The sequence below is a fragment of the Leuresthes tenuis genome, unplaced genomic scaffold (assembly GCF_036924035.1).
Source record: "Leuresthes tenuis unplaced genomic scaffold, fLeuTen1.0.hap1 SCAF_6, whole genome shotgun sequence".
NCBI lineage: Eukaryota > Metazoa > Chordata > Actinopteri > Atheriniformes > Atherinopsidae > Leuresthes > Leuresthes tenuis.
In genome coordinates, this window is record NW_027325360.1 from 19,878,617 (window position 1) to 20,008,870 (window position 130,254).

At 39.6% G+C, this 130,254-nt stretch overlaps 2 protein-coding genes across 3 annotated transcripts; both read right to left on the minus strand.

Moving 5' to 3' along the window:
• Positions 1-33,477: 33,477 nt before the first annotated feature.
• LOC140310003 (uncharacterized) lies at positions 33,478-69,603 on the minus strand. The gene is made up of 16 exons (XM_072388102.1): positions 69,271-69,603; positions 46,063-46,118; positions 45,757-45,869; positions 44,775-44,849; positions 39,145-39,288; positions 38,838-38,915; positions 38,270-38,421; positions 38,049-38,103; positions 37,674-37,748; positions 37,411-37,519; positions 36,763-37,287; positions 35,912-36,364; positions 35,709-35,807; positions 35,473-35,606; positions 34,577-34,628; positions 33,478-34,462 (listed from the first exon to the last, which is right to left on the minus strand). Exons 1-16 carry the CDS (start codon positions 69,360-69,362, stop codon positions 34,326-34,328), a joined length of 2,349 nt encoding a protein of 782 aa, XP_072244203.1. The 5' UTR covers positions 69,363-69,603; the 3' UTR covers positions 33,478-34,325.
• A 6,882-nt stretch (positions 69,604-76,485) lies between these two features.
• Positions 76,486-117,286, minus strand: rhobtb4 (Rho related BTB domain containing 4). Of its 2 annotated transcripts, XM_072388100.1 has the most exons (12): positions 117,091-117,286; positions 116,253-116,387; positions 94,010-94,211; positions 93,602-93,705; positions 89,340-89,525; positions 88,126-88,945; positions 87,771-87,990; positions 86,670-86,788; positions 82,931-83,081; positions 82,586-82,674; positions 82,242-82,347; positions 76,486-81,844 (listed from the first exon to the last, which is right to left on the minus strand). In XM_072388100.1, exons 2-12 carry the CDS (start codon positions 116,261-116,263, stop codon positions 81,666-81,668), a joined length of 2,187 nt encoding a protein of 728 aa, XP_072244201.1. In that variant the 5' UTR covers positions 116,264-116,387; positions 117,091-117,286; the 3' UTR covers positions 76,486-81,665. The 2 variants fall into 2 exon arrangements, with proteins under 2 accessions (XP_072244201.1, XP_072244200.1); XM_072388099.1 differs by lacking the exons at positions 116,253-116,387; positions 117,091-117,286 and adding an exon at positions 99,725-100,045.
• Positions 117,287-130,254: the final 12,968 nt, after the last annotated feature.

Sequence of the window (130,254 nt, forward strand, 5' to 3'; positions counted from 1 at the left end):
GCATCCTCAGAGAAAAATCCGTCTTACAAAGTAACTCATACACAACAACTAGATTATGCTGCTGAGGCATTACTTATTCCCTCTCAACTTCCTCTGCTATTCATTTTCCAGTCTATTCAACTTAAAGTGTGTGGGTGCTGCTAACTCACCCGGGCCGCATGTGTAACCTGCTCAGCAGTAGCTAAATGTTACTCTGGGGATATAGCTTCAGAAGAGCAATACCATGCATCACAGAGACCACATTTAAATACCAGATATTGCCCATTCATTTTTCCCTCTCCAGTCGTGGAGGAGTGTACAGCACTGTGTTTAGCGCAAGCCAGGGGGATTTGAGCAGGCAAACAGATGGGACCTGTGAAAAGGTATGGATAAGGTACAACTGGAGGAATGGGAATTCCCCCGAGAGAGTCCTTATTCTGGCACCCACTTTCATGGTGTGTTTAGTGCCCTACACCACATGAAATATGAACAGACCAAGAAACTGATTGTGTAAAGCTCTGAATACAAAGTGTGTTATGTTGTGTTAACACTGAGATAGTGTAGTTAACATCTCTCTGGGCATCAGTGTATTTTGGTATAACAAAAGAAAGTTTGTCTGTATTTCTGTACTTTAACACTGGATATTATTCATCATGTGTATCTTATCGTTACATATAGTTTTCAGGTATTCTTTATAAAAAAAATGCAACTTAATTAAAAAAACAATAAAGAAGTTATTCTGCCTCCACATCTCTTGAGAAATGTGTATCGCTGTATGGCAATCACAGCAATCAGCACTCCTATTTCAGGATTTCTCCAGACTGTGCAGCACTGACAAAACACATGTAGGAGCAGAGCCGACAAATCTGGATACAAGATGGGCACTCTGACCTTCCCCTGGCACACCGCCCACAGCCTGCAAACCCACTCAACATGACGGGTATCTGTGCGTCTGCTGAAATCGTGGCAGACATAATTGCGCCTCCTGTCCAAGTGCGAGCAAGATATTCTTAAGGACCTTTTCTCTGTGCATCTCTGTAAGACACGACAGAACAAGAGTACTCATCCTCATCTATGGATCATACCCCAAAGGTCCCTTGCTTTAGTCGGGAATGTAATGAGACATTGTTAACTCAATTTTCACAAATTTCAGAGGAAATGGAAAAGGCCTTTCTGTGGGATTGCAGAACATCAAAACAATTTAATTCTCCTTTGTGGAGTCAGATGTGAGTGAGCAAATGTGGCTTTGATGGTTAAAAGTCAAATTTATAACAAGATGCATGAATGCTTCTGTTGCACGGTAGGATTCTTCTATTATTGATGTAATAAACACCGTTATAGATAGATAGATTTCAGCCCTTGCTTCTCTCAGCCTTTCAGCTTCTTCTGTGTCTTCTTGGCGTTGCTGTCACTTGAAATTGGAGTTACTGCTGCCTTCTTCTATAGTTTGTTAACTACCATAATGTCTGGTTACTTAGCCATCATCAGTTTATTAGTCTCGATTTGGAAGTCTCACTAGATATTTGCTCTTTTCATTCTCTACCAACTTCAGAGGTTCCTCTCATTTATGACTGTTGGACTTCTGACCTATTCTTGGGAAAACAGGTTCCTCTACACTATCCCAGTCACTTGCTCATGATGATTTATGTGTGTTAGAACTGTCCTACATCTTACATCCTGCTACCATGTGCTGGACTGTCTTAAAGGTCTTTTTGTGCATCCTATTCCTGGGACACTGGCCTCTAATGCTCTTGTGCTCGGTGCCTTTTGTTGTTCAATAACACCAGTGAATGACTGGTGACTCTGTCCATATGAATAGATATCTGTGTGTTGTGTGTGTGTGTTTAGAAACAAACACGTGTGTGCATGTATGTCCTAAAGTCAGGTAAATACTACTACTACTTCTCTATTATTTCTGCCTTTTAGGTGTTTAGGTGTAGGAGTGCCTTCACATTTAGAGAGCATTGCATTCAAACTTGCAGATATCCACTCAAATTGAAACTAAATCACTGTGTTAATCTGTGTCACAATGCCCTTCAAAAAATAAATAAAAATGAAAAAATAATAAAAGAAATACCCAGCCACAAAGGACAGTTTGTGGCACAAGCACATGCTGTCAAGGCTAAGGTCATGGTGAACCGTGTCACGGTAAGCTCAGGTCACAGATGACGTGGGTCCATTATGCCAAATCCTGGTTATAGTACACAGACACTTTTAGATCACAGCACGTTTCTGCTCTCAATGAACTAATGCACCCTGGATGGCTGGCAGAAAAATTGAGAGAGAAAAAGTCTTGGTTTTACTTCTTTGTCCTTCTTTTTTTCCACTCCCGAGCATATGTCCATCGACCACCACAACATTTCCATTTAGCACTAATGAATGTCTCGCTCACAATTGCATGTGTGACCCTTTGGTCAACAGACATCAACACCCACCAGCTACAAGGTTTGGCCTCTCCACAAGTACAAAATGTGAACCTGTCAACCTGAGCGATGTAGACATTTCTTCAGTGGAGAGAAACAACCGGACTTTTTTTTTTCTTTTCCGAGGGATAACACATGGTGCGTGCATGTGAATTGCTTGAGGAGGCAGCTCTGCTGATTTGAAGCTGGTTTTCTATCAGTCTCTTTCACACATGATGCCTGGACTGTGACGTTAAGCTGCAGGACTGGGGGGCATATGAGAAACACACCATGGTTTAATCTATTTTCACTTTGTCTTCTGCTTCTGTGTTGACTTTTACATCTGCATGTGCTCCTTTATATACAGAATGAATTGGCCCACGCAGACATAGCATGTATGCCCAGTGGGACTACTGTAAGAGAAGGCATGGGTTGCGAGGGAATGTTGTTTTCCTGCACAGACACAGATTCACTTATTGACACTTATGAGAGAAGAGATTTAGGAATCACAGTCTCCTTGGTAACAACATGCTTTCTCCAAAGGCCAGTCTCGACTATTTAATCACCTAAATCAGTTAAATTATCAGCCCAATTACATCATCACTGCAAACACATGAATAAGCAGTTGAGCATTTATTCTAACAAGAAATAGAAGCTGTGTGATGGTGGATGATTAGCATTGATGTACAACACAAAGCCACATGTAGTTGTGGGACATTACCCAATCATTTAGTAGCATTAGGTTATTAAGGTTTCAGGTATCAACAGTTCTACTTTCAACTTATTAGAAATTGAAATAAAAGGGTGAGCAAACAGATCTGTAACATTACAAACAATATCAAAGCCTTTTACATTATATGCAGGTATCAAACTTCTACATAAATTGTGTACTGAAACATTGTTTCATCCTACTTACTTGTGAATTTGAAAAGTAGAGAAATACTTTGCAGGTTGACAGTCAACCCAGTCTCTAAAGTTTCCAAGCGGAGCTTTAACACATCATTACAATCACCTACCCACCTAATCCCCTGTCCTTCCTCAAAACTAAATAACCAAATTGATATCACCAGAAAGCATGCGCTTCACCGCTGACACTGTGAGGGGGATTTGTTCCTGTGGAGATATAAATACCTACTGAATCATAAAATGCCTACCACTGAGAGATGGAGGAGAGGCCAATCAGGTGAATAATGGCTATATTTTTTACACTGTAGTTGCAAGTACTGGTTGCCATCAGTAGTAATGTCCACCTTGAAAAACCCCTAAGTACGTTGTTTGATCAATGCTGCCTGATGGGAAGGGGAAATCAAGCCCATAAATGGGCCTTTGGATGCTAAAAAAGGAGTGAGACCTGTGGGACCAAGCCTTGAAATGTATGGTGAGAGGTATATTGATGGCTGAGTTCCGAGAAATAGAGGTGTTTGACCTTATAACACTTTCCCCTATTATAAATGCATGTGCTTTATATCTGAACTTGGACGTTTTTGTGCCGGGAAATATATGACTGAAGTGAAGTAAAAGGATTTACACACGCGATACAAGTGATTGTTATCATTTCTCCATTTACTTGTTCCTCCATTTTAAAACAAAGTTAAGAAAAAAAAAATGAGGATACATTTTACAAAACTTAAAATATTGCGTCTGGCAGTATCATAGAGCTGGGAGACAGTTTTGACCTTCCTGTATGTCTTGTTGATGCCCCTTCCATGGTTGAAAAGTTTGTTTCCTCAAATGTAGAAAAGACGGTTATATTCTATTAAAGCACACAACAAGAACTGAAGAAAGACAAAGAGAAGGAAAACACAAAAAGAAGTAAGTAGCAATAGACTTCCCCCTCTCAGCAAAGTAGAAGGCATGTTTTTGTGTCACTGCTTTTCCCTTTTCATGGCAAAGGGAGGAGAGCCAAGGTCGAGCGTGTCAGTGTGAGTCAAGCCTGAAAGTGTGAAGACTCCAATTAGACATAGCCTCGGGTCTGACTCCAAAAGACAAGGATAACACACACCCCTCTGTGAAAATGTGCCAAACAACGCATAGTGCAAACAGATACACAAACACACACACACACACACACGCACCACATGTCTTCATGTCCCTGTTTTACATGAAATGCATGTTGATACCACAGCTGTTTGCACCCCATCCATCATTTCTAGCAGGCAACAGGCAGAATTATTAACAAGCAAAATCTGTCATGCCCTATTAGCGCAATAAGGAACCTGCTAAGGCAAGTAAACAATTTATTAATGTATGTCTGATGCATCTAATTATCATGTGTGTGAAAAAGACCAAATATTTATGATTTCACAGTTTATTTGCACTTAATGGAACATGCTGCTTGTAAGAATGCTATAGCATTGATTAGTTAATGAGTACTCAGAAAGAATAACAAAGTTTACATCTGTTGCTTTATGAACTTCTTTGTCATGAGATGACATTATTGCAGAATTATTTCCCCTTATATAGACAACACCCAAAACAAAACAAAAAAATCACTGAGGGGAATGAAAGCAACAGCAACACTTACTATGGTTTGTGTTGAGTAGAATTAGAGTAGTGAGGCTACAGTACCAGATGGTGCATTGTGTTCATGTCCTGGTTTTGCAAGCCTGCTGCAGTTGGTTTAATTCTTGGGCCTGTTGTGTACTTTGTATATATATGGTTAAACAAGCAAGAATCTCTGTGTAAGCAACAATGCCCAATAAGCCTCTTTCAGATATGCACCCCTTGCGCTTCTAAAGGGAATTGAAAATATTGGCGTCATGTTTTAATAAGCACCCTGGTGCTCTTTTGGTGCAACAGTAGTCTTAATAGACCTAATCTAGTAGAATTTCATTACCACTTTCAAGATGCCACAAGTCTGAAATGCATGCAGCCAAGTTAGCTGATAGATTCACAGGTTGGTGTGAGTTATTTTAGTATATGATCTGCTTTTCTACAGCTCTGGTCATTAAATGAATGAAGCAATGTGTTGTCCAGTTTCTCACTTTTCCTGTGACCTATAGTATGTTTTGTATTATTTATAGATTATTTGTATTTATTCATTTTTTTGATTTGTAGATTTATGAATTTTTCTCACAGTGCCAGAGGCAAATTAACCGGAAAAAACTCAGCTATGTGTTTCCAATCTTATCATGGGTCACGTGTCAACTTATCCTCTTATTCTGAAAGCTAAGGTCAGACACACACAGCTGGCAGCAAGTGCAGTGAAACTTTCATGAACAATTATCCACTAAAAGTTATTTAATCAGCTCACCTGTTCAAAAAAGCGTAGATATATGGAAAAGGAATAATTTCAAATACTCCCATCCCCCATTGTATGTTCTACACCAGTGGATCCCAACATTTTATTCCTGGAAGCCCCCCCAAAGCCCTTTTTGTTTTTTTGTATCTACAAAAAAAAACAGCCACGTACCACCAATCCCATGTGCACATGTATGAGGAGATTGTTATCCCAAACTTTATTTGAGCCCCTTTCCAGAGCAATTACTCACACTTTTTCTCCCATAAAATGGCCTTCTTGAGCTGCACACGTTTAGCCAGAGATGAGAAGCCATGTGTGATCTTTAAAGCAGCAAGTAACAGGCTTTTATTTCTAAGGTGCTGAAGAATTTCTCCCACACGTATGTTGCGCTAAACAATGTTTAATAAAGACTGATGTTTTGCTAGTCTGGTTTCAATCTTGTAGTGTATCTTTTAATGATACAAAACTTTAAGTTGTCTCCTGGAGATGTTTCTTTGAAACTGAATCAGCTTAGAGTGACAAAGCTCATCTTCACAGCTGAAGTATTCCACATCCTTGAGGCTAAAGACACTCACGATTCCCTTGACTAGTATGTGTCAAAACCAGTAAAAGGAAACATGATATCTGCTCAAAGTATATTCATATGCTGAGTAATTGCACGAATAACGATACACACTCAGCGCTACTAGATTATTTTATGTGTCGTTGAAATTGTTCTGGCTCCCTTCCACTTTACTTTGATATTTTGTCTGCCAGCAAGGAGTACTGTTTTAATCCAAAATTTATAAATTAGCAATTTTGTAGATGTGATATATTTTATTTTCCTGAAATTAAATAAAATTTTACAATCAAAGTATGAGTGCAACAGCAGTGCTTTATTCACTTCCTTCTCGCTTTAACTTTTGATAGTAAGGGAACTGTGTTGACGTTTTGTTTCTGTGCAAATCTAATATTGATGACATCTATTTAATGAAGGTTTTTGTCAGCTGAGTTGTGGACTCCAACTATCCACCTCTCCTCACATCCAAGTTGTTTATCATGCAAATTTAGAAGTACGCCCACTAACCTCTAACCCTGACTCCCAACCCAAACCAGTCAAATTGGATCTGAGTGGAGCTGGATTATAAAACCGCAGTGTTGCAGCCCCACACTGGCTTGAGTTACACAGATTGTTCATGGATCAGTTGATATTTCCCTAATCCAGGTATTATACTCTGCTGAAATTTCTGTCATTCCCAACTCCAAATTGACTTAGCATCTTGTTAAGCTTACTTTCCATTCACACAATTTTGACTCTTTTGCTCTGGGACAGAGTATCTTGACTGTTTCTCTCACTGTCCACATTCTAGTAACGCACCACAAGGACAGCACTGCACATATATATGCAGCTCATGGGCACTGCTACCTTTAACGGAGTACAGTAGATGCAAAATGACGTGTTCCTGAAGCAAGGCCTTTAATCCCGCAAGGAAAAACTTTGAAAATTTGTCCTAAAATTTCCTAGATGTGTTGCTAGATTTTGAAAAAAAAGCTGCTGATCAGATTTAAAAAGGGGGTAAATCTATGTGTGCTAAATCTTGTGAAAATGGATTTGTGTAATGATAGTGTGCAAACAGTGTGAATTACATGAGTCCCACATTCAATGCATGAAACCTGAAAGACCCTTCTAGCTAAAAATGTGTTCGCTAAAAAAATGTAAGGAATCACTATCCACACTGATCTGGGTAATAATTTTTTGGTTCTTTTATTTAGTGGTTGGAAGCTCTAAAAGGATTTGTGGTGTAACGAGCTGGACAGTCGTGTGGTGGTTAACATTGTTGTTTAACAGCAAGGAGGTTCCTGCCTCAAATCTTGGCTGGTGCCTTTCTTTGGGTTTCTTTAGGAGAGAACATGGTTCTCTCTGGGTAGGGGCTTCCTGCCACCATCCAAAAACATGCATGTTATATTAACCTTGAAGTAAGTGTACACATGTCTGGTTGTTTGTCTCATTTATTTCTGTGTTGGCCCTGTGATAGTCTGACGACGTGCTCAGAGTGTACCCTTCCTATCAACTGATGGGAACTGGGATAGGCTCCATCCTCCAGGTGAGTGTTAATATGATAAAGCAAGTAGAGCAAATAGATAGATTTGTAGTCAGGGAGGCTGTTTTTTTACTTAAGGAAAATGTATTGTTTTCCAAGCTTTGCTGTCTTCTGCAGTGAACTTGCAAGGGTAAAAAGGATATGGTGTGAAGATCCACTGATTTGGTAGTGTTTGTTATACAAGTCTATTTTACAAATGATGAATGCTGTGTTTAGATGAGATGCTGGTAGACTTGACACATGTACATCCCTCTTCTCAAAAAAAGCCAAGTTATTAAGCCACTGTTGCATCTGAGCAGTGGACCAATATTATTTTATCTTTCTTGGGGTATAGGCACAAGCCCTTATCACACAGCTAACACCCCTTCAAATTTGACGTTAATATAACAATCTGTGACTTTGCTTTAAGCATGAAACATTATCTTTTTTATAAAAGGCTAAAGTTACTATAAGCAATAAGTAAACAGATATAGACACAGTTTAATTGTAGAACGATAACAAAGAAATCACATGACATACAAAAACGTACAGTAGTGTTGCCAGATAATTGTAATATTAGTTGTTCGAGTGTTAATTTGGCCAATGCAGCTCATATGCCTATGGGACTGAGAAATGCTGATAATTAGCACTGCAAAAAGGTGACTCACCTTGGTTGTACTACTTGCTTTTTTGTTTTTGTTTTGTTTGTAATTTACATTATCCTTGATTTATGCTGTGTAGTTTATGAACACAAATGTCTTCCCTTGCAACCTCAGAAAGACGTATGCCTAGAAGAGAATAAAGTGGCTTTTTTCAACAAAGAAGATTTAATGGCTTTAATGGACAGTGATTAAAATGGGTGCAAAAGGGGGGGTTAATAGGGCAAAAATGAGAAAAGGAAGTAGCAGCACTGTGGATTAATCAAGGGTGATGGCAATTCATATAGGAGAAAAGCTCCATGAAAAACACAAGTCAGTAAAATCTCTGGAAGGGAGCATGGAAGAGGAGGATGGTCAGTTATTTCAACTTGTCTACAGCTAAGCTCTGTCTAGGGCACAGATGACCCAAAACCAGAGAGTCTCCCTTTCGTCTACCTCTCGAGACCCACATTGCTCTGACCTAATTTACACTGATTGATCATCTTCCAAGCCCTCAAATGTGACCTGTCAACCACTTTTCACAACCACATATCTAGAATTCTGGATTTGAAACTTTCTTTTTAACGATGTCACGTTTTCATTGATCCGTATGACTTTTTTTTTTTTCTTATTTACATAAATGCATTGATGTACCAAAGTAGGCTACATGTCTATCTTGGAAATAAGTCTCTCTTACCATCATTTACAATTGCTTTAAGGTGGATTTTTTTGGTGGATTGTTTTGTATGAGAGTGAAAAGAAAAAAGGAAGGAAAAAAGGAGAGGAGAAAGCAGTTTAAGTATTGTTCAGGAAAAGCTGTAGAGTTTAGAAAAAACTTTGCATGATCGGGCAGCATTACTGTTTAGGTCAAATAATTTCAGAAGACAAAATAACTTGTTTCAAAGAGGAATGTATATTTACTTTGTGGAGTTTGCACAGCAGCCCCGCTGTACAAGATTTTATTCTTGATAAATCCCTGTTTGTTCTTCCAACTCCAATATGTTACATGTGAGACATTCTGCTTTCTCTCACTTTGCACAAACTTTAGTTATGTACATTATAAGAATGTCTTCTTTTTTTCTTCAACAAGTCTTTATAGTTCTTTCTTTGGCTCATTTTTACAAATATGCACATATCACACATATGTGCATATTAGTCCAACCTGCAACCATAATAAAGCTAACCAAAGCATACTTTGCTTTATTCCTGCCCAAAAAGGGGATATAAAATATTCATGAAATATAGATAAAACAAAACATTGGCGAGTATACATTGTAAATTATTTAAGTAGTTGACATTGCTGTCGTTAGCATTATCATCAATACAATTGCCAGTTTAAGAAGAATCTGCCACACCTGCATCATTATTATCAGAGTTACCAATGGCATCATTGCTGTCATCATCACAGAAACAAAATAAAAAGTGACTGCAGAGCAGGACATGTATTTATTGTTGAGACTAGTTCAGGAAGACAGAAAAGATATAGAATGCAACTCCATCCATCTGTCCATCCACCCATTTACCTATCTTGAGAGGAAAAGGCAAAGGGGTGTTTCGGGAGTAGAGGGATAAATCACAGGAGGCCTCAGAACAGCCTCTGTAGCCCCACACACTCTTCTCATGTCCAGGCAGCATGTCAGTGAGTTAGACTGAGTGGCCCTGCTCCAGCTTGTTAAATAATGAATTAGAGGCTGATATCCTGTGACGGAGACTGGGAGAGAGCACTTCCTCTCTGGGCCAGAGTGGGGCTTGAATACCCGTGAATAATACATGGCCAAAAGTGGGTCTGTTGAAATGACTCGATACTGGGAGTCAAGTGAGAGATTATCTTTCCACAGTTATGAAAATATTGCAGCCTTCGTAAAACAATAGGAGAGGTGAGAAGATGATTGCAAGAAGCCAGCTCAATGTTACCACTTTATGAGGAAATTTTGATACATTGTTCAGAATACCTGCATTGTTTCTGAAATGCTTGCTCAAAAGTATGCTGGTTGGAGCATTTAGCATTCAATTCATTCATCCTAAAAGCTATGTCAAGAGTAACCGCATATCAAAAATAAGTTTTTTTCTCAGTTGTTCGGCCTGATATAACATTTATTCTATGTCATTTTTTAAGTCTTTGCTTTTGTTCACGTACCATCATGAGATTCTGGTCACTGTGCATAAATGCAGTAATCATCATAGCACTTTTTTTAGTAGAAAAAAATATAATAAAAAATCCTTCCAGACAGAACTATGACATATTTACTTATCTTCATACAGTTGTTAATTTACACATTTAGAAGTGGAGTTTGGCCTCCCACAAGACTAACCAGGGCCCCATGTTTCTCACTAGGCCAAGTCAAACCTCCAAGAAAGCTGGAAACCGCAGGATCTGACTGAGCCCCAGCTCTCCCAGCTAGCCACTAATCCATGTGTTTGATATATTAGACGCTCTGCTTGGCTTTGTTCAGCAGGGATGTGCTGTCCCTGCTTGCCAAGTATCCTCCTTTTCCCTCAACTATCTCTTCTGTGTGTGCTCCCTCTTGCTCCTGCTGCAGTCCAGAGGATTAGTCTGCAGTCCATGGGATTTATGTAATTGTGTTTAATTAGGGCTGGGTCAGGCTAGAGTCACAAAGCTCAGTCTGTTGGATTCAGGGAAGCAGATAGTGTGGGGTAACCTCTCCAGATTTGAGGCTGGCACATGGGTCTTAGCCAGGTGAGGAAGAAACAGAAAGAGAAAGGAAATGGTGTATACCTAAATAGATTGACAGTGAGAAGAAACAGAGAGAGTTAGAGGGCGCAGAGAAATGGAAGAGAGAAATCAGTAAGGTGACGACTGTGTCTGTCTTGGATTCCCCCATGGAGAAATCGATTGCCACGTGCCTTGCTGTTCCCCGGACCTCTGCTTCCCCATGCTTTTCTCTCTGACACCACGCTGCGGGGAGCTGTAACTTACTGTGCCCTTGGTTGGAGCTTAAGCGGATTGTGGGTCAGGAAGTCGTTTGGCATGATGCACTGAATCCCATCTAAAATAAATTCTCAACTGAAGAGCATTAAGAGCAAGTGGCCCTTTGCTCCTGTCTGTGGGATGACTACCAAGGTCTCAGAAGAAGATAAAGGCACAGAGGGGATACATGAGGAAACTGCAAATGTCTTTGATGTCCATCGACCAAAGACTCTTTTGAGAGCATTTAACACTCACTATATATGGATTACTTGGATTCTGTTTTGCCACATTAGTATCATAATTCACCCACCCAGAAGTCATGTTGCATACATCTCTTCAAGAAAATACTTGGTCCATCGCACCCAGTTAAAGCAATAATGTATCAATAGTAGCTGAATCAAATTCTTTATGACTTTTGTATATGTGTATACATTATTATTATTAATTCACTAATGAAGTAAAATATTAAGTAAAAAAACTCACTTGTGAAGGAGCTTTCTGATGCATGTTCTGTTCCAGACAAAATGAATCTGGTCATGTTACAATGAGCCCTTATTATGGTATTGTGTTTATGTTTGGCGAGACAAATTGTTATCCCTGTGGGAAGTTCTGGAAAAATACACATTTGTCATTTGTGCACAAAGGCATTGTCGTCAGGGGTTACTCAGAGAGCAGTCAGCCTCTGAAATGCTAGCCGTTGACACATACACATACAAAAAAGTATGCAATAGTGAAGCCGCAATAAAGGGAGTTCTGGGGACCATAAAAGCATGCTGATGGAGCAGTAGTTGTCAATACAATGTAATGAAACACTGCTGCTTGCTGTTTTTATTTACTTCATCACTGTAAATTTGAGGTATACTTTCCCAGTGAAAAATCTTTCTAGTGTGACATTCTTCCCACAGGGTTTGTGTTTGAAAGACATTCACTGAGTTTGCACCTGATCTAGACAACTGGTTTTGGATGAGTTGAAAAAGTGTATACATGTGATTTAGGATGCTGAAACCACAATAATTCATTCATTTCATAAGAGAAGGAGTCAGTGCCCATATTAGGCAGACAATCAGTCAACTGATTTGCACAATCTAAATAAACGCCACTGATTAAACATACTGCTATATATGACCACATTCTATTGATTTAGCAAGACAGAGAGATGAACAATAACAGCCAATGCTTTTAACCTCAACTGGCTCAAAAGCTTCCACAGTGACTTAATACCTCTCATGTTTATGCATTTGGCAGGCACTTTCATCCAAAGCAACTTACAGGTAGGATAAGGGGGTTTTGCCTAAGGAACCCTACTGGAGGTAGTACCTTTCATGCTGGGGATTTGAACCCAGGTCTCCCACACAGAACGTGGCAATCATATCACTACACTATCCTATACACTATATCATCACTTTGTCCTGTAACAGAATCCACTTGTCTTAGAAATGGTTCACTGTACAATAACTCAAATCACAGCTGAACAAGAGCAAGGGTTGGAGGTGTTGGAATTGAGTAATTATAGGGGTAGCTAACAGTGTCTCCAAATGCCACAAGCTGAGCGATTAAGTAATAGCCTTGTATCCACAGCAACCTTTCTAAAGGAAAATAATGTCCGTATATTGTCAGTGGTTTTTTTTTATTATTTAATTGAACCGAATTAACCTTTATTAACACCAAGGGAGGAGCAGATTTGCTGCATTTTTTTGCAGCATAAATTTTCAATAGTAGTAAGTCTTTAGTGTTACAAATGATTGCTGTTTTTTGCTGCAGCATAACTGAAGGTGCCTTGGACTGAACACATATTGCTGATCACTGTGTTGTAAAGATGGTGTACAGTGTTGTCCTTTGGGTTGGGAAGGCAGATTTTGCAACATTTCTCTTAGCATTATCAGCTCCAAGGACTCCAGAGCAGCACCCAGCATAGAGACAGCCTTTTTTATCAGCTTCATCATTACCTTTATTGTTTTGTTTTTGTATTTTTTGCCAAATCCTCTATTACGTGTCTTTGTTAGTACTAAGTTGACCACAGGGATAAAGGATAAAGTGTACTGAAGATAGATGGATAGATTTTGATACAGGGCATTGTTTCCAGGGCACCTGATATCTAATTCAGTATGTTTCGATATAGTTTCATATAAATTATGGGAGCCAATAATCTTGCTTTATGTAAGTTTATCACAAACTCTAAAATTCCTCCGTAACTTCTCCTCCAGTCTCTATTGCTGATAGTGAACAGCAAACATGACTGCTATGAACAGAGTTGCACTTCCTTGACACCTGCATGAGCACTATCATAAAGAAGAAATGAAGGAAAGTCAGTCCTAGAATTTATCCCATGGAGCCAGAGATGGAGAGGATGAAAAAACTTTATTATTCATCACATGGTTGACAGGGAAAACTAGTGAACACAATATATCCATTTGTATTGCCCTAACAGCTGAGTTCATTGTCATCTCCATCATAAAGAATTGAGCTCCACGGATCAGTCCTGGTCACTTTTCAAATATCTGCACTCACAAGACAAAGCTTTTCACTTGATTTGTAGCGACCAAAGATGGCTATTTTTTTCTCCCTATGGACATCAGCTATATAATTGGCTTCATTTTCTTTTGATTGTAGAAACAGGGTTTTGCAACAACTTACACTACTAATCACTTGAAAAAAATGCATTGCATTAAAATACATATCACTTGTTATCACAGGGCTTAAGTGCACTTTTGACATGAACATGTAATTAGCAATGAGTGCTTTTCTTGTTTGTTTTTGTTAGTTTTTTTTGCTTTAAAGGCTTTGCATTAACCTGACTTTGTAAGTTACCAAATTTCAGGAGTCAAAGTAAATTTTTTAGAGATAGTGAGAGTATATTTCAGTCACTATGGAACTATATTGTTTAGAAACTAAATTATTGTCCAAAATGTGGATGCAGAGTCTCAGTCATCAAGGTCATGGTAATTCTTAGAGCTTGAACGAGGGCAACTGGATTTCTTCTTTCAAAAAGCAGTCCAGTTGCCCATATTGAAGCTCTTAGGAATATTGTCAAACACATCACCAGATATTCTGTCTATTGAGACTAAAGTAAAGATAGAAAAGTTGATAAAACTAAATTAAACTGGAAAAAAACATATTGTAAACAATGATTGTAACGTAAAAAAAAAAGTGAACACAAAAGTGTGAGCAGAATGTTGTTTCTGAAGACTAAGACAGATGAATATAACATTTATAATAACATCTATGTTATTATGAAAAAATGTTTATTTTCTATTTTTTATCTTCTTTGCTGTGGTATCTTCTTTACTGTGAAACATCCATGGCTCCTTTTTGGAGCCTTTTGACCTCAGACCTTCAAATGTTCTGCCCACATTCACTGATCTATGAATGAAATCTAAATTGTATGATTATACACGCACAACTTTCTCATATATCCAACAGCCTAAATATGAGGATTAATGGTGAAAAAGAAAAAGACAGTGTGCTCATATTGCAATGAAGCAACTGAAAAGAGTGAAGCTGGACATACTCTTGTTTTTTAACAAAAGTTACCCTATACAACATAATGATATATGGCAGTGTTGTGCAGACAGCACGAGGAAAAAGTGGGACACAGCCAGACTTAAATTAGAGAGAGGTATAGCAGTCGCATGTGTGCACATAACATTAAGGCTGGTTGCCTAGTCACAGCGGAACACAGTGCTGCATCCTTGTCCCAGAGAGTGAGCTGGAGGTGCTGACTCAGCCAAATCCCTCAGCTGCAGCATTGAATTGGCCCCTAGGAGCACAATGTCTGACCCATATAAATGTACACTGGGTAGTACACTGTAACGGCATACATTGAGTTTCATAGAACTTTACTTGTAATCTAACTAGCACTTCTGGTGACATAATGTCCACACAAACAGTTTGGATACACTTATACTAGTTTGACATTCTACAAACTGAATGATTTTGGATTACAGTGACAGTAACTGAATGACTTGTGAGAAGAAAGGTGTTCTCATATGACCCATTAACCCTAGAGGACATTAAAAAGGAGCAGTAATGACCTTGTTTATGCAGCATCTGTGGTAATTTGCAAACTAGCTTGCAGCTTGATTAATGTTAGTGTCTTTGTTCTCACAGCAGATTTGAAGCACACCTTGTTCATATACTGGTCAATTACACATGCCCATACAAGCACACATACAAACACGCATGTGCACACACACACAGGGCTGTATGGTGGCTTGAGACTATTTTGCTCATGGCACCATATAACAATCACTTTCCATTAACTTTCCTCAAAGAGGAGTTGGTGAGAAACAGAGGAGACCTCAAGACTTTGTATTTAGAGGTTTGCTATTGAGGCTCAGCTACCTATCTGCTCTGTCTTTGTTCCACGTTGAGTGGCAGTGCTTGCAGGCGAGCAGTAACCTGGCAACAGGTTAGGTACTCTTCACTTACGGTGTGCTTTTATAAAGAAAAGAGAAGAATACTGATGTATGTGTGCGTGCGTGTGTCTGTGTGTATATACATATATGCATATGAATATATCTCAACATGCATGATGCAGTATGCAAATTATGTATGCACATATATGTGTATGCATACATATATTTATATATATATAATTTTTGCACATTCAATCCTCTGGCAAAATAATGTAAAAAAAATTGCTTTTTAAGTAGAAAATTTATGGGAGCCTTGAGGTTAAAGTTTCAAATTTTTTCTTTTTCATTTATTTCCTTCTGGCAGTATTATTGAGAATGTTCTCTTTTCTTCTTTTTTTTTGTTTTTGTTGTTACACATAGTTGATATGTTATCTACTGGTAGGTTTGAAATTTAGAAAAATGTTTTGCATACCATATGCTTTAGACAACACTTCTAGCATTACATTTCTAAGTGGTAGAGAAGGGTCAAGCAGGTTTATCTCAACAAACTTTTGAATGAGCCACAGTATGTTCACTTTGTTTATTCACCATATTAATTTCCATGTGGTAGAGCGGGACATTAAAGAAGGGTTACAGACCTGAAGACACTCAGAAGAAAGGTGGAGTCTTGTCTCACTTTTACAGAAGCGGCCTTCGAGTTTGAAAATGTGGCCTTGATTTTGACTTTTCACAGACTGTGTTGCAGGTTCATGTACATTCTGTTTTTCTTTACTGGTGGAATCGTGTCTCTATCATTCTTCAAAATCAACAATTTTATGAGAGCAAGCTTTTGTCTGGGATTGATTAACAGCATGGCCATTTATCATTCTTGCAACTAAGACTTGAAAGCTCACGCATGACCTCCTTTATGCACTCTCAAACATAAGATGGGAAAGAGGTAAAAATAAAAGATACAGCTTTTTTTTCCATTTCTCGCTAACTTTTATATTTTTGTATGATATTATTTTTGTGGATATATCTCATTTGATCAAATAGAGGTGACTAATTGGATCTAAAGACGTTCAGCTTTTTTAATTGGTGGTATATTTTTCACAGAGAGACCATTTAATTAATGTGGTTCTCTTTTTCGCTTTGCTAGTGATGTTATGTTAAGCACCATGTGGGTAATATTGTTCTGAAGGTCTTCTTCTATGCTTTTTAATCAATAATTCAAGGTGTTGTATGAGCAGTACATAAACACTAGACAGGATCCTGATCTGTTCAGATTACATGACCCCCATTATACTGTATTATCGTGAAGACATTAAGTCCATTGATTGGTGGTGAATCATTAGCTACTGTCAAGACGATTCATCTACATCTCCAATTTGGAGAGGTAGTAAATGGAGAGGTATCAACTAGACCCTATGGGTTTCTAATCAATACATGTCACTGTAACCAAAGCCCACAAAGCAAATAAAAAGGGTATGATGCTTATTCTCTTAAAAAAAAACAACGACCTGTAAATGACTGAAAAAGATTTTTGAAAATAGAAGCTGAATATACCAAACAACACTTTGTCAACATCATAGAACACATTTAAGGTTATTTGACTTACTCTGTTTTATTTCTGAGAAGTAGAAAAGCTTCTGTGTACTTTCCATGCCATCTTTGATCAGTGCCCTTAAGAAAATGGTCATCTGGACTCTGTAACGCAAACTTTGTCTTAATTGTTAAAACTAACACTGTGCAACCTGCACTATGTTTTCCTGGGCTTGGAGTCGGCACAGCGGCAGCTGGCTCTATTTTGTTGTCAAATACAGGAAGGCAGGGAGGAGAGAAACACCATGAACTTGTATCAGCAGAGAGAGAGGACACTTGGTATTATTAATAGTAACAGACCCATGACAGTGAACAGAGAGGAGCCTGTGTGAGCTGCCTTTTATTTCAGCCCCCCTCCCATATACTCCACAACTTCCAACTTTTCTCCACCCAGCATCTTATGAAATATGTACAAGGCAAACAGAGGTGGGGTTGATGCGCAGACCTTCCTCCTCTATGACTAACCGCTACACGTCCAGTACCATTACTTATTTATAAGGCATGCCGTGTAAGTGCCAGAGTGGCCTCGCTTGCTTCCCCCAAAGCCATAAGGGCACTTTCATAACACCCTGTTTATATTTCAACCACCAAGAGAGGAGTGATAACAAAAATGATCTCCAATTAGTTACAGAGTCCAGTGCATGGTGAGAGACTAGCAACTGTGGCAATTCTGATAGACAAAATGTTTTATTTGTCATATAATTCACCGATTCGTGCTGTGCATTATCTGAGGTTATTGGAGGAGATGAGTTGGAAACCATATAATCAAACAGGCAGGGGAGGAGGTAAAAACCCTAACTGTTAAATTGTTTTACATTTCCGGCACTTTTAAGATCATCATTTCCGGCCACTGCTGTTTTTAACACACAAATCACAGGCGTCAGTTTGAATTTTGATGCTGAAGGCCAGAATCGGGATCCAGTATTATTACAACCTGTGGTAAAAAATGATTTTGTAATCTGTTACAGTTCACACCATTTAACAATTCCAAACAATTAAGGAATGGTAGATATTTGACAGCTGGATTGGATTATCTTTATACACACACACACACAGATTAATAAATAGAAATCTATTCAGGCAGAAGTCTTATAATCAATAAATTTAGCCATTCTCTTCTGAATATCGTCTGCCAAATACATAATGCATAAACATATCTACAATGTGGGAGCTTTGAAATTTGTCTTCTCAAGAAAAGGCACTTATTGTCACATGCACAGCAATAAGTGGGAGGAATCTTTGATAGTATGCAAACAAAGCAGTGTGACAAGCCAATACCCCTCCCCACTGTTTTTGCAACACAATGAAGAATCAGATCAAATCTGGATTATGAATAAGATGCCCACGGCACTTTTTCCGCAACCTAAAACTGTATAGAACTCTATAGAATGCAAGCTACTTACCAGTAGAAATCATCCCATATTATTTTCTTCTGATAGATGATCATATATATTATGTGTAAACCCTACAGATTAGTGGATTTTTTTCCTCAAACACTTGATAATTAAGTCATACCCTCCTACACATATCAGTCACTGGTATCCGAAAGCTGCCGTCACTTCTGAAACGTATAGCTCTAAAAGCTGTGTAGAAATAGTTGTGCACGAACAGGATTTGCTGAAAAATGTAGCTATACAGGAATGTTTATAAAGAATGCCTTGGAGATAAAAAACTATACTTGTTGTGCAGTTGTAAACTGAATATATAAATACTCATTGCTCATGTGTATGTTGTGGAAGTTAAGCATCTTCCTTCCCTTATGGCAATGTAGGTCATATTTTCCTCCAGCACTGCCTCTTGAGTTTTTCAGCATGAGGCTAGCCCTGCCACATCTCTGGATGCCACCGTTCAGAGATCCTCATGAGACATACACACATGCAAGCTCGCACACACAAAGACACACACATTCTGACTGATGGCATGCCAGGCAGAGCTCAGAAATGTGACCGTACTGTACAACTGTCTGGGACTTCCATTGCCACAGTATCCCCAAACCACTATCCAGCACCATGCCTCATAGATCCAGACTCAGACCAGGCCAGCCTTCTCAATCATGTGTGATCCAGCCTAGACCTGGCTGACATAAGTCCATCCTCCATCTATACCATCCACTTCATCTTTCACCACATCTCCCACACCCTCATCTCATCACTTGTCTCTGGATGGATGGAGGCTTGGGATCGACGACAGGACAGCCGCCTCCGTCCTTGCCATGGCCATCTGCTTGGTGAGCCCATGGTCTGCTAGAGGAATGCTTTGCAAGCACTTGCCAGTCAGCCAGCTCGCTTTGCCGAGGGCCGTTGTGTCCAAAAACTCTGTGCCGTGCCACAGAACCTTAACTCACTGTCACAGTGCCGTCCAGTGTGATTGATCTAGTCCATTTAGCCGGAGCAGCCAAGTCTGGAGGAGGCCTGGTGCTCTTGTAGCCTCTTCAGCCCCCTTTATCCCACTATAGCCCTGACATCCCAACTACCACAACACAAACACCAGAGCCCTGCCAGCTGGCCCAAAGGCTTGACATGCTCTGCCTGCTTATCAGTTAACACACCACAGGCCAAAAAAAACAGACTTACAGGACCGTTCACAGCTGAGCTCTTTTGTCACTGTATTAAGTTAATTGTCGTAAATGCTCTTACTGTGAGAGCATACTTTGTGTCCATGATAATGCCATTCAGGAGGAAAAGGTGAAATGGAGTTTTAATATTAGTCACAATTTGCTGGACTACCAAATTAACATGCACTGAGAAGTTGTTGGGTTTTTTTTTCAGCTATATAAAATCACCCAGACTGATGTGTCAGAGGTTCTTTATTTCAACTAACATGTCTCAAGGAGGGCATCCTTCATATTTTTTTGGCAACAGATGAAATGGGAATTAGAGGATATTAAAGAGGTCATCAGTACAGTTGGGTGTGTTTCCTTTTCACATCCCTGATATTACTTCCTGTTCAGCATACTTGCATATCCTTGTTCCTTCTATTACATGACTGGTGCTCTGGCTTCATTTACTCCTGGGAAGAGTTTTTATTGGTGTTTAGTTACTATGAAATTGAGTTCCTCAGACACATAGGTCATGGACACAATTCTTCCTCCAGCTGCTGTTTGTGAGCTGTGTGTATTACATCACATTGAAATTAGGCTAATCCAAAGGACAGAGTTCTTAAAGCTTTATTTTCTATAAGCGATTGTTTGGTATCAACCTACAATTACATTTTTCCAAACAAATCCAGCTTCATCACGTAAAGATATATTTTCCTTCTTCAACATTTGGCTGCTGTGGAGGAGATCAAATTTGCTTGGTTCCACTAAATAAACAGATATAGTAAATTAAGTGTTACTGTCATGTGAGGTTTGTTGATATAGACATTTATCTTTCACAGACAATGTTTTAAAGCTTTAAATGAGAGCCCCGAAAGGCAAAGATACAGGGCTTTTAGTTTCAAAGGATTAGGAAGAGAAATGGATGATGTGTACCGCACAGTGAGTTTGAGAAATTCAGGAAAGTTGTTGCATGTCTTTTCACTTTAATATTTAACAACAGGAGAGCTTTTTCTGTGAAACTTCAGTATTCCGTGGTCACTGTATTCTCTCTCTAGCTCTCTGCTATTTCTGTATTACGTTTGCTGCTGAGGGTATTATTTGGTAAAACAAGGGGTAAAAAGTGCAAAAGAGGAACATTCGTCTGTGGGTCATACTTACAGACCAACCTTATTTAGTGAGAAACAAATAGAACATTTGCAATCACCCGGGACACAAGCCATATCTTTGCTTAACATTCAAGAGAAACATTTTGGTATTTTTCATCAATGCAGTAGTACACAGAGTGGGTCATTAATTCTAATCTCCATGATCCTTTAACCAAATTTGCAGTCACATTGTGGTGTTACAACCTAAGCAAACTCCCTATCTGACTGAGGCATTTGGCGCAGACGTCTGTGAGCTGTCCAAGGACCACCATGGGAACTTTTCTTGAGGGGTTGGCTGGAAAGACTGTGGGAGTGTAGTGACAGTTGGGGGACTTTTCTCATGTGAAAAGAGCCCAGTCGCTCCATAGAAAAACACACCACTTCTAACAAAGAGCATCCATGACCTGATAATGGGGAAATCTGAGTTTTATGACTTTCATCATATTCAAGGAAGTGTCATATTAATCTCTTCCCTCTTTTTTTCCTTTTTGCCTGTCTCCACTCTCATGACTGTAGCCAGGTTAATTAAAGAAATTTTCATAATTCCCCAGAATAGAATCATGACAGTTTTACAAGCAGCAAGGTAATGTGATCTCATATTTTTATTTAGTGCTGCAAACCATGTTGCAAAGTAGTTTTAACCGTGTCTCCAATGGTGACATCTCGTCATGGCGCAGTATGAAATGGTCCTGAAGTTGAATGAGACTCAGACAAAAGCGTGAGGGAATTAGTATTTGCGAGGCACATTTCCAGAAAGTGTTTATGTTCTTCTTAAAGCCTTTCTCTGGCAGAAGCGATTACACGAACGTCTCCTACTTATTTGTTTTCATCTGAACATTTGGCTGAGGGGTTTATCCATCTTGACAAGCACATAATATGGCTTTTGGTGATGTGAGGGAGAAAATGGAATAGATCGGAGGAGAGAGAGGGGAGAAAATGTGAAAGTTAAAACAGAAGCTCTGTGGTTGGGTTTTATCACTTTTCTTGCTCTTCCCTTCCTCTCTTTAACAACATGCTTAACTCCCCAAAGATGTGTTGAAAGATCACAATAATCCCCTCGAAATGACATTAGTCCTCACTCTTCTCTTTGAGTAGGTGGGATGTATCTGAGCCAAATTACTGATGACACTCTAGGGTGTTGGGAACGATGTGATAAACATATAAAGTTCCCAATGTAATTTGATTAAGTCTAAAAAGTATAAATATGGTACTCGCTCAGCATTCCACAGTAAGCCTATTAGAAGCTCTACAGTAAATGAAATTTGGTACATGTGGTAGTTTGACTTGACTTTGTAAGCAGTAAAGAGGTATGCTTAAAAAAATGAACATTTGATCAACTTTCCATAATTCTCTTAGTCACTATAGTTTCTAAAGAAAAGCCTTTAAAACAGAAGCGTGACAGTAGGTTGTCAACAGAATCTAAATATTATAGCTGCTGCATTTAATGTATTTGATCATACTTGATCAAGAGATTATCAGTCTTATTTGTATAATGTACTTCACCAGTCAAAACCGAGAGAACCAATCAGAAAAAAATACAAAAAAAAGAAAAGAAAATGCATTATTTTGCCTGGCTGGATTGTTCTCTGACACAGTGTCTAAACCACTTGGCTGCTATTTGAAGGAAAACTTTCGAAATGGAGCACTACAGAACGCGGCTCTCTCGCTCCACTGATGCTGCATTTTGAACACTGCAGAAAGAGCACCAAAGTACTTATTTCTGCTCTATCAAATTGGGAGCCTGAGAGGCTAGATTGGAGTGCTTGGCTACAAAAATTGCTCCCAAGATATGCCATAGATTTTTAGCTTTTAGTTACAACAGCATTATATAGGAGCGGCATAAGATAGTGTCTGTTTTCATTCTCTTTTTTTGTATTGAGTATTTAGATGTATTAAATCATCTGTTACTAAATTATCTATCTATCTATCTATCTATCTATCAATCTATCTATCTATCTATCTATCTATCTATCTATCTATCTATCTATCTATCTATCTATCTATCTATCTATCTATCTATCTATCTATCTATCTATCTATCTATCTATAAATTGGGTTGTGTTATCCTAGTGGTGTATGCACGTCTGACTGTTTTTGCAGCCCATATACTTCTGCATGTGTGGCTGTCTTTCTGCCGATCTGCCGCCTTGTGTGAAGTGTTGGATAATTAGCTGCCTTATCAGCCTGGGACACGGGCAATCTCCTCTCCACTGACAGGTCATGGAGTCCAGGACCAGCAGGAGGTTGGTGAAAAGAAGGAGGTGGGATGATAAGGCCACAGGAGAAGAGACAAGGATGAGAAAGAAAGAGGGTGCAAAAGGGAGAAGGAGCTGAAGGGAAAGAGGATGGGAAAGGTGGGGGGCAAAAACCTGAAAGAGAGAAATGGGATGAGGAGCCAGACAGAGGAGTAGACCGAGAGATGGAGCAGTTTAAAAAGGGGGAGACAGTTAGGCCCCGCAAGGACAGAGCAGCTGCTCCGGCCTATCAGCTCTTCCACAAGACCTCGGTACTCATTAGCATGAATTCAAATGACAAATGTGGCCCGCTTTGGCAGAGACTAATTAATTCACAAAGGGGAGAAACTCACCAGAGTAAGATTTAAAATCAGTCAATGCCACAGGCCTGTACAAGTGTTAAGAAGGAGCGTGTTGAGCTCCATTGTGTTTTGGAATTACAAAGGCTCCTTACATGTTCTGAATAGGTTAAAGTTATTATTTTAGTATTTGATTTACATTTGATTTCTTATAGAATAAACATTTTTATTCATTTATATTTTTTTCCGCACTGAGGTCAAGCACTTAAATTTCGCAAAAGTTTAAGTTTTTTGTGGTATTTTTGTAACGGTTTCATTTTTGCATCGAATGTGTGGGTTGGGGTGATTAGGTTGATTAGTTTGGTATATTTTCACACACAGAGGCACAAACAAGCACTAAGGACCTCCTGATTTATAGCAGAAAACAATGGACAGGAAAAGATTGCTTGGTCCAGAAGTAACAGCAGATTATTTGGCCTGGAAAACACAGAGAAAGCCTAATTGCTCCCCCTTGTGTTCAGCACATTTTTTTGCTTCCAATACTGACTCACCCTTGAACAATGTAACTATGTCAAGGAAGCAAAATCATATCATAGCTATACTGGACTCTGTCACTATACTTATACAAAGTTTGGCAAAGCAGCCTTCTCTTTGCTTCAGTGAAAACTACCTTATTTTATTATCTACATTTGTTGTCTAAAAAACAAAGTATGACACTAAAATGTTTGCCATCTTAGTTTTGCTGAGAAGACGCTCCTTGTCAAGAGATACTTGTAAATTAAATCAGTTCAACGTGTTGGCAAGTGGCACAGAGCAGTATGGGTAGTGTTGGTGGTGAGAGGGTCAATGACCCATTTGAACAAGATAATAGATAAAGTGTCTGCTTCATGCCCCAGCTTGTGTTAACCTGCAGTCCGTATTCTACAGAAAGAGTAACTGGCCAGAACATCTGGCTTTCATCAAGTCCAGGTGTTCCTGCATCAGTGAGAGTATGCGTGTGTATTAGTTAAAGTGCCACTCAATGGCAATCCCTACAGTTGTACATTTCTTCTTCTGACTTTTGTCACCTTCTTAAATCTCTATAATTTTGATCCTCATAGTCCATCCTCGTTAAGACCCCACTGTGGCTGCCCAAAAGAGCTCCTCACTCAACCAGGATCTTCCTGCACCGTAATTACATCAAAACAGAACATGTTGTGCACTGTGAGGACTATTTATACATCTACATTGAGAGCCAGTTTTCGCTCCTTCTGCTTCCAAGGAACATCCTTCTCTGACTACCGTGTATGCATGTCTCTATGTATTTGTGTGACTGTGTGGGTGTTGGGGAGAAAATGGATGGTGGTTGGCAGGGTTAGTGTGATTATCCAGGTGGCACACAGGGGCCCCAGTTCCCGCTGCCCATTACCAATTACTCAAAGACTCTTACACCTGTAAAATACATTATATCTTGACCAAAACACTGAAGGTATGTGGCACTCTTTTTGTCTGACAGTGGCGGGCAGCTAAAACGATTTGAAGGCAATGCTATAACCAACTGTTCATTCAAAAGGGATAATTGAGGCAAAGCCACAACTATTATGGGCCTACTATTCATATCTTTGTATGAGACCATCACAATTTCCATACTAGCTTTGTAAGTAATATGATTGCTCTCTGGTTTAAACTACAGAATGGTCTTTGTTGAAGAGATCTCATAAGCGTGCAATGTTCCAGACTCTAATGGGCTATTACACCATAGGTCATTTTATTTATTTAATTCCATTGCAACCATGGCAATGATGTCTCATTTAAACTTGCACTTAGTATTTCAGTTTATTTCCCAAAATCTCTGCAATGCCACTAAAGAATAAATACTCAGTTCTAAGAGTACAACATCATCATGGTAACACAGGAAGATTAGTCACATTAAGATGAAAAACATTCAAATTGTATTTTCTTCTGTCCAAAAAGAGCTGGTACAATGTGCATCAATAGCTGGGAGGTAAGGCAAAAATACTTCTGCGCAACAAACAAAAGCAACCACCAGAAGAAATTAATGTCTAACATTAGCCCAGTTTCAAGAGAAAAAATTCTTGCCGTTTCCTTTTTCTAGAATCTAATAATTCATATTCTAAGGAAAACAGTGTCACTTCCACCATGTCACACAGGATAATTAAATGCATTTATATTTCAAACTACAGTAGATGCCTGATGACAGATGAAAAAATGGAAAGAACGTGAGGCTTCATTAAGAACAGAGCTGGTAAATCTGATCTGATATTGTTTAGTATACAGAGAAGTTTGAGCCTTTTCCACAAAGTAAAAACCATAAATACTTGAAAGCTGTGCAACCCTCTGCACTTGCCACTCCAAAACAAGAGATGGAAACAATATATTTTGAATATATATATATACAATATATTTGCACTACAGGGAGTTATGTAAAAGAAAATCATTTGAAGAGATCCTATTAGAAAAAAGTATTTTGTGGGGTATAACACAATACCAATTTCAGTGTTTCCATATTTACAGTATCAACTTTATGACACTCATGTAGGCTCCTACATGTGTAATAATTGTGGGGCATTCAGGCCCTACTGAAACTCCAAGCTAGCAAAACTCAATTGCTATCAAAAGTTCAAAACTCATCAAAGATGACTAGTTTTTCAAATATGAATGTGTGACAGTCATTGTTGATTGGCAATATATTGTCATTTGTTCAATCAACTGATTGTTTGCTTGATTTTTACTCTCCATCTCATCCTGGTTCTGATTCTACTGTATATGTTTGATCTGAAGTCTAAAACATTGCTTCACCTTGCAACACCTTGCTGACACAAAGAGCAGAGGGGAAGGGAGTGGAGGAATCATGGGAGGAAATGGTTTCATGGCTGAGCTGACTGTTTGTATTAGTGTATCTGAAATAGGCATCGTCTGCTAGCACTCTGACATGGTGTTACTCTCGCCTTTGGCATGCATCCATCCCTTCAGATTGACACACATGCGCATACACCTCAAGTCACACAGACACATATACACACACTGGCACACAGAAACGCACAACGTGCATTTAGCTTGCCTTCCACCGACCTCCCCGCTGTGTCTGACACAGCTCCCATGATCCTTTGCCTCGCAGGCTGTGAGCTGTCAGAGTGACAGGGCATGACGAGGTTGACGTGTGACGCAGTGAGACAGGATCAAATGTCATCATCTCCTCCAACTAAGAAACAAAAAGATGAGAAACTCTTTTCTGCAGCATGTGTTTTTTTTGAGTAATGTAAAGCAAAGTTTATGTTTTTCAACTAATTTTCTCCAGACTTTTACATTGACTTTACATGAACACTTAAGGAAGATTCACTTTTAAAAAAAGTCATCACTAATTCTACCTCATTTGTTCAGGACGCTTCTGTGAAAACTGCAGCAATGTGCATCATGACAACTTGCAGCTTGTAATGAACTCAGATTCCCAGTACCAGTCAAAATTTGGGAACCCCAGCCCATTAATTTTGAACAAGAAGGTGTGTTCAAAGTTTGTACTGTCTATGCACTGTGGGTGAAATAAAAGAAAATCAAACATTGGTTGGGTCAATGTTAAGGAAATAAGCTCAGGAAATGTCCAGCCCGAGCAGAGTGAGGTGTTAAAATTGGCATGAGGCGAAAGCATTACTGTAGTAACTGTCTGCTCCTGTGAGACTGTTAAGCTGTCATCATGTTTGTTTAATGTACACACAAGCCTCCATAGATACCTGAAAGATTTCCACTCACCATGGACAGCCTTAATCTAACCTTAATCTTAAATTTAGCCATAACCAGTTCATATCTAACCAGTTCACAATTTACTGTCAACCAAGACTCCAGAATTTTTAGTCTCATTCAGAACAAGATTTGGTCCCATTTAGACAAATGGACCTGAAGATTTTAGTGTCTATTACATATAGTGTAATAGATTGTTTCATTCTGTGTTGACTTGGGTTAGCTTGTCCTTTTCTTTATTTCTTTTTAACTTTTACTTTAAGTTCTTCTTTTTGTTAAACTGTGTGAACTCAAAAAAATATATGGTTTGGGCAGCCCACTATTACCGTAAAATGGAACTTGATATGTGCTCTTTTCTGAAGAATGAACTCACGACCTTTTTAATGAAACTCTGGCGTTATCATCACTGCCACTGCTGTCACTCATCACCTAGGTAACCAGATCAATGGAGGAGAAGCTCAGGATTTCACAACACTGGGACAAGCTTCACACCTCATAAGCCTCCATAACATAATGAGGTGTTAAAAAGTTGTGTTTATTGCATGTGTTTCTCTGAGTCCAACCTCTTCACACACAAAAAAAAATTGTCCCAAAGAGTTTGTACATTTAAAAGTGTACAAAAAGGAACACAAATGCAAAAAGCTTTTCAGGTCTCACTTGCTCCAATCTGTCCTGGGCTGTCCAGGTCTCTGCTGTGTTAGTAGACCACACATCCACAACAGCCTTTTATTGTTCCTTCCACTGTGGTAATGGAAACGGAGTCAATGTGGCACAGTAAGTTAGGAACGGTTGGCCAATGGCTGCAGGCCCCAGGGCCTCCATGGCCCCTTCATGGTTGGCATCTCTTTATACCCACACATCCACACACACATACATTTTCAAGCACACATTGCTGCACACATTTTTCTCACCACATTTCTCTCCCTCCCAGATTCCGACACACATATATGAGGGAGATAGGGAAGCCGCACTGTAGTGAAAACACATACCACCCCTGCATCCCTTCAAATGGTAGGAAATCCTGGACATGTCGAGCACATTTAGAAAAATACCTGCGGTTTGGAGAAATTGGAATCACTTCATTCTGGAGTAACGTGATGCTGGATATATTAAAAAATGAAGGGGTGCCCATATGGAAGCCATCGCAAACCTCATGCGTGCTCATACAAATCAGAAGAACTCCATCCCAGCTGCTAATGAGGGTGACCGTGACGTTTTTATGTTGTTATCCTTCTGTGTGGCTTAGGTAACGACTGAAGGATGGCAGGTTTCATTCACACTCTCAAAGGGGGATCCAGGCAGTATTGTTACAGCCTAAACACATTTTTATGGTCTTTTTAGCCTTAGAATTAGGGTATCAGTTGTACACATGGCAGGTAGGGTTTAATGGTTGGTTAGCAAGCTGGATTTATTTACTTTAAATGTCTCACAGGAGTCAAACTGATCCAGAGGAACTGACGTTCCGTTTTCTGTGCAGTTAAAAGAACAAACACTAGTGGTTGAACTAGAATTGAACTGAAATGAATATATGACTGGGTGAGCCTTTTTATTTAGCTACTGCTCTATATTAACCCAATGCTACAGCATATATTTCATATTGTCTAATTAATCCTTGTGTGATCTCAGAGATGTTAGATATTGTAATAGTAATCATTCAAGTGTTGCTCCTGGTTGTTGTATGTATGTGCGTGAGATACTGCATGCATGCCTGTGTCCGTATATTTGAGCATCTGTATATGTACTTGCATGCTCTGGTGCTATCAGTCTTGGTCAGGTCCCTGCCTGAGTGTGTGAGGGTTTGTCTCCCCGTGTTGTTCCAGCCTGTGTAATCATGGTATTAATTATTAGCTGTTTGCTCTCCATCATCTACCTCCCCTGGGGCGGGCACAGTGCCTGGGCTGCCAAGGGCTGGCACTGGGTGTCTCATCCACTATAAATCTGCACAGTTAACATCACAGTCACTGAAGTCATTGAAACAACAGTGCAAATGACCAAGTTTTTAATGTCTTATGAAGGGTAAAAATGAATTGGCAGATTGATATACCTTTTAACATCAATTTAATGTTTCCTCTTTTCCCTTGTCACAGGTGTATATATTTTTTTTACTATTATTGTGAGCCTAGATCATGTAGTTCAGCCAAGGAATAAACACTCTGTCCCCAAGGGCTTAACCTAAATGGTGTGAGAAAAGATGTCTCACATTATCCTGCTTGGTGTCCTTAGGCCAGGCTGGGAATTAGTCTCAACTCTATCTGATCTCATATGTGTCCTTTTCTCACAGTGCCACCGGCATGTCTCCATCACTCAAGTACACATACACACACTCATGCGCATTTGTCTCCCTCAAATACTACCATGGGCATCACTCCTTCAGATATACTTGTGAAATGAATTGTCTGAGAGAAAGTCACAGCATCTGGCAGTGATTGTGGTGCCGGAGGCAATGTGTCTCAAACACAGATTGGGTATCTGTGTGTGTGTGTGTGTGTGTTTGTGTGTGTATACGTGTGCATGTGTGTTTGTCACCAAGGGGACAGGGACTTTCAACCCTGTTAGTCTTTAGGGTAAGAGAAAGCTCACCCTGTTACTGACCTCCAGGACCGTAATCACCTTTACATGCTGGCTGGTAACTTCTTTAAAAATGTCATGAAGTTAAAAGTTTTTCACCAACAATATTTCTCTTTATATCTTGTATACTTTACCATTTGTGTGTGTTAAGAAATATGAAAATGTATTTAATCACAATCTATAAAAATAAAAAAACTTCACTGGATTGAGAGCAATTTAAAAAAAATCTTTTTAACAATCATTTATCCAGGCCATAATTTTTCTTTAGAGGCCTTTCAGATTTTACCACAGCCTTTGACGTGTCCCCCCTTTCTGTCAAATTCAATCATGGTCGTAAAGGCTGGGAAAGATCATTTTAGCAAAACACATTTTATGTCAGTTTACTGAATGGAAACATTAATGATCCAAATGAACAAAAATCCAATAAACCTAAACCAGAGGGAGAGATTTCTTCTGGAACCACAGCAGAGTTTATAATAATAATTATAACAAAAAAAAAAGACAGGAGAAACAGCATAATTTTTTGTCAAGGATAATGTCCTGAAGATGAGGTAAGATATTAAGACGTGCCTGTTGCTAGATTCAAAGCATGTTTTCCTTTCCTTTCTTTATCTTTGGAATCAGGAAAATAAAGCATTTGTAAATTTTGTTGCATTAATTAACAACAACCAATGTTCCCCTGTGGTTTCCAGCCACTTTGATGATTCCTTCACAATAGACTAGGAGACTTAACCATTTACAAACTAAAGGAGAAGAGGGTCTCTGATTGGATCACAATTCCACATGTTGGCTGACTGCATGTGCAGGAATTGTATCGTAAAAGCAAAAACCATCTCTTGGGAAACATGTCAGGAAATATCCCGAGGTGGAAATGCTGCCAGCTGGGCTTCGCCAGTGACTGATAAAAAGACTTTAAAAAAAATCCTTTTTTTTTTTATCTTGTTTCAAGACAGTGAGATGTTCTAATCCTCCGTCCATTGTTAGGGTTGTGTGGGACTGGTCGAGGAAAATAGCTTTTTGATAGCAACTGAGAGGATAGGGAGCTTTGCCAAAGAGGGCTTCAAAAGTTAATGGGCCGGTTTCTATACTGACAGTAAAATCTTGGCTAGAGCCATCCGTAGCTTCTGAGGCGTTATCTGCTTCAGCTGTTTTGAAGATTAACTTTAAAGGGAAAATGACAATGTCAAGAACAAGAAAGATGTTTAAAAGCAAAGGTTTTATCAAGACTTACACAAGATGGAATTATCTCCAAGCTAAAGCTGATTTGAATTGGATAACAGTTTAGAGAAATTCTTCCTAGTTAACTGTAGCCTTGAAATTGTGTCAAAAGAAAACAGCAAGAGCAGTGGATTTATTTTCCATTCCATGTGAGGTTTAATCATACCGAAAAAAGTGTTGCTCGCTCTGACTGTTTGCCCCACAGAACAGAGAACAAAAAAACTAAATGATACTCATTTTCTCAGTCTTGTGCTTACGAACACTGATCCTTAACTAAACAAGGGAGGAGGATAAGAGGAGCATCTTACTTGTTTTATGAATCACATTGCATGCTCTGCTAAACCAACACATTGCTCTGAGGGCATTGAAATCAAACTGGCCGCTTGCGCAAAGGTGAGCTGAAGCATTAAGGGGATAGAAAGTGAACCTGTCTTTCGAGGTTTTTTTTTCTTTGAAGTTAAAAACTTGAAAATTGAAAAATAAGAAAACAAGTACAGTGCAGTAAAGAAGTAAGGCTCAAGTCAGAGTTTGTCAGAGTGCTCTAGATTTTTGTCTCTCGTAAAATAACACCTCTCCCAAATAATTACTCACAAAAAGTTGCGCCAAGCTATTAGTTTGACGATGACAGGAAGGAGTTGAGGAGTGGCAAATAGAGGGAAGTCAGAAATGGGGACTAGAATAGTGCGCATCAGCAATTGTGTGCACATGTGTATTTTACATGGGTACATGTGTGTGCCTTCACTTATCCTTCTCTGGAAGTGTCTCAGGGCTGCCAGAATCTGCTTTAGTGCAGAAACCCAGCCAATAAGCCACAAGCCATCAGCAGCCAGGTCAGATTAGGTTTCTGTCATTGGCATTGTGCTGATAACACTGCAGTGAATGGCACTTCCCTACCGCCATTTCACCTCGGCCATCCCACACTTGTCAGCCCTCAACCGGTCAGATAGGGTCTGTCAGTTAAATATGAGATAAAGGGAATGTCGGAGGGGGTGGTCCTCTCTGTTGGTTTAACACCACAGTCAAAGGTTTTTTTGTTACTGATCAGGGTCACAGAAGGAAGGGACAGCCTAAAGACAGGGAGAGGGGAAGGGAAAGTTGACTGGCACATTAGCTGGCGTCTTCTTATCACTCTGCTTAATCTGAAGAGACAAGGGATCTCTTGAGTTGTGGGGATGACCATGGGAACGAGGACCTGGCAAAGCGAGAGAAAAGGGGACACAACTGTCGGGACCAGTTTGCCTTCAAGTTCTTTGTATAAAGATGCTGTTTTGTTCTCATATTATCTCCCATTGTGTTTATCTTGCACATGCAAATGAATATAAAATCATATTTGTTGCTCTTACACAATGTAGAACTTTTCAATTTCACTGCTGCTTTAAAACTTTAATTCTCCTTTTTTTTTGATCACTCAATCTTGCTCATTTGAAGTTTTCACACTTGTCTCCTTGCAAACCAATTAAGATTTCATAAGAGACTCATCACCTTTCACACATATCACTGACGATTAACCTTCTAGAGTAACTTTGACAAAACAGTCTCCTGGTAAGATTTACTTAGTCTGTCACTACACATCAGTTAAAAGCGGATGAGACCCATGTCAGACATTACCTCTCCTTTCCAGAACAGAGGCGCATCTGCCAAACACTGTTATTGAACTGGCACTACAAGTGCGTAACCTAGCCACCCTGTAAGTATTAAAAGTGCACGGTTACGAAATATTAATGTCATATTCGATCAATCATTATTACCTTAAGGGAAAATCCTGTTTGAGGTGTAAAAGCATTAGCAATTTTTAGCTTTAAAAATGTCAGGATATCCTGCTTCTAAAATATGTTCAACAATGAGCCTTCTCTCTGCTTGTCAAAATATTTTGCCTTTTGTCCTGAGGAATCTGTTCTGTTCAGTTAGCTCTCTTTCAAGAATGTTGTCAGCAGCAAATTGGAAAAGGCAATGTCTCCACCTATGGGTAGAAACACAATACTACAATTATTTTACTTTATGTGAGGGTCAATACAAAAGTGAAGCACAGTGAGAGCAATTAAGAGTAACTATTCAAATCTGCCAGCAATACTTCATCAACAATATCAGAACTAATAATGCTCTGTTATCACCTAAGATTAAATAAACTGTGTGCTAACTATAGTCTGAATTGTCACCACATTTTATTTAATATTTTTCATTTTCTAAATTGCCATTCAAAAGCCATTGGGGACATTTGTTGTCACCTTAAAAACAAAGTTGTTCGTTTAAAAAGACTTAATTCTCTCTCGACATTCAAACAAACCATAGCAATGCAAACATTAGCATGATGAGGCATTAGAAATGTCATGAATCAATATCAAATGTGGGTTTTAACAGCTAAAGATGAAGATAGAAAATACTGTTTGGTTGTTGAAAACTGCAAAAGTAAAGAATAAAGCTGGAGAGGAACATTTTAGGCAGCTTAACTTTGTAGATGTATGTATTTGCAAGTCGGGAGTAAATACAAAAAAACAGATGCCGTGAAACAAGCAGAGAACATAGATACATACAAACCAAGAATAGAAAAAGAGACAATTGTTGATGCCATTTATACAATCTTATATACATTGTAGAGTATTATGACATAACAGATCATTAAAACTGGAGGATTTGAAGGACACCAAGCAGGATGTTCATATCATCTGTGTGGTGACAAGATGTATTAATTTGTTAAAAAAGTAGTAAAATTAAGACAAAATGTATGGAATGACATTACCATAGGAACAAAATACACCCCATCCAAAATAAAGAATTTTACAGGTGTCAAGTACATCATCATGTTCTTCTGCTTTTTTCATCAGTTGTTATGCTCCTGTTCTGGTTCAGGTAATTAAACCATGCTGTGAGACCGTCAGTAATGAATACAGTGCTACAAAATAATGCAGGATATACACAAAGATGATTATAAGATGATATCTGGTACATGGATACAAATGGTGAGCAAAGGAATGTGAGTTCTATGTGTGGATCAAAAAGAAGACTATAAACTTAAAAAATGTTTGTGTTACTTAGAAGAGGAGCAAGTTTATGATCATTGCTGTTGTGAAGTCATCTCTCCCACCAACATTTCCACAGTATTTCAAAAGAAATAAGTTATTTTGGTCCAGGAAAAAAGGTCTTTGCTTTTTCATGTATTAAAATGAGGCTCTGTAATTTCTGCATACTTGTGTTTTCCACAAAAACATCAAAATAGAGAGCCAAACTTTTTTTCTTTTACGCTTTCTACAAAACAGAGTCACATCTTCCTTTATTCTTCCTACAGAACAGAGTATAAAGTTTCAGTGGGAGGATTAAGGTAAAAACACGCAGAAACGGGAAGAGAGAAGGTGTCCCTGAGTGTGCCTATGTGTGTGTGTCTAAGTATAGTGTATCTCTGCCTGCCTATATGGTCTCCACATAATTGGCAGGGAATAAGCCTTGACGGCCGTCTTTGCTCCACCCCCTCCACCAGGCTTTGTCCACTGTCTCAACGTCCCTGATGATGTCACCTGGTTCAAAGGAGATCTCAGATTCGTCCTCTGTGGGAACCGCAAGATAACATGGTGAAGACCAGATAATCACAGTGTAATTATTGCAAATGAAGGTACTTCATGTGCACATGTGAGGTAATTATCCTCTAAACGGCAGCTTACCTGCTTGGTAGTCATACAGAGCACGGACACACATATGCCGCTCAGCTGAATCCTAAAGTGGGGAGGAAAATAGAGTCAAAGAAAAGTCATAATCATCAAATGTAACACTTCTTGTTCAACTGAAGTAAACAGGACAAAATTCAAGGAAAATCACATAATTTCAAGAGCACTTTCTCGTGTGTACTATTTCAATTTGTTTCCCCTGTGTGTCTTTCCCATTGTCACCATGCCACATGAAATGGCTGAAACCATCTGTATTAGTTGTGTGAAGTACCAGTAACAGTCCAGTGTACCAGTACCAGTGTAGTCAACACAAATAAATCATTTAACAGTCCTCTTTGCCACAAAACTTACTTGTCAAGAAACTGCATTATTGACCAAAATGTTTTATGCTTCTTCCCCATTCATCTTAAATTATTTCATTTCACATCCTAAATACTGTACACTGTCCTGGTACAGTTACTGCAAAGAACTGCCATAAAAAATAAATAAATAAATAAATAAATAATTGTTTAAAACTCTCAAAAGAAATTCCCCATATACGCCTGTCTGAGACAAGCTAACATAGAATGATAAGAAGCCTGTTATTTGGGGGTGAGTTCCCCTTTAAGCATAAGGTCATCATGTAAAACCTTGTTGGTTGTAGAATTTTGTAGGATTTGTTGATAATATAAAAAAATATTAAATAACACATGCGCTTTAAAGTATTCCCTACCAGTCAGACGTGAATAAATGAAAACAACTAAAACTTCTTTTGACTGGATTTTTTCTTTTCAAAATAAGGACTCATTTTTATTCACTCTACTAATGAAAGGGATGTTTAAGGACCCTTCCAAAGTCTTTACTCATAAACAGCTTTTATCTAAGGTTACAGTATATGTTTGTAGAAGGAGCACCTCCTGTCCATTTTCTGAGATGTTCTGCTCCCTGTCCTCAATGATGTCATCCTCTTCTGCAGTGGCGTGAACACTGTGGCACACAGCGAACTCAGATGTGCTGCACTCTGTGTCAGATGGACTCAGAGATCTCACTGAGGAAAACCAGCAAAAAGTTAAAAAAAAAAGTATTTATATCGGTTCTACCTGTAAATGAAACAGATATCATCATTACATAAACTGATTTGTTACCAAACCTGTGCCATTTATTTCCTCTGTGACGTCTCCATTTGTGATGCCATTAGATGACAGGACCACTGTTTCATCTTTGATGTTTTGATAAACTGGTTCGGCATCTGAAATAATGACTTTATTATGCTTCATCAAATGTAATCTTTTAGAAATCTGCAGCATTTAGAAAAACTGTCCAGGTAACAGGATGCAAGAACACAGTGGCTACCTGTGATTAATGATTTCTCCACTGAGAACTCAGCTGGCTCAGGAAGGAGCTGAATGTCACTCGACTGGTTTTTCTCCTCTGCATCATCCTCTGCCTCCTCTTCATCCTGTGCTGTATCTGCTGGTTCCTCTAAAGACGCAGGCTCCTTTTCCTTTTGTGATACCTCCACCTCCTCCTCCTTGTCCTCCTTCTCATGCTCCTCCTTTTCGTCCCTCTTCACTTCCTCCTCCCTTTCCTCCTCCTCTACCTCCTCTGTCTCAGTCTGCGCTGGTTCGGTGGCAGCAACACGCATCTCCGATTGCCTTTCAGTCTTATCTTCCTTGTGTTCCTTCCCATCCTCTTCTTCATGTTCCTCCACATCCTCTTCTTCATCCTCCTCCACCAGTACTGCCTGTACTTTGTAGCCAATGTCTGAGACCAGCTCAGTCTGCACATATTCTGCTGTGTTGAGATCTGTCGATTGGAAAATTACATAACTGTAAAAAAACAGTCACAACTATGTATTTAATAAGCTTACTTGTCAAAGTACCCGTAGAGGTTTTTTATGTCTCTGAAAGGGTAACATGACTATGAACATGTTGTTACTTTAGAATTAAAGAAACTCCCCTTAGGAGGCTTCACATGGTCTTACATGGGACAATCTAACATGGAGAGGCTTTTGACAAATATATTTAGACCAGACTGTAGTACTGTTTTAATAAACCTGTATATGATACGAATCAAAAAGCTTACACTCCTTCATCGCTTCGCGTGACAAACACTAGTGTCTTTTCTTGTTTTTTTGCATGCACATTACTTTGTGCACACTGTATACTTGGAGGTAAACGTCAATCTTTGTTTGTGAACCATACCTGTATTAAGCTGTGGACCCTCAGAAAGAGGAGATTTTGGAACTTGTGAAGGTTCAAAGATGAAGGTTGAGTCCTCTGTCTGCGTTGGGACATTTGGAGGTGAGGTTGCCTCTGAATGCAGCTGCTCAGGGGTGCTTTTTATTAAACTGGGTGACAAAGAAGCCAAGAGAGTGGGGGATGCCGGAGGTGCAGAAGGTTCTGTGGGTGATGTAGATTTGGGCTGAGCAATAGCCTGAATTTGGTTGTTAGATTGTGGAATGCTGGGCAAGGCTGAAACTGGAGGAGCAGGGCGAAGAGGTGATGTGGGTGGTGACATGGGGGCTCTGGGCCTTTGTGGAGAGTTAATAGGGCGGAAATCAGGGCTCGTAGGTGGGGACATGGCACGGTAAATGGGGGAGGGAGGAGCCCGTGAAAAGGGAGAGACTAAGGGAGAATTGCGTGGAGAGGAAGACGCACTTTCTTCTGCTTTAGAGAAGATGAAGGCTGTATCTGTCAAGCTCCGTTGGTATCGTCTGAACGGTTTGCCTGGAGAGAAACAAAACTGTTTGCTATCACTTCAAACTCAAACTGAACATCTGCAAATCTGAATGAGCATATCTAGACCTTCAGAGGCTAAAGAGTGGTATCACTCTCAGTTAAAGCTCATACCGGTGCGGGAGGATCCGGGACTGGTGGGACTTTGTGATGATGATGATGACAGCTGCCTGAAGAACTCTCTGGGGTTCATGGAGCGTTGGGACACTAATGCTGCTGCCTCCTAGGTATCAAGAAATGCACAATAAAAAAAATATTGAAATGACCGACGGATTTCAGTTGAATAAAATCAGTGTGTTCTAATGACAAATGTATCTCCACAATGTCCTTTAAAAACTACTCATTCAATACAGCATTAAGAGATAAGAGTGACTTACTGCTGCTTTCTCTATAGACTCACTCCTTCTAAGACAAGCCCTCATGTCGTCCTCATGCTCCCGTTGCTGCTTCTCCTGTCAGCGCAAAAAAATAGCAGCAATAATATTTAGATTATTTAATCTCTTCGTTTAATTTTGGATGATCTGATTTTCCTCATGTCAAGTCAAGTAAGTCTTTCATTTCACAGTCATTTACAATAACATCTGGTATACAAGATAACATCTGGATACTCCTCATATTCAGAGAAGCCAGGAGGAGAAGTAAAAGTCTCTAATGGCTTGCTGTTTCGAGTGATGTAAACTGTAAGGGTTACATTGCTTTGAGTGTGTGACAACATACAAAGCATTTGAAAATTTAAAGATATTTAGACACACCCAACTTAATTTCTCCTTTCTGCGCAGCTCTTCCTCTTGCTCCGCCTGTTTTCTTCTGCAAAACAGAAAAATAGGTGAAACAGCAGCATATTATTGCCATCTAAAAATCAAAGCCCTAAAGACATCGCATTTACTGCCCCTGAATGTGCTCTATTCTTACAATATAAACAAAATACAACCACTAAAAGGCATTATTGTTAGGAACTAGATATTGATAGTACCTCTGCTCCTCAATCATCTGTAGTTTCTCATTCATTTTTCTGTCTCTCTCTTCTGCGTCCCTTCTCTCTTTCAGAATTCTTTCTCTTTCAAGGCGTCGTCTTTCCTCTGTTGCTCTTCTCCTCTCCTCCTCTTTCCTCGCTTCTTCTTCACGCTTACACACAAACACACACAACAGGGAAAGAATTTTTTTAAATTAAAGTTTAAAGTCAAATAGTAGTCGTCTGTATTGTCCCTTCTTCTTAAATCTACTCAGACCTCATGCAAAATATACGTGCTTTTAACTTTCAAGTCTGAAACGATGCTCATATGGTGCAACATTTAAAAAAAAAACAATTATTCAAAGGAACATGATAAATATAAAAGTACAAAGTCAACTATTTATATTGAAAGCTAAAGATGTAAATACTATAATTTTATAATTTATGTTTGAAGTTTCTTTCGAGGCTTTGTAGAATAGAAGGTTTTGTAGAATAGCTTTAAGTAAGTTTTAAAATAAAGCCTTACTTTGTAATAGGCTTAACTAAAGTACATATCCAGTCATAAAGAATTTTGAGTACTCTGACATACCTCTGCACGTGCCCAGAAGGAGTCTCTGTTTATTAGTCTCATCTCCATTGCAGCGTTAGTTTTTCTGTAGTTTGTACCCTATAGTGAAAATTGAAAAAAAAAACAGGATGGAAAGTAATAAAAGACAAATGTTGAATATATATAATAGTGAAATATTGTTATTAATTCTGCTCCTCAATCATCAGAAACACAAGTCACTTGAAAGGTATCCAGCCTAACTCTCGGCTTGAAAAAAACGTGTCACACTGTATAAATGACAGTCTCTGTCACCATCTGATGGGCAAATTAGATACTGCAGGAGACTCACCACAACCTCCTCCTTGTTTGAAGACCTAGAGCTCCTTCTCACCCACTGGGAAGGAGCATGAGCCAGGACCTTGCTGAGCTCAGCTTTTATCTTCTCCTCTGTCACATCCTCCACCTTCTCTGCACTAATAAAAGCATTGACTTCCTGAAACATGGAGGACAGGGGAAAAAACAAGAGATGGGCAACAGGTAACGTGGATGTGAATTACCCCTTGTACACTCTACTGCAGCCTCTCTTTCTTTATCTCTGTCTCTCTCACACACAAAGACATCCATCCACATGGTCCCTTGAGTGGCTTTATTTTGCTCTGACTGCAAAGTGTGAAACCTAGTTGCCAAAAAGTTGTGCAACTGCTTCAGTTGTAAGTATCGTGAGAGAAAATAAAAGAGAGTGAGAAAGAAAGAAAAGAAAAGAAAAGAAAAGAAAAAAAGAAGAGAAGAGAAGAGAAAAAGAAAAAGAAAAACCAAGGGCTTTGTGTGGGAACAGGAATGTATGTTTTTGGATGGTTATGGGTAACAAAGAGGGAGACATGGAAAATCTAAAGTAGGGACCATGGAAAGTGTGAAAAAAAGGGGTTCCTCCATGTGCCTCTTTTAACCCCTGCAAGCTGAGACTAATTTGTCAAGAGATACATTATTGAAAAAAATAAAACCCTAAGATTCAAACAGTAAAATTACACTGTGACTGTCATTATGAAATCCCAAACTTGACAAAGTACGCACAGCTAAATCTACCTTCAAAAGTGTGTCATGGTACCATACACCTACTGACTGAGTTTTTTTTTCCATACATCCAGAACAACAAGTTGCTTCCAGGCTTTTGGCTGTTTCATACGTCTTAAAGGGTTAACATGACCAGCTCAATACTGAAAGGCCATCCATCTTGTTCCACAGCTGGAACATTTAGATGTTTAACAAGTACTGAACTCATGTCTGTGAATGTATGCAGGCACTTCTATGACGGTCAAATTATTTCCCTTGGAGAGTCATTCCAGGCTTGTTGATGAAGGGCCAGGTCTGCCTGCTTCCAACTGGAAACCAGAGTTTTATCTGAGTGAGAACATTGACACTGACGCTGAGCGAAGCGTTCAGTGTGCCTTACAATACATGTTAGTATAGTATGCAATCCATATCAATCTGGCTGTCACTGCCAACTGTAGAGTTGGCCCAGGAACCACACAAGCAGTCCACAGTGTGAAGAACCCTTTGCTCACGTAAAAAGTTCACACTTTCTTCCCTGAAAATATCACACAAATAAGAATTTTCATAACACAACATGGCTTCGAAGGCAATTAAATGCAAAGCCTTTTTCCATTCTTATGCAGCAAATATTATATCAATAATTAGTTAACTCAGTTTAACTTTATTTAACAGACAAAGTGTCTCAGGTGTTTTCACTGACCGATTCCCTTTTTGTTTAGAAATGTATGCAAATCTAGAATTTGATTCAAACAGCATTTAAAAAGAAAAGAATAATTGGGAGAGAGGGAAAGAAAAGAAGGCAGGTTTCTAGAAAATGAAAGTAACAATGTTCTGGAAGATTCTACAGTTGCATAGTGACAGGTGTGAGGTGTCAAGATTTGGTATGAAAGGAGCATCTGCTAAAGACTAAGAATGGGTCACGGCTCAACACTTTGCGCCGTACTCCAGAGAATGATGAATTAGCTCAAAATATATTTTGAAAAGAACTTCGGTAATTCAACATTTACAGAGTTTTGTGAAAATATTCAGGGAGTCTAGAACAATCTTAAGTGTGCAAAGGCGATGGACAGAAACTGGTCTTGGATGCACTTGGTGGCACTCCATGAGAAATGTTCATGCTACCATAACCAACGTAACCACATGGGCACAGTACTGCCTTGTAAAACCATCTTCGCTCAACATAGTTCATTGCTGACTCCAGAGGTATGACTTGAAAGCTTATCACACAAGTAGGAAGCCATGTTTCAGCTCAGACAGAGAAAAACACAGTGGACAGATGTTCTGTGGTCAGATGAGTCCACAATTCGGGTTCTGTGTGCCAAAGATGAAAAGAGCAATCCAGACTGTTATCGTAGAAAGGTTCAAAAGCCAGCATCTGTGAACTGCATATGTGTGAAGTTACCATTTGATGCAGAGGCATATATTTGAATACTAGCATCAAGGCAACGTCGTTTCCTGGGAGTTCCAGATGACATTTTGCACACCTTACAACAGTATGGCTTCATAGAGAGAGAGTGTGTGTTTGCTCAGCTCCCAAATCATTAAAACATGTAATTAAAATTAAAAGGTGATGAAGCACAATGCTAAACGTCCCTCGCTCCTAACTATTTCTGAGATTGTTGCTGGTATCAGGTTGTAGATTGCTTATATTTTCTAAATACATTGAAGCTGGTCAGTGAAGTTGGGAAATATTTTCCTTTTTACTTGTGTCTGTTGTTCAAAGGTCCAAACACAATAACAAACTACTGGTTGAAACCTGACGCATTGAAGAAAAATATATAAATAAATACATAGACAAAATATAGCCCCATACCTCCTCCAAATCTCTCATTTCCTTCCACCAGTCATCCTGTTTCAGCCAAATTGTATTTGACAAGCTATAACAGAAGCGCTTACAAGACAATAAAAAAGCTTTTACTCAGATTTTCAGATTAAAATCAGTGAATAGAATAGATCAATGTCTACCAGCTCCCTCAAATCTTTCTACATTAGGGTCCTGGTATTGATTTGTAAACTGTTCTACTTAGAGGAATGTGCCATGCATGCTGTGGATATTTTCATGGGAGAATATCAAAATCGGATGAAGTGGGATGGCATGCAAAATAATCTTTTAAGGGTTTGTGGCATTGATGACCTGTGGCAGTGAAAACTAACTCATGGTATGAGAATATAACCTGTCTGCGAGGAGAAGAAGCCCAAGGTGATGTGACAAGATCCAAGCTCTAATTGGGCTCAACTCCACACAAACTGTCTCTCTGCTCTGGAGCCAAACTACTTCACAGTCTATCTTCTACTCAGGAGATGTTCAGGGCAGGAAGCAGTATAAGTGGATGTCGGGAAACTCAAGTTTACCCAGTTAAAAGTTGTCCCAGATAGCATGTGTCTTACTTATGATGAATGTCACGGCTAGAATTAAAGAGCATGATAGTGATTCACCTCTACATTATAGCTTTGTTTTCTTCTCATTTAAAAAAAAGAAAATGAAAACTGATATTGGACTACAAGTTGACAAAATAATAGATCGACACGAACAATAATAGATAATAGATTGATAGAAACGTTACCATGTTATACTGAACCCTAAACAGTTATGACATTTGGAGCTGTACTGAGAGCTCATTACAACAAAAACAACAGGAGTAAGATGAAAGTAATGACACAAAATGTGACTAAAGCATGAGTTTTCAAGTGTGTCTCAAATCATGAAGACAGATGAATGAGCTACGGAGCCTTAGGGGTTTGGTGCCTTGACCTGAACATGTTGCTTCACATCTTATTTATAACCCAAATCTCCTGCTCTACCTCAGGTTGTTTGAGGATATAATCAGCTAAATTCAAAGTTAAAAAAGATTCTAGGTCTTTGCATTAAACAAGATCAAGTTTACGTCCCATTTTCTCTGATCCAGATTTGCATATCGTTCACACACATACACAAGCACACAGCCTCCCTGAGCCAACCTAACTTATCTCAGTGGATATGGATAAAAAAAAACACATCCACTATATGTATGTATATATATATATATATATATATATATATATAGAGAGAGAGAGATAACTATATATATTCTTCTAAATATATCAATATCAAACTTCACACAAAAATAAATCATTTACCAAAGACACAGATCTTAAAGCATCTGAATTGATTGATTTTTTTTTACATTTATTGTCTTTTTTACTTATAAATTACAGCGGAATCCATTGGCTTAATGTCTGCTTGGAATGAGGAGCTACCATTTATATATATATATATATATATATATACTGTATATATGTAGTGTATGTATTCTATTCATATAGTATATAATATACATAAAGAATATACATTTTATACATGATCTATTTAGCCCAAAAATTAGGTAATGTATTTTCTGCTGACAGGCTAATCTACTATTTGAGTGTTAATTACATGAACATAGCTATGTCTCTACTAAAGGCACATAATCAATGAATGGAGTGTTGGATTCATTTTGATTGATTTGATATTTATCTCTGAAATACTATATCAGATATCAGTTGGAATTCATATAAATTCTTTACTCCGCATCATATCTATGAAATCACGCTATTGAGGAAGAATTGTAACAAAAAAAAAGTGGTGCAAAGACTCAAATTCCCAGTGTTCACACATCATCCCAGATAGCCGCAAAACACAAGTCTGATGCAAGCATCTTTGCTGTTTGCTTAGAACAAGGAAAAAAAAAAGAAAGAAACAGGACGGGATTCTTCTGCTATGCATCAGCTCCACAGGAGAAATTTCTGCAAATGAAATCCATGTGCATGGCTGTGATGTGTGTTGTAAAAGCTTTGAATCAGCTTTGACTGAGCTGAGTAATGGAGAATTAAGAATTTTTACAGTTTAAGCACAGATAATAACTGAAGTAACAACAATATGTTGTTCCCTATGCCCTGTTCCATAGTTTTTATGGCGAGGCAAGTTATAATTTACAGCAGTGACCACAGTTTATTGACGTTGTTGTGACACAGGTCCAGCTGTTACATACTTGTGTATTTGCTAAGGTTAGAGGTCACATTTCTCCCAAAGTTCAAAGAAGAGGGGGAGTTTTTCCTCCAATCTCTTCCAGGTCCACCATCTAATCATTTCTCTAAAGTCTTGATATCCCACCTGAAAATTTAAAGAGGCCCATAAGTTCTCCCATGCACTGCCTCACAGGGAGGTTAGTGGGTTTTCAGACAGTGGCTTGCAAAATCCCAGACTTTTGCAGTAAAAAAAAACAAAAAAAAACAAGAAACATTCCACAGATGCCTCTACTGTTGATGGGGTGATGCTTTTACATGGAAACTAGTAAACCTAGGGGACAGTCTAAGGCTCCTACTTGGACTGAAACACTAAATAAACACCGTTTTAGGAGAACAGATGGTGAACTGAAAACTACCAGCTAACAAGATGAAGAACAGATTTTCATATTAGCTTTTATAAAGAAGACGCCACATGAGTTAGTCAGGTGACTTTGGTTTGCGCCACAAAAAACTGAGCTTTCAGTTCCAAACTTATCAGTCTCTCCCTGGTGGAGGCAGACAGACCAAGCACAGACAGGACCAGCCCACCAATAGAAGGAGGAAGGGGCCTGAAAACAGGAAACTCAGAAAACAATACTAAATAAACTACTGGGTGTAAATATAGAGTTTGGAGAACAAAGTTTGGAGTCACAGAGAAAACCAAATACGACAGGACATTTATAAGTAGAAGGAATTTGTGAAGAGAAGAAGCAGCAAGAAAACAATGTTTAAAATATTTCACTTTTGCAGGTGACCCACCACAATGCAAAAGACTCACATTATCATTAAGGTTCAGCATTACAGCCAAGCAAAGAGAAAGAGTGAATAGTAAATAAAATGTGCATCACCACTTTTCCAATATGGATGTCAGTCATGAGTTATCAATCACATCTGGATACACTATACCTTGAAGAAATTTTTGATAGCTGGAAGGTGGCTAGCACATTCTGTCCTTCGGTAGTCATCCACGTTTTGGCCGACCTGCAGACAAACAGGATGGATACACTTACATTCATATCATAACCCTGAGCGGACTAAAAAAAGACCAGGGGAAACAGGCTGAGGGACAATGGGATTCAAAAAGTTGTCAGGTAATGATGTGAGGCTAACATGTAGGGTCTTTTGTTCTCTTGAGTGTGTGGTTATGGTTGTCTATTGACATGGCAAATGATTTAAAAAGAATATCCAATTCTTTATCTTCCAAAATTGTTGTATTGTAGACAACACTAACATCAAAGACTGCAGATTTCAAACAAGTCTTCTTTTTTCAAGGACTAATCAGCCCAGTAAATATAGCTTGACTTTCACCACAAGATTCTTGCAGTTGGTGATCTTAAAAAGCATATTTGTACAATCAGAAAACGACTCCACAACTTCATTGTCCTTTAGACCAGGACAAATACTTTGATGTATAATGAGGCCATTAGAGCAAAACTACACTTTGTCAGGGATCACACACGATATGCATGGAACAATGTACATAATATTCGACAAACCAAATATGTCTACACTTTTTTTTGGATAAGTTCTACACATTTTCATACTAACTATGAAGCATGATAATGGACGTTTTATGGTTTTGGGTTGCTTCTCTGAGGATCTGGGAGCAACTATGAATTCTGCTTTAACTGGAACATAGACTTTTTTCTAGTGTTTTCTCCAGAGACCTTATCTCAGTGTACAGATAACATATAAGATTTAAGACACATTTTCATGGAACTGAATCGAAAGAAATGATAGTCTGTGAGTGGTTTAGTGTGTTCCTGCAGTTCTCCTACACAACACTACACTATGCAAAGTATGCACGTGTGTTTCTTTCATTTGAGCTGAAGTACATTTTATGATACACTAGGTAATATTGAACCACATGAGTCTGTCTGCCACTCACCCAGGTGATCATAGCAATCTGAGGGGCTCCTGCCTCTGCACTTGCCACTTTACACAGTCCATATTGAGGCTTTGACGTGTGAAACTTCTCTGCCAGCTCTGCCACACCACCCGCTGTTGTAAAAGTTGGAATTTGGAGAAGACTGATAAGCAATAATGCTGCATTTTTTTTATAGCAAACTGTTAGAACATTGAAATGTAGTTTGTTGTCTTAACACACAAGGACAAGCCGATGAGGAAGCAAACAAAATGTATATTTCTGTGAACTTGGGTATTCTTTTCTGACAAGCATGACAGTCAACTTTACCTCCAGAATCAGCCAGTTTCAGCTTATTGGAGACCCCCTCATATGTAAATAATGCCCTGTGAACAAACAGGTACACATTGATTAGTGACAGAGAATGTCGACCAGAGACATAACAGACACATTTCTAATAATGATTTGACTTGATTGAGTGGATTACTCTGGAATATGCAACTTGGATGTCCAAGTGAAAGCACTTCCAAACTTTTTATATTGAAACTTGAGCATACAGTCAGCTGGATATTCCATGTGTTCAGCCTTCCATTGTGTGCCCGGAACACGTAGTGATAAACATAAGCACAAGCAGATGTTCTACTGCATGTACCAGTACTCTGGCTAAAACATAGCAAGCTTCCTGTGCTGCAGTGTGAAGTATCATTACAATGATTTTTATTTTTTCCTGTCTATCTCTCTTCCTGCTCTTATTTTCTAGTGCCTCTATAGTACATCTGAAACTAAAACAGGAAGGTGCACTGCAACACAATAACCAGCTTTCACACTGTCTTCACATTGCCTCACACACAGATAGCTACTGAATGTGAAACAAATGCAATCGGTGCTGCTTACAGCTATTAGATGTCTTTGCATTTTGCAGGTGAAAACCTGTCCTACCACACCCTTAAGTCTGTCGACTGTCGCTGAGGCAACTCAACAAATCATGATGTGTTTCCATGAGACCACAAAGCTACAACTCTGTTGCTCAGTAAAGAGCACAGTGACTGATTTGTTGCGTTGCACATTTCTCATGACAGTAAAGTGGGATGAAGAAAGACTAGCAAAATAAAGTGCAAACAGGACTCTTCACTTGGTATAAATCAATGGTTCAAGACTAAAAATTATATATCTGCACCACTACTGTGCTTCTGATATCATCCCAATTGATATGTGTGTCTGAGCCGCAACACTTAAAATGTAAAAAGTAACTTTACAAGGTGGCCTGCAGAGAGGCGAATTGTGAAAATCATTATTCAGCTTTGCTCGTATGTCTGTGTGTTAGTGCAAGTATGTGCATGTGTCTTTGGCTGAAGGTGGGTAGGTGTAAATCTTTCTCTGTAGGACTGTGTCAATAACATCTGGAGCTGGGTAGCAAGAGGCCATGAGCAGTTATTACAATAGGCTAAAGGTGAATGGTCCATGTTTGTGAGTGGATGTGTACAAAGAGTGAGAAGAGAAGAAGTCTCTGTCTGAAATATTTTGGTTGATACATAAAGTACAGAAAACAACAGCATATAGGCTGAAGACAGGCAAGCTAGCTCAGTAAGCATCTCTGAATTACTCTGTTATTTTTTCTGATACAACAAGCCTGTCTTTGTTCTTTCTCCCCAAAGAACAAAGCACAAAAAAAGTCAGGCAGTATGTGAGTGTGCTGGGGACACAATAACCATATTGTGTACACTATTCAGCAAGCTGAACGCCGGTCCAGTGTGTGAGGCGGCTGGCAAGCATAACTCTTTCACTTTTTATTGTGTTGATAAGGCTGACAAGTGTTTACTGTGTCTCTATCACGTAACCAGAAAAAACATCTTAAAAACCCCTTTTTTGAAAAATAAATTGTGGAAACATTCTCCCTTAGCTTTCCAGCATTAAAGTGTTAAAGTTTTGCATTACTTAGATTATTCACACGTGTAGTCCTGGAGTAGTAACCACAGTAACTGTGCTAATAGGACATTCTCTCTAGGGTCATCACATACCTAATTACAGTAAAAGTACCATTATCTGTAAAAGTATTTGATTAGAAGTGTAAGATATGTGACTTTTGTAAAAATATGGGAGTTTTATCCTAAAAGAAATACATAAAGTAATAAAGATATATGTGCAAAAAAATGTCCCTCGTACCAGTAAAAATTCTAAATAACGTCAGAAACACTTTTATGAGGATGTGAACCAATATTCAAAATAATTAACAATTTTCTATCAACTGACTCATTAATTGACTAATTTCTTAAGCTTCACCTTATAGAGCTGAAATACTTTGTTTGTAAAAATTTAAAGGCTGACAGATAAATTCAGTGAAGTAAAAAGTATATTTCTCTCTAAAATATAATGGGAAAAAGTAGAAGGAGGGAGGAAAAGAAAAGTTTAAATAAAAGTACTTCATATTTCAAGTTAAATCTTGAGAAAATGTTTTATGTTACGTTTCATCAACTGCTACCAACATCCAAGGTTGAGACACCATACTGCTAACAATTTCTCCTCAAACATTCCTAAAGGCAACAATTCACAAGCAAAGGTCACCGTACCAACTGCATGTGCAAATTCTCCACCCACAGGGAACAGGCTTGCACATGAGGACACACCGTACTGTGGGACCCTCTGTTCTGCAGAGATCCCTTTTTCGGACACTTTTCTACTCAGGACTTTACTTAATCTCTGCCTTGGACTCTGTCAAGGTTGAGGGGTTTTGCAAAATCAAGTGCAGTAAGAATATCTATCAATCCATATTTCTATCATTTTAGTAATTCAGATTGCTTACTAAATCATTTGTGTGCTGTCTAAATTTAGACATCAGTAAAATCAGTAGTTTTACTTGTAGCGTGTTAATATTTCAACAGTCCTCAGCACATTAAGTTTTTTACACCTGTTAGCAAACACCTGCTCATTATCAGCTAAATGTATAAAGATTCAAAACGTTATCACTTCAAAGCTGTACAGTTTTCTCTTTCTTTATCATCCAGAGACAATACGATCTCAGCTGCCCTTTGTTTAGGGGGGTTCTGTTTGATTCAGTCAGATGGCATCCTTGGCCAGAGAGTAGTTTTCACATTTCTTCCTCAAAAGCTTTTGTTTGATTTTGGAAGTGTGCTTTTGACTGTTAGCCAGCTGGATTACTCTTCCTCTACCAAGTCTCTGCAGAGCAGAAGTGACCTTGTCAGTCTGTATTTTGGTATTTTCACAGGAATTAATGGTGCCATCTATAACTTTATAACACCATTTTTCAGCTCTCACTTAGCCCCATATCCTCACATTCTCACCCTGTGCTTCACTATCAGGACTACGCATTCACTGTGGTAGTCCAGGAGCCTTACTTACAAAAAATGGTGAGTAAAATGCCAGCTAAAAAGCCATGTGCACACAACAGCTGAAAATGGTCAGTTCTAAAAAAAATTATTAGATTTATGAAACTGCTCGCAAGCACATTAACTTTCAAAATCGCCAGACCTTACACTAGGGATGGAGTGATTTTCGATCGGATCATCTATCGGCGAAGGGAGGATCGTGATCTTTCTTTCAAATAGCGATCTTTAAGGTGATCTTGAATTAATTTAATGCCATAAGATGTTAATTGTGGGCGATATTGTGGGCTGCCGAGATGCACTTGTGCTTAATCCGGCCGCAGCACCTGATCTCGCAGCGGTGGTTGGGGGTATTTTTGCGGCCTCGGAGGGGTGATGAACCCAAAAAAATCTGTGGTCTGCTTATCCTTCACAAACACACATTTTTTGCATATTGTGCAAATAGGGTGCGTTAGGTCTTTTGGCTCACCATTGACATCCAGGGAAAACCTGATATATGCCCAAATAGCTGATTTAGCATTCCCTTTTGGCAATAAATTGCTGTTGGCCATGTCAGCACCAGGCAAGGTTTTTTTTTTTGTGTGTGTGTTTTTAGCTGACATAACTGCACCCGTCCTCTCAAGCAATTGGATCCAATCCGCCAATCGATGATCTGAAGACAGGGACGATTTCACATCCCTACACTGCACACACCCACATTTATTTATAAATGGTCAGTGCAAAGCAAAGGCTGCTGATTGGATGCACTTTACAGTGAGAGGAAGACAAAGAAATGAATGTACCTGACACGGAAACTGAAAAGCTCATGAGCCTGGAAATCTTTCTGGTCCCTGAACACTTGTTGAACAACTCAATGAGCACCACTGAATCTATCATGCAGTATTAGGTGCAAGTGTTACCACATTATTTTCATGTTTACAGCAATTACTATGATTGCTTTACTCAGTGTAAAGCAATCAGTGGAATCCCGCTCTCCTTTATCAGGGGAGCTTGAAGGATGAAGCAATTTACTTAAATAGGTTTTGTTAAATGAATCATGATTTGAACTAATAATGAGGATAAGGTGCATAATGACTGTGAATCATTGTGTCCAGGTGCTGATGATGCAAAAGAAATATATGCAAATTCCCAGTGTTAGAATATATCATTGAAAGGCTATCAGGACTTTGTTCAGTTGTTGAATGTATGCAAGTGATGAAAATTTCATTAGTCCACGTGGCTGAATTTAAAAGGATTCAGTTTATTGTCACTTAATATCAGGGTAAAGATAGCCTAGCCAAACAGTCCTGAATCATCCCACCTGCCACAGTTTTTATTTCAACAGATTCAGCCTTTAAATCTGACCATGTACCATTCAGCACTCTCTGCCACTCCTCAGCATTCAGGGCGAAGAAAGTACGATGATAAAACAGCACTACTGAAATGTTAAGACAAATTTGTCATTTCAGTGCGCTTCAACCTTATATCCTAAATGCAAGCACAAATGTTTATTACACGTTTATCATGACGAGGATTTGTAACGTGCAATATGAAACAATAAATCAAAAGTGTCAAGCTCTCATTTAAGTTCTACAGTCAGACTTCTGTTTATTACCTATAACTTTATTCCAGTTTTAGAATGAGAAATAGTTTCAGCTTCTTAAGGCCACAATTTGTCTACACACAATAATTACAAATAAAGCCCTTTAAGGTTTCCACTGGACCTCATCTCAGACGTTTTAACAGCTGGCCAAAAATTCTTTTAACACCAAAGTTCAATGCATAGTCTGCGTCTGACTTTTTAGAACTGGATGTGCAGGTGACACGCTGTCAATAATGTCATTCAGGCTGACACTGCAACTCTGCTTGTTTTAACCATGGTTTGTTCTATACCTGCTTATTTCTGCTGCTATGGTGTTTCCACATTTTTAAGTGCTCTTTAGTCCTTTCTTCTTCCATATTTTTTTAATCATTGGATAATTCTTCTCCATGTGAAGCCATAATGCAGAAACCCAATTCAACACAGGCCACAGGCAGAAAAAGAGAAAGTTCTTGGGTTTCTTGGGTAATCTTAAAATCATGTTTATTCTATCTTGTGTCAGTGACATGGGGCTGTATTTGGTAAATGGATCCTAAATTTTCTTGTTACTGACACGAAATTAGGGGATTATCTGCAAAAAAGGTCCAACAAATACTCACAATTGTGCGTATTGCATTCTTCTGAAGCTGCCATTTTAAAGCTTATGTCTTCACCTGTGATAAACTACTGAATGATTATTCTGGATATGTCACGTGTGCAGCAGTGTGATGATAATGTGATAATAGAAATACAGTTTGCAAAACAAAAAGGAAAGTTTCAGGCACACACTGTCAGCATTAGTCATTGTTATCTTTAGAGGCTGTTGGTACAATGTAGAGCTGCATCACTTTTGATCCATCCAGATCCTTTATCTTTTTATTTGTCTTTTCTTTCCTTTTAATTTATTCTACCATGACAGATATTTGCAGTTTCACAATGCTCCTATCCTGTAAAACTGTCTGAGACCACAGCAGTTTTGGCCCTATTAGTTGACCTATAGTGTGTAATAAACCAAAGTCAACTTTGTTGAATGCACAACTTATTGTTACTATAAATGCTATAGTTGCATAAGCAGCTTCAGAAGTTGTAAAAGTTTCCCCTAACTAAAAGAGTAGATCGACCTCCCTACACAGACTGCAACAGATGGGAAAAACAGACTCTTGTGTCTCTACTCCAGCCCACCTCTAAACCCTGCCAGCTATGACTTCAGAGCAAAGAGAAGAGAAAAAAGAGAAAAGAAGAAAAGAAAGAGGCCAACATTAAGGTACTGAGGGGTGTGAAAAAGAAAACGCAACTATATCATAATCTGAAATATCAACTTTTTAAAGTAATACATGTGACAGATAGGATCTCTGCGTCATTCCCACAATCAGCCAAAGTGACGCAGTCATGAAAAAAAAAAAAGCATTCAAAGGCATCCATGCAGTTTATAAAAACAGAAATGCACCCACACAAAGACACATGCGCACACAGAGTACTGGATTCCTGAGTCAGTAACAAAAGGAATGTTTTGTTTTGAACTACCCAAACCCTTTTAATACCACCAAACACGTTACACTCTACCATATAGAGATTAACATAACAGAAGCAGATGGTTGGCTGTGCTGGAGAAGGCTTTGTCGTCACTTATCCAGGCATTCTGCTGCACCGGGCAACATTCTGTACTGTTTCAGTGTGGTAATGCTCAGGAAATACTTCTCTTGTATTGTAATTTCTAAAGAGACCTTGGGAGATTCTCTTTCACTCTACTTTCATGCAGTTTTCTTGTGATGTTCAAGGACATGCATTTGTGTTTCACCATCTAACATAAAAAGAGCAAAACAATTTTACAGGAATACATATTGGGGCCAGAGCTAGTAACCATACATTGTTAACTCCACCATCTCTTCTTTCTCCATGCATTCCTTTGGTAGGTCTCCATTATTACAACTCTAAAGTCATTAGTCTGGCCCCACAGTACATGTAATTCCATTTTCCCACTTTAAATTCTTCACCTATGGCAAAACTATAGCAATATCGCACTGTCAACTTTTCTCCCTTGACTCTACTCTCTGACAAAAAGCTTGTGTGAACTCATAGGTCATTTATTCATTCCATTGTTCCTAGCAGCAGAGATAAGACATTTCTGCTATGCACTCTGTTGCAGTATGATAATGAAGGTATGAAGAAAAAGCTAGTAAGGTTTGGGGCTATTACCAGGATTCACCACCCAAGTTAAGCCATTGAAAATTTGTCAAACATGCTATTTCAACATTGCTGTCTTCTGAATGTTTCAGATGTGCTTTAGATTCTTTCAGATTTTCACTCATTATCTATGAATTATCATACTTATATATATATATATACCTTTCCATAAAATTATTTTTCCTCTCTTAATTTTACATCATATGTTTTTTTTCCCTTCCCCTCTCAGCTCCTCAATTCTTTACTCTCCTCTCAAAGCTGACCTGGCCTCTAACATCTATTTTTAGCTAGTTTCTTAGTCTACCTCTCTGTCTGTGTTGGTGTGGGGAGCTCAGAGACATCCCCATAGCACAACACGCTCATTTCCTCTCTCCAAACATGGGCAAAATAAGTCTAGCAAGACTTGACTGCTGAAAAAGTAATCCCCCCCCCCCCGCGTGTTACTCATACAGTGTCCATGCAGCAACCCCAATGGTCTATGCATTCTTGCCAAAAGTCAGGACTACAGAGACATGTGGAGTTTTATGAGTAGGGGATCAGACATCTGAGTAAGAAAACAGTGTAAGAATGAGAAACTGATAGGGTGTTAAGGGTGTTAAAAAAAAGAAGAAGAAAACATTTGTCAGTGTTGTAGAAACTTCATGTGTTCTGCAGCATCACAGTTAACATCTTGAATGAAAACGATGCTTGATGAAAAGCACATTCTGTGTTGAAGATGACATCGCTGTTAGAAGGCATTTGTGTTTTCAATAGAGAAGGTTTTATTAGGATCTATACTGCACACGCGATTAAGCAATGAAACTATAAAATGTCAAACTAGTCTTCCACAATCTACAGTACTTAAAACAGTAGAGATTCAGTGTTTTCCTCTCTGGCCCCTCTTTAAGTGATGATGCATGGATGTCAAAATGGTGTTTATGTTACAACTTCTCATTAGTTACTGAATAGCTCACGAAGAGCTGGCCCAGATCTCAGAGAGTGTTTAAAGAATTAGAAAGCGGGGAAGATAAATGCATTAATGTCACTTGAAAAGCTGGTAATGAAATAAGAAAACAAAGAAATAGAGGGGGAACCATTAAAGATAATTTTTGAGGTTTTAGGTCCTCCTCATCACAACTAGCTGTGGAGGAATCAGTCAGGGGACCTGCATGGTGGACACTCTAATATTCACGAACCATTTAATGGGAGTTGCTGAGTGGTATATAGGACTGAACCACGGCGCCAAAACCTCATAGTATTAAAGTAAATTACTGTAAGTTTCATCATCAATATTCAGTACAGAAATGTAGTTTACAATGAAATGAATTCCACACTGTAATGTAACATTTATGCGCTTACAATGTGTAAGGAAAACAGGAGCCAAGTATAGATAACTTTAAAATTTGTTCTGACTCTTCCTTTGATGTGGGAATACTTCTTTAAACAAGTCAAATACATTCTGTAGTTCTGTGGTTTATGAAGCAGAGTGTAACACGCACCTGCTGCCATTTCTACTGAAGATAACACTTAGTAAGTACCTGTCGTGCTGAGATCACACAAAAGTACTGCTAAATTAGAAGAGTGGTACAACTAAGTATATTTACTCAAATACTGCACTTAAATACAGATGTATACTTTACTTTTTTGGTTCAAATCATAATGTACGTTACTAGAATTTCCTGGCAGGATTAGTCATAAAATATTTCAAGATTACAATTTTTCACATAATTCCTGTCAAGGGAAAATCTTGACCTAGTACCTCTACCATTAGATTTAGATTTTTTTTTAAGATATTAAGAAAGAATGTTCTTCTCAAATGGTACTTGGCCACGTGATAGCATTGTTATGGCAGAGATTAGCTCACTTCTGGAAAAAAATAGACAGGCTCTGGAAAACAATTTTAAATATGTTTTTGTTTTCAATGTAACCACACTTGACAGTTAACGCTACACGGAGATCAATTATGGGCAACGTATTGGTTCTCTGGAAGACAATGCCAATGATATCGACCAGCGTTTCCAGGAACCGGAGAAAACATGCTCCACCAAACTAAGGTAGCTGACTTGGAGGGATGCAGCAGGTGCCAAAATATTCCCTTTCTGCCTTCTTCTTCCAACCCCTGGTTGATGTCTTTGGCACGGAGATCCTCAATTTGCTCTCTGAACTAGGCCCATCAGAGCCTTACAGCCAAGCCTACTCCAGGACAGAGGCCACGATCTGTCATCATTTGGTTCCATCACTTCCAAACTATTGACCTGATCCTACACAAGGCTCACAGAAGGGGTGACCTGCAAGGAGCACAAAATCCGCTTCTACAATGACTACAGCCCTGACCTGGTGAAGCACTGTGCCAAATATAAAAGTAGAGCTCTATAAGCATGGATACAAGCCAGCTCTCCTCTAACCAGCCAAGCTCTTCATCACCGTGCCTAATAGAGACAATATGTGGCTTCCGTCTGCATTGGAGGCTGCAAAGTGTGTTAAGGACTTGCACGCAGGTGTAAGCAAGTAAACTATTTAAACAATAGCTCACGACACAAACCCGTTTACCAACCTACTACAGCCATTACATATTATGTTTCTGTTTAACAGTGTTGTCCTCAAGGTATCATTTGTTTCTCTGAATCCTTGACTTAGCTACTGCTAGTTTGCTTACTGGTATGATTACACAGACTGAATAGAAAATGTTAGCATGTTAGCATGCAGGTCCAGTGATCAATGCTGGTCTAATTGAAACTGTGTGTGCATATTGCAGTCGGCTTCATGGGTTCTATTTGTAATATTTTAACGTGTGAGTTTTCTCTTAACAGTCAATCACAATATTGTTGTGGGAACAGTGTGATTGAAACTCTTGGATCAGTTAGATATGCTGATCCGAGTGCCCTGTGTTTCTACCCTCTGCAGCAACTGGAATAAGGTTTGGGGTGAGAGGAGCTGGAGGAGCTATTTCTTGCTGGAAGGATAAATTGCATTCAAATTAATGTACTTCCCAAATTCTTAGTTATTTTTCAATCTATACTTATTTATACAATCTATATCCTCTTTTTTCCACTCACTTGATAACATAACCTCTCAATTCACTTGGAACAGCAAAGTCCCTAGAATAAAGAAACACAGTCTACAAAAAACCCAGGGCCTGGGTGGGCTAGTTCTCCCCAAAGTTTTACTTTACTACTAGGCAGCGAACATCAGACCTATTGTACTACTGTTGCACTAATAATCAACCCCCACCATGGCTACAGACTGAAGAGGCCTCATGTGGTCCTTCATCTCCGATGTCCCTCTTGTGACTCTGTCACCATCTACACACTTCAATAGTTAAATACTACCTCAAGATCTGATCTCAAATGGAACTTTACACTACAGACTATACCTATTTCAGGCCTCTGTGTTTGACAAGCCCTTCTTAACCTGGAGGAATGGGAATATTGTGCCCATTAGGCATCTTTACATCAATGGTACATTTGTTTCCTTTGACCAGTTGACCAGTTATGAACAAATCAGAGATTTTGTTCATAACCACGTCTCTGGTTTCCCTGCTATCCTTCTCTGCGTTCTTAATGACACCATCCTAAAACTAATCCCTACCTTGAAGGTACCATTTCATTACTGTATAACACTTACATACCAGTCCTCAGCCTCTGAGACTCAACACACAGTCTGCGATCTTAACATAGAGATAATAGAATCTGCAGTCTGGGATCTTGCACTGAAGTGGGTTCGCTCATCTTCAATTTGCAGCTAACGTGGAGTTTTACAGTGAAGTGGTCCACAGGGTCCACTGGTCCAAATTAGCCTAACCACATCCTGAAGTACGCGGACGACACCACAGTAGTGGGCCTCATCCGGGACAACAACGAGGCGGCATACAGGGAGGAGGTGCGGCATCTGGTGGACTGGTGCAGAGGGAACAACCTGATCCTGAATGTCAACAAGACCAAGGAAATTATCGTTGACTTCAGGAAATCTAGACCCACCCACACACCCCTCCTTATCAACGACTCAGCTGTGGAGGTCGTCAGCAGCACCAAGTTCCTGGGGGTGCACATCACTGACAACCTCAGCTGGTCACCCCACATCTCCTCACTGGTGAAGAAGGGCCAGCAGCGCCTGCACTTCCTGCGTCGGATGAAGAGAGCATCCCTCCCGCCCCCCATCCTTCAGACCTTCTACAGAGGGACCATCGAGAGCCTGCTGACCAGCTACATCTCCATCTGGTCTGGGAGCTGCAGGGCCTCTGACTGGAAGTCTCTACAGAGGGTGGTGAGGACAGGGGAGAAGATCACGGGGGCTCCGCTCCCCTGCATCAAGAACATCGCGGACAGACGCTGCCTATCCCGGGCTCACCAGATCCTCTCCGACCCCACCCACCCCAACCATGGACTGTTTTCCCCCCTGGCGTCCGGCAGAAGGTTCCGCAGCATCTCCTGCAGAACGACCAGACTACTGAACAGTTTCTTCCCCCTGGCCATCAGACTGCTTAACGCCACATAACACTCCTCCACCCCTAAACACACACACAGACACTACAAAAACCACCCCCCATGGACATGGACAATACACGCACCTTAGTTAGTCTAGTTTTGTCTTCAACATGAACCTGGGGACTCCTTGGCACTTACTTTACTCTGACTGTGAAATTCTTTTCTAGTTCTCTTAAGTGCAATTGTTATAGTGCAATATTTAATGTTTCTCTTTGCAATAACTCAGTGCAATTTTTAATGTTTCTTTTGACAATTAGTGCAATATATCAATAACTTAGTGCAATATACATGAATATATATATACTTATTTACCCTGCATATAGTTAGCTCTTAGCTCTTAGTTATAGAAAACATATTTATTGTATAGGAATAAGGTCTAGCTCTGTTACACTGGTAGCCAAGTAACGACATTTCGTTGTCAAGATTCACCTTGTGTTTTTTGTGCAATGACAATAAAGGAAGTCTAAGTCTAAGTCTAAGTCTAAGTCTATATCCATCCTGGCACTGACCCAAGTACCATCTCAATCCAGTCAGTCTTGGTCATGTGTTCTGGTCTTGTCCTCCCCTTACATTGTTCTGAAAGGTTGTGTTTGACTCTCTCTCTGCCATTACATCTGCCAACATCCGCCCCTCACCACTACTTGGGCCATTTGGAGTCCCTCCCATTGGCCACTCACTACTATCACACTTTACTGAGCTTATGGCCTTCTTCACACTGTTGGTAAGATGTGCCATTATACTTCATAATACTACAAGAATTCCCGTGCCCCTTCTCTCACTCCCAATGGATAAGGAATATTCTCTATTTTATGACATTGGAAAGATATAAATACTCTGTCCGTGGGTCTATCACAAAATTCTCTAAAATCCGGTAGCCCCTTTTAGATCATGTCAAGTCCCTTCAGCTAGAACTGTCCCTAATGGTTAAGCAACCTAAGCCTTGCACCACCTGGCCACATTCTACTTTCCCCATACTAGCAGCACACAGCACAACATTTTCACATTAATTTTCAATTTCTTTTTAATTCTTTCAATTTCTCTTTGTGCATGTAGACATGCACAATTATATGTACCATCTGCGTAATGTCAGCACTGCCTCTGTCAACATTTACCTTTGTTTGTCCTGCTTCTATTATTATTAATAAATTTTGGTTTTGTCATTTTTTTTTCTTTTTTGAAGGGGTGGGAAGGGAGGTTGTTTTTATATGACTGCCTTTGTCACAACTTCATGCTACTAAACAAATATGTGTTCCATATACATGAGGACGTATATATTGTTGTACTAGAAAATGTCTCAAATAAATTATACATAAAATACATAATACATACATATAAATACATATATATATTTTTTTCTTCCAATACTGATAGAAAAGAAGAAAAAACATACTTTCATAATACAGTAAAAGACAGACTGCCAAATTCCTACTCAGCATGTGGTGTTTAGTCAACTCCATGTGTATGACTGTGCTAGAAGTAAGACTGGTCCTGACAAGCCTTGTGTAAACCTCTGGCAAAGGTTTAGGTTATTATGTGATGGAACTGTCTCACTCACAAAGCTTGAACCAATAACTTAATCATGCCCAAGTACAAATCAGCACCTTTTAAGCTAAACAAACAGATATCCAGTAGAGTTTTGAAAAAAACATGAGTTGGATTTCATTCAACAGCACAACATAAGCAACAAAGAACCTTTAGAGACCCCTCTCTATGCCCATATCATATGTCTCTCAAAATGTTGAATAAAGGCCACTAAAAATCATCAAAAAAGGAGAAGATGAAATACACTTATCCTATCTAAAACCAAGTTATTGATATTATGTATGTCAATTGTTATTTCAATATCACGGCACATACAAGCTTTGATATATGAATTTTGTCATAAACTGCAATTATAAACAGTAGAAAATTAGACTTCAAAATACAGAAATGGAAAACGGATTCAGCCAAAGGCCTCAGGGTTTTTCTGGCTTAAGATTTCATCTTTGCAGATGATGTGCTCCTGTTGGCTTCACTGAGTTCAGACCACCAGCAGTCACTGGGGAAATTAGCAGTTGCATGTGAAGCAGCCGGGATGAAATTGAGCACCTCCAAGTCTGAGGTCGTCATTCAGAAACAGTTGGATTGCTCACTCCAGGTTTAGAGTGAGTCACTGCGTCATATGGAGAAGAATTAGTATATCTGAGTCTTGTTCACCAGTGAGGGTAAAGGGGAGATTGACAGGCAGACTAGGGCTGCACCTGCTGCTTACATTGTACCGATGTGTCGTGGTGAAGAGAGGGCTGAGTTGAAAGCTGTCAATTTACAAGTCGATTTATGTTCCAACCCTTTACCCATGATCATGAGATGTGGGTAGTGACGGAAATAATGACATTGCTATTAGTAGTTTAAGGTGGTTTGGGCATCTGGACAGGACTTCCTCCAGTTGGGGAGGTGTTTCAGATATGTCCTACTGGGATAGGGCCTTGGGGCAGAGACTATACTACTTGCTGGAGAGACTTGGGGATGACTCAATGTCTCCGGTAGAGGAGGTGTTTGGGGAGAAGAAGGTTTGGGGATCTCTGCTTAGACTGTTGCCCCTATGACCCAGTCCTTGAGAAGTGCCAGAAAATGTAATGGAAAAACCTCTGCTTGCTTTGCATGCTTCAAATACTTTAGGAAGTACCATCAGTCTGATTTCAGGATACTCAAACATGTTGGCACATTTACAGATACAAGTCATAAAATGATTTGTTTTTCTTAAGTGTTGTGTCCTCTAAAATTTTGTCATCGATACATGGAAAAAACTGAAGAAAATCACATCGGCATGATAATTCAGTAAGCAACATGAAGTAACCTGTATTTTGCTACCATTAAATGTTTTTGTTGTTGTTGCTTTGCAGTGATGGTGGAGCAGTACTTAATACTGATGACAAGTCATGTTCAAGTCTACTTGTGCAACAACAGTTTGTGTGTTAACAATTTGACCCAAACGAGCATTTGCTCAGATACACCCATTGAGTAACACTAAGTGTTCAGTATAATGTTTGACAGGGTGGATTACAAATCAGACTTCCCTGGTGACTATTACAGAGCACTGACGCTATTTGGCCTGGACAGAACAGTAAACAGTAAAAGAAATAACAGAAGTTATGGAGAGCCGAATTATAAGACAGAGCAGAGAGTCTAGCCCAACTAAATGTAGGAAAAGCTTGGATATAAAAGGTAAACAACGACTGCACAAAATATCAGGCCATGAGGGAGTGAGGGGCATAGTGGATTGGATGGAATGCTGAAAGGAGGAAGGGAAGGAATAAAATCTCTGTTCTCAGCAGAACACAGAGCCAGAGAAGTTTAGAATATGACAAACTAAACAAATAAGTAATTAAATCACTGCCAAGGACCAGAGAGAGAAAACAGCCCTCCCTGTGCTGAGGCAGATGGAAAAGAGTGGGGGGTGGACAAAGTGGGCAACAAAGACAAAAAATAAGCTTCTGTGTACTAGATGTCAGTTCAAAGTGTCCTAAGACAAAAAACTTGTAAGAAGTACAGTGAAAACATTTCATTAAGACAAAGACTTGAGGACATGGATGAACAACAGTAAGGCCACATTATCGTGTGGTGAGGCATTGTGTCTCCAACAGCTAGTCTAGTGTTTCAGCCTCGAGATAATCCACATATAAAACATAATATCAGCCAGTCATTGTGTAAGCACAGCCACATACGTTCTGATTACTTACTGTATCTACCATTCATCTCTGTAAAATATAATCCTAACCATCATGAAAGGTAATTGTGTGTGAATATAGTATAGCCTCAAGTGTCTGTAAGTTTGAGTGCATTTTGTTTCAGGACACAACATGAGAACATTCTTTTTTTAGATATAACAGGAAATCATAGAAACCTTGACCAGTATAGAGTGTTGAAAGATATTTACAGAGAGTCATCTTTCTTTTCAAAACCAAATTGTGACTGTCCATTCAGTAGAAGCTTCCCACAAACAAAACGACTCCTACAATCCACCAGACACACATATACCTCTGCTGTATAACATTCATGGGAATTGTTGCACACAGGAAGCATGTACATGTATTTTTACTCCCAAAATAAAATCCAGCTCTAGCACTTTAATTAAATTATTGTAGGTTAAATTTGTTAATATGCATACTTATATTAACATTTGCTTATTTGTATTAAACTGGAGACTGGTATTAGAGAGTTCAGCATATTCAGAGGTTTTGATATTAACATATAAAACATCCTCAGTCCTGCTAAAAGTTCATACTTGTAATGAAAGGAAAACTGCACCTTTTAAGAAAACACTTTTTTAAACTGACGTTTAGATGGATATATGGAGTACACTGCCATGAGGGTGCAAGGCTAAAGAGTGATGGGGTACATGGAGGAGGACAGGATATGTTTAGGTTATAGAAAAGCTAGTCAAGAGTTCACACTGGAAGAAAATATGACAAGCACCAGGGGATATGTATAGGTATAAATGGTTGGGTTAAGAGAGAATCTATTAACAATGGCATCTCAATGGGACACAGTCAGAACATACTGGAGGTTTCCAAGGGGTAAAAGAAATATGTGGCTAGCAAGCATTTTGATGAAAACATGGGCGTAGTTGGCATCCCAATGTGGTAAATTGTTATGACTCTGGGGAGAACACAGAGAGCTGTAGGGGAGAAGATGGGAACAAAATTTCTTGCTGTGCACATGACATAGGATGGGAGAAGTATGGGAGGGAATGATGATAAATCCTCTGAAATCATGGTCCACTGGGATCAGTCTGGTATTTCCTGTTCATGTTGTCTCACACACACACATTCACACTCAGAGATAGTGTCACAGTTATTACGGGACAAGTAAAAACATTGGCATTTTATCTTAAACTATTTCCTTTAGGCAATCTATTAAACAAACTCAAGCACCACATGGCCACTTAATTTACTTTGATTCTCTGCAGTGTCTCTCTTTGTCCCTCCACCTGTCCTCTCATCTCTTTTCTCTCCATTCCATCACTCCTTTATGTTCTGTCTTTTGCGTATTCTGCTCTTTTGTCTAGACCAAGCTGCTTAACATGTCTTAAACTGACTGTAATTCTTCCTCTTTCCTCTCACAACTTGTGTTCTTACTCCTCTATTTTTCTTTTCCCCTCGTCCATTCATTTTTTTGTCCGTTCCCAGCCTTCCCCGTCCCTTTCCACTCATCTCCCTCAATTCATTCAGTCTCTTTCGGTAAACAACCTGGCTTTCCCACCAGAATTGTCAGGACAACAGACCCCCCCTAAACTGTCTACAAGTACCCACAGCTCAATCCCATCACCAGCCAGTGAGCAAATATGACAGGAGAAAGGCAATTGAGGTTCCCAGCCAAAGTCCTGCAATCAGCATTCTTGCAAGATGCCAGTCAACTGTAAGAATGTCATGGTTGTAACCTGGGAGCTGTTTGTAACCACGGTGAAGTAGAAGCAATTTTTTAGGGAAACTGAGAAAGCACAACACGTGATATTTTAAAGTGTTAGGTCAGTTATGGGAGCGAGAAAGGAATGTGTCTGTACTGAAATGACCTAGGGTGCATTTGCAGGTTGGTACGTGTGTCTGATGACTTCACAATTGTGCAATTAAAGCAAAATCCCATTGAAAATGTTAGTAACTATCAAGCCCTTTGTGGCTGTCAAATGCAGTTTGTGTTGTTTTTGGCACCGACCAAGACAGAATGTTTCAGCATGCACTGGGTTACTTGCACAACCTTCATTTAGGCTCTTTATTGTCAAGGCCCGAATGCTCATACCCTTGAAATCCAAATAAAATACTGTTAAAATATTTTCTTTGTTTTATCTAGAGTCTGTGTGTTATGAGCTGTTGTTGCCTCATTATACCCTAATAAAGTCTCTCCAGCATCACGGCACCGCAAAGCTGAGCACTGAAACAGCAGTTTGTGTACGCCCAATTCCAAAAAGTGGGAACAATATGTAAAATGCATTGCTTTGTAAATCACATAAAGCAATATTCCATTCACTATAGAACACTTAAAACTATCAAATGACAAAAAGTGATACATTTTATTCGTTCATAAAAAACATAAAATTTAAAAATATATATATATATATATATATATATATATATATATATATATATATTACCTCATTCTGAAAGTGAAAGCAGAAAAACTTTTGGGAAAGGAATGTTGTCCCATTCTTATCTGATAAAAGAATCTGGCTGCTCAACAATTCTGGGTCTTCTTTGTTGTATTTTTCTTTTCATGATGCACAAAATTTTTTCAATTGGTGGAAGGTCTCGCCTGCAGCAAGGCCAGTGCAGTATCCGGTCTCTTCCACTTCTACTGTGAAGCCATGTCGTTATAATAGATGCACTATGAGATTTAGCATTGTCTTAGTGAAATATGCAAAAGACTGAAAACGACATGACATGACGGATGGGAGCATATGTTGCTTTAAAACCTGTTTATAGCTTTCAGCATTAATGGTGCCTTTCCAGAGTGAAATGTGTAGACACAGTGTTTTACAGATCGCTGAATCTCTAACTTTCTTTACTTCTGAGAGACTCTGCCCCTGAAGGTGCTCGTTTTATACCCAAATGCCTAATTCGCTGTAACAGGTCCCTGCAGCTGTTTCTTTTAAAGGGGAACTCCGGTATTTCTAAACCTAAACCTTATTGCTGCAGCAGTGCGCGTCGATGACGTCATCCCAGTAGACGAGTGTGTAGAAAGCCCTCTATAAGCCCCCCGATAGCCGCCAATAACAACAACAAAACAGCTATGAGCTGACCGTGCAATAGTACGCGTTCATTCATTCATTCGTCTTAAAGTATTGGTGAAATAAAGACAGATAATGCCTTATTTAGAGGCTGCATCGTCTATGCCCCCATTCACTCCGTTATATGGATCTCGAGAATTCTAAATATCTTCCGAAGGACGCCGACTTTCACCAAACTGTTCTCGGTGAGTAGATGAACTTGTTTCATGTCAGAAATAATGTCTAGGTTTAAAAATACCAGAGTCCCCTTTAAGTACCACTCACTTCTCAAGCCTTGTTTGCCCAAGTCTCAACTTTTTTGTCAATGTGTTGCTGCCATAAAATTCAAGATTGACAATTATTTTCATAAAAAGTTAAACATCTCGATTTTGACATTTGATATGTTACTATAAAGAAATGATACATGAGATTTGGAAATCGTTGATTTCTGTTGTAAATACACATTGGAAATGGGGTTGTATTTTCCAGAGCATGTAAAAAATGTTGCGTTCCAGCAGAATGTCTCAGTCTTCATCTTAAACTGCATTGGGAAACAATACACTATTTGTTATGTCTACCATTGTAGGCATAAAAAGGACAGATTTCCAGTGGAAACAATGTGCAAAGGCCATCTGCGTCGTAATCAGCTGAGGCACTTCAATAAACAAAAGGAGGATTTGATAGAAAGGTCAAGTGTAAGGAAGACTGGCATGACCATACAAAACTCTTACCACCTAAAAACAGAGCTCTTGGACCTGCTGGTTTGTTAGGGAAACAACTCTTTATCTTGTTTCCAAGTGACATTTGACACCAAAGCAACTACACAGGAGTTCCTTGAAGTCATGAATACTTAATTGCCAACCTTTTGCCCAACCTCTATTGGGTCATCACAATTTCTGATCTTTCACTCAGCAGTTGGAACACTAAGGAGTCTATATATAGAGAGACAAGCAAACACAACTCATATTCACGAAAATCTTCCACAGTCAAGTCTCTTCATGCCTATAACCAGCATTTACCCTGCAACATCATCATGGACACTTAAATGAATCTAAACAATATTTAAGAGGGTAGCAAGCAGTTGTTATGTGAATTGAAAAGATCATTCTTTTAGTTCATCTAAACAGAGCTACATAGTATAACAGCCATCATAGCTATCATTATCATAATTTTCTAGCATGCCACCCACAGACTTTATCACGCAGGCATCAGCGCAAAGCCGAGGGCTCTGTAGAAGTCACAACCTACACAGTGCATCTCTTAACCTCTCAAACACGACATTTATGCCCCAATAGGGACATTTGTTTGCTTAATATTCACCCTGCTGTCACAACAGAAGCATTTGAATATTACATGTACTTCTTTGATCAGACCAAATTACTGCTTGAGCATCAGGCAATAAACCCTCTGGCTGACAAAGAAATTAAACCTAAACTGGTGTTACAAGTGTTTCACAGGAAAACTAAGTAAGAAGATTTTTTTGGATTTCAGTGGTGATCAAAGTCAAACAAAGCTACTGCACAGGAAGCAGAGATAAAGAGAGAGACAGTCAGAAAAAAGACTGGGCATTGGTTCAATGTTCATGCCCTTTGACTTCCCATTTTTTTCAATCAAATGTGTTCTGTTAGCTTGATAACAACATTTTGTGCAATCTTTGAAGCCTTATCCTAACCAGCAGGACAACACCTACTCTACTTTGCCTACAGTGGGATTTTCTTTGAGTTCATCAGTGGGACTTATTTATACAAAGAAAGCTATGAACACCTTAATCAACATGAAACGTGATTACGCAACGGCCTTTTCTGAATCTTTAAAACAAGTTTGATTTTTGAATAAATAAGGAACTGAGCATTGAGCAAAAAGTAGAGCCTATGCAAGTAAGTTCCAACAATAACGTGATAATACTGTTACTATAATATTATACAAGAGCAGAATCACTAAAGCATGTGTAACATCACACTTACACACACAAGGCCCCACATTTTATGTCCACACCCAGTTATATTCTACCTGGCAAGTAACTTTAGAGTCAGGGACTCTTTAGGTATCAGTTAATCATGCATGAACCTGTGGAAATTCTGGCAAGTAGGAGCAACACATACACCCCGGGCTTGTGCTGAAACATAAGGCCCTCCACTTATCATCAACTGGAGAGTTCCTGCAGGATATCAAAGAGCTGGAGAACATGGATAGTGTATTACATCTTAAATGATAAATGGGTTGACTGATATGTTGTATTACAATATAAATTCAATATTTTCAGAAACTGCCTCTCTTGCGCACACTTACATATATACATGTAATAATTACTAAAATAATTACTGTATACTACAATTCAATTCAATTCAGTTTTATTTATATAGCAGCCAATCACAACATATGTCCCTTTTAAGGCACTTCAAAGACACAGACCAACTCAAGCCAATAATACAATTAATTTTAATACAATCATAATCCAATGAAATCACATTAATTAATATCAAAATTAATCCTCTTCATACAATGTCCATTCAAAAGGTTAGGGTTAAAAGGTGTCAAGCTGAAGAAACAGATTGCACTGAAACTTCTCTGTGATTCAGTCCTCTGTCCTGTGCATGCACAGGGTGAAAAAAACTTCCCAGCAGAACCAGACTCAGGTAAGGTGGCCATGTGCTTCGAACGGGCTTTGAGATGGCAAGAAAAAGGGAACAACAAACACTGAAACAACAGGCAAGGAATACCTGCTTATGCCACATCAATACCATACATAATCTTAATAAAATCAAATATATTACCTTGTTTTTGTGTTTGAATACTCACTTTGTTACAATTAAATCATATATTTACATTATGTGTCACAGCCTGTCTGCAATAATATCCAACAGAGAACACTTCCCACAAACTTGGCACTCAGTACAAAAGTGGCCTTTAAGAAAGAGGTCTTTGAAGAAGTTCCAATCAACTCTGTCAGAGCCCACAGATTATTACATAAAGTCCACACCCATCCGGATGAATTGCTCCACAACTCAATAGAAATCTCTATCTGATGTGCTTTGCAAGGCTGAAACAATACTGCAACACACTTGTATACCCTCATATGTTTGGCTAAGCTGGCGCTGCAGTCTTTTTGATATTAGGCAGAAAGACACCCCTGGTTATCTGTGCTTCTTTGTTTTTGTTGCCTCAGAAGTGTCAGACATTCAACTTGTGCTCTTTGTTTGGTACAAAACGCAAACTAAAAGGAAAATGGTGTGGATTGATTTTTTTTTCTTTTTTTTACTGTGTATCTTTTTTTTCTGTCACTTCAAACACATAACACATACACACAGTGCCCATTTTCAGCCAAAAAGTAATACACTTCATAGGATTCAGTGGTCTGGGAGACTGAACAGAGACCTCCAAAGCTGTACACCGAGGGGAGAGGTCTGAATGAAGGATGCATTGAAATTGCTCCTCTTTTCTTCAGAGTCTCACCCACAAAAGCTCTGTTTCCCATTCAGAAGACAAGGTCATTAGATAATGCACACAAGACCCTCAAGGCCACATAGTGGGGGTGGGATCATTCAAGAAAACAGGACTCCCATCCTGCTCCATACAAACTTCTCAGTGCCTTCAACTCTTTACAATTGTCTCTGCAGGATACATATGCACAGGGAGAAACAAATATATTTGCATGAACACACATGAAATCCGGCCAAAACACATACACACGCATGCAGTGAGTCGGGCTCCTGTCTCAGTAGTGTGATATCAGTGTCTCCCCCTCCCAGCTCTTGATTCCATCATGGCAGAGCGATTTAAGTTCACTTATTGAAAGCTGAGGGAGGTCCCTCTCAGTTTCTTTTGTTTATCTCCAAATTTTGGCTAAACACAAGCAAATATGCATGTGTTAGATTTAGGGACACAAAAACGAAGCGATCAGTGATGTATCAGTTTGTAACTGTCGCTATGGGAAAAAAAATCACCATAGTGATTCTGAACATGAACACTCTCCACACCTACGAGAGAAAGGAAACTGAGCATGTTCGGCCCACATGGGGAATTTCTTTCCATGGCATTCATGAAGATGTCAGAATTCAGCTTCTCAAGGGGGGATAATACTCACTGCTCTGAAACTCATTTCCTGGCTGGTAATGTTAAGTGGCAAACAGAGATGAAACAGAGATGGATTAAATCAGTTCTATTTGAGCACGTGTGTGCCCTTGAGCCTTGGACAACATTTTTCTTAACTGCAAACTGAGTGGATATATGGCAAGACAGGGGTCATGGTACATAATATTTTTACTGTACTTGCTAAGTATAGCCACTGATGACATATTTGTATCTGCAGAAGATTATGCCACACAGACTACAAGCACAGAGTATAAGAGAGGAAGAAAATATGAGAAGATTAGAGAGGTAAACTGTTACTGTTTGGAAAAGATGGATATATCGCCTTAGTGACAGACAAGCCAAACCCTATGACAAAAGAACAGAATGAACCAAGTGTCAGGTGCTCAGGTTACAGCATGAGCTATGGTTCCACATACCAATTTTTATAGTAAGTATGGAAGTCATTTTCATGTAGTTTCCATGTCTGAGAATGTTCTGGTGATTACTGAAAAGTAAAATTAGTTCTCATGTTTAAACGTTTGAACTGTATTTTGAATGCTGCCTTGCACCCTAAACAGATTTTTCGCAAAGCAACTTCTACATCTTAATTCTACCTGTAGTTATTGTCATTGATTGGTCCTTATGGGTAGCACTTGTGCATGCAATCTGTCAATTTAACGACAAGTGAACTGAAACAACTGAAAGACAATTCCTGTCAGTAATCAGCAGCGCTACAGAAACACGATGCCATGCTCACAACTCCTTGGGGAGAATAACCAAGTCACGGAGCGCAAGACACGGGTGAGGTCACCAAGCCGCCGGCCAGGTGCTGCGCTCCCAGCCACACTAGCAGCCTGGGGTGCGTCATGGACTGCAGTTGAAAGTCAGAGCCACTAAACCTACCTACATACACTTGTAAATATAGTCTAGGTTGCGTGCTGTCCCTGTGCTGGCAACCTCTACTTCACTGTCTGGATTAATTTAAATCAAGCCTTCAATTACGCAACGAGCACTCTGGTTGTACATGAACAGCTTGGACTGAGATAAGATTCGACAAAGTTGCTTGCAGTCATAGCTGTCTCATTTTCACAAAGCACCGTTATAACGTTTCTTTTTTATTATACAAACCAGATTGTGCTAATGCAGTTAGATTTAAGATTGTTGAACAAGACTTTGCGTTACCAGTTTGTGGAGGACCGAGGGTTGATGATGTCCTCTTTGGCCGTGAGCAGCGACAGACTATAGGTATCAAGGTTGACCGTTTGTCTGCTCATGATGGCAAAAGTTTCCAGACCACTCCCGTAGCTTCTGTGTTCACGGGTCCCGATAGTTTTCGGGGTCGGATTATCAGATAGAAAATGGCCACAGCGCAGTACTGAGGGTTGGCCAAGAAACCTGCACAAAAAGTATTCAGGTTCATGCAATGTAGTTCTAAACTGGAGCTATCTGTGCAGGCGCTGCGCATTCACAGCGTAGAGGAGACTGTGACTGCGCGCTGGTCTTTGTGCAACTGGGTAGAATTAAGTTTTCACCGAAAAGCCCCACCTCCCGTTGAGAGAGTGGAAAGCATAATGACTTCACTAGCAGGGTTAGTTGAAAGAAAGGTGTCTCAACGACTCGACAACACTTGCAGATCATAAATAAGAAGATGTTATCCTAAAGGATAATGACTTTAGATCCATTGTTTTTTTTGTGTGTGTATAGGGTAAACATGACAAAGTGAATGAATCAATCAGACACTAGCAAAAAATTACAGGCATTTAAAAAAAATTAATAGATTGTTTTTACTTTATTGTAATATAATTGATAGGAATATAAATTGTCGGTGTCATTTAGAGAGGCTGCAAGCAGTTTAGCCGATTCAGATCTGCCAGTTTCCCTCACTTTGTCTTTGTCTTTGAATTGGTCCATGGCAGACTCCAGGGAAGCCAGTAACTGTGCACGCCATCTCTCAACAAGCTTAAGAAGAACCAATTTCATGGGAACTGAGTCTGAGGCACTTTAACATAAAAAAAAAAGCAAGGGCCACTTTTTCAGATTAAGATTGTATGGAGTTATTTTTCTTGTTCATACAAATCATGCATTCATATATTCTCTACACAGACATGATGCAGACACCAAATTTGTGCACCCTATCTACCTCTGGATATGCAAAGTTCAGCAGTACACTTCTTTAAGTAAGGCAGTAAGAATCCACTGGTTTTTGCCAGTGGGTCACTAGCACGAGGGTTTAAGATCTTGGATTATGTGAATGCTCCTAAGCTCTTTAATTTACTTACCTGATATTCTTAGATAATCCAGGACAGATGCTGAGGATAAAAGTCAAAGATTTTTTTTTCTACGTTCTGAAGTGTGAGGCTAATTGTGGATTAGCCCATATCAAATATGACTTTCCTTAACATTTCAAGAATGTTATTCTTTGCTAAACAGTTCATAATGGTTGAATAATCCTCTGATGAATTTACTGTAGGACTGATACAGTCACCCAATGCTCTCACTCATGCAAGGACACACTTCCTTTTAGGGAAAAGAATCTCAATTATCTTTTCCTCTTTGTATGCTTCTTCTCTGGGTACATTTTTCTGTGTCAGGGTTGCAACTTTTTTTTGGTTTTGTATTTTTTGTTTGTATCTTTGTTTTTAATACTTCACATGGATGGGGGAATTCATTATAACAGTAAACAGCAAATATGAATCATTAAAATAATGATAATACAATGTTGTTGTTTTTTCAGTATTATCCTAATTTAAATGTACTAACTGGTGAAACATTTTTACCTGACAAGAAAAGTTATGAGACAAATGCTCAAGCATGCAGTACACTCATACTGTCCTGTTTTGGCTGGAGTTTGCATGCCAAAGGGACAAGGAGCTTGACATCCCCATACCACTATTATTCTTACAACTTCCTGCTATTAGAGGCACTCTTGCCTTTCTTAACTGTGGAAGTGAACTGCAGTGCTGTTATGCTCCACTTCAGAGGACTTTGGCATTTCCTCTGCTGGGGTGCGGCGGCAGCTGTTGTTGGAGATGGGGTCTAAATGTGGGAGTTTTGTATGTCCAGTGGGGAGTTGGAAGTGTGTTTGTGTGTGTGAGTCTGTGTGGGTTAATGGGGATTTTCTCTCCATTTACTGAATCTGGTTTTCCAATTGTGAGACACTTTTTGTTCAGCTTCCTCCCTTCCTGGCATAGCCTAAACGAATAGTTTAAGTGTGGATGACAGGGTGCTGAGTGGCCCAGTTGCACATAACATCCTCTGAGGCTCCCTTGTTTACCCTGAAATTCAGTCCACTCATGGATCCACTTTGAAAATTCAGTGACTGTTAACTCGTCATACTTACGTATGTTTGTTATTTGTGGCATTATTTAATACAAAACACCTAATCTCCTTCTGAACTGACAAAATAAGCATCTAAACACCAAACAAGCCACTTCTTTGTTGGCTTGGATATATACAAATTTTCCATTGGGGGTTATGAAGGATTTCATGGCAGGTTTATGTGTACTAAGACTTAATGGGAAGTGTTAAAAGATCAGAGATGTTTTTTGAGTGTATGGGTCATACCTTGAACTGTGGCCTCCTGCTTCACTGTCCCTCATTGAGAATTAGTTTTAACATTTCTTTCCAAATATATTTAGTGTCTGCCTGCTTTCACATGTGTAAGGGCATGATGTCATATTGATGAGCATATGAACAGATGAAATGGTTCTGTTTCTTCAAGATGTCATAAATGACATTCGATAAGCTAAACATTTTTGCAAAGATATTATTGCAGTATGTTTCTATTGATAACAGCTGCTTTTCACACAAATTAGATATGTGATATGCATGGTCCTATTTTTGTACCATGAAAAGACAAAAGATGATATCTCATATAATTAGTTTCATTCATATTTAACCAAAAGTAGATTCTGGGTGCACAGTTACATTTGGACATATTCCCTGTACATGAACCAGAGTCGATACTTCCCATGAAATTTAGCGATCATAAATGTGAATGCACATCATGTTTGATTGTTGATTATAAGATTATAGATATATTGTATTTGAATAATCATTTATCTATGTTCCTCTGGATGGAGGACTTTGAATTGAAAGTTTTTACATGCAAATTTTATTCCTGTCAGTGATTTCCAGCATGTATGAGTTTATATCATCAGTACTTGGCTATATGCAGTAAGTAACAAGCCATATTACCTGTAAATATCCCATTATGAAACTGTTATATTACTTTTTTTCCATAGTCATTGCTTCAGAATATGTCCAAAATGCTTTGATCTGTTTCACCTCTTCTTGCCACGGTAATGTTCAGCTCACATATGTGGATTTATACGGAGGTGTAAACAGATAATGAAGTGGACTGAGAGAAAGACTCACTAGTGGTGCTGATGAGCGGAAGAAAGAGGAAGTAACACCAGTCACAAGTAAATGCCAGCAGTGTACACACATTTGTCTTACAGCGAAGCCCACAAATCCATCAGCAGCTGGGGCCAAATAACACAAAGATGTTCCCTTGAAAGACAATTGGGGTCAGTTTAGGTGCCAGACAGGCGTGTTAGGGAAGGAAACTTCAAAGCTGGAAACAAAAGACTCTGGTTAAAGAGAAAAAGAAAAGACTGCAAAGTAAAACATGTCTTTTGCCCGTGTATCTGTCTTAGTGTTAGAGAGAGACAGAGAGAAGGAGACATCTGCACATGGTCTCTGAATCTGGGTGTCTTCTCATCGGGCTTCCAGGTGAGGTCACTGCTCAGCTATGCAGCTTCCCAACAACCTTGAGATATCTCTCCCTCGGGCCTCGGTGTGTACATAAGTGTATGCATGTGAGTCTCTCTGTACAGTTTGAAATCATATTCTCCTCTGTACACACATAAAACATGATTTTCAAATGAACTCTTCCTTTTGACTTTATAAACACAAACTTTTGACTTCCTTCTTGTTTTAGGATTGCTTTCTTTCTGTAAAACATGACAAGGTCAAACAAATCCTAAAATTTCCTCTAATCTTCCGTAAAATAAAAAAGAGACCCTGGGTCTACTTTGTAAAACAAATAGTCTTCAAATTAGGGCATGCCATCAGAACAAACTTTGCTGTGTGAGGCCTCGATTTAGAGATGTGTGCGGGGTTTGAGGGCTGTTTTGTTTATGGAGCAGCCCTCAGGGAGGTCCACAGCAACACAGCGTAAATTATATGCACATTAAGGAAGGCTGAAAACACATATGTGCTGTCACTCAATCAGGTGACCTCTTTTGTACATTTCATTATTTTTCTAATGACTTTTTAATGGAATATCAATATGACGTGGCCATTTGTGTGTGACGGCTTACCCTTGAAATCTTTGCTCTGACTCTTGGTGCTTTTTGGTGGCAAACATGACCTATGAACGATTCTGTTCCAGGTATAATCAAGTTATACTCATCATTCTCTGGTATTTCTAGCTTCCTCTGACTCCTCATTCATTCCTTCAGAGCCAATTCATCTGTCTATTGCCTGTAACCCTCCAATTCAATCAAAGTGCTGTCGACTGTACAGCAGTGTTTTTTACTCTCAATTCAACACATCTCATCTGCTCCCATGAGAATCCTAAGAAATGAGAGCCAGATGTGGTGATGTCAGCTTTTGTCTGTGACTCTAAAACTGTGTTCCATGAGGCTGTGGTGTGAGAGCAGGGGCAAGGTTTGTGGGAAATCTGAGCTCAGCCTACGGCTCAAACTTGAAATGCAGCATGCATACAGGTCTGTAATCAGTGTTCAAACTGATGGTGGTGACCATGAGGTCTTTTCTTACAAAAAGCTGGCAAATCCTCCATTTACAAGCAAATAAAAGGGAAACTGGTGAACAGTACGTCAGTGTCTGGTAAAAGATTGTCGGTTGGCCACTTGACAAGCATGTTTTCCTGGAAGAGTTAGAGGAGTGTGACTGTAACACATACACACCAAGATGGCATATGGACTCAAATATTCCATTCCATGCAACCGCCACCTTCCCTTGTTATTCCTCTAATGTTACAGATCATCAGCCACATCACTAAACATCTCCATGACAACCTCTGCCCCCATATTTCTGTGGGTTTCTTTGATCATTTACCAGATTTTATTAAACATCTCAGTTCACAGCTTGTTGATCCTGATGATGCTTGTGTGCAGGGATCCACTTGGGAAGAGTCACTGACCCAGTCTCTCTATCCTTCAAAAACTTTATGGAAAAGTAAGAAAATGTGTAAAGGCAGTATATGTATGTGATATGTGACGATTCCACAGCCTGATTCTTTTCTCTCTTTTTTTTTTTAACTCAACAAACAAAGGTAATTTTCAGTGCCGAACCGGACATAGTCCAGCCACGTCCCACCAGCAGGCTTGCATTTATGGTTTTCATCCCAAAAGTAGAAAAATAAATTTGTTTGTTTGTGTGTGTGTACAATACAGAGAAAGACGTGCCTCAGAAGACTTTACTCATGCAACTGCTTTATTACTTTCAAGTAATTCTAGAAAATAGGTCCACATTTATTTCATTCAAAGATAGAGCGGTTCTCATTTTAACACACATTGAGGTTGCACAGTTGTTTCTTTCCCACTAGGTGGCAGAATCTCATCAAACTCAGTGTATGAGTTTGCGTGCAGTCCTCAGAGCTGAAGTGCTGAGAAAGACAATAGAAGAAAGAAGAAATGTTGAACCAAGGGACTATTGATGACTTTTTTTCTTTAAGAATATGATATATTGACCTTTCTAAGCCAAGACTTTCTACAGTGTGCCATAGTGTTTATTGATATCTGCAGCAGATCAACAAATTATGAGACAACAGGACCATTGGCAGTGACATGAATAGAGCTCCACATTCATCCCACAGAGGAGCAAGACATTGAGACACAAAACAAATGGATACAATCTGTTCTTATTTTGCCAGATTTTGTTTCTTTAAGGTTTGTTGGCACAAACGGCCTTTATTGTGACAGTGGAGAAAAGACAAAAAAATGGGATGCATGGGTTGACATGACCAGATGTTTCTGGACCATTTGCACTTTATGTCTTTTTCTTTTTTTTTAAGAAAAAATCTTATGGTGATCTTTGTGATTGTTTTGTTTAACACGCTCTATCACATGTAGTTGTTTTCGTCCTCTTTTTTCAGAAAGTTTTCTTTAAATTATCATTCATGGCCATTAGAATCTGAACTGAATGTAGGGAGAATTTGGTCCTTACTTTTTCTGTAGTTGATTCTGACACATACACTTCACAGCAGGGGATATTAAACTGGAGATGCCCTCTCACAAGTAAAAAAAAAATTGCGGAAGGAGTGAGAACAGAGGATGCTGGACCTGATGCAAAAACTATGTTGGAAAAAAAAAGCTGTGTTTTATTTGCAGCACATTAAAAATAGAAGATAACACACCTTAATGACTGTTTGCTGTATTGATATCAATATCACATGTATTTGAATATATAAACAATATCTTCAAATAAGTGAAAAGAAACACAAATAAGTGGTAAAAGAAGCGGGGACTTTCAGCAGCATGCATACTTGCTAACAGTAAATGCTCAGGAGGATTAACTGCTACATTCACACCTCGTCTCACTCAGTGAGATTCCAAAGATATGACAAGCAGACAATCTGGAAAATCTCTCCAGATTGTCCAGAGTGAATATTGTAGATGTTTGCATTCTCACTTATTGTCCCCTAGCAGCATCTCTGGAAAGGCTGCAGTGCACGTGGGAGAACTATTCTTTGTTGACTCGCTTTTTAATAGTTTGCATGTAATAGTACATTTTGGTACTTTTTGCTCATCTTTGTGGCCATCTTTTTTTTTTATTTGCCTTTTGTGTTTGTCTCTATGTAATGTATCCACTGTGTTATATTTCCACAAACAGCCTTTGACTCCCCATGAGTCTATATAGTGCTCTTTTTGCATACAGAAGATTTTATAACTCAAGTAGTCTGCACATTTGAAATGTGAAAATGATTAGAATTTAAATTCTACAAGACTTGAGGTTTTCTCAACATGCTGTAATTGCTGTGAGCAGCTTTTACCACAAAAGGATTATATAAATATAGGACAACAGTGCAACAGCATCTTACCTGACCCTGTACACTGAGATTTTTTTTTTTTTATTGCCATTTGATGAATAAAGGCAGCAGACATCAGAGTACTTGTTTCGGAGAGAACACTACAAGATAATGCCTGTTCACTGATGATTGTCATAGTGTAATTCACTGTCAAACAAATAACATGCATTGCAGAGTGGATGTGGATGTTAAAGAGAGTCTTCCGTTACGGAAATCCTTTTCATTTTTAATTTGGTCTGTTTTTGTATTGCCCAGGGTTGTCCACTATTGAATTTGGAATGTTTTCCCATAAACCACTAGAAAACACACATGTGCAAAACAGCAAAAAACACTGACTCGAGTTCAAAAGATTAACAATTTTAATAAAATTCAAGTCAAACATCAAAATACTGAAATGGCAAAAAAAGAAAGAAAATCTTTTTTTCAACATTTCTTTTTTTTTTTTTTTTAGATTTTTGTATAAATCACAGTGGTTCAAAAAATATTACAAAATTTTAGTTTCAAAACATTTTTTGCAACAGCAGCAAAACATTCTGATTGTTTGTTTTAGTTTTTATTTGTGTTTTTTTTTTAAGCCCTTAATATAGTGAATGTGGTGTGCTCTTTCCTTTGACTTTTATCAATCGTAATGAACACAATCACATAAGCAGTAAATGTTAATAACACTCATATGAGTCAATGGAAACAAAAGTGCATAACAATACTATACAATATACACGATCCACTTAAAAATGACGGCAAAGACTGGGGGTTAATCACACCATGTCTGTCAATATCAACAACCTCTGTGCATACATTACCATGTATACTCTAACTTAGTTAACAGATACAGCGTGGTGAGCATTTAAATGTGAGAGGTTATTTTCAGCTGGGACTTAAATTTACAACACTGTGCTGTACTTTGGATAATTACTATCTTCATTAAAGCATAATACATATAGCCGTCACAGCTAATATCTGCCTTTAATTCAACAGTTGTTCACAGATGCTGTTCCCCAACGAAAGAGACACTTAGTCTATGTGGGATTGCAACATTGTTATTCGCAGATAAATAGTGGAAGCAATAGAATAAACTACAGAATATGACTCAGAGCGAAAATCTAAGTCAAGAAAGTGAGATATTTTATGCTGATCAAGAAAACAAGTCAATATAAAGACAAAATACAAAAAAAAAAAAAAAAACATTAGGCTACATAGTAGAAAGTGCAGGCACCTGAAAGAGTGCAGAAACATTATTCTAAAACTGCTGGTTTGCTGGGTTTCTTGGTCATTATCTATTGCGTAATTCTAGGATAGATAATAATACATACTGAATTTGTAAATCTCCATATTAAACACTGGAAGTTATCACCCTAATAACCAGAGAGAGCTTTATGACTATATTATTGAACCATTGGCCAATCCATTTAAGCTATAAGATACTGTATGTGAAAAAAAAAAAAAGCTACCAAATTTAATATGCTTGTGTATGTTTCTTGACTTAACTAACATTAATTTGAGCCAAGACAGCTACAGGTGCCGTGCCATCAGCACAAAAATGTTCACAAAAATGAAAGAGTGAGACTTCACTGAAGGCACAGGAGAGGAGACACTAAACTTAAAACAAGGTGTCCTCTCAGTCACTAAGCCTCACATTAAAATAAGGAGGTTAGTCCTGTGAAGAAGGAAGAACTGCAATATCTAAAATAACATGACAGTAAAAAGAGATATAGTGAAAAAAACCTATGTCCTACTTGATATTGTGAATTAACTTTGGCTTGTAGGGGTCAGGGTGGAGCAAATATTGAGGGCTGAATAAAATGAATAAATCTTAAAAGGTTTCTTCATCTCGCCCTCTGTTATATAAGAGGGTTTCTCAACCTTTTCAAGCAACTCCGTATCTACATCCCACGATTTTTACTTTGATAAGAGCTTAATTAGTTTTTCTCATTTCACATTTTCCCCCCAACAACCCCATCAAAATATTAAGTAATCTCAAATAAGGTCCAGCACTAGAGGCTACAAAACTCTGTGTATAATATAGCCTTTTTCTCACCTAAGTAACATATGCCGTGCTTCACGGTTATCCTGTCAACAGACCATTTAGGACATTCTTAAAATGCCTTTATCTGTTTTTTATTTTCATACCCCAAATCCGGTATCTTAAAAATCATAAGAATAAGCTTAATTCATTATATTAACAACAGTAATAGCATACAATGGGCAGCTGTGGCACTCCACACCAGCAATAAGTCTGCTGTATTAGTTACCAAACTTATCGGTAAATGTCCCAGCAAATTATTCTAAGATGTAAATTCTATGATGCTACCATAAATTGTACCGAGCTTTAGTAAAGCAGACTTATGCACGGAGCCACTCAAACAGACAAGAACCTCTGTGGGGTTCAGGGACAAAAAGACCTCAAAGAAGCCTGTTGAGTTCTGTTACTCAGCTCCTCAACTTATGGGAATTCGGAATAACTAAAGAGGAAATGTCATGCTATAATAATCTGGTTAAGGAACAGTCTTACATTGGGACTGATTCATGCTAACTACAGAAAGGTATAGTCACAGTAAATAAAGAAGAAAGTGCATTCCAACATAAATGTCACACTGACAAGTTAGGTCACCATGCAAATGAACCACATTTAAATAGTGGCTGCACCCTCCCAGCACACAGACCAGCCAGTGCTTATCTGAGAGCTTTCCTTTCTCAAAGTCTGGGACTCTTTAAAATCGTCCTACAGGAATAAACCAGACGTATTTAAACGCTACTTCTCAATCACCTGGTCAGCAGAGAAACCCTTGCATAATGCGAGTTCTAACCATAAGAAAACATCCCAGACAAAGTTTGTATGACCTACCTTGTAATACATTGTAATACACTGCTTATCAAATTCAAGTAGTGGGCCTAAAGACTTTAAACAGACCTTCCTTCAAGAAGGGTGATGGCTGAAAGTGCATTATGCAACACCATAATAGATTTTAGAATTATGCCATGATCATTGTTTACTGCATTCATCATGTTAGTGACTGCAGAACCATTTACAGGGTTGAAATTAGTTTTGTCCAACCATAAGGCACACGGACCCAATGGGTTATGCAGACAATAGATTTGTTGGGGGATTAAAGAGGCAATGAAAGTCTATCAAAAACCTTGGATGTCTTTCTTTTCTCCTCTTAAGGTCTCATTTCTAAGATCCCAAAGTGCAGCACCCGGATGATGACAGATCTCTATAAAATCATTCCGGAACACGAAGGATGCGGGTAATGCTTACTGAGGCTTGTTCACATTTACTCAAGTTTTAGTCTTTTTAGAGATGAATCAGCTCAATTCTCACTTGGGCCTTGTGAGATCTTATCGGATTTCTATTTTGGTAGGTGAAAATCACTTTACACACCTCTCTTGGAAAATGGCAGAACACACCACATGCCTCACTCACACAATCTATCTCCTACAGTTGTCAGGGTAAAGCTGAAGGGTGTAAACCCACAAATAGAACAACGTACTAATAGAAACTCATCACAACATCTTGTTAGTTTTTCTGTTGTTGTTGTTTTGTTTCACATTCAGTACAAAAGCCCAAAGAAAATAGCACCCTTTATAAAATCCAATTTGCTCAAAGTGTCAACTGTCTGTTGCTCTGTTGCTTGAAACACAAATCATGATTTGAAATGAAAGTAATATAATTTTCATGTTTAGACAGAATGCAAAACAAATATTTTTTTTAATAAAAAAAGAAGCATAAAAACTCAAATGCCTGTAACAATCTAAAGTCTATAAAATGAGCTATGACCTCTTACAGACTGTTACTAAATGGTGAAGGAGAAATTACGATTTAAAAACGCTCACTGGTCAAATATGAATATCATCATTAAATCTTTGCATGGTCTCTGCAGGTAAACACTAAACACTTAGTCAGATGCTTGAAGCCTCAACATAAAACCACGTGTGTCAGTGTGTGTTCATGTGGACACTGTGTTATAGTGTCTTAAGCACCACTTTCAATTCCAGCAACAGGAACGGAAGGCAATGTCTACAAGTGACACTTTTCTCCTGACACCGAAGACTGAAAATGCCACCCATTGCAAGAGGGAAGAAGAAGGCATTAAAATATGATATCTGAATGCCATTAGAGATTCTTATATCAGTTTGCAAGGCCTTCTTCTTCCAAAAGTCACTCCCCTCCTCCATTAGAAAAAAAAAAAATTTAAAAAGTGAGAAAGAGGAACCACAGCTTTGGTACTCAGATCAGGTGAAAAACATTTAGTAGTTCCAGTTTTAAATTAACCAATAACTCGGCAGATGCCATTTTTTGTTTTTCTAAATTTGTTAATTTTGAAAGGATTGGAGTTATGCTGATGGTCTCCCTAACTGAATCAAAGGTGAAGAAGCACAAGCATAAAGACACATGTTAGGTTAGTGCCAGGGCCCTGAGCAGTGCTGCCCCTAGTGGTGTAGGGGTGTAAAGGCAGACTGGCTTAGGTGCTTCAATGCAACCTCGTGGTCGTGGACGTTTAATACTGTATCCATTGTTCCTCCGTGGCAGAAGTATCAAGTAAGGCTAGCCCTCTTTACTCAAGTCACTGCTGTAGAGTGGCAATGTGAGGGTATCAAAAAGCAGTTTGATGAAACCAACTCTTCACAGAGAAGCTTGTGTTTTGCTTTTTGTAAGTGTGGTGTGCATAAAGAAGTGGTAGAAGTAGCTGGGCTGGACACAAATAGCCACATCAAGACCATACTGGAGGCTAGTTTCTGCAATCAAACCTTTTTGCAGGAGTATTTTAAGTTCCTAATTGTTTTAAGGTTACCCTTACAATTTCATATTTGCTGTTGTAAAGGCATTTATTTACTTGCTTGAAGTAGTGTTTACCAGTTACCCTGATTATTGTGTCCTAGATGGTGCATAAACATGCTAAAGAGGTCAAATAATATTGGAATAACCAAAACTCTGTGTCACTTCCTGGGAATCTAATGCTGGTTTTACAAGTGTGGATCAAGGGGATGGATCTGTGTGTGCAAGATAACAGTCTGTGTAAAAGTGAAGGCAGAGGTAAGCTCCCCCCAAAGGGAGAGGCAGTGGTCAGTGTGTAATAGTCATTAAGGTCAATGTGAAGGGTGGAGACTGAGAGAGAAAGAGAGCCCTTGCTCCCAGTCCAATCACTCAAAGGCTGGGAGGGGACGAAAGGTTGCACTGCATCACCACAGGCCTTTATAGATCAGGGTGTCTGGGAAGCACTCAAACTTGGAAGCATCACTCAATCGCAATCCCCCGCACACATACTGACACATCCATGCACATATCGTTCAGTTGAGTTAACGTTTGTCACACAATATACCAGAATGCACTCATGTGGTCACCCACAATTATGAAGAGGCACCTACATTCCCCCAAGCATGCAGACATTCAGGCATATTTGGGGTTATTTCTCCACTGAATAAGATTTCAGAACCATCCTCCTCCATACACGTTCAAGAGGGGGTTAGCTTTCCTAGGTGGGATGATCCAGGTCTGAATGAAGAAGTCAGTGGAGAAGACCATTCAGGATACGTGTGGAGAGGAAGACGGGTGCCTCCAGAAACACCAGCCCCGTTTGGTGTGCTGCTTGCGCAGGATCTCTTCCTCGCGTTCACGCTCCTTCTGAGAGCGCAGATAGCGATCTTCCTCCTTCAAGAACCACACAGGAGGCCAGCGCTGCTTCTCAAAGTGCCTCTGGTTTTCTACAGAGAGGACGACAAACGTATGCACAGAAAATGATAATAAACTGGGTGTCCACACCTTCGTGAATCATTAGGATGACCAATAATGTTAACATGTTTATATACTTGATGCAGGATAGGATATTTTTTTCTTACACAAAAAAAAAGCATGAGGTGCTGATGCTGCTTATGTTATCTTTTTCATTTATAACTGCACTACATAAATGCTTTTATAAAAACAGCTCTCCAATTCAAACCAAATGTTTGTCATTTTGCTGCAGTTTCTTTGTAAAGTGGTTAATCTAGAAGATTCACGTTTTTATTCAATCAATTTAAAAGTGGAGATTAACTAGGGGAAAAAGCAAAGAAAAGGGTATGAAGAAGCAGGGCCAAGACAGGCAACTTCTCTGCACAGTACCTGGAGACATGGCCTTCATATCTTTGGGAAACTTGCGGCAGATGCTGTTATAATTAGTGCAGATGTGATGGAGACACCAAGCTGAAAGTTGTTTGGCATTGTGGAACTATAAAAGGAAAAATTAGGAATTATTACTGTTCTAAAACATTTTTAAAAAGCTAACAAGATACAATCAGTGGTCAGACGACATGAGATATAAACTGATGAAAATAAATGTTTATGAAATTAATCAAAAGTGAATCATTATACAAAACAAATATCACCACTTCAGAAAACAAATATGTAATTCAAAATTAATACATCATAAATAATTTGTTATGTAAAGGACATAGAAAAAGACAGACCTGTGCAAGCTCAAGGTAAGCCAAGACTTGTCCATCAATGTCCACTCCTTTCACTGTCAACTTGAGAAGCTCATCTACGGCATGCTGCTCTGCAGATGCACAAAATTAACAAAATGATGTCAACATTTACTGTCTGATGCACCACTGACAAGGGCTTGTTATTCATTGTCTCTTAACCTGGATTAATGCTAACTGCTCCTAAAATCATTTGTGATGAAAGTTCTTGGAGTGTGAAGATAAGACATTATCAAAACAATTGCCCGGCCACATATAATTGGTACAAGATATTCAGGTAAGTTTACATTTGTCTTGCAACATTTCTTATGTTTCGCAGAGAGTCTTTACCAGTGAGGGCGACAAGGCGTGGCAAACAGAGACGGTTGGCCAGAACAATTAGCTCCATGGGTTCCAAGGCAGGACAGGGAGTCAGGAGACCACAGTACAGGAACTCAAGTACCCCACGCATGCAGGCTGTACTGGTGTTAGGAATGGGCACCTGGAAAATGACCAAATCAAGAGAAAACACAAAAAACATAAATTCAGTAGATAAAAATCAATAAATAGATTGTATAGGCATTTGTCTTCATTGAATATTTATGAATATTTTTGTTAAAGTGAAAAAACATATATATCATACAGCCTGTGATAGACGGGCCCATAAAGATAAAGGAGTAAAGGGCAGAGGACACAGTGTTATGGCTGCATCCCTTTTTATCTCGGCTCAGGTAAGGAGCACAGACTGGGGGCTAAAGATGTGAGCAACATGGCTCGCTCAAAAGACCTAACACACACATACACACACCCTGACAACTAACATCTAACACAAGAGAACACTTAGACACACGTCTCTCTCCAAAGAGATATACAATGTGCTTCTCTAGAATTTGTCAAGATGGCAGCAATTACACTTTTTACAAGTTTAAGTGATTATAAAAGATGACAGTGCTGCAGATGTGTACTGTTTAGAAGTGTTTAGATTTCATTTAAAAGGTGATGTGATATAGTAAGAGTAATTTCACATTTGTTTCAAAACATTTTCATGTATTCATGTAGATGCTGCCTATTACACCTAAGTGAGCAAAAAGGAAATGGTCATGGTGCTCCTTGGTGTGCCGTGGCCTCTCATTCTTGACAGACTGGCAGATTCAAATGAAAAAAGGCTCTGTTTCCCAATTCAATCACTGTACATTAGACCAACACAATTTCAGTGGCAAGTGATGAAGTCTAATCCCCAGGAGGACGGAAGGAAGGCGAATGATTATGAGAGTGATGACCCGACCCCTTGAGGAGTTCTCTTAGTCTACCCACTGTGGCACTTTTCAGCCTCCACTCCCGCAACCAATTAGGAGAATGTCAGCATGGCATGACCTCTCGCTATATTGAAAAAAAACACAACACCAAGACAAGGGTGGTCTTTAGAGCTTCAAACCCCAGCTGGAGCCCCAAATTATTAATAAGTGGACACAGTCATAGTGACAACACATTCATGGATAAGACCCATCATCTGTACTAACAGATGCTCTTTTGCTCTCAGTCTGCCACCGTAATGGTCAATTAGTTTAGTTTGTGTGTGTGTGTGTGTGTATTCTAAGACCAAAAAAAACAATGCTACAATCTGCTCGAAGGACACAGGATAAACAGCAGCAAAAATAACGTGCAAATTATATAACTTTCACCAAAGTGGATGAAGAAGCTGCATCTAAAGGGAAGTGAAATTTTGTGATTAAAATAAAAGCAAAGAGGAAAACGTGGGGAGTAGAAAAAAGTTAGACAATCTCCACAGAGTTAAAAATTCCAGCTGTATTCTCCTCTTTTTAAGTACTAAAGATATGAGCAGATTTTCACATTTAAAATGCTAGGCCTCTCATCATGCAGTTCTCCACCAGGATGCACATTCACATGTTGAGCAAGATACCACATACATTAGTAAGTGGGAGAAAAATATCATGAAGTTATACTATGAGAAAAAGCAAGTATCATGTGTGAGACGATGTTGCAGGGTCAAGTGACACTGTGCTGGAGAAGGCCTTCTATCTATCTTATTCCTGCTGAATGTCTCATAACATCGTGTGGCTAGTGATCTCATAGTAGAGGACATAAATATAGATAGTATAATTTTTCTAACTTAGACAACTCTGGGTCAGCTTCCTGATATGTTGTCAAATGTTTTGTGTTCATTGTCTCCAGCGACTCTGAGCCTCATTTTGAGAGAATTTTCACAATAGATATAACCTCTTTCACTGTAACTACTGGTTTCTGCAGCAAAAAAAGAAAAATAGCCTAGTGTATGAAATGTCTGTTAAGTTCCTCATCTGTTAAGCTCCTCTCAACACTAACATCAACGATAATACTTTTGGGGAAGACACACAACCTGATGCTATTCTGCACAAAATTAGAATAATCCCTGCTATCACATGAATGCTGATATGTGCAAGTTAAAATGCTGAGAGGGAAGTGTGGCATGAGCATACAAATATGGATCATATGCTCTAACAGATACTATTTAAAGTAGTTTTTATTCTTTTTACTCCCTTATAATGTATCTATATCTTCCACTCAAACGGACATGAGGAAGAGAGACCAACACCATTGAACATTGTGTTATTTGAGTCTCACTTTTTGAGTTTTGTCTTCAGAACACCTGCTCTTTGCCATGAACAATGGCACAATAGTCATCGACATCAACTGTTTAGAATAACCATTGACAATAGCAACCCACCGTTGCACCAGTGCACCCTTCAGTGATGTTGATGTCCTGTATTTAATATGAGCCACAACTGGCTGCAATAGATTTTTCCCCAAAAAAAAAAATCCATTTATCTTTTCAGATGAAAAAAGGGAAAAGTAAGATTTTCTTTAATAATGGTGTTTTATTTATCTTTTTTTTATTTTTATTTTAATCAATTTTGTTTCTCCATTTGCAAACTTTTTCTCAGTTCTTCTGAGAGCCTGACTCTCAGTAACCTAAACCTGCAGCCCACATAAGTAGCTTCTGTGATCTGGTTCCGTAATATGATCCCAGGTGCATAAATTTAAAAGGCAGACTGCAACTTCCTTTGCAGTTAGGTCAGGCACGGCGTCTAAAGTAAGTCTAAAGTAACTGAGCACACCTGATGTAACTAGACCCTCCATTTGGGAAATGCAAATTTGACTTCTTTTACTTTTTACTTGAATTATTAAAACGGTTAAAAAACATTTTCTTTCTTCTCTAACAGGCCCGAGCACTCATACAAGGGTTTATTATGTCTAGCTCGAGCTTGTCTTTAGCAGTTTCATAGTTTTAAAACAAATAAAAACTGACTAAAAAGCTGATAGGATTGGAAACCTCCAATTAGAAATAAGGCTTATTTGAAGATTTGAAGACATTTTCTGTGGTTTGCATCATGACAAAGCACAAAGCCTCCAACAACAACAGGAAGTCAATCAGGAAGCATACGTGTCTGAGTGGGTTTGTCTCCGTGTGACTCTTTCAATTCTTGTACTTATATTTTCCACTCTGGAATCATAGCTGTTTACACAGATAAACTGTTGGAAGGCACTTTTGGGTACAAAAATCAAGTTTACACAAGAAGACTGGCATGATGCACAATTCAGGTTCAGGACTAAGAGCAGCGAAAGAGTGGTTATGAGCCGGGTTAGGTTAAGCTCTCAGGAAATGAATTAGTCCGGCTGTGTTTATTCGCACGTTTTTGTGTCGGTGAATTCTGTTACGTGGAGGTCTGCTAATTGCAGAGGTTCAACCACATTTAGAGTTGAAACAAAGGTTTGGAGGTCAGCCTGATAACAGGCATAACCTTCAGCACACCGTGGGAACACGCACATTGCATGTATTTACACAGTGTCACTGTTGCACGGTGTCACTTTGATGACATGATAAATCTTATCCAAGTAATTCATACACTTTTTCTCCACTTTTTTTCTTTCATGAGATATATACTGAATACAAGTATGTGACAGGCTTGCTGCTAAAGGCCGTCTTGGCCTCTCTGTTATCAGTATTTCCCAGGATTTAAGATACAGACACCTTTCTAAAAACCTAAAGGTAACTCCATCAACAAGCCCTCTCCAGATTGTCTAAGCTCACCTCCTCGATGTAACTTTCCATGAAAGAGCCACGGAACATGGCGGCCATCCAGTCGCAGCTGGAGATGAGCAGGGGCTTGTGGGCTGGGAGGCAGCCGTCATCCAATCGGAACACCACATCTAAAACCGGGGTGGGAAAAGAGCGTTCATCTCGTTGAATGCCACAGAAGCCCATGCTACAGAGGGGGGAAAGACAGACGAGGCAGACATCCAGACACGCACACAGGCAGACAGAAGGCCAGACAAACACGCAGAGACACATAGACACAGGTAGACAGACAGAGAGATAAATTGACAGGGGGACAAAACAGCTTTTGGCTCAGAGTAAGGGAAGGAGAGCAGTTGCAGAGTTGCAGGTCATGAAGCAAATCCTGTGTGAACTCGACCTTTGGCAAAGAAATAGCTTTAGTGACATGAAAGCATTTTGAGTATGTGATTGCACTCATATTCTTATGGGCTACGTGTGAAAGCTATAAATTCAGTCTATTTTTATGTTGACCCTTAGTTACAAGTGCGGTAAACCAAATGTGTTGGTGTGAATGTATTGTTACATTTAAACTCCTAAAAGATAACGGTCATCATAAGCACAAAAAACAACAAGGAAAGTATAAAGAGATGTGAATGTAAGATCTTGCTCAGAGACGGAGGACATCTGATGTTGGCTGCCAATAATGTGACAAAGTGCAAAGAAAACAGCTGAGAGGGACAGACAACACCACAAAAACACAAAACGGTATGTACATAAGAGCAAACACAAAACAAACAGGCAGACTGAGACAACGATCAGTCATCAAGTCAAATGATGACTTTGAAAGGGCTTCATCAAACAGATAAACTGCAACATTCAAAATGCACATTTTACAGTAGTCATTCAATGTTAAATCATGATCAAATGTACATAAGATGTACATTTTGCAAAAACTGAAAGAGAGTGCTTAAAAAATAAGCAAAATCATTCCTATTTTTGTCCTTTCTCCTCACCAGTTTCCCATGATCCTCACATTCACACGCATAACCACACACACACATGCATGCATAGACACCAATGATACCAATGTTGTTGAAAGTACTGAGGCACTGAATGGGTGGCACTGAGGTTTACCCGCAAATGTCCCTTTATTGAGAAACTCTTTGATGCGGTTGGCTCTGCGGACATGGAAGGCCTTGGTGATCTCCTGATTCATGAAGCTTTCTCTGTTCAGAACATTGGCCACCATCATCCGCAGGTCAAACACCTCAAGCAGCTCGGCAATGGTGGCCACCTGCATCAGGTCGCCTCGGCCCTCATCCAGACTGCCTGTGTATAAGTACTGAAGCACCGCCTAAAAACACAGCAATAGTAAAATAGTAGGGTTTGGAACATTCATAGTATTCACATCAAAAAGAGTTACACTGGCTTAATTGAAAGGGCATATAGTAATTTTCTTATTTCTAATTGCTTCAAAAATTAAAATCACCTTGAATGGTTCCTCCTGTATGAGTGCATCCATGGCTACCACAGTCATGAGTCGTGGCCGTCCAGTCATGGGATCATCAACATGCTCCAGACACACACATAAGAACCCCCTTCCCCAACCTGAAAGGGCTCGACCAGTCCCCAGTGCTCCCAGGTAGTACTGGGCTCGAGAAGGGAGAGCATTATCACTCAGGGAAGTCCTCAAAGAGCCCTGCTGGAGCAGCCTGGGTCGATTCAAGCCCCGCACTCCTCCATCTACACCTTCTTTATCAATGTCTAGGCTCTTAGTGCGCCCAGCTTGCTCCTTGGCTCCTCTCCTGCTCTGCTCATCTTCCTCCCCACTTTCCGTGTTTTCCTTAGTCTCCTGTTCATCCCCGCTTGGCCCCATACAAGACCCACCAAGATCAAGTGTGAAGAGGTCATAGAATTTGGAGCAGGATGTCGCCAGATAGACTTTGTGTGCAAAGACACGAGTGGAACCACCGTGTAGAAGGAAAACAACATCTGCACACAGAGGCTGACAGAAAAGGGAGTCGGGGCCCTCCCCATCGGTGAGAGGGGGGTCTGGGATGCCCACTATGGGACGTGGTGGGCGAGGAGGCAAAAAGGGTGCCTGGAGAAGGGGCCTCTGGACCTTTTTCAGGTGCGACTTCCAAAACTGCAGATGTCGACGGGAGATAAGGGCAGCACGTATGGCGTTGTCAAAAACATCTTTGACTCCGAACTGGGCAACAATGCTGGTCTCATAGTAGGGAATGCCAAGTTCTTTTGCAACCTCGTGACCTCTCTCTGGAGGAAGGATATCTGTAGGTTTGATCGGCCTGTGAGTCAGAAAGAGATAATGATGATGATGGAAGCACTGAGATAAAAAAGTAAGTTTAAGTGAACAGGAAGGAGGTAATTACGCATATCAACAACACCAAAATTTCATATAAAGACAAAAAAAGCTGCTTTTACCTCAGTACTTCTTCTAACAGCATGAACCTACATGTTCTAAGTATTGTGTAGCTGATTATTTGTCTTTTGAGACGACAATGAGCCAATGACATGGAAAACAATAGTCAGACATATCTTCTGTGATTCAGTTACTGTTATGAAGCTGTTATTAGCCAATGATTAACTAGACAGACTCTACATGCAATCATCACTAAAGCCATATTGGTGCTGCCACAATCTCTGAGTGTCTGTTAATAGTTGATGAGGAAACCGCCTCACTTTGCTAGCGGTCGTCGTGCACGGTTAACTGCATCCAGGTCAGCATAGCGCAGATCCAGCTGGCAGCCAACCAGGATGATGGGTGTTCGGGGACAGAAATGCTTGATCTCTGGAAACCACATGGTGCGAACGTGGCGCAGGGAATTGGGATTAGCCAGAGAGAAGCAAAGCACCACTACGTCAGACCTACAGAGAAAGACGAGAGAGAATAATTTCTTCTTAATTTCAGGAGCGCTGATGTACATAAGCAGGCGTTGTCGGTCAAGAGAGTACATGCAGTCTTTGATGGACTGATGGGAAGAGAAAGGAGAACAAATAAATAAGGGCCTGTGCTGACTCACTAAACATGTCAGTTTAGGTTAAACTATGTACAACGTGTGTATGGAAGTAGCTTGTTCAGCTTCTGCAAGGCATTGTGGAAGCATGAACAGGGCAAATGTGAAAGCTACGAGTCTGGACCTCTGGGCTGGTTATTTGTGTGGCTCATCTCTCTTTCTATCTCTTGCGTAAATCTCCCTGAGCCCTTAGAGGAACTATCGACCACAAAAAGAGGCTCAGTATAGATCAGTGAAAAAAAAACACACCCAGATACACACAGAGATGCATCTGATGTGTTTGAGCAAGCAGACAGAGGCACTTACAGCTGTTCTCCTGTGCTGATATTTCAGAGTCAAGTTGGTGCATGTGTAGGTAATGTTTGATTTGTGTCACTGAGATGGATCATTTAGTACAAGAGCAATGCTGACAGAGCAAAAGAAAAAATTAAGAAATCCTAAATCATCTATCTCTGCAGTAGTGTAACAGGGTGCTTTAAACCAGATCAGCCAAAGACTTTTGAGATTTACAGAATGTGAGCTGAATTTATCATAATTGATAGCTTGAAGAGGATAAAACTATCAGACTACATTTCAGTTTTTGACATTTTGACATTTGATTTCAAGACTCCAGGAGTAGTGACACACAAATGGAAGCCTGCTGAAGTAGATTTGGGCACACTGTGTCTGTCTTAAAACACTGTTTTTTTTATAAATGTTTCTCAGTTGTTTGAATGCTGTACTAATGGATTTATGATTTCTGCTAGTTTGTCTGATACTTTTTTTTTCTGTAATGATGCGCAACTATGCTAGCTGGAAAGTTTTTGCAATGTAGGAGCAGCTTGCTGGGGTTTTCAAAGCCCAAGTAATGCCTGGAATAAGAACCCAAATCTTATTCTTATCTCCTCTCCTAATCTGGAGAGGAGGGCAGAGAAAAGTAAACTATATCTTCCTTTGACCATCATGGAAAATGTGAGATCACTGGGCGATAAAATGACCAAGCCCTGATGAAGACAGAGTGGTAATATCGGGTAGACATTATTTGTTTCATTAAGACATGGCCGCGGGAACAACTCTACTTCATTTTTTCAGACTATACGATCAGACAGAGACTACAGAAAGAAAGGTACCGGTAAAGGAGGAGATGGCAGAACTTGTTAACAGACTCTGTTACATGTCTCTGTAGACTGGATGTTGACCTGTGTTATCTGTCAATGCTGCATGTGACATCATCACCTAAATTGCTGTCAAGGTACAAGAACAACAACCCAATCCATTCATGGTGTTCTCTGACTATTACAACCACAACTCTCTATGTAACACTTCAACTTTCCAAACTTTGTCTATCTCATTTAATTTTTTTTGTTTGTTTTCTGTCTATAAAATTAACATATCTATCACAATATCTTATATTGCATATTTCATTGTAAGATGTGAGATAGAGTTCCTGAGATTAACCACAGCATCGCACAGTGCACCACTTAAATATGCATCAGTCCCCTTAGTAAAATGTATATGCTCTGGGAAATATGGGCTATTTATTGAGCAGAAAAAATAGCTACACTGCAAAAATAAACATCTGAATTCACCTTGACAGTTCTAAGAAAATCTTTTGGAGGTTTTAGAAGAATTCTTGCCATAACATATAGAGGAAACTAAGCTAATGTCTCTCTTTGAAGAAAATTAAAGTATAACTGAGAATAATTACCTCAGAAGACTTGAGCCTTTTTTTCCCCTGTATTTGTATTTTTTTTTCAGTGCTGACATGAGATCCATAGTCTTCTTTACTTTCATTAATATAATCTCTGAAAAGCTCCCACTCCAAAGAACATAATATACGATAGCCAGTCATTACATCACAGCCAACACATATACACACACACTAACTCTCATTAGCACTATGTCAAATTATCATTACTATAGCTTAATCTGTATGAGGTCATGTTGTGTGTACTCTTGCTCTTAGATTTAAAAGCTATCGACCAAAGTCCACTCTATGTAAATATACAACTGGAATGACATAACAGCCCTACTAAGTTGTTTCAGCTGACATGACTATACAAAGTGTGGTGTCTTAAATACTGACCATTTAAACATGATCTCTCTGGACTGACACTGGATCTTTATAACATTAAAAATATGATGTATACTGTCTAAAAACATATTGTATCACAAACCCTGCACTAGGCTGAAGTGTGAACATGGATTGGATCAGCCGGCATATGTGTATACCAGAAATATTCAAATTTGCATCAATCAATAAATCAAAAGTGAATGGTTTCATGTGAATAAAATTAGTCTAATGTGTTATCACTACTTTTTTGCCACCATTCCTAATGTATGACAAATGCCTCCAACAGACACTAGAAAAATAAGACTTTTTAAAATAAACTTCTGCTCACTACAACAGAAGTAGAAGCTGGCTCAGGTCAAGTTTAGCTTAGCCTCTTTTCAGGCAGTTATTGTTTTCCCAAACAGAACGTTCCTCTTCTAAGAAAGCATGTCAGGCAAAGTGATGTTTTGAGTTTTGATATCAACAATAGCCTACAGTGTGACAACATGGCAAGGGCATGGAAAAGACTAATGATGGAGGTTAACAGGGTAATGGGGGAGACTAGGAGATGGAAGTTAAGGTGAAGTGGAGGGGAGCACTCTGAGAAGGCATGGTAAAGATAATAAGAGGAGGTTGAATCCTTGACATGGTGATGCCAGGGAGACACACAGGGGAAAAAAACCCAGCTGAGCTGACGCTGTGTCTTTATCAGCTGATTGCTGGCTGACAGGGGAATGGACGTGCATGAACACACAAACCAACACACCCAAACACAGGCACACAACAGAGCAGATTACTTTGCAAATGCACAGACATAGAGACAGTGGAAAAAGCAAAACAGAGAGGCAGAAATATGAACTGAATAACAAGCAGCTGACAAAAACATAAAGTCAAAGTCTGTCATGCACAGACACTGCATAACAGGAACAGGTGACATGTTGTATAAAATGCAGAAGAACTCACAGTCTAAACAGTTTGGTGTAGGCATGCATGTCTGTTGGGTTGTGTATAAACTCTGTGCTGATGAATGATTTTGACAAAATCATTAATTACACTTTTCCTTGGTAACTGTGCATTTTGATGTTCTAAATGGACTGCATTTATATATAACTCCCTAAGCCTTCATGACCAGTGAAAGCACTTTACGCCACAAGCACAACATCTAACCATTCATACAGCTCTTCTTAGTCTATTCAGTTTCAAGTCTTAACTCCATCAATCACAAACTCACAGATCAATGAACCCACTGAGGGGAATATAGGGCTCAGGGTCTTGTGCTAGGACACTTTGAACCAAACCACCAACCTTAGCCCATCTTTCTCTTAATGAGTGTTGGTGGACTACCACTTCATCTTCTGAGTCACAGCCGACCCATCCCTTGATTGGCTGTGGTCCTGTCTTTTCCTTGTCAATCAAACTGGCATTTGCTGATTGTACTTTACAATTAGTACTTTTGCATTTCATGCCAATAAAGCAGCTTTAAAAGAGGGATGGAGAGTAAGAGGATAGAGTGATGATCCAATCATGCCTGGTGGAGGAAGGATGTAACAGCTTAAGGCTGTACAGTCAAAAAGCATGGCCGATGGATTATACACGAAGATACATTAAGGTAAGTGAAAATTGGTTTTTGAGGACGAAACAGATTATCTATATTCTTATACTTTACACTCTTCAGATCCACCTTGGAATAAATTTGGTGCCATATGAGCTGACAAAAACTGTGTCACTGTCTTGATGCCAATCTCTTGGCTGAACTATTTGTGAAAGTGGAATATGTTCTGAGGTAATAAACCACGTGGTTAGCCTGCAACTGTGTTACTGGGTCATTAACTAAGTTCTGACTGTGAGACCGCTTAAAACTCTGCGTTTGTGTGTTTAGATTTTCGTGTGCTCACCTGCCATAGGCAAAACGCCTGTCTTTGTGATGATCTCCAAATGTGTCCCATAGCCTTAGGGAAACACTGACCTCATCCACTACATCACGAGATCTCTCTAACACCTGCAATGCAGAAACATTTCCTGTCACCAAGTGGAAGGCTTTAACTTCATTTTGAGGTTTGTATCTTCGTGGAATTCAAGGTTATCCAGTCACTTGACAAAGGGGAAAAAGACAACAAGACACAGGCTGCAAAGACAACATTTGCCTTTATAGTGCTGAAAAGAAATGTTTTAATTCACAATAAATATAATTAGTCTAAGCATCATGCTAGAAGTGTACCCGAATTAGTCTATTTGTGGCTTTTCCTACAGCATGTTTCCATGTGTGTGTGTGTGTGTGTGTGTGTGTGTGTGTGTGTACCTACCTCCTGGCATACACGGTACTGGTCGATGGCCCAGACGGTTGGCACGTGGGTGGCAAGCAGCTGATATTGTGTGAGTGTGGCATTGCAAGCCCGGGCACAGATTAGCCTGGTCTTGCCGACTGCATTATCCCCTACCACCACACATTTAATGGTTTCCACATTGGGCCGCTCATAGTCTGTGTCTATATCCATGGAGAGGGCCCTACAGTATAAGAGTGAGGAAAGAGATGGGAAGGTAGAAAATAGGTTAAATCAGCAGTCTTGGAAAATTAAAATTACATTTAGAGCATGCAAGAGGAATGATATTGCATTTTGACAGTAAAAGAAACTGCCGTCAGGCACAGTAGCTTCAAATTCTTGCCAAATCCACCCTTGGGAACACATTGTTGAGGCTCTAAGCCTCCATAGCCGCACTGCCCACTGTACAAAGACTTCTGCCAAAGCGCACAACAGACCACATGGTTCAAAGGCTGAGTAATAGAGGAACAGCAGAGCTATTTCTGTAACAGTGCAGGGAGAGATGGAGAGACAAAAAGAGACCTCCCTTGAGGTCACTGTCCTTTTCTCCCCTTGTCCATCTTACACACTGTCTGCTACCCTTTTGATGCGTGGGGAGCATTTTTGCTTCAGAGAAAACACTATGCAAGATGATGGCATCTAACTTGGCAGTCCTAAAAAAAATACTCATAAAGGTGTTTGTCATTAACATTTTGGGTCATTCATTTCTTATTTTGCATCATCTTTTAATTTGCACATGGGGCGATAATACTGTTGTTTTAAAAAATGATCACCAGTCAGATCTGGACTAAAACTCAGTGCGAGACAGTGGCGGTTACGTACAGCTTTACCACCTTTCTCTTTAAAAAAAAAACAAAAAAAACAATGAAATGCTTGCCAAAATTCCCTCTGCATAAACTGCTTACAAACATTACTGACATGTCCAAATACATTTTAACACACATTTTAAACATTCCTGAAGGAATCTGCTTCATTAGAAAACCACCTTTCTCAAGAAACACATTTAAAGCTGCAGTCAATTAATCAGTCATAGCATCCGTCGTAGCAACTTGTTCCAAGAGCCACATCAGGGCCACATAAATAGAGCATCTGAAAGATTAATAAAGGCCTTCACTTGTTATTCCACTGACGTGGATGCCAGTGCAACACTTCAGTCCAGCAGTGACAGACACTCGCAGCTAAAAATGGCAGCTATTCATCAGACACACAAGCCATGTGTGCACACTGCTATTCAGCCATGACCTGCTGTCCATCCATTCATATACCTTCACCATCTCCATAAAATCACTGTGGTTATTACACAAAAGATATTAATTTTCCTTAACAAATACAAGAGCATCTTCATGTTTACTTGTTCCCTATTACATCTGCCAGAGTGTATAGCACAGATAGACAGCACAGATTAAGTCTTATCCACAAGGAGGAACAGTCTGTCACCTAAAAATGACTTTCAGAGCTATAAATATCCTTTTTTCTTTGCCACCTGTGTGGCTGACACCTTTAGAGACATGAACTACATGCAGAGGATAGAGATAGAGGAGACAATAAAAAGGTAGCACAACCTCGCAGTTATCGAAAAGCATTCTGCCAAATGGCCATGCCAGCTGCCAAAGCAACACTTCTCTTGGTTTTGTACCAGGTAAAAAGGGATGGACGGCCAACTGCAAAACCAAACCTATCACAAACGGTTCTGCAATCTCCATAATGTGCCAAATGATACATGAGAAGTGAAAATGCACAGGTATTGGCACACTGATGGATGCTTATCACTGTTAGCTGAGCAGAGAGAATTGCAAGAAAGACAAAAAAGGGATTATTATTAATCGTACAGAGAAAGGGAGGAACAAATGGGATCAAAAGGACAAAACCTACAATAACCAAGACTGCTCAAGGGAACAAATCACCAGTTTTTCCTGCCGATGCTTCTCTCCTACCTAAAGTTGTCTTGAAAGAGAGACAAATAGAGAAAAAGGCAGAGGAGAGACCAAAGTACAGTCTATAATCCTTTACTACTGACCCATGGGAGTCTGGAAGTCAGAGCGTGCATGCATATGAAAGAGAATGCATGTGTGTGCATGTGGTAATGAGCTTAGGGGCCATGCATGCAGTGATGTAACTTGAAGGCTGCAATGGTGGTGATGTGGACAGTTTCTAAGTGCTTGGCTCCTAGCTATCATCCCCATCTGTGGCTGTTCAAAAAGGCTCCAAGAGACTCTCGATATGCATACATCAACACAAAAAACACAAATGTCTACTCATACACCACTGCACTCGACAGATATGCACCTGCTCAAGGTTTCCACTTCAACTTAATACGCATTAGGCATTAACAATTATTCTTATTTGTCCAAATGAAATACGAGCAGAGGCTGTAGACTGTGTGCGCTCAGTCTCAGCTCATAGGAGTGGAAAGAGAAGCCCTGAAGATCAGATTTCATTTTTAGCCGACATCCTATAGTGAACTGTCTACACACGTCTAGACTTCATCTATTGGCTGGTGTCATTTTCCCAACAAGGTGGTAAAGCAGTCTACAAGGGCAAAGACAAGTAGCAATAAAAGGTGCGACCACGTAGTTCTGACTTCTACATGGGCAACACTGTGACAAGACCGCACAACACTATCCCTCTGGTTTACTCTAGAATGCCAAGAATTTACTGTAGGTTTGTGAATGAGTGCTTGAAACTTTAGGACCAGACAGATAAAGTAGCATGCGTACTGTGTGTCTCAGTGTGACTTTGCTTCAAGGCCATACATAATCTTACAAGAAGACCGTCCTTATCATCCTCTAGTTTTTTGAAAGGAAAAAAAAAATCATCTCTTCTAAGTTTGTTCATTCATCCTTCTCTTTGTGTAGGTCATTTTGGTTTGTACCCAACTGTTCCCACTCAATCACATCTCCATGTATTGCTCCTACTCACTTCTTTCTTATCCTTCGCTTTACTTGCTGTCTTTTAGTAACCTCTCGCCACCGTCTTCATTTTCTCCTCGTGTCTTTTTTTCACCCTCAGATTCTGCAAGACACTCCCCTCCATCTCTTTTGTCAGCAGTCATCTATCTATAACCTTAGGTTGTTCTGAACGGCAATCAAGTGGAAACATTAAGCCAACAGCCCTCCCACACTCACCCAACCCCTCCATCCATTCTCTTTGTTACGTAACAACTTTAGTGATCCAGTGTTGGCAACCACTCATCCCAAAACCCTCCCTGAACCCTAGACACAGCTTCTCTATCCACTTCCTTGGGGCTAACACAGCTTCTCTATCCACTTCCTTGGGGCTAACACAGCTTCTCTACCCACTCCCTTGGGGCTAGAGTTCATCCAAGTGCCATGATGAGGCCTGCCTCATTGCACCCTTCACCCAGCCTCAACAACAAAATAAATACTTTTTTTTTTTAAGAAGCATACTGATAAATTTTATACATTGATCATTTGTTCACTCATACAAAGGTTTACACTATTACCAGTGTGACTGCGTTATCAGTCTTATTTTTTGGGTAAAACAGTGAGTATATAAAGCAATTGTGAGTGCATCCTAATTTTTTTTTCAAAAGAAATTCATGTCAGAAATTCATGCTCTTATAAAAAACAGTGTCCACTCGTGAACTTTTATGCACTATAGACGTGTAGGATTTTCTGTGTGTGTGTGTATGTGTGAGGTGCGGATATTTGAGACCCTGAATGCCACAGGCACAGCTGGCATAGACTGGTTACATAACCTGGTTTGTAGCCGCTGCTTAGTTTTCTGGATGGCTGACAGAAGACCTCAGACTCACACACACTAGCGCAGACATGCATACACATATGCATGTCTGCCCTTACTTGCCTCACCCACTGCAGATGGCACGGGTATTAATGCACGGCCCATGTCAGGAAATGTGTGCATCTATATCCTCCCGAATGAAAGGGTGTTTGGGAGTTGCATGTCATTCTGGTTGATAAAACCTCCCTCGTCCCTTCGCATAGCTCCAATAATGCTTTGTATACACAGACAGGCTCCTCTTAATGCCCTCATTTCCTTTCTTGCTCCTCACCTTCCTCCTCCTCCTCCTCCCCGTCCATGTTTTCAACCTACTGTGATACTGGGATTACCATGTTAACATTGGTTTTAATACTACTTTCAGAATTTGAAACTTTGGATCTTACAAAAAATAAATCAATTAAAAGTTGGCATGGACCTTAATCATAAAACTATCATCAAACAGCAACAGCAGAGCTGCTAATATTTCAAAGAGTAAAACGTAACGTACAAACACTCAAAGCATATACACAATTTTAAGCTTTATAACCTATGTGTATCTTCCGCAAGAGCCTGTTACCGGGGTCAGAACATTCAAGCCAGCCATATAATGCTGGCTCACTCTTCCATGTGGGTTTGTCAGTGTTGCACATTGTTATCTCTAAGCTGTTGACACAGTTAAAGCTTTGGGCATAATGCCTAATCAGAACAATAAGTAGATCTGTCTCAAATTCATCTAACAGTACTCATAGTGACCACCATGATTAGTTAACAAAAGTGGGGGTAGAAGGTCTACGCAAAATGTGTTAAAAATAAAAAGTGTGTGCGTGCGTGTGGGTGTGCGTGAGTGAGTGAACACTGCCAGGAACTTGGGCTATTTTGACCAGGATGAGAGTTGGACGGAGCAGAACAAAGAATAGAGTTGGTGTTCCCACAAAAGGATGAGCTACAGTCACATTGTGACATCTTTTCTAGGGAAGATATTGGCCAAAAGACAAAGATTGCACAATGTGTTTTTTTCTGCCAATTAATTTATGCAACTTCATCCTGTAGTTGTGATTAACTGCTGATGAGTGGAAATGAAAATATGGTAACCTAATGCAAATCATTAGTCATTTATGTCCAGGTGGAAGTGAGAGGCTCCTTCATCAGTCACTCTACCTCAGCTACCTGTGTAACACAATATCTTTAATGACGTCATAGTCACAGGATCAGCGTTAAAGCGCGCATATGTGTGTGAATATGCTGCATGTGTGTGCATGCTGCTGTCGTTCTGGCATGATTTTGCACCTTATCTTTTGTCACAGCTTTGATCCTCTCGCTGTTCCAGTTAATACTGATCCAGCAGTGTAAGATGACTACACTCATCAATGAAAAGAACCTCATGTGCTTCCTCTCCCCGCAGCCATTCATAACCACCTGGCTCATTCATATTTCTAGTGCATTTATTTATTTATTTTCTACCACAACAAACCAGGCAATATAATGGTTTGCCTGGAAAAATCAAATGAATTGTCAGCACAGCGCCACGACGTCTTTCACACAGCCGTGGGGCAGGTGCATATCAGCCTACATCCCAAAAAAGATGCGCTGATAAGTCTTGCGTAATGTGCCGAGCCCATCCGCCGCACAATGACACTTGATCAAAACGCTCAAGTAGCAGTCTGTGCAGCACGTGTAGGATCTCAAAAATAACAATTAGCTTCCACTGTGACATTTCCTGCAAAAGCAAGAATTCAATACGTTTGAAATACCGCAGACAATTGAACACGGATGTTATAGAAACACCAGGAGTAAAATAAAGCATTAATAATAGTTTGGTCATCTAGTATAAACAGAAGGCAGCTGATTATTAGATCAAAATCTTTAAAGGGTATACGTGTGCGTGAATTGCTTTGTTCATAACAAAGACGACAAAAAGAGCATGTGACCGTTTATGTGTGTAAGAGGGGTCCCTACCTTCCGACGGTTCCGGAATTGACCCACATGCCACTCTGCTGGTGGTTAAGCCGGTCACTCAAACCGGACAAAGATGCACGGCAAGTGAGTAGGTGATCGCAGCGATCCCGTTCTTTGTCACAGAGCACATATAGCGACGGAGAGGACCTCTGCCCTGACACATCCTCCTGCTCTTACTTCTCTCTGCTGCCTTTCTTAATTCAGCGTCCCACAGAGCTCAAGAAGAATGCACTCGCAGATGGGATGCTGCTTTATTTCTAACCGGGCACTTCTTTAAATTCAATCAAACCACAACTTGCCGAGCGATTGTTCTGGTCTGAGCCACCCCCTTTTCTGTTGTTGTTTCCCCAGCTGATTTAGTCAAAGACACGCCTCCAATACTGCGCGTCACTACCCTAGACGCCCAACTCATGTTGCGTTGCGTTTAAGTCCACGTCAAAAGTGGAATTTTGAAAAGTAAGCGGCGCCTGTGCTATATTCCAACGCAAATGCTTAAACCGTGACATATTTTGGACAGATTAGAAAAGATATCAAGCAAAATAGCTAATAACGTAATAGTATTGATGTTTTACACGGAATAAACAATCTAAACAAACTAGAAAAGACTTTAGATTTTGGATATTGGAGCCAGACAGTAACACTTAAAGGTTTCCTCCGCGGTCAGAAAATAAGAGCCAATCATATCCCTAGAACTGATAAAAATCCCGCCCCGAAACTCCTCAGTCTCCATCCTGTTAACTAACAACATCCCGTTATATTTACTGCATTTATTAAGCAGAGCACTCACATCCACTGCTTGTAAACGATCTCACTGACTCAATCAAGTCAATCATTTATTACATGTGGAAACGTTAAATATTAGTCAAATTTGCATAACTATTTCCCTTTAATATCTGCATATGTAACAAAATGATCTCCCATCAAAATTAAAATCAAGATAAATTATGCAATGGTGTTGTTATTACTCATAGGTAAAGGAGAGAATCTTACTTCTATGGTTAGTCCAGGTGCACAGGCATAGCAACTACCACATAGCAACTGTGCTGCTTCTGAAGCCAACATAGGAGCGCTCAAACAGTGGATCATTGATTGGATCATGGAAACTACCAAGCTTTTGGCCTTTTCTAAAATCTGGGAATTCATTTCTGGAATGTTAAGCTGCACCAGAGGAGAAAAATGCTTCCACGTTGCCAAGTGGCAAAAATACCCAACTTGTCTGTCTGGAAATCTTTTCTTAATATAAACTTTAATAGCTGTGGCCCTGCATGTTTATGTGAGAGGAGCTTTCTCTTTTAATTTTTTTTTCCCTATAAGTTAATTTGATGCTCATAAATTTCCTATCTATATCTAAAGATAAGAAGTGAAAGCGGAGTGTATTTTAGGCAACATTTTATCAAACTATTCATTTGTGACATTCTGTACTGTTTGGCTATATGTGGATTCTGGTCAGTCCATCTATTAACTTTCTTACATGCTTCAGGGAGACTAAAGACAGACATCTACTGGTAGAACTGAGTACTGATCCCAATCAAAGAAGGCGTCTATACTAAGTGCCTACTATAAACAGCTTTAATTTTTTTGACTGATCTTCAGGTAGCTTGGCCGTGGGTGTCAACCTGTGTGATTATAGCAAATAAACAAAGAATTATAGCATAGCAAACCACAAATTTGCTCTTTGACTAAATACATTTGTGCTGCTATTACTACATCCTTGAAGACTCATAAATATCTATGTTTTCAGGTAATTTACTGCACTCCATGTAAATAGCACCAACACCAAAATGAAAACAAACTGAACAGGAGTTCAACGGCTAAATAGGGGGTTTGGGCTTTGCATCTACTTGTCCAGTATTGTCTTGAAGCCCTGAGAAAATACTGCCCCCTGACCTGGCTGGCACGGCCAGAATAAAACAGCATGAAAGATGGGCTGGAATTCTGCTTGAGAAAGCAGGGGTTCAGCATCACTGGCACTGAGAGGGCTTAGAACCAAGGAGAGGCAGCCCCTTTGTTGGGGTACTGAATTTGTGGGAGAACTTCACAGTTTGAGGTAATGTCTGGCCTTTACAGCTACAGTAAAACAAAAGAGACTGTGCTTTCTTCACATGCTTTATCGCTCTTTTATTGACTGTGTGGGAAGCCTACGACATACCACCGTGAGATTAAAGTTGGAGGAATGAGCTCACATCATTCTTTGGCATGAATGCTTCACTTGCGCATCTAGGACAACATTTTACCTGCAGCGCATTAATTGACATTCAAAGTTACTAATGTTTAATCAACAAAATGACACCCTTAGATTAATCTATTGAAATGAAACATTTATTTAAGTTCACAGATGCCTTTTTTTCATCTAGCTGCAGGTATGGTACTACACAAGTTAGGGCATCCCTACTCTAATTAATGAGGCGGATTGGATCTCCAAATGGGATAAAAGTAATTATCTAAGATTTTTTTTCAACATTTTAAACAAGATTTGTGATTTATTTTGTTTTGTACAATTTCATATGTGTGGAGAAAAAAAATGATAGGAGCACCATGTAAAAGTTAAGACACCTCCAAAGGATTTGAGTTTTAGATTAAACAATTGGGTTTTCAGGGTTATGCCTTGTTCACATTCACGGTTAGGACAGACCAATTGTTGCAAAGTTCAAAGACTAAACGTTCTGATTCCTCGAACCTTGTCCTGACAATCAACAGCCACTAGCTTCTCAAAACAAATGCTTAGCATTCTAAAGTAGCTGAAGCCCACAAGGCTGCTAAACGCCTACACATAAGGCAGAAAAATGCCAGAGGAAAAGGGTTTTTTAAACAAGTACTTAGGTCACAATGAGCAAATAAAAAAAAAAATCTCCATGTATTAGGCATTAGGATGGATTGATCATGTTTTGGGTTGTGGTTAGTGGCACAGGGAACATTTTACTGGTAAAGGGTGGATGGAAGGGGAATAGGAAATTGGAAGGCTTCTAAAACATGTTCCTGCATGTACCTCTAAATTCTCAATAGAATACCTCACAGACCCTTAAGCATCATCAAAAATGTATTGATAAATATTCAAGACAGAAAAAAAAAAGTATCACAAGCTGCGATGGCCTATACTTGCTATTCAAGTGGCGTTAAATACTGTCCATATAGAGCTTTCTTCTCACATCTGAAAAATGCATTAATATCCAATTGCAAATGCTGGTCAGTAAAAATTCTTGTTTGCATTATTGTGCAAGTGAGTTTCACATGGATTACTGTCAGATAACATGAGTTTATTCAACACCAATAAATGGCTATCATGTATCATTTTAATGACCATGGAACATTTTAAGAGGCCATGTTTGCCCTCATCACATACCCTTCTGTCCACTCCCCCACTGACCCTATTTTCACCTCAACAGCTCACCCGAATATCCAACAGGCCCGCTCACCCCCTGCCCCAGCTCTGTGCTGGAACTGCTCTAAAGCTGTCAAAACACACAGCTTCTCACACTCCCCATGTCCACACAGAGTTCGCTATAAACACACACCATCCTAAGCTCGAACAAACACACACACACAACACAAACAGTCTACATGCAACCCATTCACTGCCACAAGTAGGTCAGAGCTGCAGTGGGTCTTCCAAACACCTCCTTGATCACCGTGGAACTGATAGCAGTATCAAAGATTAAATTCTACCTTCAGCTCTGGCAGACACACACACAGATGCTAGCACAGATTGCATGTCATACATATGTAGAGCTAAAGAATGAGGTCATTTTCCTGTTTCCTTGCCAGGGCAGATCGGATTGGGTACATATATTTACTTTTGCAGAGGGACAAAAGAAAAATATAACACATTTGACAATTTGAACTAGTTCCCCTGGGAAGAAAAGTCCAAGGTCAAAGGTCAGGACCAAGAATGGAAGGACTGAAAGCTAGTGAAATGAGCTTGTGGGAAAATGAAATTCAAAAATGGTCACCAGTGGGAAAAACAATAAAAAAAAAGAAAGACAAATGCCCAGAAATTCAGCAGCATCTATCTGCGTCACACGTATGCACGCGCACACACACTCTGACATGGAGAAGTGGCAGAGTGTTGCCAGACCCTGCACCCTGGTATGAAATAGAGTAGGTTTTATAACTGCAAGCCTATCTGGCAATGGTTAATAGGCATGTTAGAAGAGTGTGAGTTTCAGTGGAAAACATACAACGCTAGATAAGGCCTGACAGAAAGTACAGAAAGAGACAACAAGACAAGAGCACAAGTGAAAAAGAGACTGATGATATTGTTTACTGTCTTTGTTATCACTAGACTGTTTTATCTAGAGTCCATAGAAAAAGTCCACGTGTGTGACCAGCTGTTGTTGCCTCATTTTATCCTAATGAAGTCACTGCCTGCATCACTGCTCTGGAAAGCTCAGGATCAGAAACAGCAGTCAGTTTGTACAATCCTAATTCCAAAACTTTCTGTGTTCCAAAAAATCCTAAAAACTTTTAACATCAGTCCATAACCATCTGGGATCTGACGCATCGATTCTTTTCAATTGATAAAAGATCTGGACTGCAAGCATGTTGATGAACATTATCATGAAATAATCACTCCACAACTTGTAGCTGCCTGTCGATACTTTTAAGAATCATCTCTACCTCTTTTTTTTTTACAGCTAATCATGTTACTGGCCTGCTGCCAATTACCCCAGTTAGTTGAAAAATGTTCTTCCAACTGTTTCTGTTTGGTACCGCTTGCTTTTCTAGCTCAAGACAAACTCATGTCTATTTTTAAAATAATTAAAAGAAAATGTTTCTTTCAATATTTAATAAGTATTCTCTGTTCTATTGTGAATTAAATATTGATTTATGAGGTCGGCAAATCATTGCATTGTTAGGTTAATTGAATTTAACACAGCATCACTCTTTTCTTTTTTAATTTGGGTTGTAAATCTGACCCCATCAGTGTTTAGTGTTTATAATGCTGATGTTTGATCAGGTCAAGTCTGTGCTTGCCATGATGGTGGAATATGTGAAGAATGCAAAGTGGCTTGAGTTCCTGGGACAAAGGCTGTTGGAATAGCCGATAGGAGGGTGAGATGAATGGGAGGGAAGCTGGCACTGCTGAGGGAGTATGGTGTGGAGAGGTTCTTGCTATTCAATGACCCACAGTCTGCCTGAGAATAAACAGACCTCTGATTACAATATTAATGCCTACTTAGATGTTTCACAGTGTGGTGCCTCGCTTTCATAAAGCAGCACCTGGAGTGAACAAGAACACACTGTTATACACCTATTTCCACACTGTACTTTGGTGTTCTCAGACTCCAAAAAGAAAACCAATTACAGTTACGTGGTATGTGCATACCAAACACAACTGCCACGAACACAGTCCATCCCACCAAGCATCAGCACATGATCTTGTCAAATTACCCCTGCTGCCCTGTGGTTACTGTGTTTGTTGCGAAGCTTTAAGCACCTTGTCAAAACCTAGGAAACACTTCAGGGAGAAATTCCAATGATTCCATGGTCTTTGTGACTGCAGATTTGTTTATTGTTTTAAAATAAAAGCCTGTAATGTTGGGCCCGTTTTATCAAACACAGGAGAGTGTGAACAGATAAGGTGTATAGTTAGTTTTGAGATGGTGAAGATTTGAGTGGATACTCTAAATTCTTGAGTAGCACACATCTCCTGCTTGTCTGCCCTGGAGTTATACTGTGTCTACATTCTTGGCTTGAAGGGACTAAGGTTGTATACAGACATGTCTTGCTATGCTCAAATACATGTATCTACCGACATACTGTACATATGCATGTGCACAAAACACTCTCTTTTTTGTATCAAATCAAACATACAGGAACATATGAAGGCAAAACTAAACAGGAATTCCAAATCCAAATCTCTTTGCATACATGAATTTTTAGATCACATATGCACAAACAAAACACACGCTCTGCTCTGCTGGATAGAGACACACAGGTCAGTAGACGTGCCTCTTAAGCTGTGGCTGTCAAGTGGCAGGGCTAATCTTATTAAGACTCTCTTCAGCTGCTGATCCAAACTCTTAAAGTGATATTTCACTTTGACGATAAAATAAAATATTTATATTTCAGCCTAAACATATTTTGATAGCCTGAAAAGATTCCCTTGAGTTGAGAAAAAAAGTAAGCGTTCGTGGGTTTAAAACAATACCAACTTCGCAAATATAATTGATAAAAAGGCAGATTCTGCAAAAGAACACTGTGGCTGCTTGACTTAGAAGGAGGTATATGTAAAAAAAAGAGTGCGGAACATGCTCTTGCAAAGTGAAAGACAAGTTTCAAATATCCTGGAGTGTGAGATCTGAGCCTTTTAAGGTTTGGTGGATTAACAGGCTGCACAGGTCTTAGGCCTTAAAAGAAATGGGATGAGCTCAGTGTTTAGGTCAAGAGCCTGGTTGGAAATGACCTCAAGTTGGGATGTAAGAATCAGGCTGAGAATTGAGAAAGAGGATAAATATCGGAAGGAGGATGAAGACCAGGAAGGAAGCCAGGTAAAATCGCAGAGGCTGAGGGCCAAATTAAGGTAAGCAAGGAAGACTGTGTCGCCAGAAGTGAACAGTTAAGAACATGGACTTCTGAAGCAGGTCAAATGTGCAGGCAATATGGCTCTGCATTTTACAATTGTTTTTAGAAAGATTGATAAGTCCACAAAATAATTGAGGTCCATGATGCAATTCTTACAGACCGAGTCTAGATGATGTCAAACATTTCAACAATATGACCTTGAACCCCACAGGGCAACGGACACAAAAAGGTTTGGTTTCATAAAGGCTGTGATAAAGACCAGGATTTCCTTGGCTAAAAAGACCACCATATGACTAGATTTTGAAAAAATATTTGATATTCCAGAAATGCAGAACAACTGAAAAACTGTTTTTTTCAGACAAACATTACTTTAGCAGTTGAAAAGATTAAGTCTGGATGTAACTTTGCAACTTCTTGAACAGTGAGTTAACAAGAGTTAAAGCACTAAACCTCAGACACACTTTGGTTTCATTGTGTGCTTGAAATTGATTCAGTTCAGCCGAAATATTCCTTTATTATGTTCTTTAGCAAATCCAAGCTTATCCTGAACAACTTGTGTCTTTAAGTGTCTTTAAGGATAGGCTACTTTAGTGCCAAGAGCATGTTAAAAGCGTGATAAGAGGGTAAGAGTAAATAAAGGAATTAAATTATTTTAGGTCATATGAAAGAGGACCTTTGGCAAACAAAACAGGTGCTGTGGTATGAGCGTCCCACTTTTCATGTCCCTCTAATTGATCATAACACTGTTATATACGGCTGAAGTGAAGTGTTTGCTGAAGTATACTGGTTACTAAAAACTTGTTAGGCAGCTGAAAGATGATTTGCCCCTAAATGTCAAAAACAATTGATAGACTGCTGAGATAATTAGCGTTTAAGTGACATATTCTCACGCTGAAAGCCTCAACTGACCCAGGAGATGCCTTAGCTCTGTTTCAGCGCCAAGAGCTTACTGTCATGGCATAGCATTGTATACAGTACTGTACTTCTAAAAGCTTTATTGACCAATATACTGATAATACGTCAGTGGGTAATAAACAGTAAAGTTTAATCTGCCAGGAAGTCTATCCAGCTATGCATCTAATCTTTTACTGGCAACTAACACCTCACTGCAACTCTCTGTAATGTTGAGAGTGTGGTAACCTCTGCATTTATCCTCTCATTCTGCCTTCAATACTGTATAGCATACAGGAAAAGTAGGAGGAGGGTAAATCTTACTCTTTTTAACAATGATGTGACAAACATACATGACACGAGATACAATGCAAGGTTTAAATGCTTTAGGACTGAAAAAAAATTAAACGTTTCTCAAATGAAGTGAAATGGTGCACAGTACCAATTAGAGTGGGGATCACTTTTGGGAGGGCAAGGAGCAAAGGGAGTGCTGAAGTTGTGAGAAGGGCAACATATCTGGTCTCACCATAGGTCAGTCAGTACTCTCAAAGCATCCTGATCAAGAACAGAGCAAAGCCAAGACAAACACCTTTGGACTTCAGTCTGGCACAGAGACGCAGAGCTGTAGCCCTGACAAGATCCCACTGCATACAGTCAGTACATGAGCTCTACAGGCACTGTAGCCTATATCAGGTTTCCAGTCAATCTAGTTTGTGATCTCTTCAAACGAGGCAGGTTCTACCTGCAAAAACTCACAGGTTGCATCTGTCTATTGGGTAATCTGTTAAAGTGCAGAGCGATAAGTTTGTTTTGTTTCCTCTTAATTACTTTCAGAGGATATTTTCTGTGAATTACAGCAAAAACTAAAAGACAATTTTAACAAAATAACATTTCACAGTAGCAAACTCTTTTCCTCTCCTTTCCTATTCTGTTTATCAACTCTAGAATTATAATGGAGTGCCTTTTGGGACGCTTTGGGAAGCTTAATTGTATGTAATTGGCATCATTGATATTTATTTCTGGATTTCGCACTAACATTCGCATCACCGATTCTGCATGTTGTGCATATACTGAAAATTCAAGAGAGACAGACTTTTACTGATGCTCCAGACATACCCAGCGGTCAACTGTTGGCTGGGTGTATTTAAGGCCCCGAACATGTCAGTAAAACAGATTGCATTAATTTCTATGTCATGGCAAATGATTCAACCGAATCATTTAAGAGTATTCCTAAATATATAATGGAAAAAAAACGCTGGGATTTCGTCATCTCTGGTAAACAGTAGCCTATCATTAAAGAATCCATAAAATCAGAGCACTTGCGGGATAAGCCCAAAAACCAGCACAGAGAGGCAGTTATCTTCCGACCTTCAGGCAGCAGTGCAACAAAAACAGAGAGGATTCTACTGTGAAAATCACTGCAGGCTCAGGAATATCCATGTATCAACAAGTGTGGGTTTAAAGATCCAGTCAGTAGGATTTAGTGACAACTAATGTGTAGAAGAAACTACGATAGTCGAGGACAATGTGAAAAAAGCAAAAGGTAGTTTTTAGTTTGTCCTGGGCTACTCTACTCTACGTCGATCGATATAAACATTATAAGGAAATGTAAACAAAGCAGTTGATATTCTATTTAATTTTCTATTATCCAGCTCAATTTAAACAGATTGAGGTGAAGTGGAAAACTGTCTTGTTGGCTGACTAATCACAATTTGAAACTTTTGTTGGTAATCCTGAAGGCTGCGTCCTCTGTGCTAAAGATTGAGACGAAGGAGATTAATCATTAGGCTTGTTATCTGTCAATAGTTAAAAGCAAACATCCATTATGGTACAGGGGGGCATAAGTGCACATGGCATGGGTAATCTGAATAGCTGTGAAAGCATCATTAATATTGAATGATATACAAAGGTCAGGAGCAAATTATGTAGCCATCTAGACAATCAATTTTTTATCGAATATCTTTCTAATATTTCAGCAACACAATAAGAATGCCCAAATCTAACATTTCAACATCTACACTTTTTTAGAAACCTGTTTGCACGATGTGCAATATTTTAAAACATCAGTACTGGCTATGTTGTACTTATTCAACTTCACATGTACCTTTTTCCTGAATCTCTACAATCTCTATTGCTTTTGTGCTAATCCAGCAGCCTCTGTTTAAAACTAACTGTTGGTCATATATAGAGACAAAGAAGAAAAAGAGAAAAAGGAGAAAGGGGAGTGCAAAAAGCAAAAATCACAAACTGAGTCACGAATAAACAAATAAACCACTTTACAGAGACCCAAAATAAAACAGGAAGGTCCTTTGTTGTGTTTACTTCAAATAGTCTGCATGTTGTTTATTCATATGTGCTGCTCTGTTGAGTTCCTTATATTGTATTGCACTTGGTATACAAAAACAAACCTGTTGCAAGGTGAAAAGCATTTACCTCGAAAGCAATGCAATTTTAATTTAATTCAATGGGGCTTTGAGAGGATTTTATAATCCTATGTGGCCAAATCGTTTTCTCAGGCAATGGAGAATCATGTAATCCTTCAGCTGTGCTGAAATCACAGAAATGACCAAATGTAGAAATGGGATTTTCATCTTACACCATTGAAATTCAATACCCCCGGCCTGAATTTACTGAAATGGATGTCCTCATGCATCTCCAAGTGCAGGAATGTTATTTAACAAGCCAACAAACGTGTGCACACACAAACACACAGATATTTGATCCACTATGCAGGGTGGGTATCCTGAAATAGTGTAATGGAAAAATCTATACTGGTGTTCAGTTATTGCTGCACTGCTGCCCAATGGCCTTGTATACAAACAGCATGAAACAATCATCGCACACTGTGACCACATGTCATTGATTTGCAAAGCTGCAGCACTGGCCTCACAGGTTTTAAACATGTGAAGAACGGCAAGGTGTAAGCAGGTAGAAGCGCTTTTAGGTGGTCCGTTACTGTAGATCCTTGCTTATCCCTAACACTAAAGAGAGCTCCATCCATCCATTTTCTATACCCACTTAATCTGTCGGTCGGGTCGCTGGGGGGCTGCAGCCTATCCCGGCGGTCATCGGGCGAGAGGCGGGGTACACCCTGGACAGGTCACTCTCTGGCAATTTGTGCACTAAATAAGACTGAACTTGAAAGCATAATCAAGTAAGATCAATACTAAACCAATATCAAATTGTACTACAGTACAAAGTATCTCTCTGTGAAGGGGGAAGTAGATGGATAGATTTCACTTGAAAGATCTTAACAGTTGTAAGGGCGCTTGAGAAAATTTAAGAAGTCAATACTTCTTCATTAGAAGATGTCTGTTGGTTCTAAATGCATTGGTAGTAAGTGTTCACATGATATGAAGTAGGGGTAATAGTGGTGATCTTGATCAAATATTTAAACTGAAACAGAGTAATTTATTCCAGTGGGAAAGAAAGAAGGAGAGGCAGTATGACAATTTCAAAACTGTCTCTCCTTAGATGACCCGAGAGATTTTCAGAGGTTTGGTGTGTCGCCCTTGCACTGTGTTTTCAAATTCAAATACTGTGTTATCATGTGTATTCTGAGATTCATTCCCATTCCTGGTCATTTTGTGGTTAAAGAAAGATGCAAGCCAACATGACTTTTGTGTCTTATTATACTTCTGCGTATTTCCTTTATTTCGATCATTGTTGTTATCATATTCATTTTAGAGAAAAGTCCCTGAAGTATGTCTGAGCTAAAAAAAAAAAAAAATCCAAGCTAAAACTATAAAAACCAAGCCCTATCATACGTGGTGAGTCAGAGCTTTAGGAGGGAACAAATTGCAGACATTGACATTGAAGATAACAGAGCTCTCATCTGAAAACTTGCTACCGCCAGTGTGTGTGAGACAGAGCCTGAAAGACAGGCGAGAGGGTGTCAGTCAGGTTGCGTCAGTGTCCTGAAACTGTAATAACTTGGCTGCCCCAGCAACGCAGCCCAAAAGCTGTGGAGGGGAACACCTTAACTTGTGGATATATATATATACAATATACACAATAACAGATTCATGTGGTTTCATGAGTGGGTTAGTCGAGACTGAAACACGTCTGACCCTGATTAGCAGGAATGACACCCTTGGGTGTTTTTTTTACACAATATTTGTTTAAAGCTTCCAGCTCTTTGTAGAGCACAGACAGATTATGCAGAAAGACTCATAATGCATAAAGATGTGTCAATGTGTTTATGTCCTCACGGTATAAAGAGGTTGCGGATTTTGGAGTTCAAATGCTTCGCTGTGTGAGTCATTGTGTCGGTAATTGTGTGTTTGCTAATGAGCTTGGGTGTGTTAGAAGATGTTCCAGTGTTTCCTTGTGAGGATGCTCGGCTGTGGAGAAAGAAGCATTGTAAAAGTGAATAAAGAAATCACCTAATTATTGCTCATAATCACATTTAAAATACCAGTAATCAGTTGTAATCAGTGCTTAAATTATGTGACCCCCAAATTTGTGGATGCCATTAAGCATGCTGTGGCATCCCTTTGCAATTTTTTTTCCCAACTGTCTCATAAACGACAAGATTTCGAACTTCGAACAAACCCTTCTTGATCTGCCTCGCTTTTTCCCATCCAAACACGACCATCGACGCTGCTGTAGGAGCTAATCGGGAGTCTCTTTTCAGTCATTACCAGGCATAGTGCAGTTATAAAAGAAAGACAGAGGGATATACAGGCAGGCAAGATGTGAAAACAGACAGGAAGATTAGGAGACAGACAGCAAAGGCTTGCAGGCACTGTAAATGAGAGATGCTAGAGTTTACCACTGTGTTAACAACACTGAAGCCACACATATGGGATTGTTTGGGCCCATGCAGGCATGTGAAGTACAAGGGTGTGGGTCAGCCTACAAGATCCTGTAGGGGACGCAAGGAGACAGTCACATATGTTCAACTGCACTCATAGCCTACAGGACACACAGACACAGTACCTTCACTATGAAGGCCTCAGACTATCTCCTATGGTGTGAAATGCAATCTGTGATTGCAGCACATTCCCACTTGAATACCTAGTTGGCATTTCCACAGTCATATGACGTTGGATCCAATTCACCCAAGGGGATCAGCTCTCTGCCACAAATGAGAGGAGCAGATGCTATAAAAAAAGAAAAAAAAAAAAAAAAGAAGACACCCAGGGATCAAATTGCACTCACTCATACAAAAATATATGTGCATAATCACATGCAGACACACAGGAGGATTTGTTTGTTGGAGTGACAAATCAGCACTACCGTGATACACCGAATCACATAAAAACAAACGTGAACATAAATAGAGAGCAGCTAAAGCCAAGAAACCAATTGGTGCCACTTAATGTTTGGGGCATAACACAAAATCCTTTCCTCAGCACACATGCCAACACACACATCCAGTAAGTGCCAACACAATAAAAGATATATAATAAAGGGTTACACAAAGTAACATATTTAGAAAAATAGAGCAATTAATAGTATTTAAATGTCTGCTCTCAGTATACATACAGTATGTAGTGAATGCTTACAGTACATCATAAATAATGAACAGTGCTTTAACATTTTAACTGCCATGGGGTTATTTTAACCTCGTTTGCATTGTCAAGCTCCTGGAACTCTCTTAAATCAAACCACCTGTATCAAACGAAAACGACCCTCTTTATCATCTTGTGAATTATGGGATGTCTCTAAAACAAAATGCACTCTAATACTGATGCACTGAACGCATTGGTACTCGACATGAGTTGCACTGCTGGCCCAGCGTACGTTCATTCTTGAGCTCTGCAAACAGTTGCACAGTGAACACGTCCCTGGCCCGACACCAAAAGTGCCTCGTCTAACAACTGTGCTGAGGGAGGGAAGAAAAGAGAAGCAACTGTGGACTGGACAAAGGCAAGAGTGGCAAAATAAAACTACAACAAGTATGAATTACCAGTGAGCAGACATTGTACAGAGAAAATGTACAGCATGTCTGTATGATTGCAGCTCAACTTTAATGAATAGTAGCATGCATCTGCTTATTGTTCAATCTGAGTTTCTAGCCTAAAATTCCCGAGCCACATTTAGCCTATTAGACCTTCTTTTCTATATCAGTCGACCAGCCATCATCTGTACAAGCTACTTCTAGGCTGTAACTCTAACTGGTCGTGATCTTTCTCAGACCTCTGGTAACCTGCAATTTTGAAGCCATGTATGGCAGAGGCAGAGTTTCCTGCAGGTTATACTACAGAGTAAATGACACAGAATCGAAGGATGTAAACTGACACTTGAACTTCAAACAAAAAATAAGAGAAAAAAATGAGTGCGGCTGTTGAAATTACAAATTTAAATCACTGTAGGCATTAAGCTTATGAAAACTGAAATAGTTCTCACTGCACTCAAACTTTGACCCAGAACTATTTTGTTATATTCTGTCAACAGTGATGTTGTGTAATATGCCTGCCGATCGGTGTAGCCATCCTGGACAAAACCCCAGTCAGGCCTTGGCCTTACTCCAGCCTGAAGCTGTCTGAGCAGCCATGACTAGATGAAGACACCCACTCTGGACTTCTTATCTCTTCTTAGCCACTTGGTCTGGCCCTGCCCTGCCCTGTCCTGCCGTTGCTCATAATTCAACACCTTCTTATCCACTTCTCTCACCACAGAAACAGCTCATTCCCTCTGAAATGAGCTGTCTGCTGTGAGATGAGTTTTATTTCATATAATCTCAAAATCATAGAATATGAACCATCCTCTTAAACCTAAAAAATGTTGCAAGCAAACAATCTGTGTTTGATTTTGTCATGAATGCTGTTTTTTATTGTGTCGTCAACTAATAGTGAGTCTGCAGAGACTGACAGAGCTAATCACTCTCACACAAAGTGAAAACAGAGACTGCTACTGACACAAGTCAGCAGAGTACCACCTTCGAGGAAGCGAAGACAGATGTTCAAAGGGAGTTTCACATGTGGAATCAGTTTCAAAAGGGCTGTGGATTTGTTTTCTTCTTTCGATGAAAGTGGCCGACCGAGGCTGTCCTTCATTCCTGGCCACAATGCCAACTGTGTCTATTTCGATTGTATCTTTTAAATCCTTCCTTTGCCATCGTTTTGTTTTCTTTACCCATAAGAAGAAATGGACAATTCTAAGAGAGAGTTTAAGCAACAAGCTTTCTTTGATTTATCATGATTACAGTTGTATCCAATCTGGTAAACTATCTTTCCCGCTCAGTTCTGTTTAACCCTTACCTCGATTTCCTCCCAGTAAAAACCCCTTCGTGTCCCTCTTCCTAAAGTTCTGCTCTCCTTTCTCCTCCCTTCTTTCTACTCTGCATGGCTGGCGTTCTGTCCTATTTCTTTCCAAACAATCTGCTTCTCCTCTTCACTCCTCTGAGCACACAAGGCCTGTGTTCCTTCTCCGACCTGCCTCGCTTGGCTTTCTGCTCTTATACACATTCTTTGCTCACAGACACCCCGTTTGAAAAATAACCACAGAAGCAGCCTGTAAGAAACAAACTGGACAGTTTGGACCCCCAGCACAATCACATCTTTCTTTCTTTCCCATTCTTTTTTGCTCCCTCCATCATTTTCTTCGCTTCAAAACTTACTAAAGAGGACAAACATCATGTGGTGCTGGGAAGAGAAAACATTACGGTGGAATGACTGCGAGACTCTGTTAAGGTTTTTTACCTCTTCTGTGTATGAATGCTGATGTCCAAGTATGTGTGTGCGAGTGTGCGCATGTGACTGTCGCTTTTCAAGGACGACTTAAATAAATACAACTCCTCATCTCTGCACGTATACACACAGATATAGTTTGGGCCTGAAAGAGACCTCGCATGTGTGTGTGTACATTGCTCAGCTCACACAAAGACACCGCTTCTTATATGACTCCCAGCTGTGAAGGCTTGGCCCACCACTCGGTCATCCAGCAGCCAGAAATGTTTGGTGTATAACCCTACTGGAAAGCCCCAGTTATACCCACCCATCCACACACACACACACACACAAAACACAAGCTCCTCAGAGACAAAGTAGTCCTCTGAGCAGGGGCAGACGAAGGGATGGGCTTCACCCCAAAGGAAGAATGGTTCAAATTCCACAGCTGATAGAAAAACAAAAAAGAGTGGGCTGAAGCCGAGGAACTGTTGTCAACTCTGTCAGTCCATCCCCGCACCCACCATGTTTTCTAAGCCTACTGTGTAGGAATGATAAAGACAAGGGAAGACAAAAAAAAAAAAAGAAGAAACAGATGAGGAAATGTAGTCTTGCAGGCATCACTGATAAATGGAAAGCGTTTTGGCTCTGGTCAAAGATACCACATTGCCTACATAGACCAATAGCTGCAGTGACCACTGTTTGTAGACAATGCGTGACTCCTTTCCCCAGATGTCCAATTCTGTAGTTAACCACGCCAAGCAAACTAGATCATTCAGATTGAAGCTATATAAAGTATGCCTGGGCGCATCATAACAAATGTATCCCCTGTATTTTTTCTTTTTAAATATTCCCACAAGAGAAGTGTGAGTGATATGATGAGAGCATGTCATGATGGTAACAGTTAACAGGTTAACAGGTATCACTGTATTATCCAGGTCACAGTGTACCAATACTTTGAATCTTAATCATGATCTGAAATTTCAGAGTTATTTGTATTGCATAGTTACACCGTGCCATTAGTCGAATACCTTTTATATATCAGATATACTTTACAGAGGAAGGGAGACAAACCAAAAGAAAAATTAAACGCATCTTAAGGATAGAGGCTGCATGTCTGTTATCACTGTGAAACAGCTTTTTTCTTCGGTCAATTTAAAGTGATCCACCCATGTTTTTTGATGTTGCTGTTATTTTGTTTTTTCTTCGATAAAACTTTCATACAAATCCTGTCTAAAGATTCTAAGTGAGAAGAACAGTAACATTTGAGTTGCACATGACATATCAGTTAGCTATCTGCAGGAGTTTTCAAAAGCAATCTATTCCGAGTTCTGTCTGAGGTTTGTCGATAAGTGCAGAAGAGTGAACGATCCTAACTGACCCGTTATGCAACCCCTTCGCTGTAGTCTGTCCTACACACTTTTTTTTCCTTCATCAACAAGCCCAGCCTAAAGATTAAACCAAATCAATAACTGCGCGACAGTGCTCGTAGCTCCTACCTTTCAGACATTCGCCTCTGCAATCACCTCAGGTCTCTTTCCCCTCGACGTTCACTTCCAGATCACACCCCCCAACTGCTCTTTTCCCCTCAGTTTCCTCTGAGCAGCGCTCGCCTCTCGCTTTTCCCCATTCAACTGCAAGGGACAAACAAATGAGATCACTTCAGAGCATTCCTCTGCATGGCAGCATCTAATCTACACTCATACGTCTTAACACGAGCTCCGCGTCCGCCTCGAATTGAAAGTCTTCAAACTATCGCTTTCGTGTTTTTTGTAGACCTGCCAGAGCTGACAGAAGAAAAATAGTCCCGATTGCCGTAGCCGGGAGACGCCGGGAGGAATGTAATTACACGCAGAGTGCTGCATATTGCAAAACCCGCAGACATGCTCTTGTATGCAAACCCCCCGCCCGCTATTGTGCCGTGGGATATGTCTGGTTAGAGTTGTCCGCTTGTGGTCCTGATGCGAGTTTTCCACGTCCCTTTGTTGTTTCCGTCACACCTACAAGGAGGGAACACAAGAAGGGGGAGAACCTTGCCTCGACTTTCTTTTGTCTGTCTGTTTTCTGTTGTGTTTTTTTTTTTACACAGCAGAACTACTTAACATAGCTGCACAAGTAGGCTATTTTCTTAAATATCTTGCAGGCTTTCAGATCCACGGGGGACCTTGATTTTGTTCTTTCTTTTCTGTACACGCGCATGCATTTCTCATCACATCTCTTCGATCTCATCTCATTATTTGTCTTTTGTTATTTCAAATAAAATATGAAAAAATGAAAACAAAGCTTGATTTGCTGTTGGTTTGACCGCACCCTTGTAATACGAGCCCCCTATCTCACCGCTATTTCTCCCAGAAGTTTACTGCTTGCCGGGGGAGTGGGTTGACTCCGCTGTTTCGGTCCCTCTCTGCTCCTCTTTCCTTCCCTTGTTGTCTGTTGCGAGCGGTGGCAGAGCCCATGCAGTTATGTTTCACTCCAGACCATCCTTCGCGTACAGAACGCCAGCGCCTATCAGCGACCACAGTGACGGCAGCCTCATTATAGTCACCCGTGCCACACCCATCCATTCATAAAGTGGAGCGAGAGCCAGCCTCCGTCCGACTGTGCGCGTGGCGAGAAGGCAGTGATATTTCCACTGTGTTCCTTCACCATCTGATAACGTGCCTGGGATATTCTTCTCATCTAACTCATAGCTGGTAATTTTCTAACCGTGATGCTCACCACTGTGAGGAATTGTGTACCATTTCAAGAAATCCAGTTATCGCTTTTCATCTAGGGTTCTTTGTTCACATATTTAGCAGCACTAGCCTGTACAATATGCTTTATTGAAACCAGATGCAAATAGCGATGCATTGTTCAAATAAAAAAGGCAGTCTACTTTAAATCTGCTTAAAATTGTATTATTGAGCCTGATCTCACTCCCCTTTTGATGATTTTAGCGCCAGAATAAAACCTACTTTCCCCTTTGTTGCTTTTTTTTCAACTTACAGCCTTAATATTGATGGTAAACCATGTTTTTTCCCCCTTACTTTAGCCAGTTTTGTTTGCCTAGCAAACTGGAAAAAGGAGAAAAGAAAGACAGAAAGAAAGAAAGAACAGAAACTATTGGTGTTCAAATGAAAAGTCCCTCAACGTTTTCTATGAGACCACTGTCCCATCTCCCAATATGTTCACTGTGTTTCATCATATAAAAAAGAATTGATGTTCCCAGCAACAAACATTGCTGTGGTCGGTGTTTTGACAAATAATACTGTCTGTGAATGAGAAGTTTCCTTTTACAAAAATCAGTCGAGTCAATCAGTCGAGTGGACTGGACATTTAGCTACTCAACTCATCATTTCAAGCCAAAAGCCTCATGTCAGAACATCTCGTGTTTATAAGTGGTGTGATATAAATAACATTTGGGGTTAAATGACCCAGGATTTAACAAATCTCTCTGGCTTATATAATGTTATTATTTGCATGGGGATGATTAGTATAGTGTAGGCGGATTTCAGGAGGCGTGGTGCTTGCACCGTTGATGATTCTTGCTCCATGGCTCAGACCAGTAATTTTAGCTTGTCCACCTGAGCCAGTCTATTTGTGCAAAGCAGCATGAATTACACAATTCACAATGTGCATTTAGCCGAAAGCCTGTTTACAGCAATTGTTTTTATCCTTTGTATTACTCACCCAGTACGTTTTGAAACTATTTGGGTGGATGCTCAAGTCTGGAAAAAAATACAATTGAGTTGTACAGGCGTAACCACCTTCTCGGAGGATGCAGCTTAAAGCCATTGTGCAGCACAGATACTAGTGAGGGAGTTCAATGTAAAAATGATTAACTCACTGGTTAATCATCAACAACATGTTTTTGCCACCTGTATCCCTTATTTACACAGATAAGTTGCTCAGTCTGTGATCACTTTAACTAACTTTACTTGATACTTAATACGGGATAGATTAATTATTTTGGACTAATTTCCACCTGCCAAACTCAGCACCAATACCCTAAGATTAGAATCACATAATATCCTCAGTAGCATACTGCTTGCGGACATCTTGCAAGCAGCAGTGGAACTATAGATGGCAGTTTGTTTCTGTAAATTTGACAGTCAGTCCACCTGTGTAATACAAAAACTGCAAAATCCAGATTGTCAAATCAACCATAAACATTAGGCTAATTAAGCAATTAACACCATGCCCTTTGGATCAGTTTATATAGAGTAAAGCATAATTTCTAGTTCTGCATTAAATCTGTCTCACATCTAGACAGCAGGAGGAGGTTCACCTCTAAAGGAATCTACCAAGACATTGACTTCTGGGTTTTAACAGCTTCAGTTGGATCTGAACTAGCGTAAAAACAAAAAAACAGTGGAGCAGGGTTGGACTAGCAACTCCAGTCAGGTTAGACTATTGATTTTGTTTTGAAGAGAGCTGAGACGGATATAAAAGTTCAGTCTCAAAGTGTTACACCAAGCTATGTGAATTAAATATTTCTGCAAGTGAACAGTTGTTTTCTTGTACTTCTTGCAGTGATAGCTGCCTCCAAGCTTGGCAGTAAATCATATTTCATTCGAAACACAAATGGTATGTGTGATTTATGGTAATGACACTTAATTTCCATACAATTAAAATTACAGTTATTGTACCCATCAAAATATGTGACCTTCCCAAGTTTTGTAAACTAATATACACACCATCTAGCAGCAGTATTGATATGTGTTAATCAGAACCTTGTTAGGTTATAGACTGACCATATTACAGAGACTGCTGATGTTTAAAATTAAAAGCATTATGGTTGTAAGAAAAGTTACAAAATTTTCAATAAAGTTTCATTCAGTTTTATTCACCTGCCTTTTTCATGGACATTTGGTCTCATATAATTACAGAATATCTTGCTGTAATGAAATAAACAATGATCTCATATCAATATTCATGTGTATTTCTGTTAAATGAAAAAAATAAGCACCTCATTCTGGTTAATGTGCTTTTACATTTCTTCCAAAAATCTGAGAAGGTATGTAAGGTTAGCAGGCTAATTGAAGGGCTTTCTGTCTTGGTAATTGTTACCAATTTTATCAAGTAAAATATTATCCTCCTCAGCTGGGCTGAAACTGAATTGATGGAGAAAGGAGAGGCATAGTTCAGTGCACTTTGAGCAAATATGCCATCAATTGCATCAATTGCAACTTAAACGGTCAATAATTTGCAAAACACTGTACATCATCACTTTGCTCCTGTTCAGGTTCATCAAATGATGATGTGTCCTGCTCTAAACTTTCACCTTCCATGTCTAGTGTCTGTCCTCCTCTTCATCCACTGATATCTGATTCTGCTGCATCAATTCTGAGTAATCTCTGTGCCTCATTCAGCCATCAGCTTTCTGAAGTATAGACATTGTGGGGGGTAACGAGTCATGCTGTCCATTAGAAAATACTATGACTTAAACTGGCAACAAATTCTGTTGTCACTGAATTTGAATAATATAGTATAATAAAGTATAATAATAAAGATAATTAAGTCCAGGGCTCTAGTTAGCACCATCGCCTCACAATGAGAGGGTTCCTGGTTCAAATCCCGACTGATGCCTTTCTGTGTGACGTTTACATGTTCTCCCTGTGTATGCGTGGGTTCTCTCCGGGTACTTTAGCTTCCTCCCACCGCCCAAAAGCATGCATGTCAGGTTAATTGGTGACTAAATTGACTTCCTAAAACTTGGAGTGAGTATGAGCATGGATGGTTGTTTGTCTTGTTTGTCTATAAGTGGCCCTGGCGACCTGTCCAGGGTGTATCCTGCTCTTACCCAATGACAGTTGGGATAGGTTCCAGCCCACCCGCGACCCTGAGTTGGATTAAGCGGGTATAGAAAGTTGATCAAGGGATGGGCTCTGTTAGCCCCACTGTGAAAGCATAAGAAGTATGGCCAGGATGTAATTTTCCCTGTAAAATAGGACGTAAAAAAATGCATTAATGGCACCCAACTAAGATGTTTCAGACTTGTGTTTCCGGCACAACGAAAAAGACAAAAATTGCTACTTCTTCATAGGTTACTTCATTAAGTCCAACTTAAAAGAAACTAAGATATCCTTTAAAAAAATCATCAATCCCAACTTGATATTTTATGAGAAGAGAGTTCTCAATCTTATATTGACAGCCTGCATGTGCCTCCAACATTATGGGCGTGAAATGTCAAAGAACAGACTCAGTAAGTTCACTGGCCGTATGGACCATGTCCTCTGACAACTTTTCCTATTTTCTGTGTTGCAATAGTTTTAGAAAAAGTGACTATTACTTAACATTTCCCCCACTGTGGACTATGTACTACGTATGTAACCTCTGTTTTCTGTTTTGAGTCTCATCACAGTGAATGGAAACCAACTAGATTTTTGTTGTCATCACAGAGCAACACAGATACACCAGTGCACAAGTGTGGCTTACAACACTATAAATAACTTGCACAAGTCTCTGCATAGAGTAGTATAAAATAACTTCAGTTATAGCCTACTGACATCAGCTCTTCGACATTGAACACTATTGTGGAGATCACATAAAATTTCAGAGTGCTACACATGAAACAAGTCTTTAGCATTAAGATTTTCATTTGCACTTCAACACAAGCCCTCATCAGTATTTAAAAAACAGTGTTCTCTTTACACATTTTCAACTTGGAAAAAGCTCTCAACAGACCCACTGTCTCTCACAGATTCCCCCAAACTCCTGCTCAGCAAAGCATCAGATGCATTCACTGTCCTGTGAAGGGAATGGAGCAACCTGCCTGGGCTTGCTCCTGATTGAGCTTGCAGGGAACTCCTAGGCAACTGTCCTCAAGCTGTTTCCAGTAGGCATGAGAGTCATCTCTCATTCACACAGATGCACATAACCAGTAAGGGCGAGTGATGGAACATCTTGATGTAGCTGTGGCATTACCTTTGGGGATAACTGTGAGTTTTAACAAAACATTTTTCGCCGTGTCCTACATACAATGTTTGCTGAGTTCTGTTGACACACAGCATGAAAGGCTGACTGTCATATGCCTGTGTAAGTGCTCTTCCCTGCTTTTGTTAGCCTCATTTTCTACACTGTTCTTCATTGCACATGTAGGTGCACTCAACCTTTATCTTAAAGTGTCGTGTACAGCAATTTTCCATTGCCCGTGACCAGTGCTATAGCACCACAGATGCAGCCACACGGGCACAATAGGGGTATAATGGGAGATCCACATGGTTCTCCCGTCACTCTCTCAGTCTCTTTCCTGGGGGAGCAAACTGCTGATGCCATTGGTGTGAAAGGGCAATGTCAGCTACATTTCTACAAACAAATACAGCTGGCCAATGTGTTGCACACCCACCACATATAAATGTACATAAACAAACAATACACAACTCACCACCAACACAAAGAAAAAGATAATCTTTGCCCTGTTGAGATCAATTTCACTCAGCAACTCTGTACCTCCACTGTGGCATGCCACAATGGTCTTTGACACAAGCCATCGAATGACCACAATAACATGCAACTTTGGGTGCTGACGGCCTACAATGGGCCTCTCTTTGGTTCAGAGCCTCTGCTTTTCTTCTGCCTGATCTCTCAGACAAAGCAGTATTGTAGAAGCCTCAATTGTGCTTGAACAATTGCTCACAAAATAAGCAAAGACTTACAGACCCCTTGCCAACTGTACCACATTCTGGACTGTGTGTTGTGGTGGCAAACTGGCATCAGAGACATTCATGCACAGATAGGTTATTACAACATGACCATTTGATTTGTATTCATTTATATCTATAATTTTCTAATTCATACTAACTGCTTTGTTGATTTTTTTCTTGTATGACATAAAATATCATAAATATTCAGTGTCTAAAGAAGTGCTATTTCATGTCATTATGAATTTGATTCGGCCCTGCGATGCATGGATTCATCAAATTCATTGTGGAATTTATTATTGGTATCGGTGTTACAGTTATTATCATTTGTGTAAACATAATTATCTGATTAGTTTTTACTGTTTTCAACATGTACACAAAATCTAATCTAATTTATTATTATTTATTACTTATTACTATTATGCATCCCACACCACAGGACTCTGTTTAGATTCATCAATCTCAACTACAGGCCTTTAATCTAATTATCCAGGAATGGGCAGTTAGGAGAAACCTTTCTTCCAAAATCTGTAAGTGGTCCAATGCATTTTTTCACACAACATTTCCTTTTACTGTATCATGTTCTTATAGGACAATTATTTGCAGCATATTGTGCAAATGGTATTACTATTTTGCCTTAAATCAAGCTCTCTAAGCCCAAGAAAACTGAATCTCAAACATACTCGGATGTGACACAAACAAACGCTGCTTGAGCCCTTACGACCTCTACAGACTTCTATATGTCACATATTGTGCTAGTAGATGTGTTGTCCATACTTGCATGTGCATTTAATTGATGTGCTTATGTTTACAGGCCTTAAAATCACCTTGTTGTTGAATTGTGCTATACAAATAAACGTGCCTTGGCCTTGCAGAGACAGGGATTTTTGTGATTCTTTGGGATAGCTGAGTTACCAGGTGTCACTGTTTCAGTGTGGACAAGCTTCAAAGAGACAATGATATAACCCCCACAAAGATTCAATCCCCCATTCTCCATGTATCCGTCCACCTCCATCAAAGGTTGCGATCCAGACCTGGGCCAGCTGGGCACCTGGCCTCTTTGGCCCACTGTCTGGGCTCCATGTATCTCTTCAGGGCGTCACTTGGGTGCTATGAATAGACACGGGCGTATGCTCATTGCTGTCAGCTGGGCATTGGCACGTGTGGCTCATTTCAGCACGGCTGCAGCGCAACGCTCCAGAGTGGCGTCACTGCACCGACAGCGCATCCAAATCGCCATGGAAACAGGGACTAGCACAGCTACCTCTGCCCTGACATACATTGGTTGCGTTTTCCAGACAAACTCTGTCTCTCTCAATCTCTGCCTGCTTTTCTTCCTCTTCCCTGTTGGTGTCTCTTGTCTATGTGACTTATGACGCTCAACAGGGAACTGGAGGTTTGAAATTCCATCTTGAAGGCTTTAATTTCATATGTTTTTCTAATTATAAGGTTGTTGTTCTCATTGCTCTAATTTAAAAGTACACAAAAGCAAGTGTAATTTGATCATATCTATATTTTTGTATTGTACAGGCTGTAAGGTCTTCTTTGTATAAGGTTAAAATGTGTGTTTGTTTGCTTGTAACGTTCTCCTCCAGTGAGTCAGTGACCAGAGCAGCAGCTTAGTTAGGTTCTACAAGTACATGGTGAGTGTCACGTCTCTTCTCTCAGCTGACTTTCTCACAGCCACAACTTCTCTCTCTTTTCTTCTGGTCCATACACACTGACATGCAGTGTCAGAGTGACTATCCTTAATGGACGGGTATGTGGGTCACTGCATTTTTCACAGACAGCAAAGAGTTTTCTCAAGACAAATAGACAGATTGCTGTGTTTGTACTTTCGCTCCATTTAACACTTTGTGCTTATTCACATATCATTTACTCTGTCCAGGCTGACATGCCAGCTGGCAGGGACAGGTACTAACTTGATAAACAAGAACTAACTTCAGCAATTGCTTCCTCTACCTAATTGGGTTTTTAAGTTTAAAATCTCCTGAGACCAGCTTGCCACCAGTCGCTGCTTTCAAAGTTTCAGTTTCTAAATGATAATAATAATTTATGTTCCTCTACGTCTCCCACTCTTTCCGTGCATTTCCGCATAAAGGCAAAAGTAGACAGTTTAGTGTAATAGACAGATGAAATAGTGTACAAAAGTTAAGAATAACCGTAAACTACCATAACAGAAATGTTATCTTCTTCTCAGCCTTGCTCTCTTGCACACAGCGAGTGTACAGGTGTATATGGCAGGTCATATTATAGTCAAGGAAGCACCTTAAAACAGAACAAAAGAACTGACAATAAGTAAGTCTCAGAGTTTAAACCAGTGCGACAGTACGTTTTTGGTCATGGGTTTTGAAGATATTTGTGTTCTTTTTGTCAACTTCTTAATTAGCTTACTTACTGCTTTACAAAAAACAAGTTTGTTCTCTTGTGCATTCAAGTTGATGTTGCTTCCTCTGTTTGATGTGCTACACCTGTGCCCAGCCTTCACTTGTTTTCTGTTATCATCATGCATTACTACTCTTCTGCTTTTTTGTGTTAGTTAACTGCTTCTCTCTATTCTTGTGTCAGTCTGTTCTCAGTCCCACTCTTTCATAGCCAGCTACTTATTAGTTTTTAGATTAGGTTATTATTTTTCCCCTTTATTTTCTCTCCAGCATCACACAATTGACATTTCTTATTATTGTCTGCCCTGGAGTCTTCATCTTCACTCAAACCTGACAACAGGGTTGTGAGCATGCAGATCCATGCATGCAGGCACACATTTAATAGGTGTGTATTTATGGTGTAACCCCATTAGGACTGAATGACAGAACAGCTGGGGTATGTCAAGATGGTCACTTAGTTACCAACTTGTTCAGTTCAATAGAAAAAACAAATCTAATAGATAATTGCTTTGTCTTTGCAATATTCTTGTATTTTATTTATCTTACTTCAATCCCCAGAAGGCTTTTATTTACATTTGCAAAGAGAAAACTATCAGATGAGCTTTCCACATTAGTGGTACAGCATCATATTGTAAGAAGAGACTTCTGGGGGAAGACAATGTGATAAGCCAAGGAAAACAGTAGAGTTACGGAACTGTTAAGAATTGTTGACCTGGTGGAAAACTGACAGATTTTTAAGTATAAATTTCACAGTCCCTCATAGTATCCTGCAGTTAGATTTCACATTGTGCTGACACAGGAAAGTTGCTTTGTGCAAGAACATGGATGGACATATGCACACATGTTCTGTTACCATGCAAATGACATTAGAAAAGTGAACAATAATGAATAAAAAAGTGGCCATTTTTCATTCAAACATCCCCTGATCTGGATGAAAAAGGTTTTGTTGTCTCTGAGGAATGAACTTGACATTGCATTTTTTTGCTGAGCTTTGCTTAATCTTTGCTTGATCTTACTATATAAAGTTGCCCTCAGTGAGATGGTACTGCTTGTGCACCATTGTAAAAATCATGCAATTAATTTTTCTTCATTGTTTAAAAAAGTAATAGTTGCAATAGTCAAAAAAACTCATACCACAAGCTTATGATTTAAAAAATGGGGATTTTTTTCATGCTTCCAAATAGGGGACAGGTTCTAAACACCTTTTATGTTTACACTCACACACACACACATAGTTATATCTAGCTATAAGTATACCCTACATCTATTTGTACATGCAGATAAACATAGAGAACACACAACCTGACATCTGAAGGAAATGTTTGTTCATTGAATTCAGGTGGTGCCCTGAAGATGCCCATTCATCTCTTTCTTATTAACCCTATTAGCAGTCTCACTGGCGGATCACCATGATAAGGGTTGCCAGGATGTTGCTGTTATTATTGCTCTAACTCTATTTTGAGACTCAATAACTCTCTCACCCACACACTAGATGTAATGAGAGGAGTTTTTAATGCGTGTGAAAAACTAGCTCGTTTTTTTTCCAGTTTCATAACACTGAATCTGACCAGATCTGAGAGTGGATTTGTACTTTACTGTGTAGTCAGATTTATTATTCATTCAAAGCAAAATTGTATTATTAGAACTAATTAATTGCCCAATCTAATCATAAATGCAGACCCATTAAAAGTATGTACAGATACACACACATACACACACTGGCAGACAAGTCAGATCCGAGACCGCCCTTATTTTGAAGAAGGTCCAGAAAACAAATCCATCATCATTTGAATGGTGCCATCTGCACATATGGTAAACACACACACACACACACATACAAAACACACACAGAGTCCAGCATCAGCACATCAGTATCAGTCAAATCAGTCAAGCCAAACGTTACCCTGTGCTAGGCAACCATGCCATCCTGGGGCAGATGGCAGTGTCTGATCATGTTTATTTTACTTTAATCTAATGCATTTAAGTCCCACTGCCTACCCATGCTCTCTAAATGACATTACTAGATTTACGCGTGTTTTGGGTGCGTGCGTGCGTGCATGTGTGCGTGCATGTGTGCGTGCGTGTGTGTGTGTGTGTGTGTGTGTGTGTGTGTGTGTGTGTGTGTGCGCGTGTGTGCACATCTATATTTATTTCCCACTTCAAAACAATTTAGATGGTAAGATATCACATACAAATAATCAATGCTGGGCTCAAGAATGAGTCAAAGTTCATGTGCATTTCCCAAACTGCTTTCTCCCTTCAATCAGAGCTGAGTAGGCCTCCTCTGACATCAACTTCGACATTCGGCTGTGGTGTTCCTTACTTTGCTTTCTCTGGCTCTTGTTTCAAGGTGTGTTTTTTCCAGGCCTTTGTCAAGAATTTCCATCTTAACTTAGTTACTATATAAGACTGGTCCCTCATGGTTGCAGACAGTAACATAGCAGGGCTACCACTGAGCTTTATCAAGTACTTTTGCAAACATCTGTCACTTTTAGACTAAGCTATGCTGTGATTATAGTGATATAATGTGAAACCCAAAGTCATGCTCTTCTCCTCAGACCAAAACTTACCAAACTACCTTGCTTTGAATTGATAAAATAGTGAGAAAGTTCAGTTGTTTTTTTTCATCCATGGGACCCCAGGTTCACATGACTTCCAGAGAAGCTTCAGAGTGCAGCTAGTCAGTCATTATAGAAAAGACATTTAGACATTTTCCCCAAATTAAGGACACATACACGGGACAAGTGTCATTACATGTATGGATGTGGCTTTCTATGTTACAGAGTAGTGATGTAAGCTGTAGTGGGTGGATGAAAGTGGGTGTGTTACCTTTGCTTAACTGTAATCCAGTGTGTTGCAATGGAACAGATCTATCCTGCTGCACCAGTATCCACTTATGTCCGTTGCTGATTCACCTTTGTTAACAAACTAGATGTGTTTTCCAAGTCTTCCTGCCACTCCAGTAACTCAACATTCCATTAATGAGAATCACCAAAAATAAATCAGATTTACACTCCCTCTTCTACTTAATCTGCTTCATTTGTCTTTGTACTTTTGAGTATCACCTCATGTTTTGCTGGATACCATTTGACTATGTTGAACCCATGAAAAATAGTCCATTTGAAAAAAATGTAATGTGACCTGGATTTTTACAGGATGATCCCAGCATGCTTAATTTGAGCAAATGTAGTTTACATTTTGAGCATTCTTCTCATACATTTGACAAATCTAGGTATTTAAGCAGGAACAATCTCAGAAGGTCGTAATGAATACATTTATCAGTGCAAAAATCTAGATTTGATGTTTGAAATCTTTTTGCCTTGCCAAGAAAATCAGTCCTACCCTCCTAGCAGGTGTGCTTACACACATTGGTCTTCAAGATAGTCATCTGGTAGGGTGTTACAAGCTCCTTGGAGAACTTGCCACAGATTTCCTGTGGATTTAGTCTGCCTCAGGTGCTTGTGTTCCTTTAGTAATCCCATACTGACTTGATAATGTTGAGATAAGGGTTATGTGAGGGACAATACCATCTGGTGCATGTATCCCCATGTTCGTTCATACTGAGGACATTTTTATGATTCTTTATGGGGGGGGGGGGGGGGGGGGGGGGGGGGGGGGGGGGGTTTGTCATGACTGTGAATTAATTTGATACTGATCAGATGCCTTATTGGTGATACTGTGAAAAGGAGGAGAACCTGGAGCACCTGAAGTGCCCTAAACTTTTGAACAGTACTACATGTGGCTATATTGTACCAAAACAATGGACAAATGCTATTTTTGGATTATTTAAAGATGCTGTTTGCCACATTGTTTGTTTCTGGCTTCATCCGCCTCACAATGCCATACTTCCATCTGCACAGCTGTCGGTAAACAGCGGCAGTGTTTATCATCTCTGCCGGTTTCTTATACATTTCTATCCCATTTCAGTGTGCCTCCAATGTTAGATATATTTATTCAATGAATCCTTGGGAACTGGTTCCCGATTGCTTCGTCAGAGAGCTGGTCTGTCTGCGGCTGCAAGCTGGAGGGGCTTTCGGCTCTTCATCCCCCCTGCCGGGTCTCTGTCCCAGCAGGCTTTGTGACAAAGGCAAGTGCAGCTGCCATAAGGCTGGATGAGTAAGAAATAAATTTGCCCTACCTCCACCACAATGATGAAGTCACATGCACAAACTGATTAATGAGATATTCATGTTGTGGTAATCACACACACACACACACACACACACACACATTCAGAGACAGGTAATTCCCACACCTGTAAGCCCAAGTGGTTTTAACTGGCTTGGATGGATCAACTTGTTTTGAGGAATGAATCTAAGGTCCCGGGTTTGGCCGAAACCCATAGGCAGTTTGGGCTGTGCACTGAACAAACTTGTCTTTTTTTAAACAAAAGTAATGTGAGACTCTTGCATATCTTAAGAGCTATACAGCCGGTTTGTCTATGTAGTTAAGTCTTATTCATATCGTGCTTAGTTTTCTTCGTCATCACATTTAAGCGACACTTTTGGGCCTGTCATCGAACGTGTTGCTATGTGTATTTTCTCTCCTCACTTTCATTAACAATAGATTTCAAGCTGTCAACCAAATGATAAAGAGTGGGAGAATGTTTCTCTAAATCCGATATTGCTTGACCCTCATGCATGGTCAGAACCATATCTGAGAACATTTTGTGTTGAGGTTTGATCTGTACAACCTTGTGTCCTCAGCTGTGTTAACACCTAAGAGCCAACTATTGACGAGTGCTGTGGCATTGCACAGCATGAGTGGCCCTGAGGCTGTATAGGGGACCAGACAGCCACACAGCACTGTTGACACGGTTAACAGCAGATAAATGACTGCTGTTGTTTATCTCTTTATTTTTCTGATGGATATAAAGTCAAATACCCTTTGTCCAGTCTTAGCCCTTGTCAGGCTCTTCCGAACCTCTCTGGAACTTCTACGCTGTTTTAGTTCTTCGCTTCACTCGTGTATCACTTGTGACCAACCTTTTCCTCCCTTTGTGCCGTTCCAGTTAGTTATGTAATCTCAGCGTCAGTGTCATTTGGGACCTCATATCGACAGTTTAGTTCTTTACTGTCCCTCTTCAGTCCCCCTGATTGGCTGACCCGTTCCAGGCAGCTGGGAAGTTTGACACATTGCGCACTCAAAATGATTGATTCCATAAAAAAAGCGTGTGTGGTCATGTCATTGTGGTGAATGTCTGTGCTTTACATTTGACCTGGTCAAATCACATGCATGACGGCCATTGGCACCTACCAAATTTAAGTTACATAACTTGCCATGTGCATGGGTTTAAAACAGTCTTGTCAGCTGATGTTATGTGACCAGTGTTGACTGCAAACTAGAAAAGACTAGAACTCAGAGATTTAATACATGCTTAGCCATAGACTTACAAACAGTGCACAATTCCTCACTGACCTGATTCTTCTTATCCAGTCACGGTAAGATGGGATTATGATACCTGGTTGCCTGATGGGAACTTAAAAAAACAAGTC

What these genes read in the sequence shown, in the direction of transcription:
- LOC140310003 (XM_072388102.1), bottom strand. Translation starts at nt 69,362, where the DNA reads ATGAGCAGACAAACGGTCAACCTTGATACCTATAGTCTGTCGCTGCTC. An exon ending in CCTCGGTCCTCCACAAACTG is followed by an intron (nt 46,119 to 69,270) that starts GTAACGCAAAGT and finishes GTTTGTTCACAG; the next exon opens with GGCATTATTTACATATGAGG. An exon ending in GAAAGGAGAAATTAAGTTGG is followed by an intron (nt 37,749 to 38,048) that starts GTGTGTCTAAAT and finishes TTGCGCTGACAG; the next exon opens with GAGAAGCAGCAACGGGAGCA.
- rhobtb4 (XM_072388099.1), bottom strand. Translation starts at nt 99,753, where the DNA reads ATGTGGGTCAATTCCGGAACCGTCGGAAG. An exon ending in AGGCGTTTTGCCTATGGCAG is followed by an intron (nt 89,526 to 93,601) that starts GTGAGCACACGA and finishes CTTTCTCTGTAG; the next exon opens with GTCTGACGTAGTGGTGCTTT. An exon ending in GCACGACGACCGCTAGCAAA is followed by an intron (nt 88,946 to 89,339) that starts GTGAGGCGGTTT and finishes TCTGACTCACAG; the next exon opens with GCCGATCAAACCTACAGATA.